Genomic DNA, 144,179 nt, shown 5'->3' on the forward strand with positions numbered 1-144,179 from the left:
AATGGTATGCGTCACATCAAATCAGCACCATCACAGCTAGCAACGGCTTAGGTGAAAGATTTGTTCAAACAACAAAATGAGTCCTGCTTTTCTCAGAGGAAAGAGCATCTGTTCATAAATACTTGGCTAATTTCTCATTATCTTATTGAAACAGCTCATGCCATTGCAAGAGGAGTCCCCAGTATGGCTAATGTTCCATTGACAGCTGGGGACCTACTTTGATTTACTGAGGTCATAGAATGTGATGCACATAGTGTTCAAATTTGTCCAGGTACATCGACAGGGGAAACAAATGAAAAATAATGAATTCCAATAACTGCAGCCAGTATTGCTTGCAATTGGGCTGCTGGGGGCAAATGGGTACCTGCCAAAAAAGGCAACATTTTAGTTCTCCGCCTGGAAACATCAAAAACTCTCGCATCCAGGAGATATGTTGATGAACCTACATCAGGACTGCAGTCCTTCCATGAAATAAATGATCTGTTAACCTCCAGGCTTGTTTGGACAGGAGCTTCATCCACTTTCTCTACCCTGCTTCGTAGCTAAACAAGAAGCAAAAGAGGCAGATTATTCATGTAACAGACTCCGATGGGACTTCAGCTGTGGGATATCACTTGCAAAGAAAGTCCCTGTAAGCAGAAATTTAGTATATCAAGGATACACGTAGTAGATTAAAAAAAAGCTAAAATGAAATCTACGAGAGGGGTTAACGGCATCCTATTTCTAATGTAACATGGGGACAGATGGCAACAATCCTTGTGTGAAGTCTGTGGCAAAGTGTGACCTGCCCAACAATCCCTGGAAGCACTAGACCTGCACGACAAAGAGATAACACTGATCCTTGCCATTGTGGAGGGCAGCAAATAAGATCTAGCAATCCAGTCTTTGGGCAGTCAGTTTGGTTGGGACTGAAATTGGGGTAGTGGCAGGGAATTGGGGATAGGCTTGGATGGCATGCAAACTGCTGTTACCAGGGTAGAAGCTAGTCCTGCTGTGGCCCAGAAGTGCCTCTCCTGATAAGAGAAAGCAGAAGACTCTGCCTCTCTGTACAGCATCACTGAGAGAGAAACTTACTAACAGAATTACCACAACCATCAGGAATTGTGAAATAATAAATCTTCTAGCCAGTGCCTGCTCCATGTTTTCTGTAGCCCTTGGACAGCTGAACAGTGCAGGGGAACACCCTTCCCCATGTGGCCCCACATCCTCCTTGCCCCTGTTACCACTGCCTTGCTGTCTTCCTCTGTGCCCAGTCTACCCAGTCATCCTTCTTATTCCTGTATTGTCATTGCTCACTCACTCGGAGAGGGCAGGTGCATAGGGAGAGACAGCAGGGCCAGGGGGCTCCAGAGATTGACAGTGGGGCCTCTGCTGAGGTCCAGCCTTTGCAGGTGCAGAATGATGCCAAACCCTGACCTGTTGCTAGCCGCTCTTTGAGTGTTGCCTCAAATATACTCTCCACATTTCCATCACCCCCTGCTGTTAGATGGAACACATCATGGCTTGGATGAGCTCGCCCCTGGAGCTGACTTGCTGTTCAGGGGAACAGGGAAAGCATCTGAGTGCCCGGCACAAAAGAGATCTAGCTCAAAGCAAACGCTTCCCAAACAAAATATGTAATTTAAGCCTAAAAGACTGGGTGAAAAGCACAGCATGAGAACCTTTGTTATCCCTGTTGCTAATCTTCATGATCAATTATCATAAACAGAGATCGGAGTCTGATAGGTTATCATGCTCAGAGACAATCTTCTTTATCAGTGCTTTAGCTTCTATAGTAATGCTAATTCTCCCAGTGCATGCATGCCTCACTTGAAGTCTGGTTGCTTTTAAAATAGAGAATAGACAAAAACAAAATACACTTAGGGGAGAAAGAGAGGTATTTTGTTATTTCTTTCTCCCTGGATATATTTTTCTTTATGGTGGTTGTCAATCAAATGAACAGTATATAAATAGAAAAAAAAGATGGAGTGAACCGAACAACAAAGAAAGAAGTATATAAAAAATGGATGCAGATTAGTGGGAAAAGAATAAATGAGAGGGCAAGAGGGAATAGTGACCTACTTTGGCAATTTTAAAAGAAAAATGGGGTGGAAGGTAGAGCTGTGTAGCATGCTGAGAAGGAACGATGGAAATGGGGAGCAGAGAGCCATTCTAAATGAGATGAAAAGGCAGATGCTCACTGAGATGGCTCAGGATTATTGATGGATTATTGATCCAGGGAAGATAGCAAAACTGGATCCAGTGAAAGACTACTTTTCTCAAGAATAACAGCAATCTCAGTACAATTAAATGTTGGTGGTATGATCAGAGAGTAGAGGAGAGCTGGGCATATCTCGGAATACCATGAAATTCTGAATAACTGCATGTCAATGGGTGATATTATGTGCACAGAATAGCTCATGTTGAGATAGTTAGGATTAATTTGGCATTCCGTTCTCACATGCATGGGAAAGCTCCCAGAATGAACAGGGATCAACAGCTTAGTAGAAGCAATATTGTCTCTATTTTGACAAAAAGCTGGAATGAAGGCCTTATTCAGCCAACTAAAACAGAAGCTGCTGAAGCTTGAATAATATGGATTTGGTGCAAAATTGTTTATTTCCTAGACCTCAGTGTAAAAGGGCATAGGTGTTTACACAGCTTTCCATACCGGGGAGGAGACTAAAATGACAGCTCTGGGATTAAAGTGTACTGAAAACTGCAATGCAGGAATCTGTTGTTTGGATTCCCATTTATGAGATGAACGGTGGAGCATTGCTGTATGGGGTTCACCTCTGAGGGCTCCTTCACACTGAGCTTTTATCCTGCAATTGAGATGGCTCCTTTACGGAAGTTTGCGGGGTCTTTATATGACGCTGTGATTATTCAAGGCATCTCCTGCACTAAATGCCCTTTGTTCCGTTTTTAAATAGATTGTAGATGATGAGCTATCAAAGTACCCCATTGTGTTCTGCTTGATGTGTTCCGCTTGAGTTCTCTCCGTGAAAAAAGGAAAAGCAGCAAGAAGAGGAGCGAGATCAGTGAAAGATATTGGAAGACTCAGATAGGAGGAGGAAGGGGAAAGGGGTGGGGGGAAAGGAAGCGTGTGAAAAAGGGAGTCATTGTGATCCTGCATTTAAATGGAAGCAGAAAGCCCCGTTTAAAATGCAGGATTTTAGGCTGGTGTAGAGATGCGTCTACTCCTAAGAGTGTTTTATCCTAGTACTTTTTATTTTATTGCCTTATTCAAGCACGGGTACATTTTGTTGCTGTTCAGACAGCCTCTCATGGAAACTTTGAACCTCCTATTGCTTCTAAAAATGACACTTTGCAAGATTCACCTGAAGATCCTTCCATTTTCTTCACACTTTTTAATCATCGGAGTCATTTTGTGTTTTCAGCAAATCTGCAGCATTTTAATCTCAATTGATAGAGCCAGTGATGCAGACAGTTGGTTTCATAAGCAGCTGGATGGTTGCAGAGAGAACTCGCTGTGTCTGGAAGCAGGTAACTGCAAATCTTTGGGGGATATTTCAGGGTTCTTATGGTATCTCAGTGGGATAGGAACTGTTGGACAGTGGATGGAACCTGTGGTTGGGGTCAGCTCCTGAATATAGGGCACCAAAATTAAAGGGACACCATCTGTGGTGATGGGACTTTGTGAGTGGGGGTTACCTCTTCACTCACTTGGCTACCAGCTGGAGTTGGGAAGGAAGTGCAAAGGGTTGAGCTGCAACTACACCATTCAGTAGGGTGGCCAGTTACACATTACGAAGAAGAAACAAAGACACACATTGCCCTCTCCCCCAAAAAAGGACAAAAGAGGGCATGGGGTTGCACAAAAATTGCATGTGCTCATTTCTATGTAAAGGTGCAACTTTAGAAATAATTGCTATAATTTAAATATAAATACAATGCATCTCATCAGAGTGGGGAAGGCTGTGACCAGGTGATGCGTGTGCCTGATTGGTCTGCTGACCAGGTGTGAACTATTGATGGGCAACTTCAAGGCCTCTCCCTGCTCTGCCTTCTTTCTTTAAGTGGGAGGGATAGGGCACCTTGGCAAGTGCCAAGAAAGGTGTCTAGGGGCACATTGGTGCCCACGGGCTCTGTGTTGCCTACCCCTGCCCTAGAAGAATGGGATGCTTTAAGGGTGGGTGTGACCTCATTAGTAACCTCATTGCAGCCCCTGTAAGTCATCTGCCTGCCTGAAGTTTCTTCAGTAGCAGCAACCATACTCTGAAGCCCTGACTCTCCAGGATCTGTCAGAAGTCCTGATATTCTCTGTGATGGATGCAGAGTGCAGCATTTGATGGCCCTGAAGTTTCTGAGCCAGACTTTCTATGTTACTTGCCATTGCTTTTGTTACACGCAGCTCCCCAGAGTGTGATATTTCATCCACTTGAATAGGCACCACTGACCCATGTAGATGGAGACTGGTGGGAAAGCAGCATACTCATTACCACTGTGAACTTCCTTCTGACTCAGGCCTGCAGTGGGTCAGCAGTAAACAAGGAAGTGAGTATGCTATTAAGGCATTCAGGGGAACCAACGGCTGCCATGATGTTGTTGTTGTTAGCTTGGAGTGTGGTTTAGGTTGACCTGCCCTGCAAGCAGATGTATAAAATTTCCCTTTATTATGCTCTGATGCTCGAGTCCCCTTCAGGCTATTCTACACTGCCACTGCCCTGACATGGCAGGTATCAGACAACAGAACTGCAATATGCCTTGTAGCTCTAACATCAGAAAAAGGTACATAACATCTATCCAGGCCACATACTAATGCCAGCACATTACGATATTATCAATTGTGCTGGATCGTCTTGCTCAGATGTGTATGGAGCAACATGGAGCCTGCAGTGAAAGGAAGACAAGAAAGTTGGCAAGATTAGGTGCTACAACCTAAAATGGAAGTTTCTCTTAACAGGGCCTTGAGGGGATAAAAGAGACCTTGCTTGGTAGCACTGTGTGCAAAAACAATCTTGGTGTCTGTGGATCACAAACTGAACATGAGCCAGCAGTATAATGAGTGTGCTAAAAAAAGCAAATGGAATCTTATGCTGCATTAACAGAAGCATAAGTGTCCAGATTACAGGAAGTAATAGGTCCACTTTATTCTGCACTGGTCAGGTGTCTGATTCTGGGTGCTCCATTTTAAGAAGGACAATGACAATCTGGAGTGTGTCCAATGTTGGGTGACCAGGAGGGTGAAGGATCTGGAAATCAAATCCTGTGAGGAACAGTGGAAAGGTATGGGTATATTTAGTCTGAGGAAGAGAAGATTAGTGGAAGACATGAATGTGGTCTTCAAATAAGGGCTGTCTGGCAGATGAATACTTGGTCTCCGTTGCTCCAGAGGGTAGCACTAAAACCAATGGGTGGAAATTGCAGGGAAGCAGACTTCAGCCAAACATTAGGAGAAACTAACAGTAAGACTGGTTTGACAGTGCAACAGACTGCCTCAAAAAATGGTTGACACTAGACATATTTAAGCAGAGGCTGCATGACCATCTGGAAGGGATGCTGTAGTTGCATCTTGCATTGAGTAGGGGTTTGGACTAGATGACTTGCAAGCTTCCTTCCAGCTCTATGATTCTTAAGGGGAAGTTATTTTTTAACTGTCTGGTGCAGGTGATGCTGGAAATTTCAGGAAAAAATTGCTGTCTTGCGTAGCCTTGAGAATAGAAGACTGAGGGGAGATATGATAGCGCTCTTCAAGTACTTGAAAGGTTGTCACAGAGAGGAAGGCCAGCATCTCTCCTTGATCATCCCAGAGTGCAGGACACGGAATAATGGGCTCAAGTTACAGGAAGCCAGATTCTGGCTGAACATCAGGAAAAATGTCCTGACTGTTAGAGCAATACGACAATGGAACCAATTACCTAGGGAGGTGGTGGGCTCTCCCAAACTGGAGGCATTCAAGACGAGGCTGGACAGCCATCTGTCAGGGATGCTCTGACTTGGATTCCTGCATTGAGCCGGGGGTTGGACTCGATGGACTTGTAAGGCCCTTCCAACCCTACTATTCTATGATTCTGTAGACAGTGGAATCTGGTGGCTCCAATGTCAGTGGGGCAGTGAATCCAGGTTTCAGCCGGAACCAGTCAGAACTCCAAAAGAGCTACCCAAGGTGCTCTGTACCCAGAGAGGATTCACTGCGCCACTGACATCAGAGCACCAGCCTCCACTGTTGCAGGCTAACCCCTGCTGATGCAGGAAAGTCAGTAATATAATATATCTGATAAGTGGCCAACCAGCCTCTACTTGAACACTTCTAATATTAGAGTTCTGACTGGTTGTGCCTGAAACCCAGAGCGGATTCACTGCCCCACTGACATCAGCCACCAGCCTCCACTGTGTATAGACATTTTTTTCCTTCTTACAGCAGCTTCAAACATTATGTAATCATAACACTTAGGGAGTCGGGGGAGGGTTGTGCATCTCCCCACTGGGCGAGAAGGGAAATATATTATAATTAATGCAAAAGAACAGGATGCGTGAAGGACTTGCACATCCTGCTTCCTTCACATTGGCATTAAGGAAGGAAAAAGGGAGGTTTTATTTATTTGTTCATTACATTTCTTTTTTAAATTAAAAAATAATTTATTTCTTATTGTAAAATGTCAGCATTTCTATACCACCACTAGCTGAAGCTCTCTTGGGAGTTCACAAAATAAAATGTAAAACCATAAAACATATTAACATAGCAAAACATAATATAAAACCTTAAGTGTAAAGCAGAATAAAACCAAGCAGTGTAAAGACCTGAAAATGCAGTAATGTAATTTTTAAAACTGAAAGACTAAAAAGCCTGAGAAAATATAAAGGTCTTTACCTGGTACTGAAAAACCACAGTGTAGGTACCAGGCAAGCCTCTCTGAGGAGGGCACTCCACAATCAGGGTGCCACCACTTAAAAATCCCTCTCCTTTGTAGGCACCTACCTCACCTCATTTGATGGGGCTTCTTCAGAGGCCCTGGAGAAGGGCTTCTGAAGATAATCTTAGGGTCCCGGAAGGTGTGTATGATCCAGCCATTTAGAGCTTTATAGGTTAATACCAGCACTTTGAATTGGGCCTGGAAACAGACTGGAAGCCAGTACAGATCATAAAACACATATAAAGTGTAATATGCTCAAATTGAGCAATCCCTGTTAACAATCTTGCTGCCCTATTTTGGACCAGCTGAAATTTCTGGACTGTTTCCAAAGCAGCCCTACATATAACACATTGTAATCCAAACATGAGGTTACGAAAGTGTGATTAACTATAGCTAGGCTATTTCTGTCCAGATAGGGTTGTAGTTTGTATATCAGCCTAAGCTGCTAAAATGTGTTCCATGCCACCAAGGCCACCTGTGCTTCCAGTGACAATGCTGGATCCAAGAGCACTCCTCAGATTACGAACCTGATCCTTTAGGGGGATGGCAACCCCTCTAGGACAGGATGAATATCACTCATCCAGGCAGAAAAAACACCCACTAATAGCATCTTATCTGGACCGAATATCAGTTTATTGGCTCTCATCCAATCCATTACTGCACCCAGAATGCCTACTGCCTCACCTGGATTTGATGAAAAGGAGCGATAGAGCCAAGTGTCATCTGCATATTGGCGACACCTCAGTTCATATCTCTGGATAACCTCCCCTGGCAGTTTCATGTATATGTTAAAGAGCATAAGATGATAAAATAGAGCCCCATGGCACCCCATAGCATAACTGCCAAGGAACAGACCAATGATCCCCTGACACCACCTTCTAGAATCAGTCATCCAAGTAGGAATGGAACCACTGCAATACCTCCAACACCCAGTCCAGGTAGTCTACTATCCAAAAGGATACCATGGTTGATGGTATCAAAAGCTGCCAAGATGTCCAAGAAATTCAACAGAGTCACGCTCCCACTGTCCCTCTCTTGGCAAAGGTCATCCTACAGGTCGACCAAGGCAGTTTCCATTCCAACAGCAGGCTTAAAGCCCAGATGTAACAGACAGTAAGGAAGGAGATATAATCAAAGGCAGTAATGTAGAAAGCTGTGCAGCATTCAACCCTATGCATGTTTACTCAAATGTTGTCAATGGGGTTTACTTTCTATTAAGCGTGTTTAGAATTGCAGCCTAAAAAAAAGTGCGAAACGCAAAATAAATGGAAATATGGGGATGAACTGGTTGTTTAAAATGTTGCAGTCTTTCAAAATCAAGGATTCATGTTTAGCATAAATCTTAAGAACAAAAGAAAATAATAATAATAATGTTTTATGGGACCATGTTGGTCAATTAGCATTCTCTGAAAATCAGTCTTTGGACAGGTGGTGTTTTTGTTTTGTTTTGTTTTTTTAATAAAAAGGTTACTTGGCCTTGCCCAGAAATGAGAATATAGCCACATTTTGATTCATATAGGTATTCTTATCCAGTTCCTTTTAGCTTTCAAAGTACTGCTGTGAGAGATGGGGAGAATAAAGGCAAAACAGCAAATGTCATTGCATCAGTTTAGAATGGAGATTAATTTGTGAAGTTCACTATGTAGAGCCAATCCAATTTCACTTTGGCTATATTACTTGGTACTTGGAGGTTCATGGTGTTTTCTCAGATCAATTTTCCATCTTTCACAGTTGTGCGGGTCTTGGATAGCAGGTTGATAACTGTCCACTTTCTTCCTCCTGCTGTAAAATTTCCATTTGAATAGCAAAACTTGATACTGCCTTCCACAGCAGAACAGGGAATTTGTAGCTTATGTTATCTGAGGACATATAATAGATAACACTGCTGTTTTAAAAGTGTTGCAGGGCTGAGTGGTAAAATGATTATTTCTATTTTTAAAAATTAAGAGGAATCATCAAGAAATGTGACAAGAGCCCCAAAGGTGTCACCTTAAACAAACACTGTTAGAGATAGCCTGACAAGAATCTGGGTTGATCAGCGCCCTAACTAGAGAGCATAGTGAAAGCTGAACAATTAAACGTACTGGGGTGCATCACAGCGGATGTACCCGCTCTTCCCAATGTAGATTAGCTGATTCTGACGTGTCCTGGTAAGTATACAGGCCTGCACAGCCACCACAAGAACATAGGTGATGGGAATTATTTAGTATTGATGCCTCCTGTTAGAAAGGCAGTTAGCAGAGAAAAACAAAAGGCAGAACAGAATGAGCAATTACCAGTCCCGCATGCACACAAAGCTAGAAAGGAGACGGCACCCTTTTTTGGTGAAGAAAAGGTACGATGGTTTTACTCACAATACACTTGCATATAATATACAGGTACAGTATACAGCTTCAAAGAAGGAGTTTGCTCTGTCCATTTTGTGTTCTATAACACTGGCAGGAGCAAATGAGCAAACACAAGTGCTCCCCTCAATGGAGGAGGTCAGACAGAGCGGGAAGGAAAGGGAGGAACAAAACCAAGAAATCACAGGAAACCACACTGTAGGCGATAGAGATCCTAAGGCTAGCTGTGGCCTAAATTCCCATGAGCTAACTAACTGCAACACTGCCCCCTTCCAGTAACTTGCAGAAGAGGTTGCAATATTCCCAACGATAAGAGCCCTGCTGGATTAGACCAAAGGTTCATCTAGTCCTCCAACCTGTTTTCACAGTGCCAGCTAGATGCTCCGAGTAAGCCCACAAGCAGGGCTTGAAGGCAATATCCCTCTCCTGTTGTTGCTCCCCAGCAACTGATATTCAGAGGCACGCTGAACATGGAGGCTCCATTTAGCCATCATGGCTGTTCAGTGGAATATCTCATCCACAGATTTTTATGGTGGGAAAATGGTCAAGCCTGAATTGTCAGAATGGAACCAGTGCAGATATTAGGCAACATGACGGGCACTAGAAATTAGGAGAAAGAGCTTCACTGTCCAAAAGAAGAAAGCCCTAAGAGAGACATGATTTGGACCAAGCCTCCTCTGGCTGTCTAGAATGCCAAAAGCATAATTTGCAGGAGGCACAGTTTTAATCAAGGTAGTTCCCTAGTCCTTCATTTGCCTTTTTGGTATATTCTTGAATTGGATATCATTTCCTGCACTGAGCAGGGGGTTGGACTTGATGGCCTTGTAGGCCCCTTCCAGCGCTACTATTCTATGATTCTATGATAAATGTGAACAGAAGTGAATTTTGGGATTCTTTTCTTTCAGCTGCTTTCTAAGCTAAGGATCAGAGTAATTAAAGGGAGAATAGGGAGAAGCAGGCCGGCAAAAAGCACCTCAGAGCCTGCTCTGGCTAGACTGCCCCTCCTGTCTCCCACAGGGCTTGTTACCGCCAACTGCCCTGTGGGAAGAATTCCAGGAGAGGGAGGGAGGCGAAGCCCGGATCAGGCACTTGCTCCAGCTGCGCTCCCCCCACCCACCCACCCTCCTGGGTCATTACCACCAGCTGCTGTGTAGGTTCCAGGACAGAGAGGGAGGCAAGAAAAGGCCACTTCAGAGCCTGCTGCAGCCAGAGTCCACCTTTCCCCATCCCCCATAGGGCCTTCTACCATCAATTGCCCTATGGGAAGGACCCTTATGAGTTGTTATATTTTAATAGTGTTTGTTGTGAATTTATCTTTATGCTACTTGTAAGCTATTTTGGAAGGATTTGTAGCCTGAAAGGCAGGACATAAATAACTGTAATAAAAACGTAATAGTTTTGATATTTTGTTTGGTACCCTGCCTAGGTATGTGGGGGGGGGGGACGGCACTCCTTCCTGTCACAAACCTGAGCTCACCCCAGATGCACGGCACAATTACCACTGCCACTCGGTGTTTGCACCCACTGACAGCTCTGCACCGGGGCCACAGGTTTCCACCACTATTCTCCTTTCAGAGTGTTGCTAATGAACAGCAGGAAACAGGTCGACAAGGGCAGCCATAAAATTAGTGATGCGGTAAAGTTCATAGCTCTGCTCATAAATTTCATTTTCAAAGAGGCGAAACATGAGATGAGAGGCCATAAAACTGGAGAGCCAAAGTTAGCATCTGATTGAAACTTCGTCTTTTCCAGAACTGCAGGCCGACTATGTCAACTGGCCAGTTGTCATGGGGACATAGCAACAAAAAGGCGTGCAAATATTTTAGTCCCTGCATTGGCATGGCAGGAGAGTGTAATGCTCCTGTTCAGGGAACTCTTAGCTCTGTCCATCAGTGTTACGTGCAGAAGCCCAGGGTTTTGTTGCATTCATTCATTCATTCACTCACTCACTCATTCATGTTCCCCTCTGAAGTGAATGGCGCCTTGGCCCATTAGTTAAAAACACAGTCAGTGCACAGTAATAGTTTTAGCATCATCGCTAGAGATGCCTTGTTGAGGCAATTTATAGGGGATGAAAATTTTCTCACTGAAACACTGGGCTAATTCCTTCATCCATAGTCAGAGGGCCCAGTAATAATAGGGAGTTTATGGCACTACCATGCAAGGACCATGGCATACTAAAACTGCCACTGAGCTAATAGAGAGCAAATTTACCCATTGTCCACCTTAAAATTATTTTGCATTACGCTGACCTTTTAATGCCAAAAGATGATGGTGTCAATAGCAGTGTAAGCGCTTCCTCTTCTTTGATGTAGGTAGGTCTTCTCTGCGGTGGTGGAAGGGGATTGTTCATATTTATCAAATGTACGTAACTGAAAATTTTTGTTAAGGAGGGAGCAATCCATGGCCGCTAGACACTGTCTAGAGGGCTGTAGGATGTTTCAGTTTCTGGGAACAGAGGTCAGAGCCCTGGCTTTGACCTCGGTTCCCAAAAACCATGCTCCCCTCCCCCTCCCTGCCCCCTCATAGCCAGCGTGGTTCTCTGTGCTTTGGCTACATCTCCATGCTCAGAAATGAAGCTCGGAGACAGGGAAAAGGCAGTGGTCCCAGGACAGGGAGGATACTGCGAAAGTCATGTTACACAGCTGCCTATGCACCATGTGGTCTCCCCGCTCCCACTCCAAACCTCCCCAGGTAAACAGGCGAAATCACCTGTCTAGCCAAAAATGCAGGTCGGCCAGAGCACAGAGGCAAGGATCACCTCGTGCTCCAGCCACCCTGCATTGGATAGTTGTCAGCCTCCAAGTTCAGACGCTAACAACTATCTCCATGGGATTGTACCCTTAGCCATTCAGATTAGCAACTGTGCTTTCGTCTGTCTTCAGAATCTCCAGTTCCTTTCCATGACCATAGTGGCAGGTTGTAGAACAAACTGTCAAAATCTTGTTTGCTCACTCAGTATTAGGTGATTGAAGCACCACCACAAATGCATCTATGAGTGTTTAAATGAACAGTTTTTATCTCTGTGTTTGGTAGGGAATTGGTTTCAGAGAGTGAGAGATGCCATGTGGCAAAGTGATATCTTCTCTTATACCAATCTCTGTTGGTAAAAGCATATTCAAGTTTTGATTTGCGCAGAACTATTTAATTTGCCCAAACAGTGTTCTATGTAACTCAAAGGATTGCATTATCACTTATAACTAGAAGCCAGTTGAGTAAAAACTATAATGTTCTCCATGCTGTATTTTTTCATTTCTCTCTCTCTCTCTCTGGATTTGATTATACAGAGGAAGTCTTTCAAAGTAATTCTCCCTATTTATTTTTTTAAAACACAGATGTAAACTATTTTTGCTTGTTTGTATTATTAGTTTGTTCCATGATTTGAGTCACTTCAGACGCAAATAATCCAACCTGTGTCATTTGAAAAGACAACATCTGGAATCTATGTAATGCATTGTTGTTTCACTGAAAATTGTACCCATTTCATAAAATAGCAAATGACTGTACAACTTTTACTTACAATACTTTTATTTATAGTGCTTCTTATTTGCTTTCATTTCCTTTTACAAAAATATGTGTGAAAAGAAATCTTGCTAATGACACATCACAACCATTGCCTGCGGATGACAGCTGTTGTTACTGTATCTCCTTGGGCCCTTTTTTGTTCACTCCTCCTGTTTTTAGGACAGCAATTGTATTCGATCTGTACAGTTATGCAAATTCATTAGATGAGCGGCAACAGTCTCCATTATGAGACATAACTGAGAAAATATGAAAAAGCGTATCTGATAGCAGGTTTAATGACTATCCATAAAATCTTTGTTTGTGCAAGGGAATCTATGACGATAAGAGAGCAAACTCCAGCCTTTTTGCCATTGCCATGCTGGCTGAGGATCATCGGAGTTGTAGTTTGACACATCTGGAGGGCACCAGGTCAGGGAAGGCTTTGGACACATGAAAATGCCAGGTGTGACTGTGGCTTCCTTTGCAGTGCGCCTGATCTTTTCTAAAAGTTAAAAGAAAGAAAAAGAAAAAGCTGCCTGGTAAGCGGGCAGCCAGCATGGAAGGGGAGGGGATAAATAGTGAAGAGAGAGTGAGAGCACCAGTGTATGTATATCATCTGATTATTATTGTTTAAAGACATGTAAGGCATTTTTGGGCCCTCCAAGATGTGGGGCCCCAGACCTGGTCTGGCCCTGGTGGAGTCCCTAACTGAGCTGCTACCCTTCCATAGTATGTGCAGGTTCTCTAGGGTAGATGGTTCATACTATGTGCGCTATGTGGCCTGTTTGAACCTGACCAATTGCCTGTTTAACAGCAGCCATTTCCTGCATGTTTCCTTACTACAGAATGCAATCTTTTATTTCAGTGGGCCCAGACACAGAGGGAAGAAAGCCATGAATTCTGCTGGGCCTGGTAGCTGTATTCCCTATTTCAAGGACTGGCAACCTGGTGTCCTCCAGAGGTTTTGGATAAACCCATAATCCCTAACCATTGGTCATGTTGACTAGAGTTTATGGCAGTTCTGGCGCAAAACATCTGGAGGGTACCAGGTTGCCTCTCCTGCCCTAATTGATTTGCTCTCAAACTGACAACGTTTCTGATCAGCCTTCCCCAACCTGGGGTAAAATCCAACAGAAATTCCACTTAGAGCAGACCCATCGAAAAGAATAGGGTAGTCCTATTCATTTCAGTAGGTCTACTTTAAATAGGATGTATGTTGGATTTTACCCTCTGGTGCCCTCCAGATGCACTTCTGGAGGGCACCAGTTTAGGGAAGACTGTTCTATGTCTGTTTTTCTGTTTCACTGACATTCAGAGGGTTTTTTTCCCAGAAGATATAAATTATTTGGCTTGACTGGGAATATCTGGAAGATTTCCAGCAAAACCCTTTATCTAACACCACGAGAAACAAAACATTCTCTGGAACAGAGAATTACTAGCCAAAAGATATTTTTTCCCCTGCTGATGTGACCTGAAATGAAAATTGTAACAAAAATGCCAGTTCAGATTCTGATCAAAACATTTTATCTATTTATTCTATTTTCTAGCTTGTCTTTCCTCCACAGAGCCCAAGTCAGCATACCTAGGTTTTCCTGATGGTCTCCCATCCACCTAGACTTGCTTACCTTCAAAAAGGTTGACATATCAGCTGCCTTCAGACTATCTCGGAGTATTTGTTTTATTTAGTTAGAATATTTTTGGATTGCCCTTCCACTTGATGAGCACTCAAGGCAACATATCAATATAAACAATGAAAATAAAATGCATAAACCAGGGGAGTTGAACCTAAGGCCTGCCTGGGCATCCCAATACATCCCTCTGGTGTTTCCCAGATGACAACACACCCTTCCCCTGGTTCCCCTTTCCCCCGACTATCAATCATTTGCTGGTTTCCGAGATTTTTCCCTCATTCTAAAAGGCTGAAATGCCTCTCCTAACTTATTTACTGGCAACAGGAACTTTGAGCATCTCTACACCAGCCTAAAATCCCACATTTAAAATAGGGCTTTCTGCTTCCGTTTTAAATGCAGGATTACAACAGACTCCCTTTACACATGCTTCCTTTCCTCCTTCCCCTTTTCCCCTCCTTCTCCCCCTTATCTGAATCTTCCATATGTTTCACTGATCTCGCTCCTCTTCTTGCTGCTTTTCTGTTTTCATGGAGGGAATCAAGTGAAACACAAGCAGGGTAATTTTATACCTCATTATCTCTGATCTATTTTAAAACGGAATAAAGGTAATTTAATGCAGGAGACGCCCCAGAGGTTCACGACGTTATCTAAAGGGCCCGCAAACTTCCATGACTGAGTGATCTCAATAGCAGGATAAAAGCTCCATGTGAAGAAGCCCTTTAAGCTAAAATATGCTGGTATTTTTTGGCTCTGCCTCTTTTGCCTCTGGCCCCATCCCGTTTGCCTTCAGCCTTGCCCACCACTGGAATGCAGCCCCTGAGAGCTTTCCCAAAACTGGTTTCAGCCCTCAGACTGAATGAGGCTCTGCACCACTGACAAAACTCTAAAAAGCTCAGCAAAGTTTTGTACAAGTACTTGCTCATGGGCTATTGGCATACCATGGTTTGGTGCCAATGGGGGATTGGTACTGTGCATGCAAATACTTGCTTGGCTGAAGCAGGGGAGGAAAGGGTTAAATTCCCACTCCATGCCAGCTCCAGTTATCTGCCCCCCAACTGGTACAATTTGCATTTTTAAAAAGCTGCATATTACATGTGTATCATGTCTGCTTTGCCTCCATAGGGCCTGGTGGAGCTGTCTCAGCCCTTGCGCAATGCTGGCTCCAGGTTTTGGGGGTTGTTGGGCAAGACACCCTCAATGGCCCCCCTCCCTCAGTGAATATACATTCTCACCACCGTCATCACCAACTGCTATTGCTCCTCATCCTCTTTCTCATCATTGGTACCATTTGCTTACTGGCCAGGCAGAGAGCGAGTACCTTTTATGCAGAGTGTGCAGAAATATAAAGAGCATAGGCCTGAAAGAGCACAACCCCTGTATGCTGCTGCCACTCCTACTGCTGGTCTTGTTACTGCTGTCCATGTTGCTAGCTCTGCTGCTAGCCCTCATTTCGTGTGTGCATGGTACTGCGCTTGACTTGCATTCACCTTTCACAATGAGGCAGGGGTGACAACTTCCAATGGTGCCCAGCAGTAGTGAAGGGGATCCAGCCCATTATAGTCCCCAAACTGTGGTGTGGCATTGATCCTCAGCTCCTTCCGTCTGTCCCTGCCCTGTGCTGGCACCAGTTCTGCTGTGCTGATGGAGTGCAGATGCTAAGGCAGGTACAGCCTGGGTTAAACAGCAAGTGCAGCAAGGGACTTCAATAGCAATCTCTCTGGAGTGTCAGATGTTTACTGGCAGCCCACCACCTAGTACACTGTATTTACTGCATGACAGCTTAGGAGATACAACAAGCATGTCAAGGCTACCATATCTACCTTAAGGTTACCTTAAGATATGTGAGAGAGGTCCCACCTTTCTTTCTTTTTAAAGCACAAGCCTACTCACTGTTTATATATTGTGCTGTAGAAGTGAATTTGGAAGCGTGAACTGAGTGAAGAGTGAGAAGCGGCTTGACAAATAGATTTTGAAAGGGCATCCCTGTCAGGATGAAGTTGCAACACTCCCGAGCTTGGGTGTAGCCAAGGCTTGCACAGTGAAGGGCTTTTAAGAATGACAGGGCCAGCGTAGTCAATACTTCATAGGCAGCTGGAGTGAAGCTACCCTTCATGGATCACTGCCTTGTTGTGGCGAAGGGGCTTGCGTAACTCAGTGAAGCCATAAGCTATGCCGTGCAGGGCCATCCAAGACGGACAAGTCATGGCGGAGAGTTCTGACAAAATGTGGTCCACTGGAGAAGGAAATGGCAACCCACTCCAGTATTCTTGCCAAGAAAACCCCATGGAACGTATCACAAGGCTAAAAGAGATGACGCCGGAAGATGAGCCCCTCAGGTCGGAAAGTGTCCAATATACTCCTGGGAAAGAGCAGAGGGAATTTCCAAGTAGCGCCAGAAAGAGTGAAGCGGCTGGGCCAAAGCCGAAAGGACACTCAGCTGTGGATGTGTCTGGTGGTGAAAAGAAAGTCCGATGCTGTAAAGAACAATAGTGTTTGGGAACCTGGAATGTAAGATCAATGAATCAAGGTAAGCTGGAGGTGGTCAAATATGAGATGGTAAGATTGAACATTGACATCTTGGGAATCAGCGAACTCAAATGGACAAGCATGGGCGAATTTAATTCAGGTGACCATCATATCTACTACTGTGGGCAAGAATCCCTGAGAAGAAATGGAGTAGCATTCATAGTCAACAAAAGGGTGGGAAAAACAGTACTGGGGTACAAATTCAAAAACGACAGAATGATCTCAGTACGAATCCAAGGCAAACCAGTCAACATCACAGGAATTCAAGTCTATGCCCCAACCACTGATGCCGAAGAAGCTGAGGTTGATTGGTTCTATAAAGACCTACAACACCTTCTAGAACTAACACCAAAAAAAGATGTCCTCTTCATCATAGGGGATTGGAATGCTAAAGTAGGAAGTCAAGAAATCACTGGGATAACAGGCAAGCATGGCCTTGGTGTACAAAATGAAGCAGGACAAAGGCTAATAGAGTTTTGCCAAGAGAACATGCTGATCATAGCAAACACTCTTTTCCAACAGCACAAGAGGCGACTCTACACATGGACATCACCAGATGGTCAATATTGAAATCAGATTGATTATGTCCTTTGCAGCCAAAGATGGAGAAGCTCTATACAGTCAGTAAAAACAAGACCTGGAGCTGACTGTGGCTCAGATCATGAGCTGCTTATTGCAAAATTTCAGCTTAAATTGAAGAACGTATGGAAAACCACTAAACCATTCAGGTATGACCTAAATCATATCCCTTATGAATATACAGTGCAGGTGACGAATAGATTTAAGGGATTAGACCTGATAGACAGAGTGCCTGAGGAACTATGGATGGAGGTCCGTAACATTGTTCAGGAGGCAGTAACTCAATCCATCCCAAAGAAAAAGAAATGCAAGAAAGCCAAGTGGCTGTCTGATGAGGCTTTACAAGTAGCTGAGGAAAGAAGGGAAGCGAAAAGCAAGGGAGAAAGGGGAAGATATACCCAACTGAATGCAGAGTTCCAGAGAATAGCAAGGAGAGACAAGAAGGCCTTCTTAAATGAACAATGCAAAGAAATCGAAGAAAACAATAGAATGGGAAAGACTAGAGAGCTCTTCAAGAAAATCGGAGATCTCAAGGGAACGTTTTGTGCAAAGACGGGCATGATAAAGGACAAAGAAGGCCAGGGACCTAACAGAAGCAGATGAGATTAAGAAGAGGTGGCAAGAATACACAGAAGAACTATACAGGAAAGATCTGAATGTCCCTGATAGCCATAATAGTGCGGTCACTGAACTTGAGCCGGACATCCTAGAGGGTGAAGTCAAATGGGCCTTAGGAAGCATTACTAACAACAAAGCTAGCAGAGATGACAGTATTCCAGCTGAGCTATTTAAGATCCTAAAAGATGATGCTGTTAAAGTGCTGTACTCAATATGCCAACACATTTGGAACACTCAACAATGGCCACAAGACTGGAAAAGGTCAGTTTACATTCCAATTCCAAAGAAGGGCAATGCCAAAGAGTGTTCAAACTACCGTACAATTGCGCTCATTTCACATTCCGGCATGGTGATACTCAAAATCCTATAAGCTAGGCTTCAGCAGTATGTGAACCAAGAACTACCGGAAGTACAAGCTGGGTTTCGAAGAGGCAGAGGAACTAGAGATCAAATTGCCAACATTTGCTGGATCATGGCGAAAGCTAGAGAATTCCAGAAAAACGTCTATTTCTGCTTCATTGACTACACTAAAGCCTTTGATTGTGTGGATCACAACAAACTGTGGCAAATTCTGAAAGAGATGGGAGTACCAGACCACCTTATCTGTCTCCTGAGAAACCTGTACAAGGGTCAAGAAGCAACAGTAAGAACCGGACATGGAACAACCGATTGGTTCAAAATTGGGAAAGGAGTACGACAAGGCTGCATATTGTCACCCTGCTTATTTAATTTATATGCGGAGTACATCATGAGAAACGCCGGGTTGGATGAATCACAGGTCGGAATTAAGATTGCTGGGAGAATTCTCAACAACCTCAGATATGCAGACGATACCACCCTAATGGCAGAAAGCAAAGAGGATCTCAAGAGCCTCTTGCTGAGGGTGAAAGTGGAGAGTGCAAAAGCTGGTTTGAAACTCAACATTAAAACAACTACGATCATGGCATCTGGCCCCATCACTTCCTGGCATATAGAAGGGGAAGAAATGGAAGCAGTGACAGATTTTATTTTCTTGGGCTCCAAGATCACCGCAGACGGTGACTGCAGCCATGAAATTAAAAGATGCTTGCTGCTTGGGAGGAAAGCTGTGGCAAACTTAGACAGCATACTAAGAAGCAGAGACATCACATTCCCGAAAAGGTTCGTATAATCAAAGCTATGGTTTTCCCAGTAGTAATGTATGGCTGTGAGAGCTGGACTATAAGGAAGGCTGAGTGCCGAAGAATCGATGCTTTCGAACTGTGGTGCTGGCGAAGACTCTTACGAGTACCCTGGACTGCAAGGAGGTCAAATCAGTCCATCCTAAAGGAAATCAACCCTGACTGCTCATTGGAAGGAATACTGAAGCTGAAGCTCAAATATTTTGGCCACCTAATGCGAAGAGAAAACTCCCTGGAAAAGACCCTGATGCTGGGAAAGATTGAAGGCAAAAGGAGAAGGGGACGGCAGAGGATGAGATGGCTAGATAGCATCACTGATGCAATGAATATGGACTTGGGCACACTCCGGGAGAGAGCGGAGGACAGGAAAGCCTGGCATGCTATAGTCCATGGGGTCACGAAGAGTTGGACACGACTGAAGGACTGAACAACAACGGAGTGAAGCTAATATGAACAGCGCAGCTCCAACCAGAGACTGAACATGCTGCTTGTTTCTGAATAAGCTGAGAGTGATAGAAGAACCTGCTGAGTGAAATTACAATAATTGAGCCAAGCCTGTGGCCATGTGGACATATGTTGCTCTTACAAGGTCACTCCAAGATACTGTTGTTGTTCAGTTGTGTCCTACTGTAAATAAGGGCAAAGCCTATACAAACTGCACTACAGAGGGAAAGCCAAACAGTCTCGTATCTTGTCCTCTGAATGCCGAAGGCTGATAGGGGCAAACAATTAAAAAGTATAACCAAAATAATGAAGGGAGTATCTCTCAACTCCTCTTCCCAGGAACCTAAAGCAAATCACACTTAAAACACTAGAGGTGTTTGTCACACGTACATGGTTGCTTACTATGATTAACACTTAAGCAGCCTTTCGCAACCTTGGGTCCCCAGATGTCGTTGGGCTACAACTCCCATCATCCCCTGCCAGCATGGCCAGTGACAATGGGTGTTGAAGTCCCATAACATCTGGGGACTCAAAAGCTGGGAAAGGCTGGCTTAAAGTGACTATAAAATGTGAAAGGGAGACACATTCTGTAAACACATGATGGATTTGCATCATGGAATTGTGGCCAATTGTATCTCTCCCATGTTCCTACATGTCCCTTTGTATGTTCCTACATGTCCCTTTGAGTTCATAGATAGCTGTCTATAAACTCCACAGTGTTCAACAGGAGACACAAGGTATACATGTGGCCAATGTGTGCTTGTCACCATACATACATGCAGCAGGGCTTCGAAGCTACAGTCAGTTCCTTTCCTTGGTATGTGTTCTCTTATGATATATATGGTTGAAAGCACAGATTCATTTGCTTAGAAATTTTGTTTTTTACGTGCACATATAAAAATGTTTCCAGGTACACCTGGAAAACATACTATTATAATTGGGAACTCGCCAGGAATTGTGCATGTGTGTGTGTGGGCGGGAGGAAGTTAAGCAGAGCCAAGGAATCTTGTCCTGCTTTGCCTTGCTTCCTTTACCCTACAATGAACTGATTGATGGGAGAAGGGACTGAGCTCAGAGCTGGCCTGCCCTACCATTAGGCGGAGTGAGGCAATCACCTCAGGCAGCAGATCGTGGGAGGTGGCAGCAAGGTGTTGGAGGAAAAACCTTTGTGCCAGGCATCCTGCTGTGTTCCCTAAGTTAGCTTGCTGCCTTCAGGTGCAGTGGAGGATGTTGTACCATCGTCAGTGTTGAAGACAGATTCATCTGGCAGGGCAGTTGGCTTTCACACATGGAATGGGAGGGGGTACCATCTTGTTCCTCGCTTCAGGCAGCAAAATGTATTGGGCTAGCCCTGGGTCAAAGGAAGCTTCCTCTCTCCTGAGGTTACTTGCAGGACAAAGAGGAGGAGGGGGGACTTGGGCTGCCTTTACACTAAAGAAAAATCCCATAGTCCTCCCGTTGTGGAGCCTTTCTGCATTTACAGCGGGCTCCCAGACAGGGACCACATGATTGCTGAGAGGGGAAGTTTTTAATTTTCAAGGTTCCATAGAGATCAGTGACACAGCACCATCTCATGGCTGTTTTAATAGCATAACAATCCAATGTTAAAAGATAATTCATTAATTCTGGATCTTTTTGGGGTGGAATAACCAGGAAATACCTCTGGATATGCCCTGGAGGTTGACGATGTCATGAAAAGGCCCCCCAAACTTCCGTGAGTGAGCAATCTGAATAGCAGGATAAAAGCTCTGTGTGAAGGAGCCCTTCAGCTCTGTTACAGTCAGTAACTTAGTTTCCCTCCTCCTTGCCTCCCCAAAGCAACCATTGAGAAAGTGAGGGAACTGGGCTCGAAAGACAACATATCAAACGGAGGGGGCTACTCCCTTCACATCTGAAGCAACAACGGTTGTGGGCGGGGGAGAATTTGGCCCACTGCTTGTGCTGGCTGAGCAGGAAGCAAGTTGTGCTCCCTCTCTTCTCATCCAACAGAATTCCTGCAGCTGTGTGTTGCCTTCTGCCCTCAAAGAGATGAGAAAGTGTGAAGGCATACCTCTTACTCAGGCGCCAATTGTGAGGGCTTGAGCTGAAGTGGGAAGTATTTTTCTGCAGCAAGGTTTGGGGCTATCTGCCATTAGATACATGCTCCTTCCCTGGCTCCCCACATTTAGGCCCCTGGGATGTCCCTCACACTCTATATTTGTGAGGTGAAGTGTGAAGCAGCTCTGAGAGTCTGGGGAGTTTCTCCTATCACAGGGGTAGGAAACATGGTGCCTGTGGGCACCAGCGCATCCCTCAGATACCTTTCTTGGTGACTGCCAAGGTGGCGTAGCCCTCCTACTCTTTAATAATTTTTTTAAGATTTTTTTTTTTACTAGCAGCTGGGATCCCTTCAAAGCAAAATGGGGGCCTCTAGCTGCTCCCATCTTTTTTTTTTGCCTTGAATGACTCTGGGCTACATGTGAGGTTCAGAGACATTCTTAGAAAATGGATGGCAGAGGGCTGCCGGGCCAATGAATGTATCCGATGCTTTCATCTGAAGCACACTCATTTTGTGGTGGTGCCCAGGACAGTTTCTCAAACTTCCAAATGTGCTCACAGGCCTAAAAAGTTTGCCTACTCCTGTCCTATTGGGGCTTCCCATGGTTTCACTAACAAAGAATCTGTTCACACATGTATTAAAAACTGTACTATGTCTTAAAGCTACACACATTATGTTTGACTAGTTTGTCACCCTGGAGCTGGTGTGGAAAGTTACCCAAGCCTGAATTTCAGGCTTCCCTGAGCAGGGAACTTCATTCTGCAGCCTTACTGAGACACCCACAGTAGCCCTACAAGAATGGAACCTATGATATGCCATTCCTTTCATTCTACCTCTGAGATAAAGGTAATTGAGTCCCTACCAGCTGCAATAGCAGTGCCAAGATATACAATTTCCTTCAACTGTCATTGTTAGAAAGAAGAGCCACAATGAATCAGACCAAAGGCCTATCTAGTCCAGCATTCTGTTCATACAGCGGACAACCAGCTGCCTGTGAGAAGCCCATAAGCTGGACATCAGTGCAATCACTCATATTCCCCAACATACTGACTCTGATAGTGGAGGTAATATGTAGCCATATGAGTTGGAGCTAGCCACTGATAGCCTTATCGTCTTTGAATTTTTCCAAGCCAGCCACGTTAGTGGCCAACACTACATCTTGTGATGGTAGCAAATTCCATAGTTGGACTATGCACTGTGTGACAAAATATTTCCTTTTATCTGTCCTGAATCTCTCACCAATCAGCTTCATGCAATGACCCCTTGGATTCTAGTACAGGAGAAAGGGAGAAAAACTTCACCCTATCCACTTTCTCCACACCATGCATAATTTTATATACTCTATCTCATCTTCCTGTACTTGCCTTTTTCCTAAGCCAAACAGTCCCAGAAATTGTAATCTTTCCTCATACGGAAATTGCTCCAGCGAGTCCAGCCCCTTGATCGTTTTAGTTGTCCTTTCTTGCATCTTTCCCAGTTAAGGTCTCAGTTTTATGCACGCCTGAGGATATCTAACTTCCTGTCCAGCAGGGGGCAATGGTGACATAAATATAATTGCTGGTACATATCAACTAGCCAAAAATTCCCCAGGTGATTCAGATTTATACCAGTCACTAAGGACCAGCAAAAGCGATTTACTGTTCTCCATGGTAATCTTTCATCTTATACCCTCTAGCTATAGTTTCCCAACAGACACTGCATGATCCTGGGTCTTTTTTCTTTTCTTTTTCTCCTTTTTGCCTGTTTATGGATTAATTTGAACAGCTAAACTTGCACTCCCTAATTGCAATTTACAGATTGTAATGAAACTGCATTACTGTTTTGCAACTGAAGCTAGTAAGAAGGGTTAGCTGACCCAGATAATAAAATAAGTCCATTCTGAGAACTCATTCTGCAACTGGGAAAGACAACAGCACTGCTTTGTTAAGTGGTGTTATGCTTCTGGTTATTTAAAGGCTCCTTTATTTTACTATTTATTTATTCTGATCTATACATAAAGTGGAAGAGACATTAAGCTGAATACTTGTTACCTGGGTACTACATTACATTGTTTTGTAGTCAATTTACATTTGAGATAAGAGGGTTGTTGAGTATAATTAATTAGTGCTTTGTGCGGACCATTATGTCAGAAAGGAGACACAAAATAGATTAATAAAATACAGATAGTCATCTGAATACTGTGTACAAGGCTAATCATACTATCTCTAAAAGGATTCATTGGAGAACAAAAGGGGCACCAGACCTGGGAGACAAGAGTGAACCTTTTTGTATGCAGAGAAACTGGTGTGTGTGTGTGTGTGTGTGTGTGTGTGTGAGAGAGAGAGAGAGAGAGAGAGAGAGAGATTGTTTATGGAGAGGATGAGTAAATTGGACATGAGAGAGGATATACAAAATGATAAATGGAGTGGTAAAGAGAAGGTAAATTAGACTCACCAATAATACCAGAACAAGAGAATATTCAGTACATTTAGAAAACAGAATTTAAACTGATGAAACAACCCTTCATGCATTATATGAACAAGGATCTTTGCATAAAAACAGAGCTAAATTGTGTTGTTCACAACTCCTTTTTGTTCAGCTACCCCTCCAGATGCAATGATATTGTTACTGAATTATGTGGAAACCAGAAATTCCTTCAATCCTGCCATTACTGAATTGGATGCACCATCCAAGACATTTTATGGTATGCTTTCTCAACATTTGTAATGTTCAGCATGTTGCAGTAACTTGAACTGGAAAACCAGTTGGGTACGCTACTGTGGAAGTTCAGTGATGGCTAGTCAAAGCCTCTTTACATGTGACAAATTTCTACTGCAGAGATATATCATGTGAGCTTTCATGTGTCTATTCTGCAGTGTGTATCCATCATGAATTTGGGCTTCCACGATATGCATATGAGGAGAAATAGACCGCTATGCAGCCATCACATGTGACACACTTTTCAATTTCCTGGGCTTAGATGAAAATGATATTTGTGCAGGAAATCAGCCCTATAGGTAAAGGGGCCCCCTTTAGAGCTGTGATTCTATGGAGAGCATTAAAAATGTGTTAAGGTTTCAAAAAATCAAGACAGAACAGCATAATTGGACACGCATGTGAAATATTTAGGATTCCCCCTCTATTGGGTGAATAGAATTGGGTGCAATCCACATCCACTTATAGTCAGTGGGAAAGTTCTCATTGAGGTGTTGGATCCAGATTTATGCTGGATCAGCTGGGCTGATGGAAGTGGATTCACTGCCCCCTCCTTCCCATGGCAGCCCCTCCAGCCCCCTGAAAAGGCTACACAGAGTCAGGAGAACCTGCTCAATGGGGCGATCTGTGGTGTGGGGGGAGGGGACCCCAAAAATTGGGCAGAGGGCCCTTCCGCAAGCAGAGTCCTTCCTCTCACAGAAGGCAGATTCTGGATTCACCCCTAGATCTGCACTGTACCTCGGTTTCACTGAGGACTGAACTAGATGTGGCATGCACGTATATGCCTCTTTACCCCAATAGTTGGTGTTCTTAATGAAGACAGCCTCTGGTACTTGTAATTGGGAGAAGAAGAGCAGCAGGAAGGCTGCTTAACCCTACCATTTCTCTGTCCAAAATTACCCCATGGGAATATATATATATATATATATATATATATATATATGGAATTCTCATATTTTTCTCCCTGCAGCTGGAAAAACAATTTTGAGAGATTCTGAGCAAACAATTGAAGGAAAAGAAAGGGTTGAGTAGCCCGTCCTCTACCATTCTTCCATTCAAACTCACGGCCACCCGAGGCTGCTTTTCATTTAAAAAAGAAGTTGGGGGAAAGAGACATGCAACGGTATATTACCTTTAATATGGTCCTGATTCTACCCTTGTATGTTCGGAACTGAAAGTATTTCTCTGTTTTAAAAAGAAATTATGAAGTTGAGCCAGCTAACGATAAAGCTTAAATTATAGCCACAAGAATAGATGGAAAATTCAAACAGTTTAGTAGGCTTCATGGTTGACTTACTGTGGCTGAGTATCTGAAGGGAAACCAATCCCCTGGCTAGCTCTCCTTAGAATAACCTCTTTACAATAGCCTCCGCTTACCTCTCTGTTTCTCTGAATGAAACTGTTACCCAAGTGGTCCCAGGTGCTGTATAATTGGTGCCTTTCCAGCTTCAAGACAGTTCTGAGTGTCACAGAGAAACCCAAATGGCCAATTTGTCATATATCAATGGGACTCTGATTCTTCTCTGTGTCCCAAAGCTACTGTATTGTTACCCATTTACCCCGGGGGCATCTTGCCTCCTTAGTCTTTCAAATACATTCCTTCTCTTAATCCAACCCCCTGAAAGTGTATTCATGAACTGAGTGTACAAGGAGACAGCTGGCTTTAGATTTCTCAGAGCACATCGATGCTATTGATGACTGTGCTGGCTCCTTTAGTCATCTTTGGGGTGCTGTATTTACCACTTATTGCCAGCTCTCAGCAGCTTATCACTTCCAAGAGGAATATTTGCTTAAGTATTCTAATTCATCCTGCACCACCTTTGCTCCAAGGGTGATCTTTTTTTGGTACTGTGTGATAAAAGTTTATATGCCTGCTGCTGCTATAAGTATTAAAATGGGTGAAAGTCCTTCATCATCCCAGATGTGTGGCAGGCTTTCCTCTTTTTCTGATGCAATGCTCTTGGCAAATGTATTATTAACACTGAGGGTGAAGGCTTCTCTCCCCCCGCCCTTTTTTGTGCTATGTTAGACTTTTGGCTTATAACAACACATAAAGTGACCTGGAATGGGGCGGGGGGGAATGTTATGTCTAGAACGTGGATTTTCTTAACAGGCTGTAGTATGTCCTAAGAATGAGATATCTTGAGACTGTCCAGACAGAGAAATTCTAAAGTGGTGAATGTTAGTCAGTTGTCAATCATGTCGTGGCCAAAAGAAAACGAGAGAGAGAGAGAGAGAGAGAGAGAGAGAGAGAGAGAGAGAGAGAGAGAATTCCACTGTCTTAGGCTAGAAGCAAACAATCACTTTTTCAGGGAGTTAAAGGTAGTTTGAAAGAGTGAATGCTGCTCCTGGTATATATAATCATCTCATGTTTTGTCCGGTAAAGTGGTTTTGTATTGTTTCAAAAACCTGCAAAACCCATTTGACCAGAAGTGACTGTGAGACAAAAGAAATATATGTGTATTCTGTGGGGAGTGATGTCTCTCTCAAACCGCTTTCATCTCTCTTAAAAGCTATTGTCTGTCTCCAGCCTTAGTATATTCACACTCTTGTGCCCCATGTCAACTGCCAAACATTGATCTGCACAGATGTACATATATGCTCTGAATGGGTAGGAACCTGGGCTCTGAGAGAACTTCTTCATGATGTTCTGAAGGGTTTATATAGATACTTAGAAGTAGTTAGAACTGGAAATTTGTTGTGCAATGTTGGAATATAAAGTTCAGGCTAGTTGACATCTGCTGAAAGACGTGTGTCTCTTAGGGATCTACCTCACTGGTCTTCAGCTGATGGGTCAGGACTAGGCTGACCATACGTACCATTTTAAATGGGACAGTACCGTTTTTTTTCATATATCCCGACCGTCCCGTCATTTTAATATAGATGTCAATTTTGTCCCATTTTTATTTTTTTGTAAAAAACTGAACGCGTTTATCATAAGGCTCTATGCTAATCAATGCATGCAGTAAAACTACTAGTGTGACGAAAGAGGAAGTTCCATTTACTTTATCCAGTCAGGGCCAGGCCTCTTGAGCTAGTGACGATCAGACGCCGCCCCCTTGCTTGTCTGCAGTGGCGGGAATTCAAGAGGCGGTCGCTAAGCCCCATTCAGTGTGTGGGAGCCAGGAGGGTGAGTCTTACTGTTATTTCTACCATCATTCTGCCCATAGAGGTTCTTTCTGGCCTACATTCAGTTTGATTCGGACTCTTCAGACTCATATTTTGGTTCAACAGGTTGTTAGCTATTTTTTTATTACAGCGGAACTCTCCGCTGGAATAAAAACCCCGTCCCGTTTTTGTCATCCCAGTATCCCATTTTTGTCTCAAGGAAACATGGTCAGCCTAGTCAGAACCCATTACTAGGCTGCAACCTGACCTAAAGTGGGCCACAACAACAGCACTACCACTATGCAGGCATATGGTAAAAATGTAGAATAAGATTCCCAAATGCTTGCTTAGACTTACAGTAGGTCACAGGCCTGAAAAGGCTGAAGACTATTGGCTACCTTGTTGTTGTTGTTGTTCAGTCATTAAGTCGTGTCCGACTCTTCATGACCCCATGGACCATAGCACGCCAGGCCTTCCTGTCCTCCGCTCTTTCCCGGAGTGTGCTCAAATTCATATTCATTGCATTGGTGATGCTATCCAGCCATCTCATCCTCTGCCGTCCCCTTCTCCTTTTGCCTTCAATCTTTCCCAGCATCAGGGTCTTTTCCAGTGACCTTCCTCTTCACATTAGGTGGCCAAAATATTTGAGCTTCAGCTTCAGTATCTGTCCTTCCAATGAGCAGTCAGGGTTGATTTCCTTTAGGATTGACTGATTTGACCTCTTTGCAGCCCAGGGGACTCGTAAGAGTCTTCTCCAGCACCACAGTTCGAAGGCATCGATTCTTCGGCGCTCAGCCTTCCTTATAGTCCAGCTCTCACATCCATACGTTGCTACTGGGAAAACCATAGCTTTGATTATACGAACCTTTGTCAGCAAGGTGATGTCTCTGCTTCTTACTATGCTGTCTAGGTTTGCCATAGCTTTCCTCCCAAGGAGCAAGCGTCTTTTAATTTCATGGCTACAGTCACCGTCTGCGGTGATCTTGGAGCCCAAGAAAATAAAATCTGTCACTGCTTCCATTTCTTCCCCTTCTATATGCCAGGAGGTGATGGGGCCAGATGCCATGATTTGAGTTTTTTTAATGTTGAGTTTCAAACCAGCGTTTGCACTCTCCACTTTCACCCTCAACAAGAGGCTCTTTAGAAGCCCATGCTTGTCCATTTTAGTTCGCTGATTCCCAAGATGTCGATGTTCTGTCTTGCCATCTCATATTTGACCACCTCTGACCACCTTCAGCTTACCTTGATTCATTGATCTTACATTCCAGGTTCCTAAACAATATTGTTCTTTACAGCATCGGACTTTCTTTTCACCACCAGACACATCTGGGAAATTTGACTTGCATCTCTTTGTTTTCTGAGGGCTTCTGGCCTTTTACCTTTGTACAGAAACGATGCCTTGGACAATTGTACTATCTGTCTTCTAGACATTTCTATCATCCTGATTACTTCCATCGCTTTAATATTTGATCAGGACATTTTGTCATTGGTACAATGTGATGGATGACTTTAGTATCCTGTTGGCAATATAAAAGTCATACAGAAATGTGGTATGACGCAGAGACAGTGAAGATTATCTTTGGGGTGTGTCTACACGGCTTTTTAAAAAAACCTAATGGCTGTAAGATGTATGCAGTTATTATGGGAATGATATTGTGCTGTATCAAGTGAAGAGATGTCACTTCTCTAGACTGCTAGCTAAAGGTGCTTGCTTTAACAGTTGTTGATACATTGATTAGCAAGGAGTATCAGGGTGGGGCCTCAAGGAAACTTTTTGTACTTTAGAGTTAAAGAGGAATGGGCTATGTTTTTACAGTTGGCGAATATAAAGCAGCCTTTGGGCCATTGCATGCTGCTTACATTTGGGAAACTGGTGCTGCTTTATAGGCTAGCACTGTCTGTCTGGGGTTGACTGCTTGTTCTCCCAAACCCACCCTCAGCATATATATCTGTAAATAAATAGGTATTACAAAAACATTTTACACTTTTAAATTCTTTATGCACCAGGACACTGATGCTATAAAAGATGCCAATTAAACTTCCTATTGATTGGGAAAGTGGGGAGCACAAAACAATGCACGGGGTAAAGTAAGAATATTTGCATAAATTTGCTTATTTTGCATAATTTATCCTGCTTCTGATAGTCTGAGGAGCCAAGGGATATTTAGGGCAGTTAAGCTACCCCTATTTTGATCACTCTTGTTACTCAGCCTGGCCAGGGAAAATCTGCTTGCAATCTCCTTGGTCTTGGTCAAGGAGAAAATCTCCTTGGTCCCCAACCAAGGCAGCGGTTAAAGGAGTGCTCCTCCAGCCAGCATCTCAGTTGAGGTGGCTTTGCCTGCCCCAAACCTTGCCCCACTGGGGAGGACGTGGGTTGGGCCAATTGGGAGGATGAGCAATGTGCTATGGGGAGGACGTGGGTTGGGCCAATTGGGAGGATGAGCAATGTGCTAAGGGGACTCCTCACAGTTCCCTCCAATAACTCTGATAACTGACCAGAGATAACAGTGTGGTATCCTCTCCCCATTAGCCTTCAGGGGCAGAGCTTCAGGGATGGGGAGGGGGCCTCTTAAAGATAGTTGTAAAGTGTCCTACTTTACAAAGGACCATCCTCTGTTTGAAGCCATCCTCTGTCTGAAGGGCTGTCCAGTTCAAGTCAAGTTTAAAGGTACAGATCCATCAGAAAGGAAAGCGGGGCCTTTGAAGTTGCCCAGCAACAGTTAGTGCCTGGACTGCAGACTGAGCAGGCACACAGGTTATCTGATCGGAGTCTTCCCCGCTATCCTTGGATGTATTGTATTTTTTTTATTTAGGTTACAGTAAGTATTTCTAAATTTGCATCTATAGCTATGAATTAGCATATGCAACTTTTGTGCAACCCTGTGTCCTCTTTTGTCCTCTTTTTGGGCAATGTGTGCCGAGTCATTTAGGGTGTTATATATCATAACTTGAACTTTGAACATTTCGCCAAAGCTGGCAAAATGGAGTCCCCCAAGGGCACACATCTGTATTTGCACTGGATACTTTCAGACTTCTACTTTGTTCTAGCTCTCTTCAAATAAGTGAGTGAGCTGAAGTGAATAAGATCCCTGTGGTGACAGCACAGCTGCCACCTCATGTCTTATTTCCAACCCTATTCCTTTCATTTCAGCTCAAGCTCCAGTGATGTTGTAAAGTTTCATATCCGGAGACTTGGCCTCCTGCCAGGAGCTGTTACATGCTCCCCAAGCTTTGTCTCTCAGATGCTAAAGAGGCACCATGCAACTATTAAGTACGGAGGTGGGGGAGGTCTATACTCAAAAATTGAGGTCTGTCACAGGTTGACCTGGTCTTTGCTGTTCTTAAAAATTCCCCAGAAGCCAGACAGCTGCAAGTCACAAAATAAAATGTCTTTGTCTGTGGCATATTTATTTGAGACACATTTTATCCAGATGTTTTTCTGACAAGCTCAAAGAGATATACATGGGGCCATCTTATTTTACTGTCACACCAACTCAGTGAGGAAGATTAGGCTGAGAGATAGTGGCAAACATCACAACTGAACTAGGGGTTGAATTTGGGTTTCCATCTTTCAAGCCTAACACTGGCTGTTCTAGGCCAAGCAGTATCCAAAATCCATGGGTATCATGTGTACATTTCATAGCCAGAAATAAATGGATGAGCAAGGCAGAAATGATAAAAGAACATTCATGACAATAGGGTAAAGAGCTGGACTCTGTGTTAATGGATGTCTAATGACCCATTCTTTTCCATTCCTGCCAGTGTTGACTATCCAAGAGCAGGGATGAGTGAAGCAGCTGCCTCAGGCAGTAGATGATGGGAGGAAGGGGGGGATGGCACACTGGAGAGATTCAAAATACCGCTATATTTTTAAAAGTTGTCCCACAGGCTGTGTTCTTACAGCTTCTGTACACAAGGCCTTGATCAGGCTATCATAGTCTAGCAAACTAGATCAAGCTTTCAAACTACTTAAAATATTCTTAAACGTGAACTGGCACTGTCCCAGCACTAGTGCTGGCATGAGATTCAGCCACTATTCCAATCTGCATCTGTACATGAAAGGAATGTATTTATTTATTTATTCATTCATTTCATTTCTATACCGCCCAATAGCCAAAGCTCTCTGGGCAGTTCACAAAAATTAAAACCAAACAGCACACAATAAAACAATATAAAATATATAGAACATTAAACCCACAATATAACAATACAACCATAATAAAACCTAGCAGCAGTGCAGGAATTTAAAATACAGATTTAAAACAGCAAAGCTAAAAGTCTAGAAAACTAAAATGCCTGGGAAAATAAAAAGGTCTTCACCTGGCACTGAAAGGAATACGATGTAGGTGTATTCCTCTCTAGGGAGCTCATTCCACAGCTGGGGTGCCACAGCAGAAAAAGCCCTCCTCCTAGTAGCCACCCACCTCACTTCCTTTGGCAGGGGCTCACAGAGAAGGGCCAGTGAGGATGATCTTAAGGTCCAGGCAGGCACATATGGGAGGAGGCGATCTTTCAGATAACTTGGCCCCAAGCCGTTAAAGACTTTAAATGTTAATATCAGCACTTTGAATCGGGCCCGGAAATGGACTGGCAGCCAGTGCAGCTGAAAAAGTACTGGCATAATATGAGCTTGCTGGCCAGTCCTTGTTAACTTCTTGCTGCCCTATTTTGGACCAGCTGAAGTTTCCAGACCATTTTCAAAGGCAACCCCACATATAACACATTGCAGTAATCCAGACGAGAAGTTATCAGAGCATGGATAACTGTAGCTAGGCGATCTCTGTCCAGATAAGGGCGTAGTTGGTATACCAGCCTAAGCTGATAAAAAGTGCTCCGTGCCACTGAGTTCACCTGTGCCTCAAGTGACAGTTCTGGATCCAAGAGCACCCCCAAACTACGAACGTGATCCTTTAGGAGGGGTGCAACCCCCTCCAGAACAGGTTGAATATCACCTAGCTGAGCAGACGAACCACCCACTAACAGTAGCTCCGTCTTGTCTGGATTGAGTTTCAGTTTATTGGCCCTCATCCAGTCCATTACCAGGCCCAGGCCCTGATTCAGAACAGCCACTGCCTCACCTGGGTTTGATGAGAAAGAGAGGTAGAGCTGGGTGTCATCCACATATTGATGGCACCTCAGCCCACACCTCCAGATAACCTCCCCCAGCAGTTTCATGTAGATGTTAAACAGCATGGGGGATAAAATAGAGCCCTGTGGAACCCCATGGCACAATTGCCATGGCACAGAGCAATAATCCCCCGGCACCACCTTCTGAAATCGGCCATCCTAGTAGGAGCGGAACCACTACAGTGCAGTGCCTCCAACTCCCAACGCAGACAACCTAAAGAAGGCAACACCTTGTCTTTCAGCAAAATGTCTTGGGCCAGATTTGTCCAAGAGTGTGACAGTAGTTTCTCTCGGCCCCTATCTTAATGTTTCCACCCACTTGCTCCCACCTCTTTTGTGCCACAATGACATTAAATGAAAACAACCACGCCACAAAGTATTTTAATATTGGTATTAATAAAGGTCATGTTTTCAATTATATGCTAAAAGTCAAATCATTAAAAGGCTTCATATGACCACTCATTTAGGGCTATATATTATTTTATTCTTTAGATTCTAACATAGGATAGGTATCACCTGCATAGTTCGTTGGAGAAAAGGAGTGAAAGACTTGTAAGGCATTGGATCTAAGCTGTTCTAGCACTTCAGATTTAGCAAAGCATGCCTAGATTTGGGCTCTCTTCACACCTGGCATTTTATCCCACTACAAACCAGTCCTTTTGATTCCAGATCCTTTCCGGGATTTAGATTGGCCCTGTAAACAGGCATCTCTCATAGCGCGTCCCTCCACATTATATCTTTTCATGGCTGGGCTGAGCTGCACAGAACAATCAGGACAGAAGGGGGCTGCTGGCTCCATACCGCCTCCCCTGATCATTGGTTCCTGTAGCATGATTGATGGCTCCATCCCATCCTTCCACTTCTCCACAGCAGGAGGGAAGTCGGAAGCACTTCTAGTGGCCTGGATAGGGGACTATGGGAGCTGTTCCCCTCCTTCCTCTGAGGGAGAGAGGGTCTTCTTGGTGGCTTTCCCGAGGTTGCTGGCGCTGCTAGTCCTTCTCTGCTAAATATGTCAGTGTGTGATGGAATTAAATGCAGTACATTGCTTGCACTACTGAGTTTGAAGGGCATACCAATTCCCAGGTTCCGAACTACAGAAGTAAGAAATCCACAAATGGACTTGTATACAGTCAATGCACCAAGCCATCCCTAGCAGCCCCCCGCCCCAGGCAACTGCTTCACAGGGGACACCTTCTGCATTAGACCTGGTTTGCTCCCCCCCCCCCCCCGCACTGTTGTTGCTCTTCCCCCTTATTCTGGCTTTCCAATGACCTGCAAGGTGGGCTAGGAGAAGAGATAGTGGCTGGCTAGGTGGGAGGGAGTACTATGGAAAACCACCTCAGCATTACTGCCTTATGTAAAACAACTCCACACCAAAAAAAGGAAACTATTAAAAATGACCATTCCAAGCTCTGCATGATGAATTTATTCAGAGGAGGAGAAAAGGCACTTTTAATACCCATTGAAGTCCTAACTGTCAAGCCTTTCTCCTGTGTGGCTGAGAAGGAAGACTCTCCCATCCAGCCTGGGAGGAAAAAAGCCCATCAATCTGGTGAGCAAAAGGGAGAGGAAGCAGTCAGCGAAGTCAATGGGAGGTGGAAGTTCCAAGTAAATGCACTGAAGGGGATGCACTCCTATGCATGCCTACGCAGAAGCAAGCCACACAGATTTCAATAGCACTTAGTCCCAGGAAAGGAAAGTCTTACAGCCAATGAGTTTACTTAGAAGTAAGCATTGCTGTGATCAAGGGGATCTCGGAACCCGTAGTGGAATGGGAGAGAGGCAGAAACGGTCACTGGAAGCGCTGTCTGTGACTGGCCCTCCCATCCCACCAATTTGTTGTTATTACAATGTTATTCAACACCACCCAGCAACACCTCCTACCACATGCCCACACAAAGCAGGACAAAGCACTAAAGGGAAAATACATGGGGGGGGAAATGACACTTTCAATCACAAGCACAGAAAATGCCAAGTTTTGCCTGTTCTCAGATAACATGGGAAGAGGGAAGGAATGTTGTGAAGTAGCAGCAGAAGAGCAGTGGCATCGTTTAAAGCTCCCATGAAAACCAGTGATTAAAGAAGAACAGTCCTGCTAAAAAACCTCAGGTGTGAAGAGAGCCTTGTAAAGCATTTGTGCTACTGCAAAGAGCTTTGTTTTGATCTAGCAGCTTAGGTTTTGCAAGGCGCTTTTTAATTAGCTTGTAGGGGACATCTCTTGAAAATTGCTTTGCTTTGCACTAGCAAGCTCAGCTCCTAATCATATAGGGAAGTCCAACCAAGGTGAAACTGAACAAAAATAAAGATCAGATTTCGAAGTGGAAGAACTGGCAAGCTTGTATGAACTCAGGCTCTGCTCTTTGGCCCACGATCACTCAGTCCACTTCATGAATGAGCAAGGATTCAAACCTCAGTCAAAGTCCAACACCCTATCCACTCCAGCACACACTGGAGAGATTCAAAATACCATTATATTTTTTAAAAGCCGTCCCAAAGGCTGTGTTCTTAGAGCTTTAGTACACAAGGCCTTGATCAGGCTATCATAGTCTAGCAAACTAGATCAAGCTATCTACTTTAAACATTCTTAAATGTAAACATATGTGGCACTATCCAGACAAAACTGGATACTTTTACATTTCATTTATTTCAACAGGAATGTTGAGCTTATGCTTAAATCGGGATCACGTCCATGAAAACTTAAATAATTTGGATAGATCTTTTTGTGCTTTTACATCCAGAAGTCCAGCACACACTTAATTACTTGGAGAGTGATTGTGCTTGATTTTCTTTTAAAAGACTAGTTAGCCTGGTTTCAAGAACACAATGGAATAGAGTTATTACCTCTGAAAATTCCTTTAAATTATTTGTGGCTTCTGCAGCATTTTCTTTACTGGCACTAAATCCCTGAGTTAAGCTGTCGATCTGATCCACTTGTTACTTCTTGGCAGGGGTTCAGGTACCTAGTTCAAAGTGATCTTTTTTCTTTTCCTTTTGGCTGCCAATAATGCAGTGTTAACAAATTTGTCGTACTGTATTTATCTGTTGCTATGTCTGTTGTTAGATGAAGAATGCAGAGCTTAGCACATGTTGGCAATGGTACTCTCCCTGTCAAATATAATACTTGCTGCCTCCCACCACTGCAGGGAAACTGCAGAACATTAGCACTGCTTTTTACTCACGTCTTTCATATCCATAGAATACTTCATGTTCCCAAATGGAGCCAACACAGGAGTGCTGGTGTCACCTATACAGCCCATCAAATAATGCAGTACATTATTTGGTATTTAAGATAATGAGATTGAGGCTTTCTCCAGCTTCCTGTGCTTTTCCTGCATCAAAGTACTATCAGGGGAGCACTTACATCTTCCCTTTTTATGAGTCGCTTTCGGTCATTCTCATAGATTCAAAATAACGTCCAGTAGAACAAAAAGGTTCTGCATAGTGTTGCATGGTGTGCAGACAACCCTCCTTCTATATTCCTTTTATCAAGACTGCTTCCACCCCGTCCTTCCCGCTGTGCATGTGGTTAGATTTTTGTCTTGGGTTGTTTGAGAGCATCTCTCTTTCTAGGTGTATCCAAATGGGGAGAAGCTTGTGCCATTGCCTTCTTCTCTGAAAGCTTTAAACTTCAAAATTAGTCCACCAGCAAATGTAGAGAACAATCTGAAGTGCAATGCATTGGTTCATTCCATATGGCCATAGGAAATAACTGGAAGATAGCACAGGCTATCTCCAAATCAAAATACTTGCTTACATTGTAATCTTTAGGGAACAACTCCATTGACTGATTATGCAACAGCTTCTAAAGAACATCTCTAAAGAGGCAAACCCACTGGAATGTATTAAACCAAAGGTGATTGGAAGCTTACATGCTGGCCTTTGGGCATCATCACCAAATGGAATAGATCTGCAGAGCTTCCCAACATTTCAAGGGATCATTTACAGACTAGGCTCCCTTCCAACCACGCTATACGGATGGTCTATTCTTCCAAAAGGAATGCACTGGAGGGATATTAGCAGCCCCACAGGAAAGAGCAAAAGTCCTGTTATTGCTCACTTGTGCACTGAGGGGATACCCCTAAATACCCAGTGGGGCCTGATGCCATGATCCTTCCAAAGCAATGGCCTGTCCTCCTAAATGTCTGGAGGAATGCATTGGAGGGATAGTAGCAGGCTCACTGGAAAGAGCAGGCTGCTCCTCAATTACCAAGGAAAAGCATTAAGAGCAAGTGTATATACGTACATATTGGTGTGTCACTGGGCCAGTTTGGACCACACGACAGCCCGTTGTAGGTTAATTAACCCTCGAGGGGCCCTGGCGCATGCTGTCCACCATTATGAATATCATACAAATCCAGCTGGGGGGGTATTAGAGGGTTAAACAACAGACCGTGGGTTATGCAAGGGTTGTTAAACTTTGAATAACCCTCCCCGGTTAGGTTCACATGAGACAACAAGCCACAGCAACCCCCAGTTGGTGGTTGTGTATTTATAATGGCGGACACATGCGCAGTGGTCCATCGAGGGTTAATTAACCCATGATGGGCTGTCATGTCATCCAAACCAGGTCTGCGTGTGTTACTTGCATTAACTGGGATATGACTGGGGGTCAATGGTTGGTGGAGCATCCACAATGACATAAACAAATCCAGATGAATCCAAAGAAGGATAACACAATGCAAAATTTTCCAGATATCCACACAAACTTGCTGAAGTACTACTTCCTGGGGTCTGAATTGAGCAGGGGGTTGGACTCGATGGCCTTGTAGGCGCCCCTCCCAAACCTACTATTCTATGATTCTATGAATGAGGACAAAGGGTTTTGTTTGTTTGTTTGACCATACTATGTATGTTCATCAGCTCACCATTGCAATGATGTCTGTGTTATCACCCAAGTTTTGTGAATGGCAAGTGTTAAAGTAATAATCACTGTCTGTACTTTTTGCATTTCAATTCCCTCTAACAATGCAGTTTACATCTCCCTGCCTGCAACCATCAAATCTGCCAATTTGAGGTTAACACTTCATGCATCTGATGACATGGACAGTGTCCATGAAAGCTTATGCCAGAATAAAATTGCTGAACTTTAAGGTGCCAAAAGATTCTTCGCTACGATGCAAAAAATATTGCTGAAGAATAATTTATTTAAAAGGTAATGGGAGAGTCAGTAAGCATTGAAGCTATCTACTTTTTTTCGGGGGGGGGGGTTCCTCAGTTTGCCTCTGACTAACACTGGAGCTCCTACTGCTTTTCCTTGGCAACTGAGGAGCAGCCTGACCTTCTCCATAACACAATCCTTTTATAACAGATTTTGGGGGAGCTGTAAACCATGACACATCCAAACGATTTCATTAGGAGTCCATCTGTGCACCAGTAAAGGATCATGATCCTTCTATTACATCCCATTGTCAATTGTGCTGTATCCCTACATAGCCATACCAATTGGAATAGATGGGCCATCTTGATCTAAGAGCACGGGGAGCCTGAAAGCATTGAAGTACACTGTAATGCTTGTGGGAGTTCCCTGTGGCTGGCAGTGATTAATAGTGGGGGCTTTAGATGCTCCCTTGTTGCAACTGAGCATCACCACAACCTATTCAATGAACCTCTTTGGCCATTGGGAAGAAAGAAAATGTCTGTGGGCTCCTTCACACAGGACTTTTATCTTGCTATGGAGATTGCTTACTCACAGAAGTTTGTGGGTCCTGTACAATCCTCCTTCAGGGCACCTCCCGCTCTTTGTGAGCTCTATTGCATTGTTTTCTATAACAACGAGAGAGAAAGTCCGGCATTTTCCTTCCTCCCACCATGGAGCTGATGTAAATGGGGGTATACTGATTAAAGTCGCTTTATTGCAAATTAAACAACAGCACCACCTAGTGCCTTTGTAATGAAACACACAGACGTTTTCGAGAAGTTTAAGGTTTTTTTAAAGCCATGTGGAAAGGACCCGATCTAACCCCAAAAAGATTCTGGGAGCAGAAGCCCTGGTAAACTGCAGGATTTTTAGCCTTGTGTGTGGAAGCCCTGTAAGGAGATCTCTGTGAATGAACAGGAACTACAGTCCACATATGGGAATGTACAACGTAAGTAATCCTGTGCCACATCCCATGTGGCTTCCCCTGGGATTGTTTCCTAGCTCTTCCAGCCGTGTGCTAAGGCATGAACAAGAAGTACAAGGCAGCTCCTGTGTTGATGTATTGATTTGATTTTCACTGTGAATGTCATTTATTGCTACTAAATCCAGCAACAAAGGCTGGCAACTCGGCGGCTCAGATATCTCTATAGAGGTTTGGGAAAGCTAATCTCTCCATATTGCCCTGCTCTGGGTAATTGCAGCACTTGACTTTTAATCCAACCAGTGTGTGTGGCCCACACGGAGGAGGCTGTAGCCACACTGAGGAAAGCCAATCTAGCCGTTTGTAGGGATGTACGAAAGGCACTTACCTTTCGCGGATTATGTTGATGGGGGGGGAGGCGCTCTGTCCCTCCCCCTGGAATCCTGGACAGGGGGGGAGGTGCTCTGTTCCTCCCCCCCCCCCCGGAATCCTGGCCGGCCGGCTGTGCTCCGCAGGGATTCTGCGGAGCCGCCGGCCGACTCCACCAGCAGCCAGACATCCGGCCGCTGGCTAGCAGGGACGCAAATGGCGGCAGCCATAGCTGCCGTCGTTTGCGTCCCTGCAGTCAGCCGTGATAGGCTACGTAAATGTTTACGTAGCCTATCACGGCTGACTTAAAAAAAAAAAACTGCGCGTACGCAAATAGCGGCGGCCATGGCCACCGCCATTTGTGTACGCGCATTGTTGTTGTTGTTTTGTAAGTCAGCCATGATAGGCTACGTAAACATTTACGTAGCCTATCACGTTTTTTTTTTAAAACTTAGCCATGATAGGCTACGTAAATCTTTACGTAGCCTATCACTTTTTTTTTTTTTTAACTGGAAATGGTGGCTGTGGCAGCTGGTCGGAAAACTGGCCGCCACCGCCAAACCGCTGCCGGAGCCGCCACCGGAGCCGCCGCCAGGAAGATCCGCCCCAGGTAAGTCTCGTCCCGGGGGGGGCGGGGGGCAGACCGTTCCGCCACCGATTTCGGCGGGCCGAATGCGCTGGCATTTGGCCTCCCCGAGATCCGTGGCGGAATTCTCTGACATCCCTAGCCGTTTGGACTGGGACGCTGTGTGGTCCAGATGATTCTGTCTTGGCAATGGATCGCCTTTGGGCAGCCTCTCTATCCATACCCGGAGCCCTTTGGAAGGCATTTTCAGCAGCTTACCACTAATGTACTGAACAGATGCTTTTAAGCAAATGAGCAGGCTGTATGCTAGGGCAGCTCTTCTGGGTGGGAAATAGGCTATTTTGCAGTGTCCTGTGCCTTTGGGGGCTGAGATTTGGATGAGTGCAGTAGTAGTTTAGTTTTATGGTAACTCACTTCCAAAGCAAAGTAGCCTTTCCATGTCTCTAGTAAGGGGGTTGGGTCTGTTTTTTTTTAGGAATTCTTTGCAAGGTCTTGCCATTGAAGAATGGCCTCTTGGCTTTTATAATAAAGCTTTGCCCATTGTTGGTCCTGCATGTTTACATTTAATTAGCCCAGTGGCTCAGACCTTGCTGTTAGCAGCTCGAAAACCAGAGCAAACCACAGAGGTGAGAACACTGCAGGCACACCAACCTATCTCAGGCCATACGCCGGCTGAATTGCAGCCTAGAGAATTGGCTGTTTCCAGTGGTTCTCAGAGGATCCTTATCTTGCATGTTCACCTAGCTGATAAGATTGCCATCAAGCCTTGTAGCTCTGAGTATTGAGAAGAGGTGTATCATACTGCTATGATACTCCTTTATTGCAGTTACCTAGCATATATAGTACTCTAGGCCAGAGACACAGTCCATGCTTGACATCAGCTGCATGCATCCATGCATGGTGCATTCTTGGGCTTGCATTCTTAGATTCTACTCACAGACTCCTGTTATTTAGCCCTCTCTCCCATGTATTTTCTCAGCCATGAGCTTATCTGGCAGCAGGGTCTGGATCTGAGAAGCCTCTTGCTATGTTAAAATTCCCACAGTGCTCTGGAGTTGCTACACATCCTCGCTTATACGGACATGCAACTCATGCATATACATGTGCGATGACCAACACGGGACTAAGGGGGGCTTTAACCAGTGGTGTGATATGGATTTGTGCACTATGCTCTTACCAAAGTGGGGAACAGCTACTTCTAAACTGGGGTAAACACTCATTCAAATGCCAAAAGCATAGACCTTATTCTTACAGATTTTTGTTCTCAAAACACACACATGCACATTCAATACAGAAGAGAAAAATGGCTTGGTTAGTATCCCCACCTCCTAGCACATGGGCTAATATACTAGTTCTAATAGGCCTAACTTGAAAAGATAAAGACGAAGATTGGGGTAACTAGCATTTGCCAAGGAAGGGGAGAAATGGCAGAACAGAGGATTGGAAAGCTACATGGCCAAGGGAGTGTGGGTGCTGGTGATAATGGTGGACCATGGTTGCAGAAATGTATTGTATTGATTGATTTGATTTGTACTCAGCCTTTCTACCAAGAAAAATGGCACTCAAGGTGGCTTACAATCATACATAAAACTTGAGAAAAACAATAATAAAACAAATGCATTAAAACACAATTAAAACACAACAATAGAATAAAAACAGCACCCAACTCAACAGATCCTCTTACACTCCAAAGGCCTGCTTGAATAAAAAGGTCTTTGCCTGCCAGCAGAAGGACAGTATTACATAACATCATATAACAGCCCTGTTTTGGGGGGAAAGGGTTCCTGAGGTTTGAATGGGGGAAAGTTACCAGACAAAATATGCAAAGCTACCAGAAGAAAAAGGCCCAAGAATTGAGAAAAACAGATGTGCATATGTGTAAAGCTAACTGTGGAACATGAACAATAAGATGCTTGTAATTAGCTGAGTTTGGAAGAAAACACTGAACAAAGACTTCCAAGATAAGCCCGAAACCAGAGGCAAACTTTGTATAATTTAGGAATGTTGCCAGCAGGTGAAGTGGTGGTCAAGGCTTCTGAGGGAAAGATGATGTCCTTTAGCACTGAGAAGAGACATTTTGAAAATATATAAGATGAGCCCAATTAATGTACAACCAGGACACATAGTCAAAAGATGTGTTTTTCCACATCGTGCAAAGACTTGGGAGAAAGAGTATTTAAGGTACACCAAAATCAGCAGAACTCCAAGGAAGACACGAACACTAGAGAAGCAGCTGCTTGCAGTACACCTCCTGCTTCTGAATATACCACCAGGCTCCACTGCTCCAACACTGCTAAATATCTGAGTGAATGTGGAAAGTGTGAATGGATGGAGCTGAACTGCATTCTATCTCAATAAAGGTCTTCTAAAATTGCATTTTGATTTTGAATCTCAGTCCGTGTGTCACCCCATAACCACAGTCTTAATCCTTGAACCAAAGTCTTAACTATAACCAAAGTATTATTTTCAGTCTTCTTTGGAAGAAGCAAGGCAGAGGGAATCCTCCAAAAGAATCTCCAAGAGTTTTTCCCTTGATAAAGACCAAGTGTCAAAATGCGTTGGGAATTTAATTGGTGCAGATGTTTCTTTTTTTACTTTGATTTCCAGCCTTACAGCTGTTTTTTCACTGCTGCTGTCTCACCCTATAGCCCCAACTATTCATAACAACAGAAGAGAGCAAGCGAACCTAGCCCCCCCTTGAGAGGGAGTTCCGCAGCCTGGGAACAGCCACCAAGAAGACCCTCTTTTGAGTTCCCATCAAACACATTTCTGAAGGTGGCGATCTTGAAAAAAGGACCTCTCCCGAAGATCGTAAGATCCAGGCAGGCTTGTATGGGAGAAGGTGTTTTTTCAGGTAGCCTGGCCCCAAGACATATAGAGCTTTAGAGATCATAACCAGTACTTTGAATTCTGCCTAGAAACAGACTGGTAGCCAGTGAAGCTGCTGTAACAAGGGAGTCGCATGCTCCCTGTAACTGGCTCCGGTCAACAGTCTGGCCGCAGCATTCTGGACCAGCTGAAGTTTCTGAACAGTTGGCAGCTCCATGTAGAACACATCACAGTAATCCAAATGGGCTGTAACTAAGCATGTGCAACCGTGGCCAGATCAGACTTATCTTAGGAACAGGCGCAGTTGGCACACTAGGCTCAGCTGCACAAAGACACTCCTGGCCACCTTCGAGACTTGGGGGTTTCTCCATGACAACAGAAGGAGATGGAAAGAGAAGCCAATTGTGGCTTACCTGGATTTTTCAAGGAGCCGGCTTTGCTCCACACAGGGCTCCAAGAGCCAGTGTACCAGTAAAAGTCACTTCACAGAATGTACTTCTGGGTGGGGGGTTGGGGGGGGGTTGGAGTGAATGTCATCTGATGGGCAGGGGCTGCTCAACCAATAAGAGGCTCCCCACTCCAGGCTCTCCCCCCCTTTCTCCTTTGATCAAATCCTGGGAGGTTTCCTCCCCTGTATCCACAGAAATCACTCTCTTTGTCTCTCTCTTCCCTACTTCCTTACAGCGACAATCACTGTAGGAACATAGTGTTCTCACTGCCCTGCTGTGATCACTCAAAGCTTTGAAGCTTTGACATTAAGGCTCTCTAATTGCATTATTTTGATTCATGGGGCGGGGGGGGGGTCTCAGTAACTTTGGGAGTGCACATTTCGGGAACAAGCCTCATTAACCACAATGGGAGTTACCTCTGAGTAGACACACATATGTTTGTGCTGGGAAAGGAGGAGAAACAAAGGGATGGGAAACTAGCCCCCTTTCTAACCCGATGCTGAGCAGGAACGAAGGTCTGAATTAGTTATTTCCAAAGTTAATAAACCAAACAACGGAGAATCGCAGTTTGGGGAAAGCACTTTACAACCTTTAGGGAATTAGTGCTTTAAAATGTGTTATTTCAATTGAGGGGGATCTCTGATGTGCACATTCAGGGGGACAAACCTCATTGACCACAATGGGAGTTACTTCTGAGTAGACATTAAGTGGTTTGTGCCGGGAAACACAGGGGCAGGAAACACCCCTTGACCAGGGTCACCGTGAAAGGCACACCCCTGGGCAGGGCTAGCATACCCAAAGTAAATGCAGAGTTTGGGGCACACAACAACTATACTGCAGAGAACCTGACTTAAGGAAAAGAATCAGACTTTAAGCAGTTTCAGGAAATCCATTTTTTCCCTGATAAGCTCGGGGTGGCTGCTGGATGGCCATGATGCCATGTATACCTAACGACCTCCAAACGCAGCCAACTCAGAGTAAATTGCTCATGGAGACATACCCCTGGGTGTCCAAATTTAAAGCCGACTCCAGGAATACACCCAAATTGCAAGCCTGAGTTTTCAGGGGGAGACTAATCCCAGCCAGGACAAGTTGAATCCCTACTCCCTGATCTGCCTTTCAACTATCCAGGAGCACCTCTGTCTTGTCTGGATTAAACTTCAGTTTGTTTGTCCTCATCCAGTTCATTACTGACATCAGACACTGATTTAGAATTACAGCAGCTTCCTTGGATTTGGATGGAGAGATAGAGTTGGGTGTCATCAACATACTGGTGGCACTGAAACCCAGGACTCCAGACAATCTCTTCCAGAAGTTTCATGTATATGTTAAATAGCATGGGGGATAAGATGGAGCCTAGAGGGGCGCCACAGGCCAATGGCCACAACATCAAACAGGAATCCCCTAGGACCACCTTCTGAGATTGCCCCTCCAAGAAGGACCAGATCCACTATATAACAGTGCCTCCCAGTTCTATTTCAGACAAACACCCCAAAGGATACCATGGTCGATGGCATTGAAAACTGCGGAGAGGACCAGCAGAACCAACAGGAACATACTCCCGCTGCCCATTTCCCAGCCTAGTTTGTTCACCACGGCGACCAAAGCAGTCTCTTGCTCATAATCAGGCCTGAAGCCAGATTGAAATGGATCTAGATAATCTGCATCATCCAGAAATCCCTACAGCTGAGAAGCCACCATGTGTTCCAGCACCTTGCCCAGGAATGAAATTTTAGAGACCAGCCAGAAATTATCTAATACAGTGGGGTTCACAAAGGTGTTTTTTTTTTTTTTTTAAACAAAGGTCTTACCACTGCCTCTTTTTAGGGAAGACTAAATTATTATTATTTTATTATTATTTATTACATTTCTATACCGCCCAACAGCCAAAGCTCTCTGGGTGGTTTACAAAGATTAAAAAGTTTTAAAAAATACAGTATACAGAGATTAAAAACCATTTACATAAAAACCACATGAACAGACAATATACACAAGAGAAACATATATCTAAAACAACTTCAAACAATCTCAAAAACGAACAACCATAACCATAAGACATTCCAGGATTGATTAAAACTTATCATATGCTGCCGAATGCCTGGGAGAAGAGAAAGGTCTTAACCTGGCACCAAAAAGATAACAATGTTGGTACCTGGCGGGCCTCATCAGGGAGATTATTCCATAATTTCAGGACCACCACCGAAAAGGCCCTCTCCTTTGTCACCATCTTCTGAGCTTCCCTCAGTGTAGGCAGCCAGAAAAGGGCCTTAGATGTTGAGCATAGTGTACAGATAGATTCGTGTCGGGAGAGGTGCTCCGTCAGGTATTGTGGTCCCAAGATGTTTAAGGCTTTATAGGTTAAAACCAGCACCTTGAATTGGGCTCAGAAATATACAGGCAGCCACTGCAAGCAGGTCAGAGTCGGTCTTATTTGTTCAGACCTTCTGGTCCCCATTATCAATCTGGCCACCGCATTTTGCACGAGCTGCAGCTTCTGAACCGTCTTCAAAGGCAGCCCCACATAGAGCTCATTGCAATAATCTAACTTGGAGACTGCCAGAGCATAGGCAACTGAGGCCAGGTTATTCCTGTCCAGATAGGGGCATAGCTGGGCCACCAACCGAAGTTGGTAGAAGGCACTCTCTGCCACTGAGGCCACCTGAGCCTCAAGTGACAAAGATGGCTCAAGGAGAACCCCCAAACTACGAACCTGCTCCTTCAGGGGGAGTACAACCCCATCCAGAACAGGTTGAGCACCCTCCATCCAGTCAGAAGAACCACCCACCAACAGCATCTCAGTCTTGTCTGGACTGAGTTTCAGTTTATTAGTTCTCATCCATTCCATTGTCACAGCCAGGCAACAATTTAGCACATCCACAGCCTCACCTGAAGAAGATGAAAAGGAGAAATAGAGCTGCGTGTCATCAGCATACTAATGACAACACACCCCAGAACTCCAAATGACTACACTCAACCTTTTCATGTAGATGTTAAATAGCATGGGGCACAAAACAGACCCCTATGGAACCCCATACTGGAGAATCCATGGGGCCAAGCAATATTCCCCAAGCACCGCCTTCTGGAGCCAACCATCCAAGTAGGAGCGAAACCACTGCAATGCAGTGCCTCCTACTCCCAGCTCAGACGATCGTCCCAAAAGGACCCCATGGTTGATGGTATCGAAAGCCACCAAGAGATCAAGGAGAATCAACAAGGCCACACTCCCCCGTCTTTCTCCTGACGTAGGTCATCATACAGGGTGACCAAGGCTGTTTCTGTGCCAAAACCTGGCCTGAACCCCCTGAATCACACCTTGCTATAAAGAAACATTCAACACTATCCTGACCCACTCTGCCAGTCCTCCCCTGGGTGCTTTTATAAGCCAGGAACCGAATTTGACCCCCCTGGGGTCCCAGTCTGACACTTCAGGGTTCCCCAGATGGCCACACCCTCTTCCCCTGGACCCACCCCCTTTCCCCAACCATTTTGTTTTTTCCCCATTTGAAAAGCTTGAAATGCCTCTCCTTAGGCTTAGTTACTGGCAGGAAGCGCCTTAAGCTACAGCATGCTGATATTTTTTGTATTTTTGGACCCATCCACTTTGCCTTCAGCCCCATCAACTGCTGGAATGCAGCCCCCCCCCCCCCGGTTCTCTGAAATTGAATTTGGCCCTCAGGCTGAAAGGTTATGCTATTGTCATACAAAGCCCTAAACAACTTGGGACCAGGATAGCAGGATAGCTAGCAGGCTGCCTTCCCTTATATATACCCAGGCGACATTTAATATCTTCAGAGGAGGCCTTGCTGGCCATTCCAAAATGAACGGAATGTCACCATGAAGAACCCCAGCCTTCTCTGTAGCAGCACCCACCCTCTGGAAAACCCTCCCTCATGCAGTTCAGGAGACAGAAAATGTGACATCTTTTAAACAACTCCTGGAAACTCACTTTTTCACCCAGTCTTTCCCTGGGCTGTAACTGCTGCTGGGTTTAACTTTGGTTTTACATGATTTGTTTAAAGTTTTTGTATTGTGTTTTGTCATGCAGTATTTTATGGTTGTAACTGTTGTGAACTGCCCAGAAAGCCTCGGCTATTGGGCAGTATAGACATGTAATTAATTAATTAATAGGTTCCCCACCCCTGGCTCTTGTGCCTCCAGAGTGGTTCAGAGCCCTAACAATGTTCCTGGCAGTTTTTCAGACTGTGCCCTCCAAAACCAAAATGGATTCTTGAGCCAAGGTGTCAAGGTAATGCCAATTAAATCTATAGTCACCAGATAAATGAGAGTGCCAGTACATCTGATGCTCCTCTTTAACATTTGGGAACTGTGGGAACTAAAATGACAGGTGGCTTCTTAGCTGCCACTGCTGAGTAAACTCACAGCCAGGGAGCACCACCACTTGCTGCCTTACCAGGGTCCTCTCAAACCTGGTGCTGGCCCAGACCGCCTGCTTTCACCACTCCCTGCAAATTGTTTCTGGGGGAGATGGCTTTACACATGCACACCTTGATTGCCCTGTAGAGGTGGTGGATAGCTCCTGCCAAGAGCCACCTCACCAGCCATGCTGCACTCAAGAACCTCTTCAAGCACAGAAGGGAACAGAGACACACAGTATCAGCCCCTGCGATTGGCTGAATGTATAAGGCCTCTGGATCGGCCAAGCCAAGTATAAATAGATCGAGGCCTTTTGCCCTTGCCTGGTCTCCAAAGTCGAATTTGTTGCCTGCATCATCCAACAACAAGGCATGTGCTGCATCTTGAATGGCATAAAGTTCTCTTTGTCTAATCCACAGCGCAAGCCTATAGTTGCACTATCTCATTGCTATGAAATTATCTCATTTCTAGTGTTAGAGAGACAGCTGTCTTTGAGGGCCTGAGTTGAAAAGATTCTGCCCCTTTGTCTCTTTCTCTTTCTCCATTGTACCTAGCACAATGCAGCTGATCTCCCAGCGGTATCTACGTGGATGAAATAAAACAGCCCCTCATTCAGCCAAAACCTTAATGCAGAAAAATGATTATGGATAAGAACAGTTTGTCACCTGTGGGCAAGCATATCTCCTAACATATTCATTGTCCCTCTCCCTCTTTCGATACCATCAACCTCGTCATAGAAGGGAACCTCTGTGAATGCAAAAAACAACGGGTTGAGCAGAGATCTAGGGTTTCTGGGCCATTGAAGCCACCTGTACAACCTTAGTGGACAATGTATTATAGTATTTACACATACTTGAAAAGCTAATAGGGTTTATTTTTTATTGGGTTATTATCTACTTATAATAATTGAAACATTAGCCCATATCCTATGCTGCTTATTACAAATGGTTCCCCTTCACACCATTAGTCTCATCAGGGACATTGCATTTCAACACGCTTGTGCTGGGGATGGAGCATCAGAGGAGCCTGGCATTCAGGGTGTGACGGCTTGTCTGCTGGGCCGGTGGTAAAGAGGTGCAGGAGAGCAGACTGCAGCAGAGCAGTCGGTAGGTCTGGAGCAAGAACCTCATAGACAGCACATGCTCACTGCAGACAGGCCATATCCAATGGATACTGCACATGCTTTGCGTGTAGCAGAATGTTCCTGGTTTAATCCCTGGCAACTCCAGTTAAATAATCTCAGGTCGCAGGACTGGGAAAGGCTTCTGTCCTGAGGCCTTGGACAGCAGTTGCAGTAGACTGGGCCAGTTCAACAGAATGGGAAATTGAGACTAGTCAAAGGTCTAGAACCAGATCTCAAGAGAGAGGTAATGTAGTAGTGTGCCATTAACTGATGGCTCTCAATGTTGCTGGCTGCACTCTATCAGGATCCAGGACTCCGATCCCCTCTCCTCAGGGGAAGAGAACTTCAATATACACAGTCTCTCAGACCAGAAAGAGGATTGAACTCCAGAAGCAAATCTCAGGGCCCCTACTTCCTCAAACCCCCTCCCTGGGAAAGCCCAAGGGGCCAGCCCCCTGCATCTGGAGTACTCCAGCTCCAAAGACACCACGACACTACAATCGCCTCCGCATTGTCACAGTCGAAGTCTTCTAAACCATGCAAAGTCCTTCTAAGGGAGAAGTTTGGGACAGAGCCAACAACCTAAAGGAAGCCAAAACCCTATTTAATGCTCATTCAGAGTCTGCTGGTTGTTGGAACAACATCCAAGTTAAGTTTGTCTAGGTTCCAGCTCCAGCTGGACTTCTTCATAGCATTATCCACTTCTTTATTTTCCCATTCTAGACCTGACCTCAGACTTGTCTGACCATGCTTCTGGAACTTCCCTTCTGCTGATCCCTTAGTGGGGCTCCAACTGGGATAGACCCTTTCTTCATCCAGGTCTGCTGCCTGAAACAGAACACGCTCTTTCCCAGCCTAGCCTGATGGTGACTGAAACTAGGCCTTGATTCTGGCAAATGCAAGGAGTTGCAAGGAACGTTAGACCCAAAGCCACCAAATGGGCAGATCTCCACCTCTGGCTGAGCACCTCTGAGCTGGCTTGTTGGTAGCAATGTTCTGGGGAGTTAGAGGAGACCCTGGACGCCCTCCCAGTGTCTTTTTTCCTGGTCATCAAAGTCAAGATTCCTACTCTGGACCTATGAAGAGAGCTTCGGATATTGGGCGGTATAGAAATGAAATAAATAAAAATAAATAAATAAATATGGTGAGTCACCGCTTCTCAGAAGCTCAGGGGCCAGTGGCTGCCCTTCATTCTCTGAACTTACAAGCTCCTGGAGTGGACTCAAACTCAGGCCCAGTCCTGATGGAAGTGACAATAACATGTCTCAGGGTGTGTTAGCATGAGACATGATTCCACAACTTAGTATGCTTTGAGGGTACTGGGTTATAACATACACAGACACCTTATCACTGTGCCTTGGAAACAATGTGCAAATGTGTATCCAAGATAACTGCTGAGATGGTTGAAGAGGCAGTAAAGGCATATGTTGAGCATATTAGCCCACTAAAGGCCATTTCACACATTATGTTTCAGCAAACCTGAGAGTACACTTCTTGACAGGGACCCAGACAACCCTGGATCCCAGATGTGTGTACTTGTACAATACGCATGTTTGTACTTTACAGCATTGACATGTTACATTTTTAGGTGTACACGTAAAATGTCTTGGGGCCTAAGTACATGTTACATGCAAATGGAGACTTTCCACCTCTGAGCTACCTCTCACCTGGCTCATTGGAAGGGTGTGGATTCGACTAGGGAAGAAGTGGAATGATTACCTCTTTCCCCATCTGCCATATCCCCTCTCCAAATTGCCCCTCAAGCAGCTTCCCCCTGGGGGTTCAAAGAGCTGAAAAACATGCATGTTGAAGCCCACCAGGGGGGCGAGGGAATACTTGGAATGGAGAAATGGCAGTCGGGAAAAGATTTAAACACTGTCTTCTTTCCCCCACCTCCTGCCCACCTTATTTCTGCTAGAAATCACTCCTAAAGCTGTTTTTCTTTTTTTAAAGAATGGTGTGACATTTGCATGTGATGTGTAGTTGGTCTCTTAGGCATGCTTCTAACAATTGTAATGCATAAAGCAGCCCTAAAGTGTAGGAGGTGTGGTGCCCAAGAATTATTCAGGTGTGCTGGAGGAATGGAGAGGTGGGGACATGAGTAGAAGTAACATTATGTCCCTGGAAAAAATTGAGGGCACTAGATTGAAAAGCTTGAGACAATAGAATGGGTGAAACCAGTAGATGCTTTAGGACTTAAAGGGAGCAGATTAGGTACTGTTCCATAATAGCTTGAAGCATTAGCATAATAAGTATTTGCGTGCGTGCGTGCGTGTGTGTGTGTGTGGGTGGGCGGGGGAGATTTGTGAGTGGATGGGAGTTATCCTGGGAGTGTTTTCCTCTGGCCCAAGTATGAGAGTGTACATTATGATTAACTTCATTGATTTCAGAGGAATTGTCAAGAATAATTGGATCAGAATCCAGCTCTTGTATTTTGCTCAAAGAATGACTGTGTCAGTCTGTTGCAGCCAAGAATCCTGTGACATCTTTAAGTGGACAGTTGTCTCCAAACAACTGATGAAATAGGCTCTTGCTTAAGAAAGTGTTGTTAGTCTTTAAGTTGCTGCAAGATCTCTGAATGTTACTTTGTGCCAAAGTGCCCTCTTGGCATATCTAACTTTCCCAAGGGAAAAGCTCTGCGTTTCCATTTCAGGGTTCTGTTGTGTCCACCAAGGCCAAGCTACAAGCCTTCGTCTCCCTAGCAAAGAGGTCACATTGGATGTCTTTGTTAGACGTGAGACTTTGTTGTGAAACAGCTGAGCTACAATTCATCAAGAGGTTTAACTCTATTTCCTGTGGCTTGAATAGGGATAAGTGTGTGTGTGGGGGACATGCATTAATCAGCTCATCAATGCAAGGATATCTGTGTTATATCACCCAACAACTGTTTTGTGAATGGGCGCTGTAAGTAAGGTGATTATCACTGACTGTACTTTCTGCATTTCAATTTCTTCTGGACTCACCATTTACAAATCCTATGCACCCACCCTCAACCATTTGTGTATGTATATATACACACTTGGAACTTAGAATAACACTCTGCATCTGATAAAGTGACCTGTAGTCCATGAAAGCATATGGCATAATATATTCATTAGTCTTTAAGGTGCCACAAGATTCTTTGTTTTTGGCAAAGTATTGAGGCTAGAATATTATTACATAGGAGGATTATTATATTATATATTATAGAAATATAATAAAAATATTATATATTATAATATAATAATACAATAAACTGAAGCTGAATCCTGATAAGACCCTATGGGCTGGCAGTTCCCAGCTCTGGGAATCTGGCTGTTTGCCTGTTCTGGATGGGGCTGCACTCCTTCTTAAGGAGTTTTGGGGTGCTCATGCATCCATTTTTGTCACTAGAGGCCCAGATGACTTTGGTGGCCCGGAGAGACCATTACCAACTTCAGTTAGTACACCAGCTGTTCCTGGATAGGGTTATCCTAGCCATGGTGATCCATGCACTCATAACCTCACGATTAGACTATTGTAATGTACTCTATGTGGGGTTGCCCTTGTACCTGGTTTAGGGTGCAATCCAATGCATGTTTAGACAGAGAAAAGTCCTACAACTCCCAGCATCCCCCAGACAGCATGTCTAAACGTGCATAGGATTGCGCCCTTAGAAGCTGCAGCTGGTGCAGAATGCAGCAGCTAGGGTGCTCACTGGGACACCCAGCTATGCTCATATAAGATCTGTCTTAAAAGAACTGCACTGGCTGCCTATGAACTCCTGAGCCATGTTCAAGGTTGTGCTATTATCATACAAAACCCTAAACAACTTGGGACCAGGATATCTAGCAGACCACATTCCCTTATATATACCCAGCCAACCTTTAAGATAGCCAGAGGAGGCCTTGCTGGTCCTTCCGAAATTAGTGGAATGTCGCCATGCAAAACTGCGATGGTGGACTTTCTTAGTAGCAGCGTGCACCCTTTGGAAAACCCTCTGCCATGTAGTTTGGGAGGCAGAAAATATGGCATCTTTCAAACACCTCCTGAAAATGCACTTGTTCATCCAGGCTTTCCCTGGCTTGTAATTAAATTAACCATGCTTACTGAGAGCCTCGTGTGGCGCAGAGTGGTAGGCGGCAGTATTGCAACTGAAACTCCTGAGTTCGATCCCAGCGGAAGCGGGGTCCCGGGTAGCCGGCTCAGGTTGACTCAGCCTTCCATCCTTCCGAGGTCGGTAAAATGAGTACCCAGCTTGCTGGGGGAAAGGCAGTCACGACTGGGGAAGGCAACGGCAAACCACCCCGCTATAGTCTGCCACGAAAACGCCAGTGCAAGCGGCGTCCCTCCAGTGGTCAGCAATGACCCGGTGCTTGCACAGGAGGAACTTTTCCTTTTCCCCCATCTTACTGCTCCCTGTGTTGCTCTTATTGTAATCAGAATTGTTTTTAATATTGTATTTTAAATGTGATTTTACTATTTATATGTAAACCACTTAGGGATTTTATTATATTTAGTGGTATATAAATACCACAAACAAACAAACAAATAAATACAATTATATTTTACCAGCTTTTCAGCCAAGATTGGCTTGCAAAGGAGCTTGCAATTAAAATCCATGTGAAGGTATAATTTAAGCAGGGCTGTGCTGGTGTCGGGGGAGCAGTTGCTGATACAGTCCTCATTCCGACTTTCCCCTGTAGAGGGAAGGGGCAGAAGGAGCTGCAGGCGGACTTTGGGGCTGGCTGGTGATAAAAATTACATGTCGGAAAGGACATGCATTCCTGCTCCGCAAGTATATTCTGTGTCTGGATGGATGACAAGATACGCCACGGAGTAGTGCAGTTAGTTCATTTTAGACTCTGGATTTAATGCCCCCCTCTTTAGATGCAGTGGAGGCTGGTGTCTCCGATGTCAGTGGTGTGGTGGTTCCGCTCTGGGGATAGCTCCTTTAAAGTTCTGACTGGTTCTGACTGAAACCCAGAGCAGATTTACTGCCCCACTGACATTGGAGCCACCAGCCTCCACTGTTTAGATGGCAATGCATATTACTTCACTTACTTCAAAATGTTGGAAGCCAGCCCTGCTGTGTTTGAGGGCCTTCCTGCCATTCTGTCGAGTGGGGCCTTGGACTTCTGACCCAAGGTCCTTCCTTGATGGCACTACTGTGTCCATGGCTGATACCAGAAGTATCCCAAGGCAGAGATACCAAGCTCTACCCCAAGATTTTTGTGCAAGACTTCCTGTTTTGGATTGTGCCACTCACACTGCTTATGCCAGTTCCCAGTCTGCTGTTTGGACTAACAGCCATCGGCACAAGGATTGGCACAGTCCTTAAGAGGCTTCCAAGTATTCCAATGAAATTATGAATGAAGAAGAGGGTGGCCAGAGGGACGTTCTCCTCCCGCTGTCACAGGTGTAGGGCTCAGAGTCACCGAAGGAAGTTGATCTGGAGTAGATGAAGGGACAGGGAAGAGGAAGAGCTTCTTCTCATGACTCATAATTGACATATGGAATTCCCAAAAGTTGTGATGACACTAATAGCAACTACATGAGATAACTTCAATGAAGGGTTATGTTCAATTCATGGAGGATAGGTCCAACAGGGGCTGTTCACTAAGCAATCAGGTGAAGCTGCCATATACAGAGTCAGGTCGCCGGTCCATCTAGCCACTCTGTTCTGGTGGTGGATCCTGAGGCTCTCAAGAGTTTTCTCATTACAGGCTGCCTTTTAACCAGAGGTGCCAGGGGATTCAGGGCTGATGCAAGCTCTCCCGCTGCCTGATGTGGTAGAGCACACATGCGCCTCGGCCGCTTCCACACACCCCATTGCCTCCCCTGCTGGGTCACCTGGTCCCCCATCCCGTGAGGATTCTCTCAAACTGAGCTGGTGGGTGGGCGGGCGGGCGATCTCCAGAGAAACCACTCCCACAGTGCCTGGCTCTGAGAAAGGACCCATCAGAGCCAGGCATTTTGGCCTGGCCAGCTCTCTGCAGAGTTATGCCAATCACTTTTTGTAGCCAACCAGGCTCTTCAGAGAGCGAGCCCACCCACTGGCTCACTCTGAGAGAATTCTCAGAGGCTGGCAGGGCTCTCTGGAGGACCTGCTGTAGTGCCAGCGGGCAGCAGCTTCGGGCAGCCCAATCTGCAAATATACCACAGTGGGGGAGCAGCCAGCAGGGCCTTCCGAAGCATCTGCCTGCCCTGCAGCACTCACTTGCCCAGGCACCTGTCCACCAGTTGGCACCTGTGGGGGCCCCTCTTGGCCAGGAGTGGAGCACATAATTTGCTGCCTCTTCTGCTCCACTGCCTGAGGTAGAGGATTTACCTCACCTCATGGGAGGGCTGGTCCTGAATATCTGATTATCATATGCTGAAAGTCAACCAAAAGAGGTGGCTGCTTTTGCCCCCCAAAATCTGATAATAGAAAGGTATACTGTCCCTAAATGTGGAGGTTCAATTTAGCTGGCATAGCTAATGGCCACTTATGGATCTGTCCTCCATGAATATAACCCTTTCTGAAAATTGTGTATACTCCTCCCACTGTCAGTGTCATCACAACTTTTGCTAGCTTCCCAGGGATGTCTGGCTGTTGAAAACAGAACATTAGATGAATCGTGGTTTGATCCAGCAAGAACAATCTTCATGTCCTTGTGTTTCAAGTACCCTAAAACAGCCTTTCCTCTATGTGGAAGTTCCCCTAGGCATCTTTTCCTTTTAGAGAATCGTTCCCCAATAAGTAAAAAATTTGCAATTATGCAATTATGCAATTTTTTCAGTACCATGGGGAGAATAACATGTTTCTACTCAAATTAAAAAAAACCATACAAAAACAGGATAAAAGGGGGACATGTAGGCATCTCTATTGTTACTGACAGAGAAAATCAGTGGGGTGGGTGAATTATCTATCCCCACCCACTCCCCTTAGTTATCAGCCTACCCAGCATCACCACTAAGGGTGGCGAATGATGAATGCTTGGCAGACATGCAGCAGTCACAAAGGGATCCAGTTAGCCTTTTTCATGAAATCCCACAATCTTCACAGCAAATCCCCTTTTCACCCTGATGGAGCCTTCCTTGGAGCTGGGGATTTATTTGTTTAAGTCTGTCGTTTGGGCAAACAGACTGAATGGCAACTGCATTCGTTTTTGAAAAAAATACATCTTTTAAATTTTTGATTACCATGAATAAAGATTAAAGATTTTGTGCTCCCCAATCTTATGTATACTCAGAGTTAAGTCCTACTGTGGGCATAAGATTGCAGCAACATGGCACTCTTACATGCTTCGATACAAGTCCCACTGAGTTTAATGGGATTTACTCCCACATAAGTGTGTTTAGAATCATAGCCTCAGCTTAAGCATCTGGCTTTTAATTTACTAAATATAAATATGTTTGCATAGTTTGGAAGCCTCAGTATAATTACCTTTTAAAGGTGTGAAATAACACATACAATTTAATAAGCAAAATAATAATAATCATCCCCATCTTGGCAATACACATTCAGATTGTCTTCCCCGTTCCTTTAAAATCCTTCAAGCTACTGGAACAAACTGAAGGGTCTAGGAGGACATGGGGGTTGCAGCATTGCTGAGGCTTGGGCAGGCGTGGACCTGCTCTGCCCCTTGGATGGGGGAGCCTCATGTAAGATCAGATGTAATACATACAGGGGGGTGGGAATCTACTGATGTAAATCGACTAGAAATTCCTGCCTTATTTAAAACTGAATTTGAATAAACAAATATATGCGATAAATGATTCAGGCATTGTGCCGATCCTGTGCAGAACTGCACGCCTATGCCGTTACCTGGGAGTAAGCCCCATCGGAGAGAGTAAGTCTCACTTCTGAGAGTAAACATGCGTAGGATTGGGCTGTTCAAATATCGTCCACTTACAGTCCTCTAATGAAACAAAAATCAGGTTAAGAAACGAAGCGAGCAAACCTGGAACAAAACCTCTCCTCTCTAGAATCAGTCTTGTTCCGCGACATCCCCCTCTCCGTTGACCAGGAAAGAGCCGCAGCCAGCACCGGGCCCGGAGAGCGGGAGGGGGCCTGGGGGTCTGTGCGGGGGAATGCGAAGGGTCTGAAGCGCTCGCGGGGGGCGGGACGAGCCGGCGGGGCGGGACGAGCCGCCCGCGTTTAGCGGCGCAGCTCCCGCCGTGGAGAGCGGGCGGGAGGAGCGGGCGCGCTGCGCAGCGGGGTCTCTCGCCCGGAGGCGAAGCGAGGCGCCGCTGCAGCTCCAGGGCTGCGCGGAGAGGCGCATCTCCGCCAGCGGCGCCCGTCTCGCTCAGGCGCCCCCGCCGCTCTCTGGCTCCGCCTGTGCCGCCGCCGCGCCGCGCCGCGCCGCGCCGCCTCTTCGGCTCTGCCCTCCTCCGGAGGCTGCCCTCCGCCCGCGCCTTGCCTGCCTGACGCGCTCTCCCGCCCAGGCAGGTGGCAGGCGGGAGGCAAGGACCGGCCCGCCCTGGGAACATGCGTGCGCCCGGCTTCCTCCACGCCGCGTGGCTCCAACTCGCTGGGTGAGGCAGCCGCCGCCCCCTCGGCTCCGGTAAGGCTCCCGCAGGACCCTCCAGCCCGGTCCCGGCTGCTTGCGCTCGGCTGCCAGCGAGGCGCGGGGACCCTCGAAGTTGAGCCCCCCCCGGCCCCCCGACGCGTCCTCGCCGAAGTGCGGGACCAAACCGCGGGAGTGGGCTTGCTTGGGGCGCGGGAGGGAGAGGGAGACCTGACGGTGGGAGCAGCCTGGCAAACGGGGGGCGGTGCGGGGCTGAGCGGCTCTCTTCAGGACTGTTGGACTGAAGTTTGGGGATCTCCGGCTCCTCAAGGCATGCCTCGGTTTCAATGGAGCCGAGCGGGAAAGGTGAGTTCAGCGGCCTGAGGCCACGATGGTGGGCGCGGATTGGGCGACCTAGGCCAACCTGGTGGGCTCCTCGCTCCTGACTGTCCCGGGGGATGGGGGGTTACCAGGGTCTAAGCCAGGAGAGGGGCTCGATCCGGCGAGTTTCCCACACTGGCCTAGCCTGAAATGCCTTTTCATGGACGGCTGCAGCCTGTTCCATAGAACAGCCTTCCCCGACTCGGAGCCCTCCAGATGTTTGGGACTACAACCCCCATCATCCCTGACCGCTGGCCACGCTGGCCAGGGCTGATGGAAGTCCAAAACATCTGGAGGGCGCCCGGTTGGGGAAGGCTGCCCTAGCAGAACCACCTACGGTCGTCGGGTCTTCCGCGCTGGCTGCCTTCGCTTCTCCGAGTTCCGCTGCCCCAAATTGCCCACTGAATTTGCCACCCACAGAAAGCTCCGGAGGAGAAAAATATGAGCAGCCCGATGCTAAGCATGTTTGAAAAAGGAAAGGTTCCTCCTGTGCAAGCACCGGGTCATTACTGACCCCTAGAGGGACGCCGCTGGCGCTGGCGTTTTCATGGCAGACTATAGCGGGGTGGTTTGCCATTGCCTTCCCCATGTTTACCTGGAAACAAATTCCACTGAGTGCAATGGGGATTACTCCCGAGTAAATGCGCATTGGAATGCAGCCAGACAAGCGATCCTAAAAATGTTGAATTGGAAGTAAGTTCAATTCACGTCAGTAGTATTTCTTTCCAAGGAAGTGTAGTCAGGATCGGAGCTTTGGTCTAAAAGCAGAGCCAGGCAATAGTCGCCAGTTAGGTGAGGTTGGAAATGAGTTGTTCACCTCGGACACTTGAATCTCTTCATGGGAATTTCCCTAAATCCACCCTCCCCAAAGAGAAAGCAAGAACTAGTGCAGAACAGAATTTTAAAAAACCTCTTTCTCACACAAGCTGGGTAGGGGCCCCTTGGGTTTGTGGTTCCTCTCAGAGGCTCAGGGAGGTGATCCTGTTTTATCCTCACAAGACCACAGTAATGTAAGTCAGGCAGAGAGATGACCAGCCAGAGATCATCCACTGTGTTTTGTGGCGGAGTGGGGGATTTGAATCCAGGGGACTTCATAGTCCATGTCCAAGACTGTGTCCGTTAAATCCAAGCTGACTCTCTGGGGGCCCTTGCTTAAACTTGGCCGTCCCAGCTATAGCTGCCCTCTGGGCACGATTGCCTCTCATAAGTGCTTACAAGCTACCTAGAGCTACAGTTTCTATATTGCTACAGCAGCCAAGAAGTAAAACACAAGGGGTGAAGAAGCCCTCTTGAATGCTGAGGGATGCTTTTCTGTCACAAGTATGGACCAAAAAATCAGGGGAGCACCATTTGCTGCAATTTCAGTAGTGGCTGTGTTGGTCTGTTTGGGCACTCAGGGTCCCCTTAGTGGATGCACTGAGAGTCCCACTCCGCTTTATTCTCGAGGCTCCATCATCAGCTTTGGGGGCAGATGCTGTGGCAGTTCTTCTGAACTGATGCTTAAAGGGTGCATGTGTGTCTGTATTTCATAGCCTGCATCTGTCATTCCAGTGTATGACACTTGCGTATGCAAAGTCGAATGGCTTTTTTCTTAAATTTGAATGTAAAATTAACATTGGCTAGAAGGTATGTTCATTTTTTCAAAAATTGCTCTATTCTGCTTTCTGTCTGGTGTGAACAGATCCACTCATGCACACTGACAACATGAGAGTGCCTCAAAAGCACCTTCAGTGTCAGGCATGAAAAAATGCCCTGTGCCCCAACAGTGTCCACCTTGCACTTTCATTTCTATGCTACCTGCCCCACAGCCAGCTCTGTGGAAGTCCAGCATCCACTGTCCCATGACCTGATCTGAAGATGTGAATCTATTATTCCTCCAGGCACATTAGTTTTACTCCCAGAAGAACTGCGGCCTCTTTCCACGTTACCCCATAGGCTGCAGTTATCCTGACGGCAGACTCCTATTTACCTCTGTCTGATTACTTTTCATCACTCTTTAGAGGTGGGCATGCAGCTTCAGGAAGCTGCGTGCCCTCCTTACCTTGAGGGAAGCACACTCTGGTTCAGCAATAAAAGTGTAAAACCTAGGAAGGCTCTCCCACATTGAACTTCTCATTTTCTCTTCCTGGCAATATTTTGGTGTTGTGGTGACAAAAGCTCCTGAAGGGCACATCTTCCAATATCTCCCCCTCACCCTGGTCCAGCTTGTGCAGCTGGGATAGGATCTTTCCTTGTAGTAAAAGTGTTTCCCAGTTGTGCTTTCATCTCTCTGCCTCCTCATCCTGACTTCTCATGCTGGTACCCTATTGTTACATGCTGATTCATTAATTAATTGCAGGTTTAAAATGTGGAGATCAAATCAGGTTTTGTTAGAAGTGCCTTCCTGTGAAAGGAGGCAGTTTGAAGTCATCCACATAAGTCTCTTAATTTAGGCAATATGTCCAAATTGGTTTTTCAAACAATACATAGTTTAGTTCATAGAAACCATTTTCTTCCTCTCCCTCTTTCTTTCTTTTTTGGAAAATGTTCTTAAAAATAGCACCTAGATTCAGTAATACTTAACTGCCTGGTTAAAAGCAAGACAGTTCATTAACTTACCTTACCTGGCAGTTCTAACTTTGTTGAAGAGTCTAAAATGCAGCAATCCAGAGCTTCTTAATCTCAGGTGGGGAGGGGACAATGTGCAGTTTTGCATGAGTTGAGTCCAGACTTAGGTGTGTGCAACTGGACTGACAAAAGTGGTCTTCCTTGCCCCTCCTCCCCATAGCAGCCCCCCTGCCTCCTGAAAATGCTAGAGTGTTGGGAGACTCTGCTGAATAGACTGAGCTGTGGTGCAGGTGACAAGGGGGATCTCCCAAAATCATTTAGAGAATCTGTCCCCCCAGAGAAGGCAGATCCTGAATCCAGCCCTGTGTCTTTATGGTAACACACCATTGCACCATCCCAACTCAGAGTTTCCCAAATTGTTGGTCATAACCCTAATGGTCATAACCCTAATGCTGTAGTCACAAGCAGTTCATACACCGCAGACCCAGCTGTCTCAGGATAGAGATAAAATGGTACATGGATTGTTGAACTGGGGTGGGGGGGTGGGGGAGAAGTAGCACCTGTGGAATAGAAGTTGGACAGGTGGGGATGTGGCATAGGGAGTATGTAGGGAGTTGGTGGGTGGGGAAGAAGTGATGCAGGAGATGCCTACCACTGCAGGTATACCCAAGTCTCAGTGAGGTTTCTAAGACAGACAGGATGGGATGATCTTGCACATTCAGAAGAGAGGTGCAACTACATTAAGATGACATGCTTTCTGTATGGAGATCGACCATGCGTAGAGAAAAGATTTAACATTGTCATGTATGATGGCTAGTGGGAGAGTTTATTTTGCCATGAGTACCCAGACCAGGCAGCTGCTGCATGCACTGGCTGCCTCCCCTGTTAGTACAGTGATATAAATTCTTGTGCCGTACTTCATATAAGACCACGTAAACTTCATGTAGAAATCAAAGTCACACAGCATGTGACTGGAAGGGGCAGACTTGGTATTCTATTCAAAAGCACTTAACAAACTCCCAGTGGCCACACAAAACAGCTTTGCTGCTGGTGGTGATGTGGAATACAGAAGTGACAGGGGATGCTTAACCCATCCACCAGGGTTTTTTTTTGCTTCAAGTCACCCTCCAAGCCACTCCCCCTGGCAAAGTCCTAAATGCACTTTTGGAACCCTGGTGGGGGAGCAGAGGGGTGTATATTTGGAGCCGAAGACTGGAGAGCAGGGAAAGGGTTAAACCCCCTCCTCCCAAACCTGCTTTTTATTAGGTGTGTGTGAATAATGTAAATACATCTATTTGCATGTAATCATTAGTTCAGCCCTCAAAAAGATAGCACAAACTCTTTCTTTCTTTCTTTCTTTCTTTCTTTCTTTCTTTCTTTCTAAATTTATAGCTCACCCTTCATCTTACAGTCCCAGGGTGGGGTACAACATATAAATAAAACAACTATGAAAAAGCTCCATTCATACTAATTCAGTACACTACTTCACTACAATGGAAAACAACAACATCTCAGTCTTCATCCACTTCCAAAGGCCTGGGTAAAGAGGTCATGCCTATAGAATGCATACAGTGCTATATGTCAGATGTCAGATGCACCTCGTGTCAGATACACCTCGATGTCAGATGCACCTCGGAGGGGAAGGAATTCCACAACCTTGGGGCCACAACAGAAAAAGCTTTTGACATTTCAGGAACCCATGAGTATTGATAGCAGGCCTCCCTGCTAACCTTAGCACCTGGACTATAGGAGAAGAAATGCTCTTTCAGATATTTGGGACCCAAGTTGTTTAGGGCTTTCTATGTTAACATAGCTGATAATCAGTTTTGCTTCATTCCCTAGACTTTTTTTTAGATTGAAGCAACATCTGAAGATTTCAGATCTGAGAGACAAAGTTCTCTCTCTCTCTCTCTCTCTCTCTCTCAACCCTTTCCCAAAATTACATCACTCTGAAAAACTCATCTAATTTTCTCCTCCAGTCTGCTTCAGCCCTTCTTGCTATTAATGCTCCTTCCTTCTGCAGTGTGTCTTTTAAGCATTTGGGAAATTATTTCCCAAGAGAGATGTATTACAAGCACTTTTACAAGACGAATCTCTGATTGTCAGTTTTTGCTTTATTCCCTAGACTTTTTTTAGATCGAGGCAGCTGCCTCTGAAAGTTTCAGATCTGAGAAACATAGAAGTTCAGTGCTAAGGGCAGGGTTCTCCATGTGGACTAGACATCTCCAATCAATCCAAACCCCTGATGCCAAAAAAACCCCTATGTTCTATGCTTTAGAAAAAATATTTACACATATTTATTTGGCAGTTCCCCCTCTCAGGAAATATAATTCCAACCACCTGAGTGCAGAGGACAAGGGGAGAAAGGGAGAGAAACACACGGACAATAAACAGAATAGCTGTGGTGGAGAAGGGAGTTTTACAGAGCACAGAAGCCCTGACCATTACAAGCCATGCTCAGCCACTGTTTGTTCCATCAACCATTGAGTCCATGCAGTGGTGCAGCTGGGTAATTTTAGACTCTGGACATAATGGTCTTAGGAGGGCCCCACTTTAGACTACCATAGGTATTGCTTCAGTTGTAGAGCACGCAACTAACATTTTTCGTCCCCCACATTCCATGCTTTACAATTTCTTCTACATTCCTGATATGTTAGAGCAAACAAACAAACAAAGATTTTGAGAACACTGATAAAAATAAATATCCTGAGCATGTGCAGGTTTGCATTTTAAACTGAAATCATAGCTCCAACGTTACTACAGAAATAAAATGGACTTTGCTTCTGCTGCCCTGGTGCTGAAGACATTTAATTGGGAATAGCTACCATTTTGTTCTACAAAAGGGGAATAGATTTTTAAGGTAAAAAATAATAAAATCATAGAATAGTAGGGTTGGAAGGGGCCTACAAGACCATTGAGTCCAACCCCCTGCTCAATGCAAGAATCCAAGTCAAGCATCCCTGACAGGTGGCTGTCCAGCCTCGTCTTGAACGCCTCCAGTGTGGGAGAGCCCACCACCTCCCTAGGGAATGGGTTCCATTGTCATACTGCTCTAACAGTCAGGAGGTTTTTCCTGACTTCCTGTAACTTGAAGCACCTGTAACCACATACATGCCCAGCCAGCCATCCCCTATTACTTAAAAAAAGGAGAATAATGAGGAAAGGATGCTGAGACAACCAGTGTCAGCCTTAATGGGTCTTCACATGTCCATGCCAGCCCAGGCACTGATGTTGTGTCTGTTTGCTTCTGCTGCTGCTGCTTTCCCCATCAGTTGCTGTTCTCTGAGTGGTCATTTGGGTGGCCCCTGGGCTGCAGAGCTCTGGACTTTGCCTTAGCTGCACCACTGGCTCCATGATTTCAACCTGTTCTGTTAGTAATCATGATGACATCTTTAAAAACATGAAAGCTGACGACATCAAGGGTGCTTCCAGACAAGGCTTTTATCATGCGATTCCCTTGCCTCATTCATGGTATTTTACAGAGCAGGGTGACCAGATGTCCCTGATTTCTCACTGCCTCTTCCATCTTTTTTCTCACCATAGAAAATCAGTTAAGATGCCTGACAATCTGTGAAACACAGACAGAATGGATTTAACAAAATCCATACATCCATAGCTGTAAGCCATCCGATTTTGACAAATTAAGTAATGTACATACATGTGTGAACTATCCCTGACTCCACACAAAATCTTTCTGGTATCTCTAGGCTTCAAGGGCTAATGAGACAGGGGAAATCAGAGATTCTGCTTTTTGGGATGGAGCATATTGTTCTTGCTTCCACTGGCCCATACGTTCTGTTGGGACACTCTGTGGCAGCCAACATGTACTGCATGCATAGACAAATAACATTATAGTGTTAAAGGGGACCTTAGAGGTCATCTAGCTAACCCCCTGCTGATGCAGGAAACGAAGTAAGATAATATATCTGATAGGTGGCCATCCAGGCTCTGCTTAAACTCCTCTAATAAAGGAGAGGCCATCACCTTCTGAGAGAGTCTGTTCTACTATTGAACAGCTTGCACCATCAGGAAATTCTTCCTAATGGTTAGTCTAGATCCTTTTTCTTGTAAATTGAACCCATTGATGGAGGCAACCCTGCATAACCAGCCTGTGATAAGCACATTTTCTTTTTCTCCCCCTGCCCTCCACTTTTCTTACTCATAACATTTCCTACTTTTTTAGTCTGCTTTTCAAAATAATTGTTCCCCAAAACACTTTTGTCCTTGTTTCATCACAAATGCAAAACCTGATCCTGTTTTTTTTTTCTTTTCTTCATGTTTTGCTTTTGATCAGGGGGATTATGAGAACTTCAAATAGCCCCTTCTCTGGATATATAAATAATGTGTGGAGTCTTATTAATGTGCCATTTTAATTATATTTTATTAAAAGTTTTCAGTGGGCTGTGGGGAGAAGGGGGTGAGGAAGCCCACTTCTGCCAGCCCAGATGCATGTACCTAAATCTGGATCCAATCCCAGGGAAACAAATTATTTTATCAGGGCCAGGATTAAGGGTCGGCATGGTCGGGCTCCTGCCGAGGGCCCACACCACAGCAGGGGGGCAGGTGAGTGCTGACAAGAGCTTCCTGGACCTATTCCTCCTTTTCAGCATTGCAACCTGCTTGATCATGCACCTCTCACTCTGGCTGAGACAGCAGTGGTTGTGAGAAAGAGAAGCACTAGATACCACTGCCTGCTCACTCACTGACTTGCTTCCCTGGCAAACAAGAAGGTGGTAGCAAAGATGAGGAAAAGAAGGAGGAGGAGCAGTTGGCAACAGTGGCGGTGAGAGGGTACTTGCTAAGGTAGGCAGCCCATTGAGAGTGTCTTACCCAAGGGCCTTCAAAACCACTGGATTTCGAGATAGAGACATCTGTGTTCTGTTCTGCATTCTGAGGTTCCATTCCCTAGTGGTGGTGGATTATTATTATTATTATTAATCATTTATACATCACCTTATTTGCTAAAAAGCCATCAAGGTGGTATACAACAATTTAAAACAATAAAACCATAATACAATAAAACAATTTAAAAAACAGTACAACATTAAACCTACATAATTTAAAAGGCTGTATTAAAAAGATGTGTTTTCACATGTTTTCTAAAAACCAAGAGAGTGAGGGCCAATCGTAGTTCTTGAGGGAGTACATTGCACAGCTTGGAAGCAACACAGGAGAAAGCCCTTTTGCATGTACATGACAAATGGATGAGAGTGTCTTCAAGACGGCCTCTCCTGCAGATCTTGGTACTCCAGCAGGCTCATAGAGACACAGGTAGTCCTTTAGATAGCCAGGTCCAAAGCTGTTTAGGGATTTAACGGTTGAAACCAACACCTCAAATTGAACCTGGAAAGCAACTGTCAATTAGTGCAAATCTTTCAGGGCAGGTGTAATATGGTCCCAATACCATGCATCAGTTAGCAGCCTAGCTCCCACAGTTTGCTCTGGATACTCTAGGGGTAGCCCCACATAGAATGCATAGCAGTAGTCTAAACATGATGTAACCAAGGCATGGATAACTTAACTGAGATACTTGTGTATGATTGGGTTCCCCTCTTCCATTAATCAGTATTCCAGTTTTAAATGTCACTTCTTTTGGCCGTAGTAGGTTCTGGGAAAGATGGATGCATGTAAATTTCTCTGTCCTTACTGAGGTTTCAGCTTCTTTTGATTTAGTATCATCTGTGAATCTCATTAGAGTCTCCTGTTCCAATCTCCAGACTTCTAATGAAGATTCTACATCAGACCAACCTAGGTACCTCCCACACCTCTATTCCTTGCTGTTTATCTGAATACCCCCTTGCTTATTTACAGTCTCTGTCAGCTTTTCAGTGTTTGTCTCTGTGCCAGGACCATAACTGTGCCTAAATAAATGTGTTTTTCAAGTAAGATTGCATGAGGTGGCACAGTTTCAAATCCCTGCAATTTTTTTATATCACTTTATGTTTTTCTAACACCCAAAGACTTGCTGGGCACTTCACAGAAATAAGCAGAAACTCTCACTCTGAGAGTTTCCATCTTCCATCACAGAAGCAACAAAGCAGAGAAGAAAATAAGCAGGAAACAGGGAGAGGGGGGAGAGGAAGGACAAAGATGCCAATAATAAGATCACACAGTTATTCAGTGTGGCCTAGTCACAGCATGATGGTTCCATTAAAAAAGCCGTATCTAACATCTCCTGCCATCTTCTCCTTCCCTTCTGTAAGCCTGCCTCTGTCTGGCAAAGCTACATTCACCTTCTTGTCATCATGCTTTACGCAGTATACCTCATGCACTCGCCAGTATGTCCTGGCACATCTTAGAATTGGAAAGGGCATTCAGCAAATCCCCCTTTGTATTGAAGCCATTTGCTAGCAGCTGCCTTTTCCTGGAGCTGGAGACAAACAGGAAAGAGAGAGTGGAGTATGGGGGGGCTTTGCATCTCTTTGTCTCCAGCTACCACTGTTCCTATTTGAGGCATGCTTTTGGTAGGGCTGCTGATGAATTCTGCTCAGGATTTGGTGATGGAACAGAACTGTAACAGGTGTCCTACTTTACAGAGTACAGTCCTCTATTTGAAGAGCAGTCAGAGGACAGTCCTCTATTTGGCAAAAAAATCCCAACTTCAAGTATAACCTGATGGGATCTGAGCTAGCAGTGATCAACCAAGAAAGAGATCTTGGAGTTATGGTGGACAGCTTGATGAAAATGTCAACCCAGTGTATGACCACTGTAAAAAAAGGCCAACAACATGTAAGGCATAATTAGGAAAGGAATTGAGAATAACACTGCCAATATCATACTACCCTTATACAAATCTATGGTGCAACCACACTTGGAATACTGTGTACAGTTCTGGTCACCACACCTAAAAAAAGGATATTTTAGAGGTGGAAAACGTACAGAAAAGAGCAACTAAAAGGATCAAGGGGCTGGAGCACCTCCCCTGAGAGGGAAAGTTACAACAGTTGGGATTGTTTAGCTTGGAAAAAAGGAAGGTAAGGGGAGACATGATTGTTGTTGTTCAGTCATTACGTCGTGTCCGACTTTTCATGACCCCATGGACCATAGCACGCCAGGCCTTCCTGTCCTCCGCTCTCTCCCGGAGCGTGCTCAAGTTCATATTCATTGCATCAGTGATGCTATCTAGCCATCTCATCCTCTGCCGTCCCCTTCTCCTTTTGCCTTCAATCTTTCCCAGCATCAGGGTCTTTTCCAGGGAGTTTTCTCTTGGCATTAGGTGGCCAAAATGTTTGAGCTTCAGCTTCAGTATCTGTCCTTCCAATGAGCACTCAGGGTTGATTTCCTTTAGGATTGACTGATTTGACCTCCTTGCAGTTCAGGGGACTTGTAAGAGTCTTCTCCATCACCACAGTTCAAAAGCATCAATTCCTCGGCATCAATTCTTCAGCCTTCCTTATAGTCCATCTCTCACAGCCATACATTACTACTGGGAAAACCATAGCTTTGATTAGACGGACCTTTGTTGGCAAGGTGATGACTCTGCTTCTTACTATGCTGTCTAGGTTTGCCATAGCTTTCCTCCCAAGGAGCAAGCGTCTTTTAATTTCATGGCTACAGTCACCGTCTGCGGTGATCTTGGAGCCCAAGAAAATAAAGTCTGTCACTGCTTCCATTTCTTCCCCCTTTATATGCCAGGAAGTGATGGGGCCAGATGCCATGATCTTCGTTTTTTTAATGTTGAGTTTCAAACCAGCTTTTGCACTCTCCACTTTCACCCTCAACAAGAGGCTCTTTAGATCCTCTTTGCTTTCTGCCATTAGGGTGGTATCGTCTGTGTACCTGAGGTTGTTGATAATTCTCCCAGCAATCTTAATTCCAACCTGTGATTCATCCAACCTGGCGTTTCTCATGATGTACTCTGCATATAAGTTAAATAAGCAGGGCGACAATATGCGGCCTTGTCGTACTTCTTTCCCAATTTTGAACCAATCGGTTGTTCCATGTCTGGTTCTTACTGTTGCTCCTTGACCCTCGTACAGGTTTCTCAGGAGACAGGCAAGGTAGTCTGGTACTCCCATCTCTTTAGGAATTTGCCACAGTTTGTTGTGATCCACACAATCAAAGGCTTTAGTATAGTAAATGAAGCAGAAATAGACTTTTTCTGGAATTCTCTTGCTTTCTCCATGATCTAGCGAATGTTGGCGATTTGATCTCTAGTTCCTCTGCCTCTTCAGAACTCAGCTTGTACTTCCAGTAGTTCTCGGTTCACATACTGCTGAAGCCTAGCTTGTAGGATTTTGAGCATCACCTTGCTGGCATGTGAAATGAGCGCAATTGTACGGTAGTTTGAACACTCTTTGGCACTGCCCTTCTTTGGAATTGGAATGTAAACTGACCTTTTCCAGTCTTGTGGCCACTGTTGAGTGTTCCAAACGTGTTGGCATATTGAGTGCAGCACTTTAACAGCATCATCTTTTAGGATTTTAAATAGCTCAGCTGGAATACTGTCATATCCACTAGCTTTGTTGTTAGTAATGCTTTCTAAGGCCCACTTGACTTCACTCTCTAGGATGTTCGGCTCAAGTTCAGTGACCGCACTATCATGGCTATTAGGGACATTAAGATCTTTCCTATATAGTTCTTCTGTGTATTCTTTCCACCTCTTCTTAATCTCATCTGCTTCTGTTAGGTCCCTGCCTTCTTTGTCCTTTATCATGCCCGTCTTTGCACAAAACATTCCCTTGAGATCTCCGATTTTCTTGAAAAGGTCTCTAGTCTTTCCCATTCTGTTGTTGTCCTCGATTTCTTTGCATTGTTCATTTAAGAAAGCCTTCTTGTCTCTCCTTGCTATTCTCTGGAAATCTGCATTCAGTTGGATATATCTCCCCCTTTCTCCCTTGCTTTTCGCTTCTCTTCTTTCCTCAGCTACTTGTAAAGCCTCATCAGACAGCCACTTGGCTTTCTTGCATTTCTTTTTCTTTGGGATGGATTGAGTTGCTGCCTCCTGAACAATGTTACAGACTTCTGTCCATAGTTCCTCAGGCACTCTGTCTATCAGGTCTAATCCCTGAAATCTATTCCTCACCTCCACTGTATATTCAGAAGGGATATGATTTAGGTCATACCTGAATGGTTTAGTGGTTTTCCTTACATGCTTCAATTTAAGCCGAAATTTTGCAATAAGCAGCTCATGATTTGAGCCACAGTCAGCTCCAGGTCTTGTTTTTACTGACTGTATAGAGCGTCTCCATCTTTGGCTGCAAAGGACATAATCAATCTGATTTCAATATTGACCATCTGGTGATCTCTATGTGTAGAGTCGCCTCTTGTGCTGTTGGAAAAGAGTGTTTGCTATGATCAGTGTGTTCTCTTGGCAAAACTCTATTAGCCTTTGTCCTGCTTCATTTTGTACACCAAGGCCATGCTTGCCTGTTATCCCGGTGATTTCTTGACTTCCTACTTTAGCATTCCAATCCCCTATGATGAAAAAGACATCTTTTTTTGGTGTTAGTTCTAGGAGGTGTTGTAGGTCTTCATAGAACCGATCAACCTCAGCTTCTTCAGCCTCAGTGGTTGGGGCATAGACTTGAATTACTGTGATGTTGAATGGTTTGCCTTGCATTCGTACTGAGATCATTCTATCATTTTTGAGATTGTACCCCAGTACTGCTTTTCCCACCCTTTTGTTGAATATGAGTGCTACTCCATTTCTTCTGAGGGATTCTTGCCCACAGTAGGAGATATAATGGTCACCTGAATTAAATTCACCCATGCTTGTCCATTTGAGTTCGCTGATTCCCAAGATGTCGATGTTCAATCTTGCCATCTCATGTTTGACCACCTCCAGCTTACCTTGATTCATTGATCTGACATTCCAGGTTCCTAAACAATATTGTTCTTTACAGCACTGGATTTTCTTTTCACCACCAGACACATCCACAGCTGAGTGTCCTTTCGGCTTTGGCCCAGCCGCTTCACTCTTTCTGGTGCTACTTGGAAATTCCCTCTGCTCTTCCCCAGTAGTATATTGGACACCTTCCGACCTGAGGGGCTCATCTTCCGGCGTCATAACTTTTAGCCTTGTGATACATTCCATGGTGTTTTCTTGGCAAGAATACTGGAGTGGGTTGCCATTTCCTTCTCCAGTGGACCACATTTTGTCAGAACTCTCCACCATGACCTGTCCGTCTTGGGTGGCCCCGCACGGCATAGTTTATGGCTTCACTGAGTTACGCAAGCCCCTTCGCCACAACAAGGCAGTGATCATGAAGGGGGGAGACATGATAGAGGTGTACAAAATTTTGCATGGTGTAGAGAATGTGGATAGGGAAACTTTTTTTCTCCCTCTCACATAATACTAGAATTTGAGGTTATTCCATGAAGCTGATTGATTCAGGACAGATAAAAGGCAGTACTACTTTGCACAGCACATAGTTAAACTATGGAATTTGCTACCTCAAGATGTAGTGATGGCCACCAACTTGGATGGCTTTAAAAGGAGGTTAGACAAATTCCTGGAGGAGAAGTCTATCAATGCCTACTAGGCTTGAGGGCTATGTGCTACCTCCAGTACCAGAGGTAGTATGCCTATATAAACCAGTTGCTGGGGAATGTGGGTGGGAGGGTGCTGTTGCACTCCTGTTCTGCTTGTGGTTTCTTGGTTGACATCTGGTTGGCCACTGTGTGAACAGAATGCTGGACTAGATGGACCCTTGGTCTGATCCAGCATGGCTCTTCTTATGTTCTTATTTGAAGCACGGTCAGAGGACAGTCCTCCATTTGAAGGTGTCCTCTATTTAATGGGCTGCCAGTCAAAGTCTGGTTTAGAGATGAAGAACCAGAAGAAGGGAGATTTGAGGCCTTGAAGTTGCCCATCCACAGTTAGCGCCTCGACAGAAGACTGAGCAGGCACACAGGTGACTTGATCATGGTCTTCCCCACTATGGTGAGATACACTGTATTTCTATTTAAATTAGAGCTGTTATTTCTAAATTTGCATTTATACATATAAATTGGCATATGCAACTGTTAGGCAAATTGGTGTCCTCTTTTTTGGTGATACATTTCCTTTTTTTTGGCGATGTGTAAGTGCCCAACTAAACAGAACTAGAACTTAATTGGACCAGCCTTACTGGAATCCAGTGGATTCCACTACATGTTCCAAAGGCTTTTCAGTGGTTGTAGTCCATGCCACACATGCCCAGAGAGCCTCCTTGGCCAATGTGGCCTACTAAGGTCTGTCCAGTGGAGGCTGGTGGCTCTGATGTCAATGGAGCAGTGAAAATTGTAGGTAGTTGCAATGGAGACAGTGAATCCACTCTGGGTTTCAGTAAGAACTGGTCAGAACTCTAAAGGAGCTATCCAAGGTCCTTTGGAAGCACCTTGGATAGCTTCTTTAGAGTTCTGACTGTTTCTGACTGAAACCCAGAGTGGATTCACTGTCTCCATTGCAAACTACCTACAATTTTTAGGGTACTTAGGAGCCTACTTGAACATAGTGGCACATTGAATCAGAAAATATGTTTTTTTCTACTGCACTACCTTTCTAAAACAAATGAGGACTCATCACATTTTTAGCCCTCATAGATTTCTACTCGCCAACATTTAATGGATGAAATTAGGCACACACTTGTGTAACACCCCTATTGTTGTGACAAGGATTGCTATTTGAGTCCCTCTCCTCCCCCATTTCAAATTGCTGTCTGCTGAACTCTACAGTTGTATTCCACACACTGTTTTAAAAGCCACAAAGATGTTTGTTCTTTATATAAAGATATGCTGAAAAAACAAAATTGTCCTACAAGCTCTTATCAACAGAACAAAATGAGCTTCACCACAGTGTGAAACAACAGGCTGTGAACAACATGGAATCACTGTTTGCAGGTATGTGTTTTACATTAATATGCATTCAAGACAAAATGCATCATCTACCACCCATTTCAAAGCTTTAAATTCTAGAAATCCTGGTGAGTGAGGTGAACCTTAAAGAATTCTCACTAAAGGCAAAAATAGGGATGATGATTTACTAGAACAGCTACCAAAAAATAGGGACAGTTGGATGTACGTAGATGTGCGGGGGAACGATGAAAATATGTTGGCATTTGCTGCCTAAAGGCCTGGAAAACAGGGTCAGGGGGTAGTTGTGGCTTCCAGGGTCCTCTGCACTCAACACACTTCCCAGTCCTGCCTCTGGGACATACAGTATAGGCCTTTCTAAGCAATATGTCATTGTAATTTAGAACCAATACTTTATTTCTTTTTAAAATTTACCAGATTTGGAATTCAAAGGAGTGTTCCTGCAATTCATTTCATGATCTGACTTGGATTCCTGCACTGACTTGTATTCCTGCATTGAACAGGGGGTTGGACTCGATGGTCTTATAGGCCCCTTCCAACCCTACTATTCTATGATTCTATGATTCTAAAACCATAACATGGAGATGTTATACACATTTGCAATCTTGCAAGACTGATGGGAGCTAAATCTTGGCACAGCTTTCTCTTGCTCACAACTTGGCTCTTGTAAAACGTCTTTTCACGTTACAGTTTTAGATGGAGAGCAGTCCTCTCTTCAAGGCATTAGAAAAAAATAAAAGCTCATTTTTGCCAAAGTCCATAAGCAAGGATTCACATTTTCTCAGATGCCAATTATTAACCTGATGGTGCAGTCCTGTACACCAGGGGTCCCCAACCTTTTTGGGGATCCCCCAAAGTGGGCACATTTGGAATTCAGAGAGTCCTGGATGCTCTCACAAAATGGGCTTGGCTGTTCACAAAAAGGCTGTCATGGTGAGCTCGGGCAGTCACAAAACACCCATTTCCCAGAAGGCAAACTGGTGAGACTAAAAGAAAAGTAACTTGCCCAAGAACATAAGTACAAGACAGAGGTGGTATTGGAACTCCAAAACACAAAAACCACTCTTTTGAACTTACCATTTCGCGCTCCAGTGCCCATTTCCCAGATGGTGAACCAGTGAGGCACAGAGACAAGTAACTTGGCCAAGAAATGTCATACAAGGCAGAGGTGAGGTCTGAGCCCCAAATGCCAAATCACATATTTGCCACCACAAAGCACAACAAAATATCCATTTCACAGTAGGCAAACTGGTGGTGCCCAAAGAAACACACATAGAGAGGCAAAACACCCACCCACTCCAGACACCCGTACCAAAAGTCAAACAAGCTAATCAAGGCCTGGCAGGCACAAGGCCCTGGTGCCTGCCTGGCAGTACTTGAAAGGTTGTCACAGAGAGGAAGGCCAGGATTTCTTCTTGATCATCCCAGAGTGCAGGACATGGAATTATGAGCTCAAGTTACAGGATGTCAGCGTCTGGCTGAATGTCAGGAAAAACTTCCTGACTGTTAGAGCAGTACGACAGTGGAACCAATTACCTAGGGAGGTAGTGGGCTGTCCCACACTGGAGGCATTCAAGATGAAGCTGGACTGCCATCTGTCAGGGATGCTCTGACTTGGATTCCTGCACTGAGCAGGGGGTTGGACTCAATGGTCTTACAGGCCCCTTCCAACCCTACTATTCTATGGTTCTGTGATTCTAAGAGAGATGTCTGTGGGCAACACGTTGGAGACCCCAGCTGTAAATGCTTTCTGAAAAATAAGTGCCACTTATGGTGGCCATGTCCCCTACTGTACAGAGGACAGTCCTCTATTTGTAGGGTTGTCAGAGGGCTGCTCTCTTATTTGAAGGGCTGTCTAGTCCAAATCCCATTTAAAGCTAAAGAACCATAAGAGGGGAGAGCAGCAGGGGCCTTGACATTGCATCAACAGTCCACACCTGTACAGCAGACTGAGCAGGCACAGGGGTCACCTGGTCACCCCCACTATGCTGGGATGTATTATATTTCTATTAAAATGATAGTAATCACTCCTAAATATACAGCCCTACATATAAATTAGCATATGCATGTGTGTGTGTGCGCGCGCGCATGTCCCCTTTTGGTAATGTGCTTCCTTTTCTTTGGTGATGCGTAAGTAACCATCCTAGTTCCTATGTGTTCAGTGAGGGTTACTCCCAGGTAAGTGTGCATAGGATTGCAGCCCAAGCTAAATATTCTCGAGAACCTTCCATGAGCAGGGGGTCTCCTCCTCCTGATGCTGAATAGAAAAATTATTTTATCCTCCAGCCTTTGTATCTTTGAAACCTATTTCAGAGATTCAAAATGATACATAAAAATGTGCAGTTTCCAAGTACAAGGTAGGTTTTTAAAAGTGACATCGGAGTAATACTAAAAATAAATTGTAGCTGGTATGTTCTTTAAATATACAGTATTATTATTGTTACTCAGGAGCAAAGCATTTTGGGTATTGTGTAAGACAATTATAGCAATAGTCCCTGTCACATTAGGGAAGAAATGAAGACAGAACAATAGGTATAGCAAAAATAGAGAATGGAACTGAGAGTTAACGGAAGAAAGATTATACTTAAGGGGAAACTTCCTGCATGAATGGAAGGTATGCATTTCTAAAAATACATATATACCCCAATTTCTGATTATTATTCTGGCCGTTTTTGTTAACACATCTGGAAATTGAGAAGGCATAAGAAGAGAGCAAGGATAATTTACTACATATTTACTTGTTTATTTCAAATATTTGTATTCCACCTTTCAGTTTAAAAGCTTTCAAGGTGGCTAATGAACAAGTAAAAACAATAAGAATAATTGCTAACAATAAAAGCCCTATGAGTAAAGCAGCAGTAATAGCATCAGCAACAGCAGAAAACCTGTCTAAGGAGCATGTTCTATAAGTAAGGGTTTCTGAGATGGTTAAAAAAAATGGATAGAATTTGGTGATTACATTAAGATTTCTTTGTGGGGAGTGGAAACGTTGCCCCAGTGACCTTGTTATCTCCTCAAATCACTATCATCTTTCTCTCAAAGGACAACCCGATGAACCTTAGGCAGTGGCATTCCTAAATGTGTGTAGAGACACAAGCTTTCCACTGCTGGCTGGACAAGTTAGATGCTACACCAGAGTCTCAGGAAAGGATGCGGGGCGGGGGGGGTGGAAACAAGCCGCCAGATGTGCAGGGTTTGTATAATGCTGTCATGTGCACATCTGGAGCACCAAACCAGTGCCCCTTACACCACCACTGCCCTTTGAGATGTAGGTTTGCTAAGAATGAAATCAGTAGGACATAAGTACATAATTGGTCTTACTGATTTCAATGGAATCTAAGTGTATCTAAAGTTCTCTGCATTTTGGCCAATGCCTATGTAGTCTCAAAGCTTCAGCCTACACCAGTTTCCCCCAACATGGCGCCATCCAGATGCGTTAGACTACATGTCCCATCATCCCTGCCAGCACGGCCTGGCAGAGATGATGACACCTGTAGTCCAACACATCTGGATGGCACCAGGTTGGGGAAGGCTGCCTTAGACTGTCCATCACCACCCTACCTGACGTCTTCAAACACACCAGTAATTAACAATCTTTGTGTCCAAATCCCTGCTAATGAAGGCTGCAATCGGAAACAGAATAACTTGGGAAGAAGCCCACATGTGGTCTGAAAGGCTGAAACCGTGGAGAGCTTTAGATGCCTCTTGAAGACATAACTATTTCCTCAAGCATTCTCTGACTCGTAATCGCACTGCTCTTCTTTACTGTTCATATAATGTTTTTACAGTGCAGTACTATGCATGTTTAGACAGACAAAAGGCCTACGACGTGACTGGCTGGGGCATGCTGGGAGTTGTAGGCCTTTTGTCAGTCTGAACATGCATAGGATTGCGCCCTTAATGTATTTATTATACTGTTTTTATATTGGTTTTATGTTGTATTTGTTATATAAACTGCTTAGAGGTCTTAGGGTTTCAAGCAGTATACAAATAGTTTAAATAAATAAATAATAAAAGAAGTAAGGCTGCAGTTCTAAACACACTTACCAGGGAGGAACCCCAGCACAGCTCACTTCTGAGCAGACTTGCATTGCAGAGTTTTGAAACCTGTGGCCCCTCCAAATGTTGCTGGTATGCAGGTCCCATCATCCCTGAGCACTGGTCATGCTGGTTGAGCCTGATGGCAGTCAAGAGTCTAACACCATCAGGAGGACCACAGGTTCCTCACTCCTGTTGTATAGGATTATAGTGTAAGGATATTAAATAGAATTAGCTCCGTGTGCATAATATGTGATCATTTGTGAAAGAAGATTTTCAAGGTATTAGCAGTAAGGTGGCCATTTACACAGTGCCAAAAAAGAGGACATACCAAAAAAAGAGGAAGCTATTTTGAGTAAATTGTACATATGCTGGTTTATATGTATATATATGCAAATTTGGAAATAATTAACATAAAGTCAATGGAAATACACACCGTAGTGGGGAAGACAATGATCAGGTGAGCTGTGTGCCTGCTGCTCCAGCTGCTGTCCAGCTGCTGACTGTTGATGGGCACCTTCAAGGCCCCCACTCTCCCTTATGAGGGTTCTTTCGGTGGTATCCAGTGTTAGGCCTACGTGGAGTAGACCCACTGAAATAAATGGGGCTTAAGTTAGTCATAAGTACCTTAAGTCCCATTCATTTCAATGGCCGTACTCCATGTAGGACTAACACTGGATACTACCTATTATCTTTCAACCAGACTTGGACTGGGCAGGTCTTCAAACAGAGAATGCCTTCACATGGAGCACTGTCCTCAGACGGCTTTTCAAATGGAGGACTGTCCACCGTAAAGTAGGACACATGGCCACCCTAGCAGGCCTATGGTGGAAGGCTTTATCTGTGTGTGAGAGAGAGAGGGAGGGAGCGAGGGAGAGATCTCATTACATGACTTGCTCTGGCCTTTTGATTTCAAGGACTGTCTTGAAAGTCTAGCTGCTGTAGTATTTGGTCATTGTGCTCAGGTTAAATTCCTGCTTGACATTCATCTGGCTCTACATTCAACGCCACCGTTGCACTTTGTGTGGCAAGCCAGCCATGCACAGCCGGCACTGCTCTCACAGGGCAACCTGCCCTGGCTGAAGCACTACAAGCCTGGACTAAGAGGATCAGAAGGATTGGAACAGAGTCCGTGATCCCTGAAATGAGAGCCATTTCGATGTGCCCTGTGGTTTTTTATTGGATCGTGTGATAAGAAAAGATAAATAGGAAGGGACAGAGCTGTAAAGGTAAAAACCACATCCTTTTAATGTGCTGCAGTTAAATGTGATGGAGGCATTCAGTGGGGCTCACAGAAACAGGAAAATGAGTAAGGAAGAAAGCCTTGGTGGAGGATGTATACTTGGAGCTCTTCAAGAGACTAAATGTAGATCATAGACTGCAGAGATAAATGGCTGGTGAAGGTTTGCAAACAATGACCATTAACGCATGCAATCAGCATACCGTTCACAAACACAAGCTGTTCTACATTCTCTGGGAGCAGCTGGCCTATCTTGTCCCATCCTTAGCAACAAGCACTTTATGAGGACAGAGATCTTGGCAAAGCAATGCAACTCCCTTTCAAGTCAAGTCAAAAGTACTTTGCCAGCATGACACGTATAGACAAAGTATAGATGGAGCTGACATAACCTTGTGTACAGTGGAGGCTTCCGCACCTTGGCTAGCTCCTTTTGAGTCCTGACTACTTCTGACTGAAACCCGGAGCGGATTCACCACCCGTTTGACATTGGAGCCAGCAGTCTCCACTGCTTGTGTACCTCTCAAGGGTAAGGTTATCAACTCAAGAGAGCCAGGATGTTTTGCTTAGGACCCAGAAACCAGGCCAGCTCCACACATGCAGCAGAATGGTGTGGGAATGAGGTAGAGGTCTGAATTACAAACCACTTGAGAGAGCTGGGAGCAGGGAGGTGATGCTTAGTCTGAGAGACAAAGAGGTGTGTGCCTCCCTATGGGAATGCTCTCTCAAGAACTAAGGTCCCAGAGTTCCTTACTTCCTGCTGGCATTTCCTATGGACAAGCAGGCTGTCACATCCAACTAGCAGCAGGAGGGAGGGACAACCACCATAATAATCAGATATATTGACCACCCAGAGACAGGGGAGTCAGTGCTGCTCATAAGAATTATAAACTCCAGAAAATATGGGAATAATTAAATGAGGGAGGGAGCAATCCTATAGATCCTAGACAGAGTCGGGGGGGGGATAGGATATTTCATATTCCTGGATCTGAGGTCAGAGACAGTGCTCTGACCTCAGACCCAGGAATCCAAGCTCCCCCTCCCCCTCACAGCCTGTGTGGACAACCATGCTGGCTGTCTCTCCAAGCTCGCAAAAGCGACCTCAGAGAGGAGAGAAAGGGGGCATACCAGTGGATGGGGAGGGGAGAGGAGGGGACTGGGGAGGGCAGGTTACGATATATCCTTGGGCCTCCCCACCCTTTTTCCCTCCCACTCTGACACACCCCAGCTAGATGGGCAAAAATGCCCTTCCAGCCAAAATGCAGATTGGGAGGAGTGTGGAGGCAAAAATCACCTCCACTGCTCCTCCCGTTCTGCATAGCAAGCCTGTAAGCTTCCAGGTTCTAAGGCTTGTGGGCATTACCATAGGATTGCGCCCTTAGGCCTCTTGCTCCAGCATGCATAAGAGAACCGAGAGTAGATCCCAAGGGCAGGGAACATTGTCTAAAGGGCATTTGTCACTCATGTATAACTGTTATACATACAAGCCATTCAGTAGTAGTCAATCTGGTGCCCTTCAGAGGTTTTAGACAGCAAGTCCCAGAATTCCTGACCATTGGCCACGCTGGCTGGGACTAATGGGAGTTGTAGTCCAAAATATCTGAGAGGCACCAAGTTGCCTCCTACTGCTTCATCTGGCTATAAATATGAATCAGGTGGCCAGAAATATAAGGTACTTAAACAAGAGGAACTAAAAAAGAAGCTAAAGGGTGCCGATCAGCCCTCTACTTTTTTCCCCCAAATAGACAAGGCTTTTTGTGGAGGGGGAAGGCGGCCCCAAATATTTTTTTACTAGCCCAAAGAAATGGTGCTTGACCATAAGTACACTACAGCTCCCACCAGACCCTGGACATGGCCCTTTAAATCTCACATTGAGCCAGATGGAAGACAGCCAGGGCTCCTCAAATGCAGCCCTGTCCTCTGCCCACGTGCCTCACTTCCTGTGTTGAACTGGGGGCCAGGAAGCTGAGGGGGTTATGCTGGCATAGTGGAGAGCTGAATTTGACATAAATTGGTTTGAATATTCTGCTAAGCATCTCTCATTACTTGATGAATGCAGTGATTACTACAGTCTGAATGTCTCAATCTTCTTTAGTAAACTATAATATGGTACATACCAGGTCATAAAAGTCACTCATAACATTATTTCTGATCTATTAGTAGGTGGTGATGTGAACTCTGTTCTTTGCCATCTGTAAGACTGAACACAGATTCTCATCATCATTTTGGTTTGTTTTTCCCAGTAACTCCTACATCCTGGTTTTTCAAAGCTCGCCATAGGGAGTGTCACAAGCATGTATTAACGCTGTGCCTGTCTTCACAATAAAGCCCGCATAAGGTCAGTAGTTCAGGACTTCCAGGCTTTGTCATCCTTTGTTCCCAAATGCATATTATCCTCACCTGTCTGTTTGCAACGAGGGTGTGCTCCATCATCCAGGATCCTTTTATTCTCCCTCACTGTGTGATCCCTGCCAATTAAGGAGCATGTAATGAGCAAGATGGCATTATAATGCTACATAGCCAATCAAATTTAGTTATGTAGCAGAATTGCCCTCACTCCCTGGAGGATGGAACATATCCTGTGTCTTGCCAAGCTACAGTTTGAGTGCAGGCAATGAAATGGTTGCAGCATGGGAAGACAGGGAGTGTTGACTAAGCCATATGGGGTGCTGTTCACTTCTTGCTCCCCTCCCCTCCCCGACACCCACCCCCACTCATTGGACAAATGTATTTGCTCCCTAGAAAAGCTCTTAAAGCTGGGTGTTTTTTCTGGGAGGTGAAAGTTATTGTGAACAGCCCCTACTTCAACTCAGTTCCATCTCTAATGTTATTCCATAGAGGGCAGATGGTGGGCAGAAGGTAGACTGGGATCTACTGGTAGATCTTTGGGTGATATGCAATAGATCAACAAGGGTTTATGATGCCCAGTGGTCAACAATGGCAACAACTAAAAAGCCCTTCTCCCTTTAATTTGTTGTTGTTTATTCGGTCAGTCGCTTCCGATTCTTCGCGACTTCATGGACCAGCCCACGCCAGAACTTCCTGTCGGCCGTCGCCACCCCCAGCTCCCCCAAGGTCGAGTCCGTCACCTCCAGAATATCATCCATCCATCTTGCCCTTGGTCAGCCCCTCTTCCTTTTGCCTTCCACTTTCCCTAGCATCAGCAATTTCTCCAGGGTATCCTGTCTTCTCATGATGTGGCCAGGTTGCTGAAAAAGAAATGCAGAGTGGATTTTTGTGCGAAAGGACTTTTGAGCTTGGTTCTCGTACTGATCACAAAGTCCTGGGCAGAGGATGTGCTCTGCTTAGCATATGTCTGCCTGCCTGAGGCACTATTTTGCACCGATGCAATGAATATGAACTTGAGCACGCTCCGGGAGAGAGCACAGGACAGGAAGGCCTGGCATGCTATGGTCCATGGGGTCACGAAGAGTCGGACACGACTAAACGACTGAACAACAACAACTGGTTGGTGGACCTCAGGGTAAAGTTAAAAACAAAAAACAAAGTAGACCCTGCAAACCTGAAGCCTGCCCCTCCTGCCATACCTCCCTGCAAAAAATCTTTTCTTGATAAGACCAGCTTCATACATTCATGATACCTGTTGGTGTCAATCATTGCCAGGCTGGTGGACAGCCCTGCTCTTAAAGAAAGGTGTAGGTCACTTAATACAGGAACCTAACACCATTACTTTCTAAGGGCACAATCCTATGCATGTTTAGACAAAAAAGTCCTACAATTCCCAGCATTCCTCAGCTAGCCATGCTGACTAGGGAACGCTGGGAGTTGTAGGACTTTTTTCTGCCTAAACAAGCATAGGATTGCACTCTAAGCAATTGGAGTAGGAATTAGATTGCTATTTTAGATTTCTTTCCATATGCCTGAAACTATGTTACATTTTGCTGAACAAACCTTAGTTTTGTTTAATAGTTTATTGTTTGCTTCTTAGTAATTCAAAACTCTGGCCAATCTAGTGTTTTGCCAAATCTCAGACCTTTTGACAGATGAGAACAAGTGATGTGATGGAAAGCCACATTGGTTAAATATGAAAGATACTGTGGGTTACACAATTAACTTACACCAGTTAAGTCCTGACTGCATGCAGAACTCTGGGGATGGCTATCTGGAAGTAAAAGAAAAAAGAAAAAAGGGTGGAGTGGTGGTAGCTATTGAGAACTGGAGTGAAAACTGGGTGGCCTAGTCGTGCCTGTGACTACTAAAAGTTATCCCAAAGCAATTTGGGGAGTGATAAGCATGGAGGGTTACCCAGAGCAATCTCTGGACTTTTGAATTTTGTTCTCCATTTTAAAAGGCTTAAAAGCATCTCTCCTAAGGCTTAGGTCCTGGCAATAAGAGCGTTAAGCTAAAATATGCTGGTATTTTGACCCAGCCCCCTCTTGCCTTCAGTCCACACTCCCAAGAGCTTCTCCGAAATCTAATTTGGTTGTCACTCAGGCTAAAAGAGTTCTGCACCTATGATTTCTAGTCATATTTATTGTACACTACTGTGGTGCGAGGGGTGGTGCCGAAAATTTCTCCCACATTTTTTTCAACCATTCTCATTCAATCTGATAGAAAATAAATTGCTTTTGAAAAGAAATTCAAAGGAGGAGAAATTTCGAAGAAATTCACATGGGTTGAGTTTGGGGTTCTTGGACTTACCTTACTTTTGAGGTGGCTGAGGAGTGCATGAGTGTTCTGTCTATCATTGTACAGTAATCTCTGTGGCAGCCTGTAGCCTCCTTGGCTTCCCGCACTTCAGTTAAAGCCATCATGAGGAAGACATCATGAGGCAATTCCTCCCATGGGGCTTTTTCAGTTCAGAAAGTGCAGGTGACCTGGGAGTCTGCAGAGCAACAGAAGGATGTGCAATAGAGAGAGAAACACACACAGCACCCTCAGCCACCTTGCAGTGATTAGGTAAGCGCAAAAATGCCACCAAAAGAAATTCAAAATTCTGCCTCAAAAAAGTGGAAGCCTCAACACAGTTGATGCTGTCGCCACCTACAGAAGCAGTGCAGTAAACAAAAAACCCTTAGGAAAAAAGAAAACCTGTGCTATAACCCCTGCCAATAGTGAGCCCTGTCTGTGAGAAACGTTTGGAGGATTTCTCCTCCCCTAAATTGTCCCCCCAGTTCTCTGCCCTCAAATAGGCTGGAGAATTTTGAGAGGCCATTTGTGCACTACTTTATACCTTCTTTTAATAAATACATAAACAAATACACATCAATAGGCTTTGAGTTCAGGGTAGAGCTTGCTCTTCTACCCATTGTTTGTGCCTCCTTAAAGGAGCCTGTTTCAGACCTCAGGGACCATGCACCTGTGTAGCCATTTTTGCTATTAGCTTTATCTTGTTTGTTTTGCTAATCAGGCTCATGAAGCACAGAGAATAATGCTATATGGAGCAAACTGTGTTCTAATTTACATCTCTTGTAAGATCCTCTTATGCGTTGCAATGGTTGCTTTTATGGAAGTAATGATTTCAGAAACTGTGTTCTTTTCTTTATCTTGACTAGCAAAGGGAACCAGATCAGTTCTCTTTTGAAACCAAACGCTACAGATGTTCCTATATGCACCAAATGTTTTATGTGCTGCCATGTGCTTCACAAGCAAACCCTATCTTCACAATCCCAGCAGGCAGCTAAAATAAGAAATTCATCAAATCTGTTGTAAATAGAATGGCCAGGTGCCCTACTTTACAGAGGACAGTCCTGCATTTGAAGGTCTGTCAGAGGACACTCCTCCGTTTGAAGGGCTGTCCAGTCCAAGTCAGGTTTAAAGATAAAGAACCATAAGAAGCCGTAAGGAGGGAGAAGACGAACCTTGGAAGTTGCCCATCAACAGTTGGCACCTGGATGGCAGACAGAGTAGGCACATAGCTCACCCAGTCGCTGTCTTCCCTACTATGTTGTTGTTCAGTCGTTAAGTTGTGTCCAATTCTTCGCGACCCCATGGACCATAGCACACCAGGCTTTCCTGTCCTTCGCTGTCTCCTGGAGTGTGCTCAAGTTCATATTCATTGCATCAGTGATGCTATCTAGCCATCTTATCCTCTGCCATCCCCTTCTCCTTTTGCCTTCAATCTTTCCCAGCATCAGGGTCTTTTCCAGTGAGTTTTCTCTTGGCATTAGGTGGCCAAAATATTTGAGCTTCAGCTTCAGTATCTGTCCTTCCAATGAGCACTCAGGGTTGATTTCCTTTAGGATTGACTGATTTGACCTCCTTGCAGTCCAGGGGACTTGTAAGAGTCTTCTCCAGCACCACAGTTCAAAAGCATCAATTCTTCAGCGCTCAGCCTTCCTTATAGTCCAGCTCTCACATCCATACATTACTACTGGGAAAACCATAGCTTTGATTAGACGGACCTTTGTCGGAAAGGTGATGTCTCTGCTTCTTACTATGCTGTCTAGGTTTGCCATAGCTTTCCTCCCAAGGAGCAAGCGTCTTCTAATTTCATGGCTGCAGTCACCGTCTGCGGTGATCTTGGAGCCCAAGAAAATAAAATCTGTCACTGCTTCCATTTCTTCCCCTTCTATATGCCAGGAAGTGATGGGGCCAGATGCCATGATCTTCGTTTTTTTAATGTTGAGTTTCAAACCAGCTTTTGCATTCTCCACTTTCACCCTCAACAAGAGGCTCTTGAGATCCTCTTCGCTTTCTGCCGTTAGGGTGGTATCATCTGCGTATCTGAGGTTGTTGATAATTCTCCCGGCAATCTTAATTCCGACCTGTGATTCATCCAACCCGGTGTTTCTCATGATGTATTCTGTATATAAGTTAAATAAGCAGGGCGACAATATGCAGCCTTGTCGTACTCCTTTCCCAATTTTGAACCAATCGGTTGTTCCATGTCCGGTTCTTACTGTTGCTTCTTGATCCTCGTACAGGTTTCTCAGGAAACAGGTAAGGTGGTCTGGTACTCCCATCTCTTTCAGAATTTGCCACAGTTTGTTGTGATCCACACAATCAAAGGCTTTAGCGTAATCAATGAAGCAGAAATAGACTTTTTCTGGAATTCTCTTGCTTTCTCCATGATCCAGTGAATGTTGGTGATTGGATCTCTAGTTCCTCTGCCTCTTCGAAACTCAGCTTGTACTTCCGGTAGTTCTCAGTTCACATACTGCTGAAGCCTAGCCTGTAGGATTTTGAGCATCACCTTGCTGGCATGTGAAATGAGTGCAATTGTACGGTAGGTTGAACACTCTTTGGCATTGCACTTCTTTGGAATTGGAATGTAAACTGACCTTTTCCAGTCTTGTTCCAAATTTGTTGGCATATTGAGTGCAGCACTTTAACTGCATCATCTTTTAGGATCTTAAATAGCTCAGCTAGAATACTATCATCTCCACTAGCTTTGTTGCTAGTAATGCTTCCTAAGGCCCACTTGACTTCACTCTCTAGGATGTCCAGCTCAAGTTCAGTGACCGCACTATCATGGCTATCAGGGACATTCAGATCTTTCCTGTATAGTTCTTCTGTGTATTCTTTCCACCTCTTCTTAATCTCATCTGCTTCTGTTAGGTCCCTACCTTCTTTGTCCTTTATCATGCCCGTCTTTGCACAAAACATTCCCTTGAGATCTCTGATTTTCTTGAAAAGATCTCTAGTCTTTCCCATTCTGTTGTTGTCCTCGATTTCTTTGCATTGTTCATTTAAGAAAGCCTTCTTGTCTCTCCTTGCTATTCTCTGGAAATCTGCATTCAGTTGGATATATCTCCCCCTTTCTCCCTTGCTTTTTGCTTCCCTTCTTTCCTCAGCTACTTGTAAAGCCTCATCAGACAGCCACTTGGCTTTCTTGCATTTCTTTTTCTTTGGGATGGATTGAGTTGCTGCCTCCTGAACAATGTTACGGACCTCCGTCCATAGTTCCTCAGGCACTCTGTCTATCAGGTCTAATCCCTGAAATCTATTCCTCACCTCCACTGTATATTCATCAGGGATATGATTTAGGTCATACCTGAATGGTTTAGTGGTTTTCCCTACGTTCTTCAATTTAAGCCGAAATTTTGCAATAAGAAACTCATGATCTGAGCCACAGTCAGCTCCAGGTCTTGTTTTTACTGACTGTATAGAGCTTCTCCATCTTTGGCTGCAAAGGACGTAATCAATCTGATTTCAATATTGACCATCTGGTGATGTCTATGTGTAGAGTCGCCTCTTGTGCTGTTGGAAAAGAGTGTTTGCTATGATCAGCAAGTTCTCTTGGCAAAACTCTATTAGCCTTTGTCCTGCTTCATTTTGTACACCAAGGCCATGCTTGCCTGTTATCCTGGTTATTTCTTGACTTCCTACTTTAGCATTCCAATCCCCTATGATGAAGAGGACATCTTTTTTTGGTGTTAGTTCTAGGAGGTGTTGTAGGTCTTCATAGAACTGATCAACCTCATCTTCTTCGGCTTCAGTGGTTGGGGCATAGACTTGAATTACTGTGATGTTGAACAGTTTGCCTTGGATTCATACTGAGATCATTCTGTCATTTTTGAGATTGTACCCCAGTACTGCTTTTCCCACCCTTTTGTTGACTATGAGTGCTACTTCATTTCTTCTAAGGGATTCTTGCCCACAGTAGTAGGTATAATGGTCACCTGAATTAAATTCGCCCATGCTTGTCCATTTGAGTTCGCTGATTCCCAAGATGTCGATGTTCAATCTTGCCATCTCATGTTTGACCACCTCCAGCTTACCTTGATTCATTGACCTTACATTCCAGGTTCCTAAACAATATTGTTCTTTACAGCATCAGACTTTCTTTTCACCACCAGACACATCTACAGCTGAGTGTCCTTTCGGCTTTGGCCCAGCCACTTCACTCTTTCTGGCACTGCTTGGAAATTCCCTTTGCTCTTCCCCAGGAGTATATTGGACACCTTCCGACCTGAGGGGCTCATCTTCCAGCGTCATAACTTTTAGCCTTGTGATACATTCCATGGGGTTTTCTTGGCAAGAATACTGGAGTGGGTTGCCATTTCCTTCTCCAGTGGACCACATTTTGTCAGAACTCTCCACCGTGACCTGTCCGTCTTGGGTGGCCCTGCACGGCATAGCTTATGGCTTCACTGAGTTACGCAAGCCCCTTCGCCACAACAAGGCAGTGATCATGAAGGGGCTTCCCTACTATGCTGAGATATTATATTTCTTTTTAAATTATAGTAATTGTTTCTAAATGTGCATCTATACATATAAATTAGCACATGTCAGTTTTGTGCAAGACTGTGTCCTCTTTTGTCCTCATTTTTTTTGCAATGCGTAACTGGCCACGCTAACCATACGTTTTAGATTCTGGCAGATTCAGCTCAGTGAATGTCAAATTGGCTTACAAACAGCTTGTGGGGGCTTTTTTTTATTATGCATTTCCTCTTTTTTGGCGATGCCTAAGTGGCCACCCTACACACTGTTGGTGCTGGACTGGGGCTATATCCATCCTTAGCACAAACAGCAGTTTACGTTTTCATGGGCTAAAGACAAGGTCTTTCTTTTTAGTAGCACCCAGCTCTGGATGAGAGGAAGGACTCTTGTGCCACAGAGCAAGGAAGAGCTTACTGGTATCTGGTGTGTGAAAGGAGAAAGAGAGAGATTGTTGAAATAAGATAAAAATCCAGGTAAATGCTGAATTCAGGCCAACTCTAAACACACAGTACAATAAGGTGGAAAAATCGACAGTACCACTTTGGACCGCGGGGGGTGGGGGTGGGATTCATGTGAGCCTACAGCAGATTCCTGATCCTCAGATCATGGTCTGGTGAAACATCCACCCTGAGTCTGTACATTTCCCTTTGTAATGCTGTAAAAGACTTTGGGACTGTTCACAATAAAAAGCCATACATAATTACACACTTATTACACAGTACAATAACAGGTCTATTCATTGAGAAATGGCATTGTTAATAAGCAAGGCAGTTTCTGAGAGAGCACTTATGGAGGCAGTTTTCCATCGTCTACTGTCAATATTTGGTTGAGTCAGAGAGATTTTGGATTCCAAGCCTCCCACACAAAACTGCCCTTTTCAGAACTACTTTGGGAATCAGACTCAGACACTAGAGGATAAGTACAGAGCAACAGAGACATCTAGTGACCAAACAGAAATTGAGTTGATTATTTCCAGAGAGGTAGTCTGCTGCAGCAAAACAATGAAGAGTCTTGTGGCACCTTAAAGACTAACAAAATGATTCTGGCATAAGCTTTCATGGACTACAGCCTGAGTTCATCCAATTCATGAGTTGTTGTTGTTGTTGTTGCTGTTGCTGTTGCTGTTGTTGTTATTATTATTTACATTTCTATACCGCTCCATAGTCGAAACTGTCTGGGTCATTTACAAAAGTTAAAACATTAATTACAATATTCAGTGTTTTAAAGCCATTTACATGAAAGCACACTGACAATATACACAAACAACATATAACTAAAAACAACTTGAGCCAGTGTGGTGTAGTGGCAAGAGTGTTGGACTGGGAGATCCGGGTTCTAGTCCCCACTCGGCCATGGAAGCTCACTGGGTGACTTTGGGCCAGTCACACACTCTCAGCCCAACCTACCTCACAGGGTTGTTGTTGTGAGGATAAAATGGAGAGGAGGAGGATAATGTACGCCGCCTTGGGTTCCTTGCAAGAGGAAAAAAGGCGGAATATAAATGCAATAATAAATAAATATAAATAAATAAATAAACTTTGAACTCAAAACAGTTTAACAATCCAATAATAAAAGCAACACAGCTTAAAAACAACAGAGCTTAAAAACAGTATACAAGAGTCAGCAAAAGGAACAAGAGTTCTAAAAAGAGAAGGCCTGCTGGAATGATAGCGTCTTTAATTCCTGCTTAAAGACCTTCAACGAGGTCAGCAGGCGCATTTCAACCGGCAGGTCATTCCACAACTGAGGGGCGGCAAAGGAAAACGTCCTCTTGCGTGTGGCCGCCAATGTCACATTAGGCAGCCGCAGCAGAGAGCCCTCAGAGGACCTTAGGTGGTGGACTGGGACATACGGGAGAAGGCGCTGAGTTGATTATATTTCTTCTGTAACGCAGTGAATTGTTTGTGTTCTGGCTGATTTGCTCAGTTAGTGATTTCAGTATTTTTATGAAGAAGACCCAAAAATCCACTCCATCTTTGGAGATAACAATGGTGATTCTTCTTCCTGCCTCCTCCCCAAGACTTTTGGTAATGGGGCGGGGCTCTGAGAGGGGCCATGGCTTGGGAATGGAAGGGGAAGGGCCTGTGGAGAGAACTCAAGCCTCTACGACTGATTAAGCCCATCGGCCAGAGGTTCCCTTTCCCTGCCATAGTAAATACATAAATTAATGTTTGGTGCTTGAGTATTGGAACCTAAATGTAAAGCACTTCACAAGAAATGGCTTTGAGTGGGCCTCTGAGGCTTTCTTCACACTGAGCTTTTATCCTGTGATTGAGATTGCTCCTTCACAGAAGTTTGTGGACTCTTTACATGATGCCGTGTCCCTCCAGGGCGTCTCCTGCACTAAATGCCCTTTGTTCCATTTTTAAATAGATCGCAGATAATGAGCTGTCAAATTACCCATTGTGTTCCGCTTGAGTTCCCTCCCTGAAAAAAAGAAAAGCGGCAAGAAGGCAAGAGGAGCGAGATCAATGAAAGATAATGGAAGACTCATATACAAGGAGAAGGAGGGGGAAAGGGTGAGGGGGAAGGAAGCACGTGAAAAAGGGGGTTGTGATCCTGCATTTAAAACGGAAGCAGAAAGCCCCATTTTAAATGTAGGATTTCAGGCTGGTGTAGAGATGCCCTCAGTGACTAGACAATTCAGACAATATCAATGCACATATATGGGGCCACTCTTGGATCTTTCTGGCTAGAGGAAGATGTGAAGGTAGTACAACACTGTATGTTGCTACCACTCCAACACCACTAGGGTCCTCTGAGAGTGGATACATGATTCAGCTCTTGGTCCAACCCTAAACAGATTACAGTTGGGATGGCAGGTCACAGAAAGCAACTCTGTTTCTTTTTTGTAAAGTCCGACAACCCTCTTCCTACTGTTAGGAAAGATATTGTTCTAAAATTACGCATCTTAGCTTCACCTAGGATGGCCATGTGTCACCCTAGAGATCGTGCCTGTACTTTTAAAAGGTGTGATACAGCAAGAGAGAACGTGGCTGCTGCTTCACGCCCTGTCTTGCTTCTCTACGGATCTCCTCATCTACCTTTCTCCCCTACTTGCTGTAGCACATAGGATTCTAGTTTTGCTTCACAACAGATGGGACAGCAGAGTGGGCAATAGGCCCAATGAAGCAACAAGGTCAGTAGCATCTTCTCTCCCTAATTCAGCTATGGGCCCAACTTCAACTGTGTTTCTATCCAACTCTGAGAAAGAGTCCAGCAAGGTTGCCATATCATTTAAAAAAAACATAGCTGAAAGATCTATGACAGTGTAAGGAGCTTTTGGCTGCTCTTCATTGATATGCCAACACTTTATGATCAGGCCTCACCAAGGGTTCCGCACCTAATTTTGGTTTTTCACCATTAGGAGAGATGTCTTGGCTGTAAGCGCTTTGCCTCTGTCTGCCAAGAAACATTTTTATCAGTGAGAGTAAAGGTTTGATTTCCATCTGGAAATTGGCCAATTTGACTAGCAAACCTCTAAACATCGGCACATGGCATCCCAATTCTCAAAGCAATTTAGCCTCTGTCAGATACAAAAGCCCATCATTGGGGCAGCTGACTCTACTGCTATTAGGAGAAAAGAACAAATGGCACATTCACATCTTCCTAGCTGTATTGAACTAGTAGCTTCAGGCAGGTGAATTAGCTCCCCTCCATCATAGACTGAACTCTCTTTAGCACACAAACTCACCTGTTGGCCTGATCCTACATTGGCATCACCTTCTCCCACAACAGCCTATCACGTAGCACAAATCCCTTCCCCTGTTACAGTGCTGAAATGTATTCCCTTTTATTATCTTTTTTATTACATTTCTATATGTAATAGTTCATAGTTCTGAAGTCTGTAGTGTAGATATGCCATGTTTAATTTGGCCAAAGCAAACTTTTCTATTCCTTTTGCTGTTGCTTTGCCTCTGTAATCTTTTGTTTGGGTCAGAGATACTTTTTTCCCCTGGCAACAACTGGAGAAATAATATTGGGCATAGTAGATTCTTGTTAAAGATCTAAGGAATTTTTATACTGATGGTTGAGGAGGTTTGATGAATGGGCTTAATTTTCATGCACTGTATGCAGCTGATGAGTATGTATGACATTTTTCATGCTCCCCCATGTTCATCCTTCTAGTAATGATCAGGACCTTGCTAGGGTGACTGGATGCAAAGGAAAACAGGACTCCTGTGCCAGATAAATGTGCAGAACAGGGAATTTCAGTAGGTGCAGCTTTCCCCAACCATGCATGATAAGCTGCACTTGCCACAATTCCCTCTTCTATGGAATTGTTAAAGGCAGAAAAGCCTTGTCCTTTTTTTCATCTGGTCACCAGTCCCCTACCCTCTCTCCAATGTGTTTTGCTTTTATGGGACTGAATAAGAGTATCAAACAGTGACAAGTCTTATTGTTCAAAGACTTCTTGGCAAACTGTGAAGATACCCAGAAAAAAGCATATTGTGAACATTATAACAACAACAACAAACTCTAATGGGAACATATTCCACAAAACTTAATGACAGCATGGATATGCATTGTCTGTTTCTACACATGGATTTCATAATTCTGAAGTGTTGATATGCCATATTTAATTTGGCCAAAGCAAACTTTTCTGTTCCTTTTGCTGCTGCTTTGCTGCTCCTCTGCAGTTTCTGCATTCGCTACAAAGCCCACAAGATGCACACAGAATAGAGCTTCACTTTTAGAATGTGCAAGATTAGTTAACTGACATTTAATTTTGCATGTTGCCCAGAAGGTCATATGGATAAGGGATATTATTGATATTTTAACCTCTGGTGCATATGGGGCATAAGTGGAGTGTAGAAGGAAGGACTGAATGTTTATTTGACAGGGCAATTATCCTGTGATTGATCCTTAGGAAAGCTACTTAGTCTGCCTTTAGCTTGGACTATTATATCCAGCTGTGAGTAAGCCAAATGTCATACTGGAATCCAGGAATCTCTGTTGAGACAAGTGTTTACTGATTCAACCGCCTGTAACTTCATTGCTTTGATATGAGGTTTAACATGCCATCCTCAATTTCAGTGGATGGAGTGCTAGTCATAAAGGACATTATTAGTCATACTATGACCCCAGAAACCCCTGAACGTGCATGACTCCAGGCACATGTAAAAATGATGGACATTGGCAGCTAGTCCAGTTCCTCTATCTAACCTAACTGCCATCACTGTTCCGTTCTATCAATCTTTAATGTCAGTGTCTCCCCTAGTATATGTGTTTTTCCTGTGCTATGAACCAGTACTAGCTGCAAGTATTGCACAGTGTGGATGAGAATACCAATGCCTTCTGTCAGTTTATGGGGATGGATTTTAAATGAGAACGGATCATAGCTGCTTTTAGCAAATTTTATCTGCTGCAAAGCTGGTTCACTTTGAACTGAGTTTGATTTCTTATATCTTGAAAGCCTGATGCTGGGTAATAAACCCCCAATTTAAATAAAATACACTTTAGCATGAGAAATGTCCAATCTGCTTTGCTGATCCATGTGTGATATGCTGGGTCTTATCTCTGCTAGAATATGCATATGCATTCTCTCCCCCAAAGAATGCCCCTCTTTAGTATAAATTATATCTCAGTCATGCCAGCAGTGTTGCAGCTGTAACCCCAACAAGAGGTCATAGTGCCTGTCTCCAAAACATTGTTCTTGGCACTCACACTTTGTCAAAGTGTTTCTGATGGTTTGCAAATGGAAGAAACAGACAAAAGCCCTGAGCTTTCGCAACCCCTCGCCCACCTCCTCCCACACGTCTCTGTGTGTTGGATGAAGAATTGACGGATGAGTTTGGAAAACGTGCTAACATTAATGCAGGAAACACATTCGAGGCTTAAATTAGAATATTGCTGAACACAGCATATGATGGAACCTTGACATCACAAAACACTCCTTTCCCAGGTACAGCTCCAGCTGCAAACACTAAATAATGAGGCTATGTCGCTGTAGTGGCACTGTATAGTTTCTCTGCATATTTATAAGCTCTACGCAGAGACGATCTCATGTCTCACTTCTCCCTTAATCCCTTTTGGGGTCCTTTTTAACCAGGTTTAAAGTTAGGGTGCTGATGATCAGGAATCTTTATCATGCTCAGCCCAGTGTTTTAGATCAAACAAGAAGTTTGGGGAAAATCTCCCCAAAAGGCATGGGGGAAAAGCCTGATGGTAATATGTCGCTTGAATGGATTGGATGTGATGGATGGGTGTATCTGAGCCCCAAAATGAGCCCCTTGTAACCAAACACAGAAGTGCCAGGTATTTGTAAATTGCCTGTATGGGGCTCTTCATTTTTTAAAATAATCATTAATAACCTGACCTTTTATTTTTATAGTCCCATCTCCAAGAGAAAAGCACTTGGAAAAGAGTGTTTATTCCAGTGTTGAGCCATTTCTGTCCCAAGGAACAATCTAAAAGAGGGATCACTGTTCTACAGACTCACAGGAGTCACTGAAGAAAAAGACTTCAAAGACCTCCAGTCCACCTGCCAATGCAAGATTTTTCATTTAGTTGATTAGGAAATTGTTTGGTTCTACTTTGTCAGTGCTGAGTTGACAGGGAGTTTGCCAGGATGCCACAAAACCTGTACAGCTCAATATAAGAAAACCTTCCAATCATCCTAGAAGTCTTTACCTTTCTTGCTAGTCGTTCCAGTCAAATATAAGGGTCAGACCAATTATCCATCTATGTGGCTCCCAAAGGACTCAGGTAGAGGCCTGGCTACCAATGACCTTTAACTGGAGATCAGCTTTCTACGTGCAGAGCATGTGCATTACCCCTGAGCATGCAAGCTGTTTTCACATCCTTTTAGCTACCTTTGTTTAGCAAACAAAACCATGTGAGATGCCCCAGTCCCATTTTCCAGAAGAAAGAGGGAACACTAAAGAAAGAATCACTCATGCTTCCATATTCCTCCTTCTCTAAGATTGGGAAACCAACTTACTACTACATATTTACTCAAAACAATCATGTCCTTTCCCAGCGCTTGCATGGTTGGTTGTGGGACTGCTTTGTGTTCATTTTTGTTGTTGCATGAGTGGACTTCTCCAGTGTTGTGTAAGTAAATACACAGCAGTGCAAATATTGTCAGAGATCTGAAAAGCCATTCTTAAGAGGTACAATTTTGAGAGACAACTTATATACCATACACAGTAGGAACATTGGACCTCTTTCAGCCTGAGGGCGAATTCCAGTTCAAAGAAGTTCTCAGGGGCAGCATTCCAGTGGTGGGTGGGGCTGAATGCAAAAGGGGAGGGGCAAAAATACAAAATACATCAGCATATTTTAACGTTCTTATTGCTAGTAACTAAGCCTGGGGTGAGCAGCATTTCAACCTTTCCAAATGGGGAAAAAAACTGCACAAAAGATGGGAAATCACCAAATGGCTGGCCTAATATGTATGACAATAGCTGGAATCTTAGAACGTAAGAAGAGCTATAAAGGATCAGACCAAGGGTCCATCTAGTCCAGCATTCTGTTCACACAGTGGCCAACTAGCTGCCCTTGGGAAACCCATAAGCAGGACATGAGTGCAACAGCACCCACCTGCTCAAGTTCCCCAACAATGTCTTCATGATCATAGAGAGGGAAATAAGTCACAGTGGCTTATTTCCCCCACCGCATGTGCTGGTCCCATGCTGGGAGGATTTGCATAATTATCGTTGCAGGCACAGCTTGATGCATCATGCAGACCAGATGATAGTGGCTTGTTGCCATGATTAACAAGCCACCCAGGACCCATGGGCTGTTCTAGCATTCTGGGTGACTTGTTAACCATGGCAACAAGACATCCTCACTGGATTCACATGACACAGCAAGCCATGCTGCCATGGGTAATTACATTAATCATGCATGGCAGGGGAAATAAGCCATAGCTATGGGCCTGTTCATAAGAACATAAGAAGAGCCATGCTGGATCAGACCAAGGGTCCATCTAGTATGGCATCCTGTTCACACAGTGGCCAACCAGCTGCCCTCAGGAAACCCACAAGCAGGACATGAGTGCAACAGCACCCTCCTGTCCATGTTCCCCAGCAACTGGTGTACATAGGTATACTGCCTCTGATACTGGAGGTATCGTAAAAGCTACTGGCGCTCATGTCTTTCTAGGAATAACATTCTCTAGCTAGGAAGCCTTTCCTCTTAATTGCATGTATTTTGGGGTAGTCTGTTGATACTTAATGGTCAGGGGAAAGGACTCTGCCCAAGCTCAGTGGCACTGTCATGCTCACATATTCAGGAGTGGGCCTTGGTGAGGCCTGTCCCAATGTAAGTGTCAGATGCAGGGGAAGCTGAAGTAAAAATGGGAGCAAGGAAGGCGCAAACCACCACCAGATACAGATATAGAGGGAGTGTAATCACAGCTGGCCCTACCATTAGGCAGAATGAGCTGGCTGCCTCAGGTGGCAGATACTGTGAGGCAGAAAGCAGTGGCAACATGTTGAAGGATAGAAGTGTGTGTGCCACGTAGCCTGTGCTGTGCCCTGTAAGATAGCCTGCTGCCCTCAGGTGTGGTAAAAGATATTGCCCCATCATCAGTGTTGAAGTAAGGTTCAACTGCTAGTCTGGTCAACTCCTGTACATGGAATGGGAGAGGGTCACCATCTTGTCCTTTGTCTCAGGAAGCAAAATGTCTTGGACCAGCACTGAGGGTAATCAGCACTTGGTCTTTATCAAGTGAGGTAAGCTGCCATGCAGAGATACTTCTGTATACATACCTAGGTATGCTTTTGGCTCAGATAATGCCCCCCATCACTGCTGCAAGTTTTAGCTTCCCTGTTCCTAATTGAAATCTTCTGGTAATGTTTTAATTTTCTTCAGCCATTGGGATAATTTCTGTGCAACTCTGTGTAATATACTTTTGTGCGAATGATGTTCATTAATTTGTGGTTTATTCTTTCTTCAAGACCATTAACAAAGTTCTCTGGTAAAAGCAGACAGAACGTTGAAACATGCTGTGCCTAGCAGAATCCTTCCAACAGCTCTGCACGATGCTCTTTATCAGTTCTTCAGGCAGACTTCAGTTCATGCAACCATTTTCCATCAATCTCAATTTAAGATAATGCTGGCAGAAAATTGTAGTAAAACCAGCTCTTGAGGACTTTGCTAAAATATAAAATTTGTTTGAACAAGAGGCATTCCTCACAAATCCCTTATACTCATTGTTGGATTCATATCCTCTAGATATGCAGTTTCACTTAACATTTGATCTACTGCTTTACCAAAATAGAATATTTACATAAAACTAATTTTATGTTTTATGCCCAAATCTTTCTTTCCCTTACTTTCTGAAATTTGGTACCATGATGTGACAGTGTGAGATCCTTGAACATGTGACACTATAATATTGATCTGTTAACACGTGCACGCACGTGCATGCACACACCAGCATCATTGGGTGCAATCCTGCTCGTGCTGATGGTAACAGCAAAACTCCCATGGATTTTAATTAAGAGGGCTATACAGCCATATATATATATATATACACATACACACACACACACACACACATTATTGTTGTGCTGTATTTGCATGAGTTTTTAAACATTTTGTATCAAAATGTGCAGTATCTAACAGGTAGAATTGTTGGTTGGATCATAACCAAATATCCTGGAAAATTGTCAACCAAATATATTTTATGTCATTTCCCTCTGCAAAGCAATTCCTACTTACGATCAATCTATATTTTCAAATCTTTCACAAGTAAAAGCACATGGATTAGTATGGGTTGTTGTTGTTGTTCAGTCGTTCAGTCATGTCTGACTCTTCGTGATCCCATGGACCATAGCACGCCAGGCCTTCCTGTCCTGCGCTCTCTCCTGGAGTGTGCTCAAGTTCATATTCATTGCATCGGTGATGCTATCTAGCCATCTCATCCTCTGCCGTCCCCTTCTCCATTTGCCTTCAATCTTTCCCAGCATCAGGGTCTTTTCCAGGGAGTTTTCTCTTGGCATTAGGTGGCCAAAATGTTTGAGCTTCAGCTTCAGTATCTGTCCTTCCAATGAGCACTCAGGGTTGATTTCCTTTAGGATTGACTGATTTGACCTCCTTGCAGTCCAGGGGACTCGTAAGAGTCTTCTCCAGCACCACAGTTCGAAAGCATCAATTTTTCGGCGCTCAGCCTTCCTTATAGTCCAGCTCTCACAGCCATACATTACTACTGGGAAAACCATAGCTTTGATTAGACGGACCTTTGTCGGCAAGGTGATGTCTCTGCTTCTTACTATGCTGTCTAGGTTGGCCATAGCTTTCCTCCCAAGGAGCAAGCATCTTTTAATTTCATGGCTACAGTCACTGTCTGCGGTGATCTTGGAGCCCAAGAAAGTAAAATCTGTCACTGCTTCCATTTCTTCCCCTTCTATATGCCAGGAAGTGATGGGGCCAGATGCCATGATCTTCGTTTTTTTAATGTTGAGTTTCAAACCAGCTTTTGCACTCTCCTCTTTCACCCTCAACAAGAGGCTCTTGAGATCCTCTTTGCTTTCTGCCATTAGGGTGGTATCGTCTGCATATTGGAGGTTGTTGATAATTCTCCCAGCAATCTTAATTCCTACCTCTGATTCATCCAACCCGGCATTTCTCATGATGTACTCTGCATATAAGTTAAATAAGCAGGGTGACAATATGCAGCCTTGTCGTACTCCTTTCCCAATTTTGAACCAATCGGTTGTTCCATGTCTGGTTCTTACTGTTGCTTCTTGAGCCTCGTACAGGTTTCTCAGGAGACAGGTAAGGTGGTCTGGTACTCCCATCTCTTTAAGAATTTGCCACAGTTTGTTGTGATCCACACAATCAAAGGCTTTAGCATAGTCAATGAAGCAGAAATAGACGTTTTTCTGGAATTCTCTTGCTTTCTCCATGATCCAGCGAATGTTGGTGATTTGATCTCTAGTTCCTCTGCCTCTTCTAAACCCAGCTTGTACTTCCGGTAGTTCTCGGTTCGCATACTGCTGAAGCCTAGCTTGTAGGATTTTGAGCATCACCTTGCTGGCATGTGAAATGAGCGCAATTGTGCGGTAGTTTGAACACTCTTTGGCGTTGCCCTTCTTTGGAATTGGAATGTAAACTGACCTTTTCCAGTCTTGCGGCCATTGTTGAGTGTTCCAAATTTGTTGGCATATTGAATGCAGCACTTTAACAGCATCATCTTTTAGGATTTTAAATAGCTCAGCTGGAATACTGTCATCTCCGCTAGCTTTGTTGTTAGTAATGCTTCCTAAGGCCCACTTGACTTCACTCTCGAGGATGTCCAGCTCAAGTTCAGTGACCGCACTATCATGGCTATCAGGGACATTCAGATCTTTCTTGTATAGTTCTTCTGTGTATTCTTTCCACCTCTTCTTAATCTCATCTGCTTCTGTTAGGTCCCTGCCTTCTTTGTCCTTTATCATGCCCGTCTTTGCACAAAACGTTCCCTTGAGATCTCCAATTTTCTTGACGAGATCTCTAGTCTTTCCCATTCTGTTGTTTTCCTCGATTTCTTTGCATTGTTCATTTAAGAAGGCCTTCTTGTCTCTCCTTGCTATTCTCTGGAACTCTGCATTCAGTTGGATATATCTTCCCCTTTCTCCCTTGCTTTTCGCTTCTCTTCTTTCCTCAGCTACTTGTAAAGCCTCATCAGACAGCCACTTGGCTTTCTTGCATTTCTTTTTCTTTGGGATGGATTGAGTTGCTGCCTCCTGAACAATGTTACGGACCTCCGTCCATAGTTCCTCAGGCACTCTGTCTATCAGGTCTAATCCCTGAAATCTATTCCTCACCTCCACTGTGTATTCATCAGGGATATGATTTAGGTCATACCTGAATGGTTTAGTGGTTTTCTCTACATTCTTCAATTTAAGCCAAAATTTTGCAACAAGAAGCTCATGATCTGAGCCACAGTCAGCTCCAGGTCTTGTTTTTACTGACTGTATAGAGCTTCTCCATCTTTGGCTGCAAAGGACATAATCAATCTGATTTCGATATTGACCATCTGGTGATGTCCATGTGTAGAGTCGTCTCTTGTGCTGTTGGAAAAGAGTGTTTGCTATGATCAGCATGTTCTCTTGGCAAAACTCTATTAGCCTTTGTCCTACTTCATTTTGTACACCAAGGCCATGCTTGCCTTTTATCCCGGTGATTTCTTGACTTCCTACTTTAGCATTCCAATCCCCTATGATGAAGAGGACATCTTTTTTTGGTGTTAGTTCTAGAAGGTGTTGTAGGTCTTCATAGAACCAATCAACCTCAGCTTCTTCGGCATCAGTGGTTGGGGCATAGACTTGAATTACTGTGATGTTGAATGGTTTGCCTTGGATTCATACTGAGATCATTCTATCGTTTTTAAGATTGTACCCCAGTACTGCTTTTCCCACCCTTTTGTTGACTATGAGTGCTACTCCATTTCTTCTAAGGGATTCTTGCCCACAATAGTAGATATGATGATCACCTGAATTAAATTCGCCCATGCTTGTCCATTTTAGTTCGCTGATTCCCAAGATGTCGATGTTCAATCTTGCCATCTCATGTTTGACCACCTCCAGCTTACCTTGATTCATTGATCTGACATTCCAGGTTCCTAAACAAAATTGTTCTTTACAGCATCGGATTTTCTTTTCACCACCAGACACATCCACAGCTGAGTGTCCTTTCGGCTTTGGCCCAGCCGCTTCACTCTTTCTGGCGCTACTTGGAAATTCCCTCTGCTCTTCCCCAGTAGTATATTGGACACCTTCCGACCTGAGGGGCTCATCTTCCGGTGTCATCTCTTTTAGCCTTGTGTTACGTTCCATGGGGTTTTCTTGGCAAGAATACTGGAGTGGGTTGCCATTTCCTTCTCCAGTGGACCACATTTTGTCAGAACTCTCTGCCATGACCTGTCCGTCTTGGGTGGCCCTGCACGGCATAGCTTATGGCTTCACTGAGTTACGCAAGCCCCTTCGCCACAACAAGGCAGTGATCCATGAAGGGGTAGTATGGGTTACCACCCAGCCAATGGGATTATTTGTAAGACGTGAATGGTCTTGCACCAGGGCCACCAGCAGCAGGACCCAGGTGCCTTAATCTCTGCACACAACCACATCAGCTTGCTGGTGGAGGGAGCTGCTGGCCTGCTCACTGCTGAACTGTAGCCAAGGATGGCCCAAGATATTTTGAGATGAAGGACAAGATGGCACCCCATCACCCTTTCCACATATAGAAGCTAGCTCGATTGCCAGCTGAATTTTACTTCAATGCTGTCTATGGAATAGCATCTTCCACCAGAACTGGGCAGAGCAGGCCAGTTTAGGGGATCAGGGCAGGCCAAGTGGCACACGCAGCACTGTCCTCCAACAGAGAAAACAGCCAGGGAGCTCAGGAGGAATAGCCAGGGGGGCTGCCAGCATCTGCTGTGGTTGCCTCACTTGGCCTAGTGGTAGGGCCAGTCCTGACCGTAGCACTACCAGGATGAATGGCTAGAAGATGGTCTTGCAGCTATCAGTTCAGCTGGAGTCAGCTGATATAAGAGGCCAACAAGATTCCATCTGGTGCTATAGTCATAGTCCAAGCAACTGTTGTCCAGGACTGGGTGAAGTCTGATTGCCCTTGGACTGCCCAGCTCCACTTGCCCCCTTGCTGGCCTGTTTGCCTCCAGACCACAAGCCGTGACATGATGTTACATAGTGGTGTGTGATATGATGATGCCAGTGAACTTGACTACAGAAAACAGATTGTAATCTAAGGTGGGAGCGAATAGTTTGGGCTGTTGGTTTCCTAAAAATATAGAGACAGTGACCTGGTTCACATGTAACGGCATGGACCCATGATGAGCCACAGTGCCTGTGGGTGCCACTTTGCATATGCAACCCCCACTTGGGGGTTATCATGTCATGTGAACCCAGCAAGTATGGATTGAGGGAGGGTTAAACAACCCTTGCATAACCCATGGTCTCTTCTAGGGTTATGCTTGCCGGGTTCGCATGACACAACAACCCCCGTAGGGACTGAATATGAAAAATGGTGGCCACATGCACCATGCAAGTGCCACAGCCTCACCGTAGGTTAAATAGCCCATGGCAGGCTGTCATGTCATGAGAACTAGCCCACTGTTAGTATGAGGTGGACACTTGCTTGTGAAAGTGTTGCTTCCATGTCAAGCAGCCTTTCCCTCCATTTTCTTTCTTCCATCCTTTGGTTTCTACTCTTGCCTTGTAAGCTTTAGTCCAAATGCTGAAGAACTCTATAGCAGTTCTTTAGCATGCAAAATATATTAAATTTACTGGAAGCAGCCACAAATGAAATGGTTGTAATTCACTGCCCTGCTTGTTTAGAATGCAAGGAGGGTTCTTGCAGGGGATGCCAACCTCAGGTTTGTGCCAGGGCCATCTGTTATTCGCTGTAGCTCTGCAGGAAGTTATGACCCAGCATAAAGAATGCACTGTGCATTTACATCAAATTCTGTTCCCCTTTCTCAAGCTGCCAAGGAGAAAGGGCAATGCTCAACAGATTCCAGCCATCATGATGGCTTTGACCTTCCCATCTTATCACATGGTTCCTAGTCTGATTTCACTACCTGCCACAGTGAGGCTGACAAAAAGACTCACATAAAGTCAGTTTTCAGGCCATATTTTGACAGCCTGGGAGAGAAGTACACGCTTTTATGTCCAATAGTGCAGCCAAATGCTGTCATTTTCCATAAAAACTAAGGCAAGTCCACACTTTATTCTTGTTTCTGATGGCTGAGATCTTTTTTTTCTGAGTTATCAAAGCACTATATAACACGTAGTCCAGATCTTTAGTACTTTGATAATGGTTTCAATACAGTACAGATCTTCCTTTCCTCTGCAGCATTTTCCCCAGTGACTTATCAGGGTTTTGTACAGCACTAAATAAGGTAATTGCAAGGAATGGATATAAAAGTATTTAGGGCTTGTGAGACCACAGAGTGGCTTTGGATGTTTTAAAGAAGTGTGGGAGAGGTAAGTTGCATTTCTTCTTACCACAGTTTTAATGGAAGATAAAAGAAAGGGACTTATGTGGCAGGAATGCATGAGCTCTGAATGCATTAAACGTTCATGTATTCCCCCCCACCCCGCCACAGCTTCCTTTTCAAACAATACATCAAAGGCTAAGTAAGAGGAAGCACTACTGAATTAATGCTTCTACTATGGAAACATTTATCTCCAGAGTCCCCAGCTATAGCCCAGCCCTCGCACACAGTAGTAGCATATAGGTTTCTCTTTTCTTTGGGAGGAGTCATGTGTGCTAGTGCACTGAAAACAACTCCTCCCCTGCCCCCAAATCCCCCCCCCCATGCTGAGGAGCTCTCCAACAAACCAGGCTGGTAGTAGGCTTGGGTATTTGGAGGAACCATAGTTGGAGGGACTGTAGCTCAGTGGCAGAGCACAAAACTCTTGCCTGAAACCCTGGAGAGTTGCTGCCAGTCAGTGTCGACAAAGCTGAGGTAGATGGACCCACTGTCTGACTTGGTATAAGGCAGCTGTGGCATTCCTGCCTTCTCCTAGTGAGAATTCCCCTTCTTTAAAGCCTTTCTTATCCCAGCAGGAACCACCTTCTCTCACACACACTGGGTTTCACTGCCACCAGGAGCTTTAAGGCTCAGGTCCAACCCACACTCAGTCCTCTATCTGCGAGGACACACTTGTTTATACAAATACACTTCTTTAACTACAGCAAATAAGTTGCTGAATAATAAACAAGTAACTCTTAATGGCTCTATCAATATATGCTCCCTCATTCACAGTACTCTAAATCACATGCTCAAACAATCCCCTCACAATTCCCACAGACACACACCCCTCTCAGTTCTCAATCCTAAAATCCTATCCCTGTCAAATCCTATCCCTGTCCCTATCTGACTCTCTCAAGCAGAGCACAGAGTTTATATAACACACACTCCACCTCCCACTTCACTCACTCAGCCAATCATCACACATATGCAAATCCACCATTCTTCCTGCCATTCATCCCATTCCCACCCTAGAGATATTCAGCATAAATACAGACTTATAACAGGAATACACTATTATACTCACAAATTATATATATATATATACAGATGTGTAATGTCACAGCAACTACCTATGTTCCTATGGCTTTGGGGCTCCAGGAGCCATGAGCCCCAACTGCAGACCTAATTTTAAGAAGCCAGTAAATATGTGAAAGCAACCTCCATCAACATTTCCCAAAAGTGCCACAGCTCAAGTTCTATAGATGAAGATGCATCCTGGAATATGTCTGGTATGGATCCTACCCTTGGATTTCCACCAAGACAGATGTGTCCCTAGTGTAGTGCTGACTGAGATAACACAATCATTGCTGTTGAACCACTTAATTAGTTTCTCCCATTTATGCACTTTCTGCCTTTTTTTGTTCTCCAGGACATTCATCTATTTCAGAAGCATTTCACATAGAGTTTTCAAAAGAATGGAAAGTGTGAGTGAACTTCAGAATCCCCTGCTGGCCAAGAACAATGGACACCTTCATGGCAGTTACACTTACCACCAGGATTATTCAGGCCACCATTGCCAGGGCAAACTGTACTCCTATATCTTCCAAAATTCTGGCAATGCAAGGACTCACCAGCTGCTTGATGCCAGTTCTCTTCAACTGGCTGTCGAAGCCTTGTATGGCCCAAATTTCATCCTGGTGAAGGATGAAGCTAATGTCAAAGTCAAGGACAATAAAGGTGAGAGCTGTGAGACAACCTTCATGGAAAACAAAGAGCCCCCCACTGAGACCTCAGATGGGCAGGAAACACAAGGGCGGTCCCTAGTGGAAAATGACATCAAAATCCAAACAGTATCCTATGAAGTGGAAGAAGAAGAACTGCAGGAATATGAGGTAAATTTCTTAGGCTACAGTATTCACACACACACTTGGAACTTCTGAGAAAGCATGCTTAGGATTGGGAGGTAAATAGACAAACTGTCACAATTGTTTAACATATAAGCAATAACAGTAGGCAAAAATAGGGTAAATGTTGTATGGTAACTTCTTCCATCTGAGATATAGCTTCTCTTATTTCTGAAGAATTAGGACTGAGATAATTTGTTAAGAACAATGCAGCTGGAAATAGAGGGGCATGCAATTAGAATGAGGAATTTTTACTAGCTTTGGACCTAACTCAAATGAAGTACATGACTGAAGATGAAAATGACCCCATTTCACCAACATTCAAGAAAGAAAAATCATTTTCCAAGGAAATCTCAAACCCCCAACTAGTGAGGTGAAAATCTAGCCTGAGAGGCAAATGAGAATCTATTTCAATCCAAGAACTTACGTTGTTAGAATTTTGCCCCACATCCAAGTGGACAAAGAGAATATGGTTTATAGAAATTCTGCAAATCCATTTTTCCCCCTGTGTGAAACTGTTAAGAAGAAGGAGAGGATATGTGAAAGTACAGCTGCAAAGAAGGTCAAATGAGAGAGTGGGGGGAAAGACTGTAAAATACTTAATGAGAGGAAGAGAAGGGGGGTGCTACTTAAATGCCATGGTGGTGATAGATATCTTAGAAATATTACAGCCAGACAATGCAGCAGAAGCAACTTTCAATGGGGGAAAAGAAAAAACGATAGGATGCCAATTGCTTCACATCAAGGGTTAGAGCTGACAGCACTAAGTGAAGTTCTAGCATTACTATTATTATTATCATCATCATCACCACCACCATCATTGTTATTATTATTATTGTTATTATTATATTGCAGTTTTCTGGGTCACTATTTCACACTGAGTTATTTAACAGCAAAAAGCTGTGTATCTAAGCACACTTAACCTGAAAGAAAGTTCCACTGAAATGAATGGAACTTTCTTCCAGTGAATATATTTAGGACTGAGCTATAAAGCAATGACAACTCTCCAGTATAGTACAAATCAAACTGTTGCCATTTTTTTTTAACCAGATGCTGATCTTCTGACTCAAATCTTCAGAATTCTTACTCTGGAAAAGCCCATTAGAAATCAAGGGGCCCTTTCTGAAATAAGTGGTTTGATTACAGCTATTTAAATATTTTGTTGAGATAATGCAATTTCTTTAGATTCTAATGTTCATATTTACTCACCTATACACCAGTATTACTAGTGGATTCCGATTATTTGTCTAGAAGTATACTTCCCAATTGCACTTTTTTCAGTTTTGTGTTTTAGATATTATTGCCATCTAGGATAAGGTAATTCAGTAGATTAGCAGAGCAGACTTATGGAAGAGTACAACTAGTGCACTGATTGCTGAAAATCACAAGTCTCTTATTTCCAGACAATCTCACTGAAGTCCTACTGGGACTACTGGGCTGGACTACTAGGTCCAGCAGATAAAATATCTGCTGGACCACTCCAGATTAAATGGCTTGTGGATTGAAGCAACGGAGATCTTTCTCAATCAGCATGCTAAGCAGAATATCTGCTGCCTAACAGGTGTCAGGTATTGTAAATTTGGAAGGAGAGATAATGATGGAGGTGATGCCCTGTATGTCATCTTCTAGATTTCCATCAGACATCCAGTTCCCAGTGGATTTATTCATACTAGCCACTGTTTCTTGGCAGATAAGCAGCCTAGATCACAGAGATTGACTCTGTCTTTTACATATGTGATGGACTCCTCTCACTGAAATTGCATTACATTGCTCAGCGGGGAAGTTTCCTGCCCCATGAGGATCATCTGCCTGCCGTGTGTCAAGAGAAATGTGTAGTCATGGCAGCAACACCAAATATGCATAGTGTAAATTACTGCTCCTGCTAGATGCTCGATGGGTCAGACATACAATGTGCTGTTGGTCACCATTCCTGAATTAATTTGCTTTCCAGAGTGACTCCTCAAGTGACAGCGAGAGTGAAGATAATTTTCTGATGCTTCCCCCACGAGACCACCTAGGATTAGCTATTTTCTCAATGCTTTGCTGTTTCTGGCCTCTGGGAATTGCTGCCTTCTACTTTTCTCAAGGGGTAAGAATTTGCATCTAATGTCTCCTTCTATATACAGCATTCTTCTTAGCTTACTGAATTGCTCTATAAAAGTGGCTTGGCAGGGCTAGATTAACCATTACACTAAGTATGTCACAGTCCCACCAAACTGGGTCCTCTGATAACATGAAATTATTTGGGAGTTTCCTGGGATGTAGAGTGTTTCCTGTATACTCACTCTCTCTCTCTCCCTCTCCCTACACACATGCGTACACTTAACAGAGGCACCCCAAAATATTTTGGTGCTTGAGGGACAAAATCATCATGGTGGTAAAAAAATATAATAGTAAACTAAATAATTAATTCACTCCCTTTTAATGCTACCCCACCTGCAGGTGGGTTCCCTTATCTTGCACAATGATAGGGCTGTCTCTGTATCAAGTTCCCAACATAGTGGCTGTGATCTCCTCAGACAACAAAGGAACAGTGTCCATGTTCCCAGGACAGATGTCCAAGTTCAGAAACAGAGTTCTCTGCACTGCAGCAACTTTGAGGTGTGACTTGAGTGCATGAGTGTATATGTCTCTGTTCATGTGTGAAAACCATGTGAAGTTCTAGTTATGGTTCATCACTGGTCATTTAAAGAAAGGGTGAGCAACTTTTTTTCTTTCGAAGGCCACATTCCTTTGGTAATCTGTCAGTGCCTGCAGGTTGGTGGTGGGCAAGCTGAAGCCAGTGGTAGATGGGTCTAGAGACAAAAGTATAAGCTACCCTGAGAACCCATGGCTTGTTGGTGGGTTGTTGAAAGTGGCTTGTTTTCAGGGTGGCTTGTTGTAATGTCCTAACCCGGCATGATAGCTTGTCCCAAACTACTACAAAGCTGCCTGGAAAGAGAGTCGAAAAACATGGCGGTTCCTCACCATGTCACTACTGCTGCCTCCCTCTTCCCTTGTCACTGGTGTCCACCCCTCCACTGATAATGACACTTGGAATGTCTGTAACTCATCCACAACCTTTTTTTCTCCAGAGCTTTGGAAGTACACAAGGGTATTCATTTTATTTATTTTTTAGAAATTCCTGTTGTTCGCAAGTGCATAATTGTGCACATTCGCCTGTTCATTATTTACTTTCTTCAGCAGTACAGATCGATATCCTACATGTCAATTTCAACCTCTCACTATATTATTTCTTGAACTGACACTTGCTAGTTTCCTCCCCCAGTTCAGCTGAACAAGACAGAGTTATTGGGGTGGATGTGTGTACTTGCTGTGCGAGTTTCAGTGTACTTACTGCGAAAATGGGTTGTTGTTTTATTTTTAACCTTTTCTGTCATTTGCAAGTGTGCACTTGCGAAATGACAGAAGGAAAAAAGGGGGGGGAACCAAACCCATTTTCACAATAAGTACACCCATACTCCCGCAGTAATTAAACCCAAATTCCAGCAGAAATTACACCCACCCCAATAGCTCAGTCCTATTCAGCCACCGCTTTCCGAGTCTGGAGTCAAGGGAAGCACCAAAGTGGGGGAGGAAATTGACAAGTGTCAGTTCAAGACATAATACAGGGAGAGGATGAAATTGACAAGTGGGATTTCCACAGGTACAGACGGGATATTGATCTGTACTGCTGAAGAAAGCAAATAGTGGACAGACGAATGTGTGCAATTGCACATTTGTGAATGGCATTAGAAAAATATATATAAAAAACCTCAAACCCATTTGTGTACCTCTAAAGCATCAGAAAAAAGCAGAAGTTGCAAAAGGAAACTTGCACTGAAAAGGGGTAGTTATCGGAGCAGGGTGGGAAGCTGGAAAAGTTTCCCTCTGTAGGGTCAAGGATACGAGAGGGGTTGTGCTGTAAAGGCCCATGGCATATGTGCTGGGAGGACTAAAGGGGAAACAGGCCACGGCAAGCAGAGTGTCCAATCATCTGTCAGAAGTAACGTGGGTTACAGAGCAAACAACCAATCTACCATGGCTCATTTTCAGGGTGGCTTATTGTGACATGTGAACCAGCCCATAGTGCTCTGTACCACCTCTCCTGCAAAGTTATTTAGGGGCAGAAATAAATCTTCTCCTAGAGCCTACTCTCCACCGTAGATTGGTAAAATTCTGCAGCAGACAATTAGGAGTCTTTGCCAATTTGGGGAAGGAAAGATCCATTTGAATTTAGCCTTCTTGAACATGGGCAATGAAAAATTGTCAGCACTATTTCAGATAGAACCTCACCAGTGGCATCAATACTTCAGTATTCATACTAGAAATGTCCTTCCAAATACATTAAAAATGCATGGATGTAAGCATATAATGGCTTATAAGTCACATTTTCATTATGCTTATCTTATATTCAAGTTCTTTCTTCCTCCCTCCTTTCTAGTCTGAAAGCTGACAACAGAGATGCCCTACTGTCACTACGGTAGAAGGGTGGGATTTAAATTGGCTTAAATAAATGAATAGGAGGACAAACAAAAATATTGTCCCCAAATGCATGACTCTTTGTATTAATGAATGTAATGTCAATTCTATTATTCAGTTTCATTCTGCATAATTACTCAATTATTCTCTGCTCTTATAAGGTTTCTGACCTTGTGTCATTCACAAATTTCATTAGTAGCCTCCTGCTTCCCTCCTCAGGATCCATAATAAGTAAAGTAGGCCCCAAGACTGATTGCTGAGGAAGTCCACTTGTTACATCTATCCAGCTTAAACGTTTACCTTTTAGCATAACACTTTGTCTGCTTCCCCTAAGCCATTACCCTACCCATCATTTCCAGTTTAAGTAGTAATTTCCTGTGTGATACTTTATAAAATGCTCAACTGAAGTCCAAATAGATTATATCAATTGCATTTCCCTAATGTGATATATAGTTTCTGTAGAAGCAGGTAAAAACCATTGAAAAGATTTGTAATGTGAAAGCTATCTGTTACATGATTTCATGTACATGATGGGTTTCTAATGATTTTTTTATGAGTTACACTGTAATTAAACTGACCTAGCAGAAATCAGGTCCTAGGTTTTAATTAAGAATGAACAAGATGTGAATAAAATATCTGTGCGTTTCTTGTTTAGACTTCCAAAGGCTGCCAATATAGACTTAGCTAAGACTCACTTTTATTTTACTTATTTATAAGATTTCTATCCCGCCTTCTCACATATAGCTTCAAGGCAGCTTACAATACAAAACTTAAACACAAAATAATAAACAATATGTTGGATCCAATTTCCATTTTGCTGACATCAACGTTTCCTGAACAGAGTTTAACTCGAAATGCTCCAGGGGCTGGAGTCAATCTTTGCTGATTCCCCCGCCCTCTGTAGCCCCTAGCACCACCTCCTCTAATTTTTCCATAGGGTCCCCCAGCTATCCAGAGCAAATTTGGGGAAGGCATAGGGGGCTGCATTGCTTAGAAAATGGGAAATGCCCTCCACCCAGATCACAAGTGTTACTTAAAAGCTTATTTTATTTATTATGTATTTCTTACACTTGTTGTTGTTGTTCAGTCATTCAGTCGTGTCCGACTCTTCGTGACCCCATGGACCATAGCACGCCAGGCCTTCCTGTCCTGCGCTCTCTCCCGGAGCGTGCTCAAGTTCATATTCATTGCATCCGTGATGCTATCTAGCCATCTCATCCTCTGCCGTCCCCTTCTCCTTTTGCCTTCAGTCTTTCCCAGCATCAGGGTCTTTTCCAGGGAGTTTTCTCTTCGCATTAGGTGGCCAAAATATTTGAGCTTCAGCTTCAGTATCTGTCCTTCCAATGAGCACTCAGGGTTGATTTCCTTTAGGATGGACTGATTTGACCTCCTTGCAGTCCAGGGGACTCGTAAGAGTCTTCTCCAGCACCACAGTTCGAAAGCATCAATTCTTCGGCGCTCAGCCTTCCTTATAGTCCATCTCTCACAGCCATACATTACTACTGGGAAAACCATAGCTTTGATTAGACGGACCTTTGTCGGCAAGGTGATGTCTCTGCTTCTTACTATGCTGTCTAGGTTTGCCATAGCTTTCCTCCCAAGGATAAAGCGTCTTTTAATTTCATGGCTACAGTCACCGTCTGCAGTGATCTTGGAGCCCAAGAAAGTAAAATCTGTCACTGCTTCCATTTCTTCCCCTTCTATATGCCAGGAAGTGATAGGGCCAGATGACATGATCTTAGTTTTTTTAATGTTGAGTTTCAAACCAGCTTTTTCACTCTCCTCTTTCACCCTCAACAAGAGGCTCTTGAGATCCTCTTCGCTTTCTGCCATTAGGGTGGTATCGTCTGCATATCGGAGGTTGTTGATAATTCTCCCAGCAATCTTAATTCCGACCTCTGATTCATCCAACCCGGCATTTCTCATGATGTACTCTGCATATAAGTTAAATAAGCAGGGTGACAATATGCAGCCTTGTCGTACTCCTTTCCCAATTTTGAACCAATCGGTTGTTCCATGTCTGGTTCTTACTGTTGCTTCTTGACCCTTGTACAGGTTTCTCAGGAGACAGGTAAGGTGGTCTGGTACTCCCATCACTTTAAGTATTTGCCACAGTTTGTTGTGATCCACACAATCAAAGGCTTTAGTGTAGTCAATGAAGCAGAAATAGACGTTTTTCTGGAATTCTCTTGCTTTCTCCATGATGCAGCGAATGTTGGCGATTTGATCTCTAGTTCCTCTGCCTCTTCTAAACCCAGCTTGTACTTCCGGTAGTTCTCGGTTCGCATACTGCTGAAGCCTAGCTCGTAGGATTTTGAGCATCACCTTGCTGGCATGTGAAATGAGCGCAATTGTGCGGTAGTTTGAACACTCTTTGGCGTTGCCCTTCTTTGGAATTGGAATGTAAACTGACTTTTTCCAGTCTTGCGGCCATTGTTGAGTGTTCCAAATTTGTTGGCATATTGAATGCAGCACTTTAACAGCATCATCTTTTAGGATTTTAAATAGCTCGGCTGGAATACTGTCATCTCCGCTAGCTTTGTTGTTACTAATGCTTCCTAAGGCCCACTTGACTTCACTCTCTAGGATGTCCGGCTCAAGTTCAGTGACCGCACTATCATGGCTATCAGGGACATTCAGATCTTTCCTGTATAGTTCTTCTGTGTATTCTTGCCACCTCTTCTTAATCTCCTCTGCTTCTGTTAGGTCCCTGCCTTCTTTGTCCTTTATCATGCCCGTCTTTGCACAAAACGTTCCCTTGAGATCTCCAATTTTCTTGACGAGATCTCTAGTCTTTCCCATTCTGTTGTTTTCCTCGATTTCTTTGCATTGTTCATTTAAGAAGGCCTTCTTGTCTCTCCTTGCTATTCTCTGGAACTCTGCATTCAGTTGGGTATATCTTTGCCTTTCTCCCTTGCTTTTCACTTCCCTTCTTTCGTGAGCTACTTGTAAAGCCTCCTCAGACAGCCACTTGGCTTTCTTGCATTTCTTTTTCTTTGGGACGGATTTCGTTGCTGCCTCCTGAACAATGTTACGGACCTCCGTCCATAGTTCCTCAGGCACTCTGTCTATCAGGTCTAATCCCTGAAATCTATTCCTCACCTCCACTGTGTATTCATCAGGGATATGATTTAGGTCATACCTGAACGGTTTAGTGGTTTTCCCTACATTCTTCAATTTAAGCCGAAATTTTGCAAGAAGCAGCTCATGATCTGAGCCACAGTCAGCTCCAGGTCTTGTTTTTACTGATTGGATGGAGCTTCTCCATCTTTGGCTGCAAAGGACATAATCAATCTGATTTCGATATTGACCATCTGGTGATGTCCATGTGTAGAGTCGCCTCTTGTGCTGTTGAAAAAGAGTGTTTGCAGTGATCAGCATGTTCTCTTGGCAAAACTCTATTAGCTTTTGTCCTGCTTCATTTTGTACACCAAGGCCATGCTTGCCTGTTATCCCGGTGATTTCTTGACTTCCTACTTTAGCATTCCAATCCCCTATGATGAAGAGGACATCTTTTTTTGGTGTTAGTTCTAGGAGGTGTTGTAGGTCTTCATAGAACCGATCAACCTCAGCTTCTTCGGCCTCAGTGGTTGGGGCATAGACTTGAATTACTGTGATGTTGAATGGTTTGCCTTGGATTCGTACTGAGATCATTCTATCATTTTTAAGATTGTACCCCAGTACTGCTTTTCCCACCCTTTTGTTGACTATGAGTGCTACTCCATTTCTTCTAAGGGATTCTTGCCCACAATAGTAGATATGATGGTCACCTGAATTAAATTCGCCCATGCCTGTCCATTTTAGTTCGCTGATTCCCAAGATGTCGATGTTCAATCTTGCCATCTCATGTTTGACCACCTCCAGCTTACCTTGATTCATTGATCTGACATTCCAGGTTCCTAAACAATATTGTTCTTTACAGCATCGGATTTTCTTTTCACCGCCAGACACATCCACAGCTGAGTGTCCTTTCGGCTTTGGCCCAGCTGCTTCACTCTTTCTGGCGCTACTTGGAAATTCCCTCTGCTCTTCCCCAGTAGCATATTGGACACCTTCCGACCTGAGGGGCTCATCTTCCGGCGTCATCTCTTTTAGCCTTGTGATACGTTCCATGGGGTTTTCTTGGCAAGAATACTGGAGTGGGTTGCCATTTCCTTCTCCAGTGGACCACATTTTGTCAGAACTCTCTGCCATGACCTGTCCGTCTTGGGTGGCCCTGCACGGCATAGCTTATGGCTTCACTGAGTTACGCAAGCCCCTTCGCCACAACAAGGCAGTGATCCATGAAGGGGTTCTTACACTTATAGACTGCCTAATAACCAGAGTTCTCTGGGCAGTTTTCCATACAGGTAAATTAAAAACATAAAATACAAAACAATAGGCAATGATAAAAATTAGTAACAATGATGGTAAACCAAGGTAAAACCAGCAGCAAAGAATAAAACCGGTAACAGTGCAGCATATAAACGACATTAAACAAACGAACAAAAACAGCAGCAGCAGAATAAAAGTGCTAAGATCTAAAAGCACTAAAAACAGTTCTTAAAATGCCTGGGAGAATAAAAAGCTCTTTGCCTCACACCGAAAATACCATGACGTAGGCACCACGCAAGCCTCTCTGAGGAGGGCCTTTAAGACAAAAGAGAACAGGACAGACTTTGCCTTAGTAAAGAAAGCACCAAGTTCATCTGTCTAGGGAGGGAGTTCCAGAGTTTGGTGGAACCACTGAAAAGACCAGTTAAGGAAACCTGGCAACAGTAGCTGAGAAACAGAACTCTAATATTGACTAAATTCTGCTAAAAATAGGAAATAAAGAACAAAAGTAAATAACAGCTCGCTCTCAACCCAGAACATCTTAGTGAGCACCAGTATTATAATGGCTGGAAAAAAATAATTTGAAGAGGGATGAAATAAATCAACACTTGCCAGTGACACAGAAGCATTACAACCAAAGGAATTATGTAGTCCTTTTGAAGGATATAAAGCCACTAGGAAACTAACTAGCAAGATAGCAGGTAGGATTAAACACAAGCACGTCCACAGTAATGCACAGTAGCTTGTGAACTGGACCCTTGGGAGTCAGCGAGGGGCATAATTCTGTATAACCATGATGTATAACCATCCCAAACGTGGCCCCTCCCAGGGACTCCAATCAATGCCTATGGCACTTGATGCAGCAGCAGCCGCCCAGTGTGCTGGGCCAACACCTAAAGAGTTACTGTGACTCCCATTGCCACAGCAACCAGAACAGCAGCAAGCAAGACAGGTGAAGCTGACAAGTGGAACGACTGGGCAGTGGCACCATAGCAATGGGGAAGTATCCCTTGGTCCCTCCTAACCTGGAAGCCTCACAGGAGGCAGAAAGGGAAGGAGGAGGAGGTGAAGTCTGCCTGCAGTTATTTAAAAGCAAGCCAGCCAAGGCTGAGGACGATTCCTCCATGACTCTTATGGTGCCTAGGAGCCTGGAGAGAGCAGAAGAGGAATATGGTGAAGGCAGCTCCTGCCCTTCTAAGCCAGTGGGAAGGAGAGGCAGAGTGTGGGCCCCAGAGGCCCTGGCACCTGAGCCATGTAAAATGGTAGCTGAAGGCACAGCCTCAGGAAAACATCTTCTGCCTTTGGTTCAGCATTGCAATTGCAGTGGAGGCTGATGGCTCCTATTTCAGTGGGGCAGTGAATCTGTTCTGAGTTCCAGTCAGAACTCTAAAAGAGCTATCCAAGGTGCTGAACCCTTTGGGAGATAGGGTTCAGTGCCTTGGGTAGCTCCTTCAGAGTTCTGATTGGTTCTGGCTGAAATCCAGAGCGGATTCACTGCCCTACCGAAACAGGAGCTACCATCCTCCACTGAGTTCAGGGGAAGTTCCCTGGAAAAGCAGACATGGATGTGCCATGGGAAAACCATCTGTTGACATTACCCGCTGTTGACACCAGGCTGTGTAGCTTATAGAGACAATATGTGCTCAGTGAAACCATTTAAATTTTATAGATCCCTGCGCGGACATGGACAAAGGCAGGGGTGTTGAGCCTCTTTCAACCCATGGACCAAATTCTATTTTGGAGAAGCTCTCACAGGATGCACTCCAGGGGTGTGTGAGGCCGACAGCAAAATGAGGCAGGGCCAAAATTCCAGAAATACCAAAAATACCTGCATATTTTATCTTAAAGCTCTTACTGCCAGCAATTTAGCCTATCAGAGAGGCCTTTCTACTGTTTAGAATGGAGGAAAAGCTGCACAAAAACCGTGAAACCACCAAATGATTGGTGGTTGGGGGAAAGCAGGGAAGCCAGGGAAAGGGAGCGTGGTCTTCTGGAAAACCCCCAGAGGGCCAGATTAGGACCCCAGGAAGGCTCTCTTTGGCCCTCAGGCCTGAGGTTTGGCACCCCTGGCCTAAGAGATATTAGGTTGTAGAGAAAAGGAAAATGGGGACAGCATACAGATATAATAAGTAATCGGATAACACATTTTTGTGTTGTCAGTATGATCATATTAGTGAATTTTGCTCTATGGAAATATCCAAGAGAAACAACATAATACAGTCACTGAAGGGATAGTAAAATATAAACATGTGCCGCTTTTAATGGGTTTTCCTGGCCTATGTCCAATATTCTAGCACCACATTAGCTCTCAATCTAATCCTCTAATATAATGCAATTATTTTATTCATACCCACACCCATTATTTTGATAGACAATGTTGATAGACTTTGTTTTGGTAGACAATAGAAGGCCCTCTTCAGTGAAAACCAACTGATATTATTAGCTATGAGGAGGGCTGTGATCTATTGATGAGTTACCTAAATATTGTTTTGTTTTGTTTGTTTCCAGACAAGTAAGGCCATCTCCAAGGGGGACTTTCACCTGGCAAGCTCAGCTTCCCGGCGAGCTCTGTTCCTTGCTGCGCTGTCCATTACCATTGGCACAGGGGTGTATGTTGGAGTGATTGTGGCACTGATTGCTTACCTATCTAAAGGTGGCCATGTATAGTAAAGACCTTTGCATAAATGCCCGCCTCTCTACACCCGATGGATAATTCTCTTGGATTATGTACTTTCCTATGAAACATAGGACACCTGCTTAAAAGGATTATTATGGATTGTTTTTCCACACAGAGATCTGTGCTCAAACAAACTGTCTGTGTGGACTCATCCTTTTGCAGGTGAATAGACTGTGACCTACTTTACATCATGGATTGACAAGCTTTAAACACACACTCTTATAGTGTAAAAGATAGCACAGTCCGAAAGGCCTGGATTGTGAGATTGTCAGAAACAAAAAGGGAGAATGGGGTGGATTTTAAAACTCTGTCTGCAGGATGTTTTCAAACCAATGTTCTTGTGTGCTTAGACCTGCTGTTTGTGAAGTTCAGTCGCCTGTTGGATCCAAGCCCCTGTCTTACTCAGGGCACACACTGAAGAGAAAAGTTGAGGAATATTCTGTTCATTTACAGCATTTCCTTTTGGAGATAGAGCTGAGGGCTACGCAGTGATGGCAAAAACAGTATTAACATTTTATGCTGATGACACTACCTGCAGGATCAAATGCTACGAATTCCCCCCTGGGTAGCTAGCTATCAAGCCAGCTTTGATCAAGGTTCTTGTGCAGAGATTTTGCTCCCATAAACTGCTTCTCAACCCACAATCTCATGTGTCAGGCTTTCCCCCCCAGTCTCAACTCATAATGACAAGACCTTGGCTTAAAGAGTCACATTCAGCCATCACTTCAGTCTCGAGTTAGATACCTGCTTTAAATAAGACAGGGAAAACGAGTTTGTGTGTTATTTATTACAGTTATCATAACTGAACTCATTGAACAGGCTTGAAAAGGTCCTCAAGGGCCTTCTAGTTTTTAATTATATTTTGGTATGTGCATTGGAGTATAGCGCACTGGAGTGTCATTCTGACATGGAAAATTCACCAAGAGGTGACATGGTATGATTGCTTTTTGTTACATTCAGAAGCACTTTCCTGAATATTGAAGATTGTACCATGTGGGGGCAAATTCATATGACCATATCTCAAAAGTTCTCAAGATAAGACATTTTATGGTGATTTACCCTGTTAAAAAATGGTTCTATAGCCACCATTAGAATCTCCACGTGAACTGGGATCTTTTTTGTGTCTGCCATTGTACAGACACCCAATGAAATTAAAGCTGCAATCCTATATCCACTTACCTTGGAGTAAGCCCCATTTAACTCAGCTCAATGAGACTTACTTCTGAGTAGGCATACATAGGACTATACTATAAATTGTAATCCTTGTATTTTAGCCAATTTAGTTCCACTAAGTCCAAATGTATTCTTTAGTTGGGCTTTTAATATGGATATTGAAGCTGTTAGAACTAAATCATGTCAATATATATGAGACGGCCTTTCAGTGGCTCTGTTCCTAACTGGAAGGAAGAACACACAAGGGTGGTTATGGCCAAATGTTTGTTATCACTGTGAGGTCTCTCAGGATTCTGTTCTGTCCACCAACTGGTTCAAAGTATGCATGTATTTGTTAGGTGGGATAATTCAACCTTTGGAGGTACAGTGTCACTGGTATGCAAATTGTACCTAGTTAAACATTGTTTTCCTCTACACATGGTTCAAGTCTCAACTCTGAATCTGTGCTTGACCTCAGCTGTGGACTGAATTAGGGGATGCCATGAAAAGTGTTCAAAAACTCAGCTGGTGTAGAACATGCCCACTCACTGGCAGCAGTGTTCCAACATCTGCACAGTGTGCTTCTGGACACAATTCATAGTGCAGGCCAACTTGTAGCCCTTAACTTGTTGTTGGAATACAACTCCCATAATTCCTCACTTTGGGCCGTACTGGCTGGGACTGCTGGGAATTGTAGTCCAGCAACATTTGGAGGGCCACACATTCCCCACTTGTGATATAAACCCACAAGACTTCTATGATCCTGGGGAGATATTGGGCTGAATGTGCCATTGCTACACTATGGTCACCTACAACAGGTTGACTGACTTTCTCTGAGTTGGTCCCCTCTGGTTGTAGAATAGGCTCTCAGTAAAGCTCATGTATGCCTGAGCCTCCGGGCCTCTTGAAAACATTGTCAGCCTTTTCTGTTCACACAGACATTTGATAGCAAAGGATGTGTACAGGGACATTTGTTTTAAGTAGCTGTGTGTTTTCTTTTTTATTATTAATGTTTCAAATATTAAATGTTTTAATGTCATTGGTAGCTTCCCTGAGCCTCTTGGGGATGGGTAGCATAAAGAAATTCCTTATATAAAGAAACCCAAATCCTTGAGCAAAGCTGAAGTTAGTAAGAGACAGACAGGATTCTAAGCAGACAATAGAAAGAATGTGAAAAGAAACAAGAGATGAGAGATGAAGTGACTTAGTCCTTCCAGTTGAAGTAACTGTTGATAAGCCAAGCTGTGTATACCTCTCGAATGCAGTTTCCCAGCCTCTGTTGTTACAGACGAAACATTACTGGTGCGAAGCAAACTTTCAGTTATGGCCAGCAAAGCACAAGTATTTTTATTGTATTTCTGTGCCTTTGCATGACATGAAACCAAGAAATCTCGCTTTCCTGAGGCAAGGATTTAATTTCAGCTCTTTTCATAGCCTGAGGGAGAAAATGCTGTTCATTAATTATCAAGGTCCAGAAGGGCATTGAAGGGCCTTAAGTCTGGGAAGAAAATTACAAGCAACGCCCCCGCAAGACTACTAGGGGAAAGAGGTGCTTCCTCAGGGCTCTGTGCTTGACAGTGCCTGCATAGTGTTACCTCCCTAAAGCCATGTGGTATTTATTGCTGAATGTTTGTTTACCCACTAATAGGATGGCAATTGTGAATAAAGGCAAGAAGGAGCAGTCTGTGCCTTTAGTGTGTCTCCCAGGCAGTACAAGGAAGTGAACAGAAGTGAATGAAGAAGTCCTAAGCTAGCAGGCTGCAAATGCTGCCACAGAGGTATAGCCTTGGTTGGCTGTCCCACCTCAGCACTGGTGTCAGGAGGAGAACATTTAGAGGATATGTCAAGAGTAAAGGGGCTCTAGAGATTGTGCAGGTTAGGATGAATGAAAAAAGTGCTCAGGGACAGGGCTGAGAAATAGAGAGAGGGACGTCAGAAAGGGAGGCATGGGGAACTGTTAAGACAAGGAGGAGGTGAAATTGGCCTAGAGGATGACTGGAAAGGAAGAAACGGGGGTGGCAGGGTCTGTTCAAGAGCAAGGAAGAAATGCAGAGAGATGGCAAAAGAAGGAAAAGTAGTGGAAACCAACTCTTGGCTAAATGAAGATAACTCCTTGGCCATCCTCCATCTACAGTACAAGCCAAGTACGCACCAGTTTCAGAATTAAAATACTCTGTGGATCAAACACAGAGGGAAACATTGGCTGTTGAGAAGTATCAGCAATATTCCAGGTACTTTCTAACAGGAAGAATTTAATAATCTTTCCCTTGAAAAGCTGGAGTCTCTCCCTTTATCCCCTTCCCCTCCTTAAGCTTCACACTTGAGCCCTCAGCACTTTGCACTCTCTTTCCCCAACTTCTCACACCTGTGTCTAGAGGTACAGACCAGAGCTCCCTGTCCTCTTTCTTGGATCTATCTTTGCACGCTGTAGCTATTCTGTAAGAGGCTCGGCATGTTCTGTATAGTTCAGATGTACATCTTATTCTAAAGTAGCATGTTAATGTCTGAGATTTCTACTGTACTTGAGCCATAATGGAGAGAAGCACATGAGAAAAGAAACCTGTTCAGAAGAAACTCTGAAGGGGCCCATTATGTTTTATATAATGAAAGTTAATAAAAAGCAGAAAAGAAGAATATCTTTATTAACGGTTTTGACTTTGTATACAAGAACATGGGAAAGGAGATACATTTGGTCGCTGGCACAAAACTATTGGGATTAGCAAAACCAGGGTCCAGTGGTGGAGGGGGGAATAAGTGGAAGAGGATCGCAGCAGAACAGCTCATCCTTGACCTCCACACATCTGGATAGAGCTTACATGCCTACAATTTGTACACTTGGAGCTCAGGGGTGGGTCTTGTCACTGAAAACTTACCCTTTCCCTCTACATATTCAGTGTGTCCTATTTGTCACCTGAACAGGACTAGAGAGAGATTGTAAAGAGATCAAGTCCAATGCTTTTCATCCAGTATAAGATTACTAAACTAGGCCTGAACTTAACTATCATGACATTTAAGAAGTTGGAAGTTAACAGGCACAATGAAAAATTTCTTCTGCTTTTTTAAAGGGGATCTTCATGCACACTATCTTTTTAGGGGACAGTCATTGATGCACTAACATTTTGGTTCTGGACTCCACCATCCCTTTTAGCTCTAGACATGCCCACTTTTCTCATGTGGTGCCCAACAGGTCACCCAACACCCAGTGCAGCCTCCAACCTGAAAATGGTTGTCCACCCCTGCACTAACTGGTCTTCGATGTTTTCCTTGACTTCTTTGCATATCAAGCTTATTCTTTTCTATCAGTTCGGTATAACACATTCTCCCTCACTCATCAAGCTATAACCAATGCACATTTTGTAAAATATACTTTAGCAATACGCAGCTGAAAGGATCACCTGGTATAACAGTACTAGCCATTGGACAATGAATGCCAATTAAAGGATTGAATTCAATGGCTAGAAAGCATGTCAGCAATTTTCTCTACCTGCTTGTCATTTGGATCTTTCAGAATCATCATCTCCCAAAATTCTGGTTCCCTAATGCTGAATTTGGAAGCTGAACAATTACAGCATGTCCAGAGTGCAGATGCTCACATCCACATGAGCATACTACTGTATAGCTGCAAACACAGCACATGAGCCAGGGAAGGGACACGGACCATTTTCCCTAGGATACATGAATTCACAACGGGAAACTAATCATGCAGATTGCACAGTAGTTAGGTTTCTTTTACCCATGTTACAGAACTGGGGGAAGGGGGGTTGCTTTTCCTACTGATGCATGGGCATCCTCTCATAGGGGCAAGGGGATGCAAATGCCCCCCACACTCCCGATTCCAGTCATGACAGCTTTCTGAGAGCTGCAACAGCACTTTCTCGTGCTGTGCCTGCCCCATCTATCTTTACTTTCAGTTTCCAGCCATACGGGCAAGGCCCATGACAGCACAGGAGGTCAGTCAATTAAACACAGGATGGGAGGATACCCTTGAGTTTAACCAGTGCTGTGGGGGCACCTCCTTGTAAGGCAAAGGGGTAGTAGCAGGCAGCAGCATGACCAGGCTCCTCCATGTTGAAGTAGCTCCATTCTGAGAGCTGCAATAGCACCTCATGCTGCACATGCCTGCCCTATTGAGCTCTACTCTCCAGTTCCCCGCAACACAGCTGGGCAAGGCCCAGCCAGGAGAGGTCAATAAATTAAACCTGGGGTTTAATTTTAATTCCCAGGTATTTCTCAGTGGGGATTCCATGAGCTCAGTTGAGAATGGCTGCAATGCAAATGGTAGAATGTGGACCTGGAAGGGGCGGTGAGGCCAGCTTTCTGGCAGTCCCAGCCGGGCAGCACTGTGGCCTGTTAGGCCTTCAGTTTTATAGCCTATGGGAGTGCCTGCCTTGTAAAGCATCCCTCACTGACTGTCACTATGGAAATCACTGACGTCCCATGCTGTTCCACCTGGCATGGGCCCCTGGCTGAGTTCACTCTAATTTAAAGTGAACCAATGAGTTGTTTTCCAGCATACAGGTGAGGTGAAGTGGGGGGAGAACACTGTAACGTCCACCATCGGGGGGGGGGGTTGCTTGAAAGAACAATCCCTACCATTCCCAGAATCACAAGCGAAGATGCACTCTATATGTACACTAGCTTTTTGTGGTGTAACACCACCACCCCCAGAAACATGCATAGGATTGGGTTGTTAATGTCGGTATGTAAAAGCACCATAAAACCCTATGGTTTCACCCACAAAGGCTGGGAAAGTGCTGAAAGAGAATATAAGGGAAAGGGAGAGATGGTTAACTGTCACACTATGACGATAGCCATTCCAAATTTCATTCATGCTCATGGGCATACACAGAAAGGGGCAAGGATGGGCAATTGACCCCCTGGAAATGAGCCATAGTCTCCAGATTCCCAGATTTCATTTTTTTAAAAGTAACTCTCTAGCTCTTGTAGAACCGAGATATGAGGCAAAATGTGCGGCCACTATTCTGTCTATTCATTTTGTGAGAAACTAGCTTGCTCCCACCTTTTAGTATTTTTAGCCAATGAATGAAGTCACAGTAACGGTTAACACACCCACTATCTGGGTGTGTTAACCTTTCTGGTCATGTTAAGCCTTTTGGGGGTCTTCCCTGTTAAAAAGTAATTGCAGCCTCATAAAAATCAATTTAGAAATCCAAGAGTTTCCTTTAGCTGGGTTTGGACAATGGTGCGTCTACCAAAAAACCCCAAAAGGTAGCAGCAAAGGTAGGAATTCATGATCTTTCTAACTCAGACTCTTGTTAATATTGTTTCTGAGTTTATAAAATTTTTAAAAATTACCTTGACAATGTGTGTAGATAAAGTTAATCATTATTATCACCATATTGGAGGAGGCAGGGCAATGGATGAGAAAGTGTGGGTTACACAAGTCCTGCAGAGTAGGGCGTTGTTGTTATTCTTATTTTGTGGAGGGTGTGTATGTTAGAGTATGACAACTCTGCAGCATTGGCCAGTGTAACTGGTGTTTTAGGAAATGCAGATGAGGCTTTGAAATTGTAGCAGCCATGCCATTTATTAAGGTTTAGAACAGGTTGTAACTCTAAAAGAGCCTGCCATTTTTAGCTCTTGCAGGAGGCCCAAGTGGAACCTCCCCCCATCTCTCTCTTAGTGTTGGCCTTGGAGATGAGGCAGTGTGCCACTCAGTTCCATGGTGTTTTCTCATGTACTGTAGAAATAAACATCCTGTGAAGGTACCTGACTCTATTACATGTTGCCTGTAGGTCAGGGCCTAACAGTGCGCTGCGAACTGAGCAGGTCACCCCATCCCCACTCCAATATTAACCATGCCCTTCAACCCTTGTAATGGCCTTTGGCCCATTGGTGTCATGGAAAGCACTGAGGGTTTCAGCTGTGGGTGAAAATACATTGTTTGGACACCAGGCTTACCCACTGAGAAACAACAGAGGAGTAAACCTGGTATACAGATTTCTCAGAGGCTAAATCTACCTATCTTGGTAGACCTAGTGACAAGGCCTTATCTCTGCTCAGTCACTAGATCTACCAGAAATGGTAGGCCTGTTCTCTGATGCTATCAGGGCCTTTTTTAAATGTGCAACTATACACAAAATCTATAGTTCAAGGGAAAATATGCCATTCCAAAAGAACGTTGCTATAGTTCAAAATTCAAGCCATGCAAAAGTTGTACTGTTAGCTGATATAAAAAGTGGCTGATAACAATATGAAAAGTAAAGGGAATAGTCCAGACTCCTCTAGAACCCTGAAGTTGATCAAGCATACTTATTTCTTCTTCCACTGCTAAAGACACTCCCCACAGACTCCGCTGCTGCTCTCTAGAGCTGCCTTCCCCAATCTGGTGCCCTTTCAGATGTTTTGGACTTCAGTTCCAATCAGCCCCAGTCAGCATGGCCAATGGTCTGGAATGCTGGGGTTGCAGTCCAAAACATCTGGAGGGCACTAGGTTAAGGAAGACTGTTCTAGAGAATGTTCACTAGTGTTTCCAAGACGAAGGAAATCATGCTAGGACAAGTCAGGTGAAGTTGTCAATGTTATAAGGGCAGTGATGCCATAAAGTATATGATCTGACATTCTTAAGCCAGCTGTATTGTGTCTGTGGATTGGGGGCGGGGCGTTCTCATGTTCCTCAGTGTTTTCATTTACCCCTCATTCCAAATAAACATTTGTTGGAGTTCATTATGATTCTTGATTATAACACCCTTCTGCATTAGTGCTGTTCAGTTCCCAGGACCTTCCACTACTCTGTGTAGGCTTCTAAATGTCATAGAATGTGATGCTAAGCAACAAAGACCACACACAAGGAAAGTACACAGGTGTCTTGTAGAGGTGCACACTGCGCACACAAATTACAACTACAAATTGTGCAGCTTTGCCCTTATCCTCAGAAAAATTCCAGCGGATGCCCATGTACTGGTGGACCCCTTCTTTACAAGGATTCCTCCAAAAGAATTATGACAGGCTACCATCAGTCAGGCTGAATCACTCTGATATGTCCAGCTGCTTGGGAAGTTCTGAGCCCTATTGCCAGCTGAGCTTGAAGAAGCAAAGAAAAAAGAAAGATGCTTTGAATTTTTCTTGCCCAAAGCCCAGAGGCACAGAACTTAACAAAAAACCTTGCAAGAATCCTAAGAATACAAGCAGTAGCTTTGCAACTATGCAATCTTTCACTTGAGGAAGGTGTTAGTGAGAAATTCCCTTTTAAAACAACACAGTCACATGCTCAAATATTTAAAGGAGGAAAGGAAAAGGGGGGAAACAAGCCAAGGCAACAATTACATATACAGAATTCCAAATACAATAAATAAAGTCAATTTAACTTAGCTACTTACAGGTTATCGACTTGAATTGAGTCCTGAGTTCCAGAGCATATGCAGAGGATGGTCTGAGAGAGAGAGCATCTTGATGGTCTGATTAGGTGTTGCTAGGATGACCCAGACTGAGGGCAAAGTCTCACATATTTATGGGAATCTGAGAACAGTGAAAGCCAGCCTCTTAGCAGGCACTAACTGTTGTTTTGTCCAATACCCTCCATTTCTGATGCCTGTGGTCTAGCCAGCAAAGTGGAAAATTACTTAGTGGCTGGACCTACTTTCTTAACAACTCTACACTTCAAACAGCCAGCCAGTTCTAACTGGATAAATGACTGTGTGAAAGAATTTACGTTTAGATGGATATTGGGGGACAAAAAGGTAAGATGTGACCTATTTAGGTTTCATGGCATGGGCAATTCTAGGGGAAACCTGTTTCAGTCAAAAAAGGACCTGGGACCAGGGTGGAGGTTCACCTTCCGGCAGGACAATGACCAAAAAACACATAGCCAAAGTTACACTGGAGTGGTTTAAAAACAAGAACCTGAATGTCTTAGTATGGCCCAGTCAAAGCCCAGACGTCAATCCGATTGAGAATCTGTGGCAAGACTTGAACACTGCTGTTCACCGACAGTCCCCATCCAACCTGACAGAGCTTGAGCAATTTTGCCATGAAGAATGGGTAAAAACTGCAGGATCCAGATGCACAAAGCTGGTAGAGACTTACCCAGAAAGACTCACAGCTGTAATTACTGCCAAAGGTGCTTCTACCAAGTATTGACTCAGGGGGGTGAATACTTATGCAACCAACAAATGCCAGTTTGGTTTGGTTTGGTTTAATTAACTTTTGTCCCACAATAAAAATATTTTGCACCTTCAAAGTGTTAAGTATGTCATGTAAACCAAATGGTAAAAATGCCAATTAAATCTATTTTAATTCCAGGTTGTAACACAACAAAATGTGGAAAAGTCAAAGAGAATACTTATGCAAGGCACCGTAACTATTCACATTCAGTGGGCTGACAATACTAAAGAAACCATTTATAAAAGATGGAAAACAATATTTGGGGAAGATAAGGGGAGCATGGAACAGTTGCACAGCACACCAGGCTTCTAATTTAAAGATTCTGTTGTTAGTTTCCAACATACTAACCCAAGGTAGCAAGGGGGACTGTGATTTCTCTTTTACTATGAAGCTGTCTGCAAAGCATCTACATCAACCATATAGGTATAATTATTCTTTTACATATGCTAGTGCATTTAAGTTGGAAAAGGGAAACTTTTTCCAATCAAGGTCCACATTGCCTCAGCTGAAAACTGTCGGGTCCACATTCCCACAGTGGGCGTGACTAGAACCAAACCTGGATAGATCCAGAGTCAAAGAGCTCCTTCACATGGTTTTTTGGGGGGTGCGATTGTCATTCTTCATTCACGGTGTTTCCCACTGTATTGTTATGTATTGTTATGTATGCAATACATAACATCGTTGTCCTGCAGCAGCTGTCCCACACCTGCCCCATTTTCCCAGTGATATTTCTGTATGCGGAAAATACAGTATTATTTGTAGCTGTGCAACGGATCCACCATCACCTGCCAGTGTATTGCTGACACTGCGCTACAACAGGTAGGCAGATGTTAGGTAGTGTGGTATTGACATCACATAGCAATGATGATCGGGTGGGAGGGTCACCCTCTTGTGCCTCCCTTGACCTCCAGCTCCTTCACCATTCCACTCCTGGGAACTTTGGAGGTGCAGTATACTGGCATTTCACTAGTACAGCATGGCAGAGACCACTGCTGCTCCTAACGCCCACAATGTTGCAACCCCTTCCCGTTTAATCCCCTCTCCTAGTGTATACTCAAATGAGAAAAGTGCTATGGCTTGCATTTACAAGGATAATACTGATTTGTGCATGTGAGGAGTGGGGCCTTGGAAGTGCACCATACCAACATTTCACTAGTACCTCATGTCAGAGACTGACTTGCACATATGGCGGGGGGGTGGGAGCAGACTTCTGAAGTTGCTAACATACTATGGATTGTATATAGAAGTTGCCAGGGATTGAAGACAGCAGAAGTGAAAAGGGAAGGCGAGAAAGTTGCAGTGGGAAAATTCATGCCAAGAGGGTGAGGGGCTACCCCAGATGGGGTGGACAGAGGACGTACAACGCTGCTGACATCTGATAACATTCCGTCAGCCTCCAGCCACCAGTGTAAATGGCAGGTAGCATTGTGCAGTAAAAAAAAAAACTGGCTGTGTAAAGAACCGATTTAAGTCACGCAAAGAATCTGAAAGCAGAAGCTCCGATAAGTTGTGGGATAAAAAGTCTGGTGTGGTGAAGCCCAAGCCGGTGGTGTTTCCGAAGTGGCAGGGCTTTCAAATTGGAGGTCTGTATGTGGCTCTTGAGCCACGCTGACTGAGGTTTGTATGTGGATCTTGAGCCACGCTGCTTTAAGTTTTATAAACTTTCCGGCGTTCTTCTGGGAGAGAGAAGACTAAAAAAGATAAATGAGGAAACCTGCCCCCCCAAAAAATCTCTGTGAGGCTTGTGAATTCACCACTTGTTCTTAAATGGCTCAGAATAACAGTGAGCTACACAATTGAACGTGTCTAATAAAAATGTGTTAAATTACATTTTTCTTCAGCTTGCCTTGTTTAATTTTGCTACAAGGAAAGGAACTTGCTCTGAAAAGCATTGACAAAATTTCGGAAATTGTTTTCCACTAATAATGTGCATTTCTGTTAATCCCAGAAGGGCAGAGCTGTGCAAGAGCATTCCCATGGGGGATGTTGCAAAAATGAGGATATTAGTTAGAAACCATCTAGAAGGGAAAGTGTGGAAATTGAAATCCATAGAATCAGCATGGAGGCTGCCTTGGAATAACTTATTATAGACTCTGAACGTCTGCTGCATCCCCTGGAGCAAATGAAAGGGAAGCAAAAAGGCGAGAAAAACAACAGTCTAGTAAAGTGGCAGCTGCAGGAGTTTGTTCAGACTTTAAAAACTCTTTTAAAATGGAAATCTGGCCCCAAGGACTATTGCTTCCTAGCCTGCAGCCCAAACAGACAGAAGATGCCCCTACAATCTGTAGCCTTTGGGGCAGTTCACAGGACACACATAATTTTAACATAATACGTAGCATAATATTTATACATTCAATATGTGCTCAAAAAATGGATGCAAACAGGTAAAAACTGCACTTCAAGGGAAAATCTTTAAACTGCTGGCAGTTCCAAAGCTGTGGAATTTGGAGTTTTCTACCCCAACTCAGATGATAAGCCCGAACATTTTAATCATAATAAAATCAAGACAGTTGTTCCAGCTTCATGAAGTCATGCACAGATCTGTTTGGTAAGAACTATAGGATAACTACATGTTTGAATGTTTGTGGATACAAAATGGCTGAGATATAGCAGTTTACGTATTTTCTTTGAAGTACAATTTTCACCTATTTTTGCATCCATTTTTGAGCACCCATAACATGTTTCCTTTTTCCAGTTTAGATTCTATCAAAAGTTCAGAGAAATAAGCAGCTGTTAGGCATGTTCATGAACAATGGTAAAAAAAAATCTTTAAAAAAGAACCTCAAGCAAGCAAATTATCCTCAGAGAACTTGAACATTTGAAAAATCTTCCTGACTAATCTTGCTGGGATTCCGGTCATCCACATCCTTGAGAAAGGTTTCTCACATTACTACCTTGACGTGCATCCACTCTTGTGAGTCACATATATGTATATCAATAAATGGAAAATGTAGTGGGACAATCACAATACAGTGAGCTGTTTCTAAAGAAGAACTTTGGGCCACTTTTCCAACTGCTTCATGACAATTAACCCACAAACAAAACTGTGGCTTCTAAATGACATGCAGCTGGGAAGAAGGTTAGTCCATTCTACTATAATTACCAACCACTTGCCAGATCTATACCTCGTGTCATATCGATGTGATCTCATCATGGTGATGCACATTTATACTTTGCACATTTATACTTTGTAGTGCACACAATGACATCTGTTGTGGTATTTTGGATAAATACATAATAAAAAGTGGGAAAGAACACTAGAAAAGCGGTATACAGAATGTGCAATGTGTCCCAATGGTTACAGTGCACTTCAATACCAATAAAAAGCACTAGTGTATAGCCATGGTTTCATTCCATATTGTATTTCCCAGATTACTTTTTAATATGGCTGTGACATCGCTCAGCAGTGCACCCTAGACTATCTGGTAACATGGCACCATACCAAGATGTTTGAAAAGGCATATTTAATATCTTTCTTCCCCAATACCCATCCAAAAAAGTAAGCTTTTTTGCACAATGGTTTGTCCAGGCAGAACTGGCCAGTAACTTTATAATACAACTTTAGGATAGTTAGGAAGGATAGTTAGGATTGTTGTTGTTGTTGTTGTTGTTCAGTCGTGTCCAACTCTTCATGACCCCATGGACCATAGCACGCCAGGCCTTCCTGTCCTGCGCTCTCTCCCAGAGCGTGCTCAAGTTCATATTCATTGCATTGGTGATGCTATCTAGCCATCTCATCCTCTGCCATCCCCTTCTCCTTTTGCCTTCAGACTTCCCCAGCATCAGGGTCTTTTCCAGAGAGTTTTCTCTTCGCATTAGGTGGCCAAAATATTTGAGCTTCAGCTTCAGTATCTGTCCTTCCAATGAGCACTCAGGGTTGATTTCCTTTAGGATGGACTGATTTGACCTCCTTGCAGTCCAGGGGACTCGTAAGAGTCTTCTCCAGCACCACAGTTCGAAAGCATCAATTCTTCGGCGCTCAGCCTTCGTTATAGTCCAGCTCTCACAGCCATACATTACTACTGGGAAAACCATAGCTTTGATTAGACGGACCTTTGTCAGCAAGGTGATGTCTCTGCTTCTTACTATGCTGTCTAGGTTGGCCATAGCTTTCCTCCCAAGGAGCAAGCGTCTTCTAATTTCATGGCTACAGTTACCGTCTGCGGTGATCTTGGAGCCCAAAAAAGTAAAATCTGTCACTGCTTCCATTTCTTCCCCTTTGATATGCCAGGAAGTGATGGGGCCAGATGCCATGATCTTCGTTTTTTTAATGTTGAGTTTCAAACCAGCTTTTGCACTCTCCTCTTTCACCCTCAACAAGAGGCTCTTGAGATCCTCTTCGCTTTCTGCCATTAGGGTGGTATCATCTGCATATCGGAGGTTGTTGATAATTCTCCCGGCAATCTTAATTCCGACCTCTGATTCATCCAACCCGGCGTTTCTCATGATGTACTCTGCATATAAGTTAAATTAAACAGGGTGACAATATGCAGCCTTGTTGTACTCCTTTCCCAATTTTGAACCAATCGGTTGTTCCATGTCTGGTTCTTACTGTTGCTTCTTGACCCTCGTACAGGTTTCTCAGGAGACAGGTAAGGTGGTCTGGTACTCCCATCTCTTTAAGAATTTGCCACAGTTTGTTGTGATCCACACAATCAAAGGCTTTATCGTAGTCAATGAAGCAGAAATAGACGTTTTTCTGGAATTCTCTTGCTTTCTCCATGATCCAGCGAATGTTGGTGATTTGATCTCTAGTTCCTCTGCCTCTTCGAAACCCAGCTTGTACTTCTGGTAGTTCTCGGTTCACATACTGCTGAAGCCTAGCTCGTAGGATTTTGAGCATCACCTTGCTGGCATGTGAAATGAGCGCAATTGTTCGGTAGTTTGAACACTCTTTGGCATTGCCCTTCTTTGGGATTGGAATGTAAACTGACCTTTCCCAGTCTTGCGGCCACTGTTGAGTGTTCCAAATTTGTTGGCATATTGAGTGCAGCACTTTAACAGCATCATCTTTTAGGATCTTAAATAGCTCAGCTGGAATACTGTCATCTCCGCTAGCTTTGTTGTTACTAATGCTTCCTAAGGCCCACTTGACTTCACTCTCGAGGATGTCCGGCTCAAGTTCAGTGACCGCACTATCATGGCTATCAGGGACATTCAGATCTTTCCTGTATAGTTCTTCTGTGTATTCTTGCCACCTCTTCTTAATCTCCTCTGCTTCTGTTAGGTCCCTGCCTTCTTTGTCCTTTATCATGCCCGTCTTTGCACAAAACGTTCCCTTGAGATCTCTGATTTTCTTGAAGAGATCTCTAGTCTTTCCCATTCTGTTGTTTTCCTCGATTTCTTTGCATTGTTCATTTAAGAAGGCCTTCTTGTCTCTCCTTGCTATTCTCTGGAACTCTGCATTCAGTTAGATATATCTTCTTTCTCCCTTGCTTTTCGCTTCCCTTCTTTCCTCAGCTACTTGTAAAGCCTCATCAGACAGCCACTTGGCTTTCTTGCATTTCTTTTTCTTTGGGATGGATTGAGTTGCTGCCTCCTGAACAATGTTACGGACCTCCGTCCATAGTTCCTCAGGCACTCTGTCTATCAGGTCTAATCCCTGAAATCTATTCCTCACCTCCACTGTATATTCATAAGGGATATGATTTAGGTCATACCTGAATGGTTTAGTGGTTTTCCCTACGTTCCTCAATTTAAGCCGAAATTTTGCAAGAAGCAGCTCATGATCTGAGCCACAGTCAGCTCCAGGTCTTGTTTTTACTGACTGTATGGAGCTTCTCCATCTTTGGCTGCAAAGGACATAATCAATTTGATTTCGATATTGACCATCTGGTGACGTCCATGTGTAGAGTCGCCTCTTGTGCTGTTGGAAAAGAGTGTTTGCTATGATCAGCATGTTCTCTTGGCAAAACTCTATTAGCTTTTGTCCTGCTTCATTTTGTACACCAAGGCCATGCCTGCCTGTTATCCCAGTGATTTCTTGACTTCCTACTTTAGCATTCCAATCCCCTATGATGAAGAGGACTTCTTTTTTTGGTGTTAGTTCTAGCAGGTGTTGTAGGTCTTCACAGAACCGATCAACCTCAGCTTCTTTGGCCTCAGTGGTTGGGGCATAGACTTGAATTACTGTGATGTTGAATGGTTTGCCTTGGATTCATACTGAGATCATTCTATCATTTTTGAGATTGTACCCCAGTACTGCTTTTCCCACCCTTTTGTTGACTATGAGTGCTACTTCATTTCTTCTAAGGGATTCTTGCCCACAGTAGTAGATATGATGGTCACCTGAATTAAATTCGCCCATGCCTGTCCATTTGAGTTCTCTGATTCCCAAGATGTCGATGTTCAGTCTTGCCATCTCATGTTTGACCACCTGCAGCTTACCTTGTTTCATTGATCTGACATTCCAGGTTCCTAAACAATATTGTTCTTTACAGCATCAGATTTTCTTTTCACCACCAGACACATCCACAGCTGAGTGTCCTTTCGGCTTTGGCCCAGCCGCTTCACTCTTTCTGGCGCTACTTGGAAATACCCTCTGCTCTTCCCCAGTAGTATATTGGACACCTTCCGACCTGAGGGGCTCATCTTCTGGTGTCATATCTTTTAGCCTTGTGATACATTCCATGGGGTTTTCTTGGCAAGAATACTAGAGTGGGTTGCCATTTCCTTCTCCAGTGGACCACATTTTGTCAGAACTCTCTGCCATGACCTGTCCGTCTTGGGTGGCCCTGCATGGCATAGCTTATGGCTTCACTGAGTTATGCAAGCCCCTTCGCCACAACAAGGCAATGACCACCAAGTAATTTTCTGATTTGCTGCATAAACCAATGACATCAGAAATGGAGGGTACTGTATGATTGGACCAAACAAGAGTCAGTCTGCTCTAAGGGACGAGCTTTTACTGAACTCAAGAGTCCCATACAAACAAGAGGTTGCTCACTCCTTGGCCGGCTGGCTGGCTGACAGGTGGGTCAGTGGGCAGGTGGGCAGGCAGGCGGGCTTCCAATTGGAGGCCAAGATCCTCTCTCTCAGACCATCATCTTTGCAATGAACTCTTCATATGCTCTGGAACCCAAGACTCTACTCAAGTATGTAACATGTAACTAGATAAGTTAGACTGACTTTTAATTTTATTTGGAATTATGTGTGTCTGATTGGCGCCTTCCCTTGTTTTGTTGTTTTCCTTTCCCTTCCCCCCAAATCAACTCTTTTTTATATTTGGAGATCTGGCTGTGTTGCTTTAGAAAGAAATTTCTCAGTGAAAGCTTTCCCATGTGAAAGGCCTCATGACTGCAAAATTACTATTTGTGTTCTTAGAATTTTCACAAGGTTTTTGTTAAGTCCTGTGTGCGTGGACTTTTGGGCAAGAGAATCCAAAACACCTTTGTTTCTCTTTTTCCCTAGAGCTGGGCTGAAGGGAGGGGCCCTTGGCAGTGGAGCTCAGAAACTCCCCAAGCAGCTGGGCAGGCTCATTAGGGTTTGTCAACAGCTTTACCCTGACTGGTTACAGCCTATCAGTAATTCGGGGGGGGGGGGGAGGATCCTTGTAAAGAAGAGGTCCACCAGTAAAGTCATCCCCCACCCCCCAATCCATAACAGTAACTTACTAAATTCTGGAATTCCATGAAAAATTAAAGTTCTCCAAGACACAGTGAAGCTCAGATCTCACCAGAAATAAATAACAAGAAAAGGCAGAAATGAACTCTGAGCAGCTTTTGGTGAGTTCCCATCTTACCACTTTTGCATGTATTGCTTGTTTCCACAGATATACAATTCCTCACAGCATCAGAGCTGAGCTAAAAATACAAGCCACACACACAAGGTCTGGCTGTTTTAAAACTAGCAGTCTTTGCGACTTTAAATTCAAACCTACCTCTCACAGGAAATCAGTCCCACCGAGCCTATTCAATTAGAATTCAGCACTTTTGCTGAGAAGTGTTTTCAAGAATTATTGTACCTGCATTAGAATATATTTTCATATGTATTTTGTTCTATTTTTATCTATTCCAATTACCCCCCCATGGATTAATGACACCATCTCCTGACATTCATAAACAGTTTGTGTCATATAAATGATTAAATGGGAATCACATAAGAATAAGTCATACTTAATCTGGGTTAGTGATATCTTAATATTTTGTTGTGCCTGTATGAACCGAAGGGACTCCATTGACTAGAGGTCACACATGTACCCTTTGCTCCTAATTGCTGGTTTCTGGCATTGGAACTTCAAAGCAGAAGCCAATTAGTTTTCTTTATGCTAATCGCAGCCTGCTACACATGTATCTAAATGTCTTTCTTCCTGACTGTTGCTTGGCTAAATTTCAGAGGCAATCTTTCACAGAGCAATGGCCTGTGTTTCAGAATCCATTATTTTATCAGTCTGCATTTATTTCATCAAAAGACATGCTTCCTGATAAAAGTGTTCCATAAAGGTAGGGCTGAAACTGTCCAATATTGTCAGCTGGCAGGAGCTGTCGGGTCTGTATGTGCATTTAGGTTTTTGCTTTTAGTATCTTTGATATTAACAACCTACCAGGAGGCCAAGTTGGATTGTTTCCTTCTGTGTCTATGAACCTATCCTGAACCTGCAATAACCATGTAAAATAATTGCTTGCCTTCTTCTGTTGCCTGCATGACAAATATTTAAGCTTTAAATAGAACATTCCAATATTTCATGCATAGATTAATGTTTATGGGCAGAAACTAACAGGGCTCTTATGCCCATGCTGATTCTCTTGCACCTTGCAGATTACGTTGTATAAGTGGAACCCACTGCTTGTGCAACAGATTTAGCGCTCCACAGAGGAAGCCCTGAAACAAGCAAAAACAGGCCGTTTCTTGATCGGCAGAACTCCCTTTTGCAAGCTCCACCAATCCTGTTATCCTGTTCCAGAAATGAACATTTTATTTATTTCTGGTTGCCCCCAAAGCACTAAATCTTCATTGTACAAGCGGTGGGTGCCACTTGCAGACAGGAACTGATGGGACATAAGAGAATCGACGGAGGTATAAGCACCCCGTTGGATTCTGCCCTATGTCCTGTTGCTGCATAGTCTAAATATTCTGTTAGCCGTTCCACATGGCTGCAGCAGAGAGAGAGCTTGGTTCACCAGTTCAACTGGTTCAGTTACCAGCCATCACTCCATTGGCTCGGTTCACAACAACTGCCATTTGGCTCCTCTTCTTTCAGAATTGTCTCCTCAGTGGCCATTCCACTTGGTCATTATGTAACTGAAAGTTCTGGTACCTAAACTGATTTGTTTTCCTCTTCCCTCCTGTACCCTTTTCGTTTTTGTTGTTGTTGTTCAGTCGCTAAGTCATGTCCGACTCTTCATGACCCCATGGACCATAGCACACCAGGCCTTCCTGTACCCTTTTCCTTTTGCATCATGTCATTTCGATTGGAAACCTGAGGGCAGGTCCTATGTCATTTTTACATTTCTGTATAGCACCTTAAGCATTTTATAAATAACATAAATACAAATATAATATGTATTAATGTAGAAATATTCCCAGTTATGTCACAGTTGGAGTGATTTATTTACATCAGATGGAACATTACTGTTGTTACACTCAAAACATGAGGAATGAGAAATGGCTTTTTCTAAGTGTAGAATTAAAATGGGTCAAGACTTTTATCCCCCAGGAACAGTCTCAGAAACCAAAACTCATATGGTGAATGATAAGATTGAGTGCAGATTTCCTAAAACATGCTCTTTTTTGTGTTCAAGCCTGAAAACCTTCCAGGCATTCTGTAGTACCATCAGTTCCTTGCCCCAGTGACCTACAACTCATTAATCTAGGTCTTTTTCTTAGGAGTTCTACAGAGAACTTCCGTCTGTTTTTATTTGTCCCCCCCCCCCATCGCTTGTATTGAAAAATACTCTGCCTCCCTCCTTAGATATCCTTTTATCTTGTTCTGTAATTTCAAGTTGTTTTCTAAATGACAGGTTTTTAATCACAAAGAGTGCTTCCCTCCTGAGATGGGATGTGCCGATGGAGATCTCTTTTATCTACACTGGGTTTGCTTTGTGTGCTGCTGCCTATTAGGACGCTCTGAAAACAGAAAGTTATCCAAGGGAAGCACACCAGTTTGTCTGACAGAGATCTAAGATTCTGACACAGCTGAGCCAAGGCTGACACCCAGGGCTTCCTGCTTTCCTTTCTTCATGCTACTCTTCACCTTGGCAGGTTGCCCCAGATGACTTCATACGGACTGGAAGAGAAGCTGCCTACAGATCCCAGGCTTTGTAGAAGCCAGGGCACCGGGGCCTGTTGTTTGGATCATTCTCTTGATCTATTTTGGTTTTGGTATCACTCACCAAAGAACATTAGGTTGAGGCTGCAGAAAGACAGGCAGAAGGGGCTGCCGCATATTGTCCGCTATTGCCAGTTCTTCTCCACTGAACTGGTGGTGAAGGGAAGCTCTGGAATCTGAAGTTTCTATCCCCAGAACAGGGGCATCAATCATGTGTGTGAGCTTTCTGATACCCCACGTTCTAGTAACTATGACTCAAGTGGTAAAATAAGAGGGAGGGGCAGACTCTTCAACTCAGCCCCATCTCTGAACCTGTGTTTCTTCAGCTGTCACTTTGGCCCTCACTACCACTCCAAGGTCTGATGGCTGCTAGAGCCTATTGTGGTACCAAGCAACTAGAGTGACCAGTTTTCAGGTGGTTTATCCAACCTTTCAACATACCATTCCTACTCTGAGAGTACAAAATAAATGTATATCTTACTAAAGCCCAGCCCAAGGCAATTTAGCACCTGAAGTAGAAAATCCAAATGATCTCTCCCTTCACCTCAGCCCTGTCTTGTCTAGACCTTACACTCACTATGGGGATTGGCATCCTACTGGCAAACTTCCCACCCTGTTTGGCTTTATTGGGCCAACTTTACTGAGGCTTCTGCTTTCGAATTCTTTGTGGGATTAAAATCAGATCCTCTACACACTTCCCCACGTTTTTTCCTCTGCCTTTCTATACATTCTGCTACATAACCTCTAAGTGGCGCTGTGGTATAGCAGAACTACACAACTACACTAGCATTTCATTCCACCCTTCCCCCAAACACCCGACTTTCCCCGATCACACCCCCTGCCTCTGCAAAAATGCTTGGAAAGCACAGGGGAGGCCCTGGAGGATGACGACAATGACGTCTAAAGCACCTGCAAACTACTGTGAGAGAGGAATCACTAGTACACAATAAATACCCCATGTAGAAAAGTTCAGTATCTGTTTTATTGTCTGTTAGAATGTACTAAATAAGGCAGAGCCATTGGGTAGTGAGTTTCCTGGGGAAGGGATATCACAGCAGTGGCATTGAACTGTGGCTCGTATTAATAATGCACTAACCATATTGCTGAAAACTCTGTTGAATGCAGAAATACAAAGATGGGACGATAAAGGAGTATGGCTCCAAAATCACATCCATTACTTAACTTATGAGACTAAGGAATCATAATGACAGGGAATTGGGGCCCAACATTCATATGCCCCTCATTTAGCCTCTCTGTGGAGCTGTGATGTACAGAGAAAGTAGTATCCAATTAAGTTATCCCGCTGACAGAACTGCTTCCATCAGTGGAATGGGGAAGGGGCGATTCCCTCCACGCACCCTCGATATTTGCTCCAAAGGGTTGAGAGACTATTTGGAGCAGATTTTCAGGGGACACGGGGGTGGGGGGCTGCAGGGGGCAGGATAGGAGGAGAAAGTCCTGTTCCGCGATGTAGGATTTCATCCATAGAAAACAGAGGTTGCTCTGATCACTAGAGCTTTATTCTAATCTGCAAAATTACCATTAATTAGCGAATCCCACTGATTAATCAATTAATAGCTTCAACATACTATGCTAGATAATTATCATCATTTGATTTTCAGCGCTCGCTCTCCAGCCAGCAGATAAAACCAACAAGTGTATCTCCCAATTTAGTTAAATCTGGCACATTTCACCATGGCCCACTGCATGATCAATCTGGAGAATAACCAATTTCTTAACTGGAATTGTGTGGTGAATTATCCTTGACATGCAATGTTAAATTCATTCCACTAATAGAGGATGTGGCCAGGGGTGGGGTGGGCATATTGCTTCCATTGTCTTTTGTGTCCAAATGCTTTTTTCATTTTTAAATAGGTGTACAGGTGGGGAAGTGAAAAGAGAAAACTAAATAAAAATTCACCCAAGCCTCAGAGTACTCTGCCCTGATGAAATGAATGAGACTTGTCCCAGCGAGGGCTTTGAGGATTGCAGTGCATGCCTCCTATTCCATCAGTCTGTGCATGTAATTGAGTTTGGACAACAAAGCTGAAAGGTTCTCACTTTGTGCTCTTTGATTCCTTCCATCACAACAGAACCTTGAACAACATTCTATCTTAATTTCAGAACCTGTGTGAGAGAGTCAAAATACAGAGGAAGAAGCGTGGGGGGATGCTTTCTCCTCCTTCGACTGCACAGTCAATATTTTCCTTTCGCAGACATCCAGAGTGGAAGTGTCTCATTATCATAGATGAATTTTCCATTGCTGTAACAAAACCGCCTTTCAAAAACACAACCACCTGCCCTCTTTCTTTCTTCTTGCCTCCCACCCGTGGCCTGCAGCCAGGAGGAGTGGCCGAGGCTCAGCCTGTGGCATTGCCAACTCTCTGGAGACCAGAGTTAGAGGATTTACACACATTGAAGCCAATTACCAGCCATCATTCAAGCCTCAGCCATGCTAGAACCAGGAGACTCGTTATTACCCCTTTCCCAAAAGACCCAGGCCATGATCTTCCTGTATAAAGACTTCAGTAGCATGCACTACAGACAGCCACAAGCACTGGGCAACCAGACTGAAACTGCCATTTATATGGGTTTCCAAATACAGACTCCTACTCCTAAACTGTCTATAGACCTCCAGCCCAAACACTAGTGCTTTTGTTTATTAAAAGTTGGCATTTAGCCCTCATAGTTGCAGAAAAATTGGGCAGGGGACCACGTGGTCATTCTAACTACTATTTATTGAATTTGTTAATGCTGTATTAATTTCCAGAGGGGTAGTTACTCTGATGCAGCAAAAACAATGACGAGTCTTGTGGCACCTTAGGGCACAATCCTATGGGGATAGGAGGCCGCCTCCGAACCCGAGGTGACTGCCTATCCAATGCAGAGCTGGAGAAGCACGGAGAGGATCGTTCCATCCGTGCTTCTCCTGCCCTGCATTTGCAGATAGACAGCCGATTTTGGCTGTCTAGCCACAGCAAGGCAGAGCAGGGGAGAAGGCTGCTGGACAACACATAGGATGTGTCAGACCAGCATTTCTGCTTTCCCCACCCCAGAGTGACCCGTTTCGGCCACTCCGCACTCCTCTTCCGAGCGTGGGGCTGCTCCGCGCTGCCTTCAAGGCAGCGTGGAAGGGGGAGAAAGTCGGTTCTCCAGGAACTGACTTGGGAGCATGGGCTCCGAGGTCAGTTCCCGGAAAACCAGATATCCTATGGCCATCTAGCCGCTGACTAGTGGCCATAGGATTACTCCCTTAGGGCACAATCCTATGCATGTTTAGACAGAGAAAAGGCCTACAACTCCCAGCACTCCCCAGCCAGCAAAGCTGTAGGCCTTTTCTCTGTCTAAACATGCATAGGATTGCACCTTTAAAGACTTAACAATTACTGACATAAGCTTTCATGGACACTGTCCAAGTGGAGAGCATCCATGAAAGCTTATGCCAGAATAAATTTGTTAGTCTTTATGGTCTCACAAGACCCTTTGTTGTTTTGTGTATTGTAACACTGTCTTGCTTAAAGGCCACAGGCATTATTAGAGATCTGCAATTTAAACCAACAGCACAGGTTTCAGCACAGATCTGGTGTTTTCAGGAATTTCCCCAAGACAAGACAACGATACTAGATAGCAAGGCAAGACACAGAACCTTAACCATGCCCATGGAAAAACACCACCTAGTGGTTGGAGGTGTCGCTTATACAATCAGTACCCAGTATCCTGCCTTTCCACCAAACGGTACTCAAGGCAGATAGACCCTCTCCTTCCCTTCTGGTCATACCCTTGAGAAGGGCGGTGGGATGGAGGGCAATTGCCTCACACCTCACACATGAAGGAGACTCCCTGACAGAGCGGGCCACATCAACATTAAAAATCAACATAGACATTGTCTCATTGTTGCCAACTGCACCCCACCCCGCAAAGAATCCCACTAACTTGACCTCCATAAACCTAGCAGGAAAACTCACAAAACAAATTGTAACAAATAGCTTTGGCTATTGGGCTGTATAAAATGTAATAAATAAATACATACTCTATCCAGCCTGTAATGGAAACAAATCCTCCCCTTGCTAAAGGGGGAGTCAAGAGGATTAAATCCCTTCAGAATGCTTGGAGATTACTCAAACCCACAATAATAGAAGCCCAGCTAAAATGTATACCACAGGTTAGGAAAGGTAGCACCAAGTCCAAGAGGTCACCGGCATGGTTAATGAGCAGGGTTAAGGGAGCTATTAGAAAAAAGAGAGCTTCCGTCAGAAAATGGGGCTGGAGCATCTCCCCTATGAGAGAAGGTTACAACAGCTGGGATTGTTTAGCTTGGAAAAAAGGAGGGTAAGGGGAGACAAACAAACACTTCCAACGAAGCAGTAAATCTGTAAAAAAAATTGATTGGCCACCATTTTGTAAGATGGCAGACAAAATATTCACTATACCTAAAACCATCCCAAACAGAGGTACAACCATTCCTAAAAGTTTCATAACAATCGGATGTATGGTTTTTGAGTCCATCGAGGACATACAAACACTTCCTTTTATTTATTTACAGACAGAGAAGAAGATTATGTTATTACTTCAGAGTAGACATCTTTTGGATTGTGCTGTTACTTTCAAGTAAACATGCATAGAATTAAGCCACATGGCTGAAATCCTATGCATACTTACTTGAAGATAAGTCCCTTTGAAAACAGTAAGACTTTGAATAAATCTGGTTAAGAAGGGACTGCTACGTCCTATTCCAGTGTTTTCGATGGCACTTAGTCATAACTGACTTTTGCTATATTATGCTCATTCTTATTCACTCAGAGAGCATTTCTACACAGTGCTTTTATTGCACACTTGTGATTGGTCACTCACAGAAGTTTGCAGGTCCTTTACACGATGTTGTCAGCCTCCAGGGCATCTCCCACAGTTTTTTATCTTTATCTCACTTTTTAAAAGTTTTGAGATAACACAGTATTTAAATGTACATCTGCTTTAATGGCTGTGTGAAACTGCACAGTTCCGCTACAACCACTGCACCATGAGGTAAATATAGGGTGGCTCCATATAAACTACTCCATCATGGAAGAAGGGAAGATACTCCCGCCTCCCGCCACTGCCACCTCTCTCTCCTCTGTCTAAACTACCTTGCAGGGTTGTTCTATAATGGAAGGAGACGTGTATACTGCTCTGAGCTCTTTGGAAGAACGGCAGGATAAACAGCAGGATAACCATGTAATATGGAATTGATGGAGTTAGATATTCTGGGTGGTCCTCTCTGACTGGGTAAGTTGGGGTGCCTTCTCTGCTACCTCAGGGGAGACAGCAGGATGAGGAGAAAAAGAAAAAGCACAGCAAATTCTGACAAAGCATCCCCCCTGTCAACATTTTCTCCCCTCCTCCCCACCTCTGCTCCTCCCAATTCCTAGACCAAGCAGAGAGAGGCAGCATTCTGAGGAGGTGACGGAGTGGCTGCGGAGAACTTGCCAAGTAGACAGCCCCCCAAAAACAGCCCGTGTCAGCCCGTGTAAGGAGCCAATATTAATCCTGCAAAGAATCTGGAACAGAAGCCCTGGTCAACTGCGGGTGTGGTGAAGCCCAGAATCTCTGAGACTGGATGGGCTGAACACTTTTGTTGTTGTTTATTCGGTCAGTCACTTCCGACTCTTCGTGACTTCATGGACCAGCCCATGCTAGAGCTTCCTGTCGACCATCGCCACCCCCAGCTCCCCCAAGGTCAAGTCCGTCACTTCCAGAATATCATCCATCCACCTTGCCCTTGGTCGGCCCCTCTTCCTTTTGCCTTCCACTTTCCCTAGCATCAGCATCTTCTCCAGGGTATCCTGTCTTCTCATTATGTGGCCAAAGTACTTCAGTTTTGCCTTTAATATCATTCCCTCAAGTGAGCAGTCTGGCTTTATTTCCTGGCGTATGGACTGGTTTGATCTTCTTGCAGTCCAAGGCACTCTCAGAATTTTCCTCCAGCACCACAGTTCAAAAGCATCTATCTTCCTTTGCTCAGACTTCCTTATGGTCCAGCTCTCACAGCCATAGATACCATTGCTTTAACTATGCGGACCTTTGATTGACATGTCTCTGCTCTTAACTATTTTATCAAGATTTGTCATTGCTGTCCTCCCAAGAGGTAAACATCTTCTGATTTCCTGGCTGCAGTCAGCATCTGCAGTAATCTTTGCGCCTAGAAAGACAAAGTCTGTCACTGCCTCCACGTTTTCTCCCTCTATTTGCCAGTTATCAATCAAGCTGGTTGCCATAATCTTGGTTTTTTTGAGGTTTAACTGCAACCCAGCTTTTGCACGTTCTTCTTTCACCTTTGTCATGAGGTTCCTCAGCTCCTCCTCGCTTTCAGCCATCAAAGTGGTATCATCTGCATATCTGAGATTGTTAATATTTCTTCCAGAGATTTTAACTCCAGCCTTGGGTTCATCAAGCCCAGCACATCACATGATGTGCTCTGCGTACAGGTTGAATAGGTAGGGTGAGAGTATACAACCCTGCCGTACTCCTTTCCCAATCTTAAAACAGTCTGTTGTTCCGTGGTCTGTTCTTTCCGTTGCTACTTGGTCGTTATACAGATTCCTCAGGAGACAGACAAGATGACTTGGTATCCCCATACCACCAAGAACTTGCCACAATTTGTGATGATCCACACAGTCAAAGGCTTTAGAATAGTCAATAAAACAGAAAGAGATGTTTTTCTGAAACTCCCTGGCTTTCTCCATTATCCAGCGGATATGGGCAATTTGGTCTCTAGTTCCTCTGCCTTTTCGAAACCCAGCTTGTACATCTGGCAATTCTTGTTCCATGAATTGCTGGAGTCTACCTTGCAAGATCTTGAGCATTACCTTACTGGCATGTGAAATAAGTGCCACTGTTCGATAGTTGGAACATTCTTTGGTGCGTCCTTTTTTTGGTATGGGGATATAGGTTGATTTTTTCCAATCTGTTGGCCATTCTTGTGTTTTCCAAATTTGCTGGCATATGGCATGCATCACCTTGACAGCATCATCTTGCAAGATTTTAAACAGTTCAGCTGGGATACCATCATCTCCTGCTGCCTTGTTATTAGCAATGCTTCTTAAGGCCCATTCAACCTCACTCTTCAGGATGTCTGGCTCTAGCTCACTGACACCGTCAAATCTATCCCCAATATTCTTATCCTTCCTATATAGATCTTCCATATATTCTTGCCACCTTTTCTTGATCTCTTCTGCTTCTGTTAGGTCCTTGCCATCTTTGTTTTTGATCATACCCATTTTTGCCTGGAATTTACCTCCCATGTTTCTAATTTTCTGGAAGAGGTCTCTTGTCCTTCCTATTCTATTATCTTCTTCCGCTTCCGTGCATTGCTTGTTTAAAAATAATTCCTTTATCTCTTCTGGCTAACCTCTGGAATTTTGCATTTAATTGGGCATATCTCCCCCTATCACTGTTGCCTTTTGCTTTCCTTCTTTCTTGGGCTGCTTCCAGTGTCTCAGCAGACAGCCATCTTGCCTTCTTGGTTTTCTTTTTCTTTGGGACGTTTTTTGTTGCCTCCTCCTGAACAATGTTGCGAACTTCTGTCCATAGTTCTTCCAGGACCCTATCTACTAAATCTAGTCCCTTAAATCTATTCTTCACCTCCACTGCATATTCATTAGGAATATTAGTGAGCTCATATCTAACTGATCTGTGGGTCTTTGCTATTCTCTTTAGTCTGATTCTAAATTGTGCAATAAGAAGTTTGTGATCTGAACTACAATCAGCTCCAGGTCTTGTTTTTACCATCTGCATAGATGTCCGCCACCTTTGGCTACAAAGGATGTAGTTAATCTGATTTCGGTGTCGACCGTCTGGTGAAGTCCATGTATAAAGTCGTCTCTTAGGTTGTTGGAAGAGAGTGTTTGTTATGCACAGTGAGTTGTCTTGGCAAAATTCTATCAGCCTATGTCCTGCTTCATTTTGTTCTCCCAGACCATGCTTGCCTGTAATGTCGTTTGACTACCCACCTTAGCATTCCAGTCTTCTGTAATGAAAATAACATCTTTTTTTGGCGTACTATCCAGTAGGTGCTGCAGATCCTCATAGAACTGATCTACCTCTGCTTCTTCTTTCAGTCTTCTACACTTTAATAAATACATAAAATAAATGTTACACTTTCTATTTAATGAGCTATGCCAGTTAAATTTTGGGGGAAATTGGTAGTCCCTTCCATAAGGGAGAGGGAACATTAGACAAGATATCCTCTAAGACCACTTCCAGCTCTGCATTCAACATGGTTTTATACTGCGTGAAATCAAGACTGTGGCATCTATTCATTATTATACTTTCAGAGCCTCACCTGAGCTGGCAGTGAGATTCTCAGGAAAACAAATGCAAAAACATATTCAGCTCCATCTCTCCTTGTCTTTTCCTTGGTCTCCCTGCCAGGTCCTGGGCCAAGGAAGAGAAAAGCAGAGTGAGGCCTAAACACTAATCTAAGCAGACATCTGTCACATAGTGTGCACTGTAATGGAGGATCAGTGTGCAAAAAGGATGCCCGTTGCCCCATACTCCATGGGACACTCCTGCCAAAACGAATCAGGCAGGGAAGATGCTGGAAGCATAATTCATTTTTGTTTATTTGCTGAATGCCAAATATAATAAAAAGGTAGAAAAACTGCAGCTCAGAAAAACAAGAGAATCCTAATGCAAAACCTTATAACTGCAGCTTCTCTAAAAGACACAGTGACTTCCTCTGTGTATTCATCACTCCTCCATTAACTTTCTAAACAGCCTGAAGCCTTTACCTCTCCTGCATAAATAACAGAACACACTGACCTAGAATCCTAATGGGAAGAAGTTGGGATAATGTGGGTGACACCTTCAGACCCTATTTTAGACTTTCTCAAAGAGTGTTTCTCCCCCACTCCCCACCAACTAGCATATAACCTTTAGTTGGGTATTTCTTCTTCCCAGACAAGAAGCCACACCACACTATGCATCTCTCCTACTCCTTCATTTAATGCAAGACCTTTGAAGAAGCCAAGAAGAATGTAAGTTATCAGAACAAAATCTTAAGTGGAACAACACATCCTTCACGCACATAGTAGTAACGCAATCCCTTGAGTGCTGCTGATCAGCTCTGCCCATGTGGTCATGTTATTCCCACATTTGCCCTTGCGTTATGGGGCAGTACCCACTCATCATTTCTCTGGGCCAGGTACACACTTGCAAAATGGGTCTCCAGTCCCTGCCATGATCCCTTGTCTATTTTGAAAAACTGGAAAATCAATTAGCGCTTCTCCGCACCTGGCATTTTATCCCACAATGTTACTGGGGCTTCTGCTTTCAGATTTTTTGTGGGATAAAGATTGGTTCTTTACACAGCTGGGTTTACTTAAATGCATGACGCTACCTGCTGTTTACACTGGCAGCTGGAGCCCGGCAGGATGTTATTGGATGCCAATGGCGTTGTACACCCACAGCCCACCTCCTCTGGGGTAGCCCCTCCCCCTTCTCTGTATGAACTTCTCCATTTCAACTTCCTCACCACCTCTTTTCACTTCCACTGCTGCCGATATCTACCTCGGCCACTTTTATATAGAATCCACAGTACCCAAAGCAAGCAGTTTCCCTTTTCTCATTTGTGTGTTCATGAGGACTAGGTGGAAAGGGTTAAAACTTTTCTGTGCAGCAACTGCAGAGCAATCCCGATCCCATTGAAAATCACTGAAAGGAGGAGTGGGGAGCTTGCATGTATAGAATTCACAGTACTTCAGGAAGTCTGCTTGCCTCTACCCCCAAAGCAAGCAATTACCCTTTTTTTCCTGTTCCCATTGAAAATGGCTGAAAGGAGTCTCCCCACTCCCATGTGTGCAAGTCAGGATTGTCCCCGTAAAAGCAAGCATCAACACTTTTCTCTTTTGTGTACACAGTGGGAGAGGGGATTGAGTGGAAAGGAGCCATTGCAACACACACACACACACACACCCCACTGCCCATCTGCTTAGGCACCCCCCAGAGACATGGAGCTGAGCACAGCTTAACTCCTTTTTGCTCCTGTACCCTCACGCGCTTTTTTGTCTCCCCTAAATGTCGAGCAGGTCGAGAATTTCCTGGCGCCGCCAAGAAACCCCACGGACATTGCAGGTGGCAGCCAAATTAGCACAATGCCATTCTGCCAGGAAACAGTGAGAAAGGATGAGGAGGTGGAAGGCCACAGGCACGGTTGGGTGACACTCCAACCCCATTGTCATCACCGCTGTCGTCATCATAACCGCACCCCCCACCCATGTACAGTGCCTTATTTCGCCATCACACAAGTAAATGGGCTGATGCTGGCGCTTTCACAGTGCAACTAGAGAAAATACTGCATTTTCCTCATAAGAAATAGTATGG

The 144,179-nt window shown here is 44.2% G+C and overlaps 1 protein-coding gene across 2 annotated transcripts; it reads left to right on the forward strand.

Moving 5' to 3' along the window:
- The first annotated feature begins 56,483 nt into the window (after positions 1–56,483).
- Positions 56,484–118,044, forward strand: SYNDIG1L (synapse differentiation inducing 1 like). 2 transcript variants are annotated; one of them, XM_084842426.1, is made up of 4 exons: positions 56,484–56,927; positions 102,354–102,816; positions 104,780–104,917; positions 114,112–118,044. In XM_084842426.1, exons 2-4 carry the CDS (start codon positions 102,400–102,402, stop codon positions 114,268–114,270), a joined length of 714 nt encoding a protein of 237 aa, XP_084698552.1. In that variant the 5' UTR covers positions 56,484–56,927; positions 102,354–102,399; the 3' UTR covers positions 114,271–118,044. The 2 variants fall into 2 exon arrangements, with proteins under 2 accessions (XP_084698552.1, XP_084698542.1); XM_084842416.1 differs by lacking the exon at positions 56,484–56,927 and adding an exon at positions 57,153–57,236.
- The last annotated feature ends 26,135 nt before the right edge of the window (positions 118,045–144,179 follow it).

The sequence above is a fragment of the Heloderma suspectum genome, chromosome 1 (assembly GCF_057233095.1).
Source record: "Heloderma suspectum isolate Gila_16-S chromosome 1, 16-S_ref, whole genome shotgun sequence".
Lineage (NCBI taxonomy): Eukaryota > Metazoa > Chordata > Lepidosauria > Squamata > Helodermatidae > Heloderma > Heloderma suspectum.

Excerpts from the sequence above, each read along its gene's own strand:
- SYNDIG1L (XM_084842426.1), top strand. The coding sequence starts at position 102,400 with ATGGAAAGTGTGAGTGAACTTCAGAATCCCCTGCTGGCCAAGAACAAT. Across the intron at positions 102,817-104,779 it reads AAGAACTGCAGGAATATGAG|AGTGACTCCTCAAGTGACAG; the intron begins GTAAATTTCTTA and ends TTTGCTTTCCAG. Across the intron at positions 104,918-114,111 it reads CCTTCTACTTTTCTCAAGGG|ACAAGTAAGGCCATCTCCAA; the intron begins GTAAGAATTTGC and ends GTTTGTTTCCAG.